At 40.6% G+C, this 130,544-nt stretch overlaps 7 protein-coding genes across 8 annotated transcripts in view; 5 read left to right on the plus strand and 2 right to left on the minus strand.

Annotated features, from left to right (window-relative positions):
• The first annotated feature begins 20,019 nt into the window (after positions 1-20,019).
• On the plus strand, positions 20,020-24,671 carry fgf8b (fibroblast growth factor 8b). The gene is made up of 5 exons (XM_020642837.3): positions 20,020-20,872; positions 20,965-21,001; positions 21,617-21,797; positions 23,388-23,494; positions 23,767-24,671. The coding sequence occupies exons 1-5, from the start codon at positions 20,814-20,816 to the stop codon at positions 24,061-24,063; spliced, it is 681 nt and encodes a 226-aa protein (XP_020498493.1). The 5' UTR covers positions 20,020-20,813; the 3' UTR covers positions 24,064-24,671.
• Positions 24,672-26,329: 1,658 nt separating this feature from the next.
• Positions 26,330-28,776, minus strand: dpcd (deleted in primary ciliary dyskinesia homolog (mouse)). Its single transcript, XM_020642836.3, has 6 exons — positions 28,650-28,776; positions 28,059-28,139; positions 27,816-27,940; positions 27,527-27,660; positions 27,264-27,366; positions 26,330-26,761 (listed from the first exon to the last, which is right to left on the minus strand). Exons 1-6 carry the CDS (start codon positions 28,711-28,713, stop codon positions 26,657-26,659), a joined length of 612 nt encoding a protein of 203 aa, XP_020498492.1. The 5' UTR covers positions 28,714-28,776; the 3' UTR covers positions 26,330-26,656.
• Positions 28,777-28,951: 175 nt separating this feature from the next.
• Positions 28,952-36,806, plus strand: poll (polymerase (DNA directed), lambda). Its single transcript, XM_020642825.3, has 9 exons — positions 28,952-29,006; positions 30,238-30,381; positions 30,540-30,846; positions 30,992-31,103; positions 31,195-31,533; positions 32,916-33,089; positions 34,828-34,956; positions 35,582-35,750; positions 35,849-36,806. The coding sequence occupies exons 2-9, from the start codon at positions 30,267-30,269 to the stop codon at positions 36,208-36,210; spliced, it is 1,707 nt and encodes a 568-aa protein (XP_020498481.1). The 5' UTR covers positions 28,952-29,006; positions 30,238-30,266; the 3' UTR covers positions 36,211-36,806.
• A 372-nt stretch (positions 36,807-37,178) lies between these two features.
• wbp1lb (WW domain binding protein 1-like b) lies at positions 37,179-53,912 on the plus strand. Of its 2 annotated transcripts, none has more exons than XM_065953322.1 (4): positions 37,179-37,597; positions 45,219-45,321; positions 47,596-47,757; positions 49,746-53,912. In XM_065953322.1, exons 1-4 carry the CDS (start codon positions 37,511-37,513, stop codon positions 50,582-50,584), a joined length of 1,191 nt encoding a protein of 396 aa, XP_065809394.1. In that variant the 5' UTR covers positions 37,179-37,510; the 3' UTR covers positions 50,585-53,912. The 2 variants fall into 2 exon arrangements, with proteins under 2 accessions (XP_065809394.1, XP_065809397.1); XM_065953325.1 differs by lacking the exon at positions 37,179-37,597 and adding an exon at positions 42,905-43,202.
• Positions 53,913-55,149: 1,237 nt separating this feature from the next.
• as3mt (arsenite methyltransferase) lies at positions 55,150-60,569 on the plus strand. The gene is made up of 11 exons (XM_020642812.3): positions 55,150-55,342; positions 55,639-55,687; positions 55,890-56,017; positions 56,111-56,261; positions 56,566-56,702; positions 56,800-56,869; positions 56,980-57,061; positions 57,145-57,276; positions 58,548-58,687; positions 58,777-58,899; positions 59,882-60,569. Exons 1-11 carry the CDS (start codon positions 55,326-55,328, stop codon positions 59,987-59,989), a joined length of 1,137 nt encoding a protein of 378 aa, XP_020498468.2. The 5' UTR covers positions 55,150-55,325; the 3' UTR covers positions 59,990-60,569.
• Positions 60,570-60,717: 148 nt separating this feature from the next.
• Positions 60,718-115,321, plus strand: cnnm2b (cyclin and CBS domain divalent metal cation transport mediator 2b). Its single transcript, XM_020642809.3, has 8 exons — positions 60,718-63,139; positions 97,058-97,201; positions 98,047-98,184; positions 100,653-100,822; positions 105,748-105,841; positions 106,838-106,900; positions 109,318-109,496; positions 111,525-115,321. Exons 1-8 carry the CDS (start codon positions 61,654-61,656, stop codon positions 111,804-111,806), a joined length of 2,556 nt encoding a protein of 851 aa, XP_020498465.1. The 5' UTR covers positions 60,718-61,653; the 3' UTR covers positions 111,807-115,321.
• A 1,476-nt stretch (positions 115,322-116,797) lies between these two features.
• The window catches only part of nt5c2b (5'-nucleotidase, cytosolic IIb), a 27,036-nt gene continuing 13,289 nt past the window's right edge, over positions 116,798-130,544 (minus strand). The window contains 17 exon segments of the mRNA XM_065953328.1: positions 116,798-120,274; positions 121,209-121,385; positions 121,614-121,674; positions 122,009-122,060; positions 122,479-122,649; positions 123,267-123,333; positions 124,071-124,178; positions 124,310-124,351; positions 124,523-124,606; positions 124,849-124,902; positions 125,818-125,911; positions 126,515-126,572; positions 126,761-126,852; positions 127,021-127,039; positions 127,042-127,119; positions 127,383-127,466; positions 127,469-127,495. Of these exon segments, the coding sequence (XP_065809400.1) occupies positions 119,984-120,274; positions 121,209-121,385; positions 121,614-121,674; positions 122,009-122,060; positions 122,479-122,649; positions 123,267-123,333; positions 124,071-124,178; positions 124,310-124,351; positions 124,523-124,606; positions 124,849-124,902; positions 125,818-125,911; positions 126,515-126,572; positions 126,761-126,852; positions 127,021-127,039; positions 127,042-127,119; positions 127,383-127,466; positions 127,469-127,495 (1,559 nt within the window). The 3' untranslated portion in view covers positions 116,798-119,983.

Genomic DNA, 130,544 nt, shown 5'->3' on the forward strand with positions numbered 1-130,544 from the left:
AACACATTGACGACTGTGTCCTTAAACTGAGACGCAGAAAAGAAGTCTACAGGCTCACACACTTGGTGTGTTTGTGAGTCTTAGAGGTGGGGGGTTTAAACGGGTGACAAGGAGATAGTGTCGCTGATTGACACGTGAAGAGCAACTTTAAAAAAAATGCTCCCCTTTGGAATGCGACAATCTCCCAGCGTCCCATGTTGCTCCGCGTCGGACTGTGAATTGTTAAAAGCATTCCTAGCAATTGGGGTGAGGGTGAAAAGAGGGTGAAAGGAGACTGTCTGGTGCTAAAAGAAGAGTTTGTCTAGTTCCAATGAGGATGAACTGTATCCTGAGAAGCCTTTAACTTAATTGCAGAAACACAGATCAAGATTGAAAACAACAAAGGGTTGTATTTTATGCACATTTTTCATCTTAGCTTCCACTGCATAGCATCCATTCTCTTTAAAAGTAAGTCAACCACACATTGTACAAAGGACATGGGTTCAAAAGAGGCTTGGTGGTCCCTGAGCTCCCCCCACCCCACCGCCCTGAACCCACCCAGTGAGGCTAGCGTGGAGGTGCTGGTCATGCTATGAGAAAAGGTCCTTTTGGGGCAGCAGGTTAAATCGAGCACACGACAGTGGGCAAAGGCCCCAGCTTACAAGGTCTAATTGGTTCCACAGGTTACAGACTTCAGAGGAAAGACAGCACCAGGAAAGAAGAAGAGGATGGTAAGAGAGGGAGGAAAGGGGGGAGTAACAGCAGGGAGCAAGAGACAGATACATGGTACTAGGAAGAGAGAGAGAGAGGGGGATGGAGGGGGGTATAGGAAGGAGTGCAGCACAGAGGGCAAACCAAACATAAAACCCAATATATGGAAAGAGATCAAAAGTGGATGAGTGGGTGGGTGGGTGGATGGATGGATGGATAGATAGATAGATAAAAATTTGGATAGAGGGAGGAACAAACAAAGAGAGATAGAGACAGTGAGACAAAAAGACAGACAGACAGACAGACAGACAACCTGGGTAACATTAGTGTCTGTAGGTCAGAAAGCCTACTTTTCCTGAGCTGGGAACAGCAGAGGCGGAAAGCCAAAGACACACTCGTTGGAACAGCCCAGGGGCAGAGTTGGTCAGGGTGATGGATACTTGAAGGACAAACATCACAGCGCAGTCTCTATCTCCTGGTTCTTATGTTATATCTGTTAGATTTGGGACAGGAAATCATTGGACAGACTGACAGTGACCTGAGGATAAGCAGAATTCTCTCCAAAACACTGATGTAAACTGGGGCCCTTGTTCAGAGACCACATTGGTGGCAAGACCATGGAGCCAGATGATGTGGTTGAGAACTGGTTAGCCATCACCTTGGCAGATGGAAGCTTGTACTGTACAAGAGCACAAAGTGGGCCATCTTACTGAACTGGTCTACCAGCATCAGGATGTAGGTTTAGCCATTAGACGGTGGCAGTCTGGTTAGAAAGTCAAAAGGGATGGGGCCAGGGAAAATTGGAAACTGCCAGAGGTTTCAGGAGACCAAAAGGAGCACAGTGGGTTGGCTTGAGCTGGCTGCAGAGAGAACAAGCCTCAGCCAACTCTTGGGTATCCTGCTACAGGTTGAAACCAGAACCAGGTTCAATGAACATGGCAACGGTATGGAATCTGTCAGCCAGAAGCATCTAGCCATCGCAGAGAGGTCCTTGTGTGGAATGATGATAATCTGCAACTGTCTTTCTTTCAACTCAGACCCATGAACCCAGTTTAGATTACCCATTCATGACAGAAAAGGATTAAACATTCAACCAGACAATTTGTGTATTATACAAAAGGAAATAATTGTTTGTACATTCCACCTCCGCAGGGATGTCAGAAATCAGGGGATCAGAAACTGAGTGGCATCCTTACAGCTGATATTATCTCAGTAGGGCAACAAAATGCGATCATTTTGTCAAACTTAAACATGTCTTTAGTAAAGATTACATTGTCTTATAATACAAATATGGAGATAGGACTTGGTTTTGGATTTTTTTTGCAAATCTTCAAAACACCTGTTGGTTTCTCTATGATAAAGGAGGAGTGTCTATGTGTAGTGTGAAGAAATGGCAGAAAAGTGTTTTTCTACCATGTAGGAAGTATTGGATATACGTATATTGTCAGTTAGTTTTTAGCCTTTGTGACATTGGACAATCTAGCGTTTAAATTTACAATGCTCAAAGCCTAAAAGCTACAATACAACTGAGAAGTAAAATCTGGAACTATTCAGCACACGAAGGAGTGACTTTGTGAGTCCTCTGAGTATTTATTTCTTTTTATACCCCTACGAGCATAGGTCTGTATTATTGGTAGTTATGGAGCAGAAAATGGTATTCCCAGAAAAATCACCCTGGGTGCTGTCACACCACAGGAAATCTTACAAGTCATTTAATCTAGTTAGGACTCTTAAAATATTTTTTTTCTTTAAATAAAGGAAGGGTGAAAAAAACTTACCATGGGGAAAAGTTTTTTAACATACATAATTTCTACAGATAGAAAAACTTGACAGTTCTTTAAGGGTTTCACTGGGCGGCCCAGTGCAACCTGTTTTTACCTATTATTTATTATTTCTGCACATTGTCTTAGATGTCCAATATAAGCAAGTGTCTTTTATGCTCTACAGATAAATATGATTTCTTGGTGATGATACACTTTTTATTTCATCAAAGACACCTTCATCTTCATGCATATTTCTTTATGGAACAGTTCAAGTTTTACATCTCCATGATATCTGTCCTGGGCTGTCTAGACCAAAGTAATAACACATCTAAATTCCTGTAGTGACTGGCATTCCCATTTGATGTAAAGCGATCTGCTGCGTGCTTGCCAGAACTGAGTGAACAAGATCTCACCAATCCTTGTGACACTATTCCTGTTGTGTAATTTCATTGAAGAAGTTTCTAAGTTTTATGATTAAATCCCTGTGCTTTTGTACATGATAAGGTCAACATGGACTGGAAACGACTGGTTTTATCCAAACTTAAAGCTCCTCATTATCTAGAGTTGTCCCGTTAAACTCCCTATATCACCAGACTACCATTTTAAAAATCTTATTCACACTTTTTTGTCTTTGAAGTTGTGAATTTTCCTTGCATGCACATCTTAAGCTGTTAGCCTACACCTGCAGTCAAATAATGACATGAGTAATCTTTAAAGCTCTGGATTTATTGAAAAGTATGTGCTACAGATGGTAAATGGTGTAGTCAGAGATTTGTAGTGACTGAGTCCATATCTTGTAAATTTAAGCCTGTGCCATATCTTTTGAATTAATAAAGAACAGGAAATAATGTCAATCTGGTGGCTGAACTATGTGCCAGGACTTAAAACATGTTATTGGATTCTATCCTGACACACTTATGGAGCCGAGACCCACCGAGCAAATCAGCTAAGTAATACAAGTGACACTGACACTGAGTTGGATAACGAATCAATTGGCTAACCACTGGGACAGTTAGCTTTAAAATGAACTGGGTTGTGCAATGAAAGATTTAAACACTGCATGAAATTTGGCCTTTCTGTTTTTTTATTCCAATACCTACTACAGCCCATTGTGCTGCAGGGTCATTAAAGGAATAACTGTAGAAAGTCTATTAAAAAACATGCAGCCACACCCAGCAGGTTGAAGGTTAGTTTAGAAAACAGACTGGAAATAGAGTGACAAAATCTGACAACCAGGACTTCTGGAGCTGATTAACTAACGTGACAGTGTGTTTATCGAGCTTGCATTTTGGTTAGGCATGGTCAAATAATTCAATGCTCAAATGGTTTTACTTCCTGCTTCAGTTTTTGTAAAGCATCAACTAAACAATTTCTCAATACGTTTACTAAAGAGGGTGAGAGTAAAGTATATGGTGACTATAGGGACATGTGTCCTGATTTGACTGGGAACGTCCTGTTTTCAAGCTATGTGGTGTCCAGAGTCCCCACACATTTCTATAAAGCAGTAATAGCCTACATTCTGGTTTTGAACAGTCCCTGTCCGGGTTTTAACCAATCAAAAAAATACACTGATGTCCTGCAGCACTGATTTGTCTGTATGTCAATCAGTGTTGTTGCCAAGGCTGTTGCTATTTTAACCAATAGAAAAACATCAATCATGCACCGTGAGTCAAAGTTCAATACTGATTTGTCTGTACATGTGTCAGTCAATCTCAGGACTGCAGCTGTGGCTTAGCTAGCTTAGCTTATCATACTAGCAGGACGTGCGGTGTATCGACAAGTAAGCTAGCTGTCATACTGAAAAGGAAGTCAGCGTTTTCCAAAGAGCTCCGGGCGAGTTACAGCTTAATTCGAAAAGTACAAGCCAATGATTATGCTGCATTTTAAACACGCTGCAAGTGTCCATTTTCAGTCGCCCAAGGTGGAAATGCTGAGATTCATAGCCATTTTAAAACGAGCAAACACAAACGGTGGGTACAGGCTGGAAGTAGCAATTTTGCGGCCTCTATCATTGAGGCAAACATGCTACTCAGTAGGGCACCTTGAGACCAGTGCAGGTCAATACATGTGGGCACAGTCAAATTAAAGTGTCCCGATTTGAAGTTTTAAAAAATGTAGTCACCCTAGCCACTAGTCACCCTAGCCACTAGTCACTTTTAAGTGACTGAACCACGCTAAGTTTCCCTTAAAAATGTTTCCTTAGGTTAGAGGTACAATATCTTACTTTCAGAGTGGATATTTCAAGTAGATGTCGGATTAGAGCACCATGTCTCCCAAAACAAAACAAAGCAGTCCCTCAGTGCACCTGTTCCCCTCCTCCCCTACCTTCCCATAGTGTTCCGACCAAGAAGTGCAGCTATTTTAACAGCTGATCTCCATTCAGACATGCAACCTAAAGTTTATTTGGTTTTCATTTCAAGTATTTCATACCAAAAGAGCATTTTCCTCGGATTGACAAGTCTGTTCCTTGAATTTCACTCCTCTGGCAAAACTCTACCATTACACTACACTACAAACAGTGTCCCTGGGTTGGGGGCGAATATCTCTTTTCTACGTGGTAGCAGGGCTAACTGCTGGACAGGGAGGGGTTCACATGAACAAAACATGTTTGAGCCTCTGAGAAACATAAAAAAAACTTAATGAAGCGCCAACCCTTCCTATATGAACACAGAGCTGAGAACAACAAGCCTGGAGACTGTTCCACTTCACTTTTTTTTTCATCTGTATACTTATAAGTTATATTTAATACTGCTATATTAATGTTTGAAATGTCACATATTGTTCCTTTAAGTTCAGGTAACACACAACAGCCTAACCCTAGTAGTTTACATTTTTACAGGCTATAATACTGTTACAGACCGGTTTTCAGTTCATTGTTGTTGCACCAAATGGCAAAAGCAAATTTTTCTGCAAGGAGGAGGGCGGCTTAAGCGTGAGTTCAGAGAATAAACTTTACTTTATTAAAAATACTATATATTCCAATCTTATATTTCAAGGTAATCTTTACTTCTACTGTTTTCATAATCTTCAAAACTTCAAAGTCAGATATTCAGCTGGACATGATGGTTTGAAGTGTCTCAAGGGTTAATCCCTCAGTTGGTTGGAGGAGATAGGGGATGAGAGCAGCCATGAATCCTGCAGTCTCTGCAGGCACAGCATGGTAAAATAATTAAGCTTGCCTTTGAAGGGGACTAAACAAACACAACAGGACTCAACACCAGCCCCGTCAGCTATCAATGCTGGTTTCCTCCTTGCCTTAAAGTGGACTTTCCTTCTCTGCTTTATCACTCTGTTACCAGTCATGCTTAGCCCCTTGTGTTAACCAGCCGCCCTCCCAACCATATTTTTCATTCCTTCATCTTCCTTTTTTGTCTCATAATTTGCAGCCAAAATTTCTGAACAGATTCTCTTGGGGAGGAAGGGTGGGGAGGTGAAGCAGAGAGGGAGCGAGAGGAAGGCCAGGTGATTCACAGGTCAGGTTTTTACATCTTCTAAAGTTGGCTTTAAACTGAGAGGGGAGAGAGAGCTGCTAGAAAACTTAACTGGTAATCTACAAGAGTTTTGATACTGTTCAAGTCCCCTCTGTTAAGTGGCCTTTAAAACATTTGACTATTTGGGAATGGAAAATGTGAAGGCCTATTCAAATTTTGCTTAGTATTCTGGGTTCCATTGAATGTTTAACACGGCAGACAGAAACTTCCCTGAATTCAACAGAGATTTTGTAGTTTTTGATTTTCTGCAAATGAATGCCATCTGAATAATGATAAATACTGCAACTTTTTATTCATGTATTTTTATGTATATTTATTCTGATGTATTTAAGGAGAAATTGGTGTTAGAATATGCATGTTAAGATAGTGCATGCTGATGATTACTGAAAGAACAGAACATTTACTATCCATGTTGATGTTCAAGTATAGTAAATGTTGGGCTATATTATACATGCAACACTATCCCTAACCCCCCTGGAACTCTAGTGTGCGAATTTGGGAAATATCATTACTCACTTTCATTCCAAAAAATAGACAGGACTGATATCTACATTTTTCTTTCTATCTTTGTATTATGATGTGCACCTTTATTATAGTTGGTGGAGATTATTTCCATAAGAAAATGATTTGTCATGTATTTTTTTTAGTAAAAGTAAATTCAGATTAGTTCTGGATTGTGCTTTGAATATAAATAGTTGAAAGTATAAGCTTAGTTTGTCGTGTCACCCTGCCTCCAGTCTTACTGCTAGTCTAACATTTAAATACACATGGCCCACATAAATTCACTGAAATCATTTTTAACCCACACATGGCTCTTGTTTGTTATAGGAGGCTCAGCCCACCAATAAAAGTCGATTATACCAAATTGAGCTTCCGTGTACTTGACTGCTCTTATTCACACACACACTCCAAAACAATCAAAAAATAAAGTCACTACAATGATACATGCCACGCAGAAAGACTTTCCAACGCAAGCAACTCAGCATGTACTGGTACACAGAGAGGCAGCACCAGGATTAGAAGTCCTTAAACTGAGAAATTAGAAAAGCTATTGGGGGGTTGGTATGGATTGTCACCAATTGCTTAAAGTTTTTATTATGCCCCACCTCTTGGAGGAGTTTGAGGAATTATTAAACCAGTATGATGATCTCATCACAGAGTGGACTGATGGTGATGATACAAAAGGGACATTACGTTTTGCTTCAAAACTCTAGTCCTCTTTTTATTTGTCAGACCACGAGACAAAAAAATGAAACCAAACTTTACAAGATTTTAAACTGTTTCTTGTGATGTTTTTGTCTTGAAGCATTTTATACTTGATCGATATTTGGTTAACTTCTTTTAAGTAAAGTCTCATATTAAAGTATTCTCATATTTCGACCTCCTCTGTGCACTCAGACCTCTAACGTTGAATAACAACTCCCTACCTGCACTTTTACTTCTTTGTGTACCAAACCTGAGCAGCATTTCAAAACTCTTATGTCCATCCAAGTATGCCAGATACATTTTTAGTATGTGACAGTACATCTATGTCAACCATGTTGTACTCCAAATCAGGACATAATTCATAATATTTGCATGCTATGCCTTTTTTGCTGCTCCGATCTATAATTCTCCGATCAGTTAAAAATATGTGGCACCAAATTGCAAGCTTGGGAAAGGGAAATTTGTATCTCCGGGGCAACATAAAAAAAATGGTTTTGTGATACTGACTGCAAGTGCACAGAGACACAGTTGAGTGCGATTCCATTGTCCACACTTTCAGCCCCAACACTCACTTTGTGGCTGCTCACCACCGGCATTTCCAACTGGCCCCAACGCCACCCCTTGTAAGTAAGTGTCCTCCTCCTCTCTGTCCAAAGCTACGCTAGTGGTGTAAATGATACCCCTGATGTCAGAGCTTCCAGTTAGGGAAATGACAGTGATAGTCAACAAGGTAACAGCAAGCAATCTGTGCATTAAGAAAGTCTAACTCTCAGAGAGTGGAACGATTGGAAGGGCATCAAAGGAAACGTCAGGAAATATTTATCCAGTTCCACTAGAATCAATTAATATAATTAAAAGTTGTTTACACATTTGGGATGCTGGGTCAGCTCAGTTGGTAGAGCAGGCGCCCCATGAATAGAAGAAACAGTAGTTACACAGGTCACAGGGTTGACACTCTAGTCACACTTCATTGCATATCATCCCCGTCTCTCTCGCCCCACATTTCCTGATTTTCTCACACTCTCTGATTAAACAAAAGGCAATCAGTGTCACCAGGTCACCAAATATCACTTATACTATCACTAAGAGATAAGAGTGGGCTGGAGGTGAATACACAAACAAGGGGTTGCAGCAGAATTTTCAGCAATTTAATTTCCATTCATCATCACAAATGAGACAAAAAGGTGGAATTCTTGCCATGACCACTGGAAAGTCTGAGTACGACACCCCTGTCAAATACTGAGCTGCAATTACCACCAATGCTCTGGTTGTTATTGATGTTAATAACTTCACACTAACTGCAGACAGCTCATATGGGCTGTTGTTTGAGCAATGGGATATTTTCCCTATGAGACTTATTTTATAAAAAAATAGGCATATATTGCCCTGAATGACTGCATGATACAGATTTAAAAACATGCAAACAGCGCCAGTGCAGAGGGACATATTTGCTCTGCAGTCATGGGTGCATTAAGCCTTTTGCAGGAGCTTTGAGAACGAGACAGTTGCTTGTTGTGACATTCGCACATGTTTAGCAGTCACAAATGCCATGCATTCATGACACTCTAAATTTGTGAGGGTGGACATTAGACCTGGACGAGTGTCTGCTGGATTTAGATGTAGTCCACTTGGGGGCAGTCCTAAAGGTCACACATTGCTTCTTGTTTTTCTGTTTAAGACTTGGATTTTTTCAGTGTTTGTGGTACAGGCATAAACACATTTTCACAGAGTCACATAAATGCCTTTTCATTACCTGTCTTTTTGCACATAGCCTAGGCAAACTGTATTTGTCTAAAGTAAAACAATGCATGACTGTAACATTTATGTCTGCATTTATTTTCAATATATTCTAATGACTGATTGTGAAGGGGAGTTGCAGAAAAAGAGTGTTACAGAAATGTGACTATACAGCTGAGTTGTTTCAGACATTAAGACACAAGCTGCAACCATAACTTTCTGGTTTTAAGTAATTATGAGTTTCAGAGGCGGAAGGTAACAAAGTGGTGTCACTTAAAGACATGAATGCTTTGCATGATGATTTGCAATCAAGAGAGAGGACAGTAAAGGTAGAGAGAGAGGCATGTAGAAAAGAGAAAAAAGAGAGGCACAGGGAGGTATGATTCCCAGAGGACCTTTGAATTTCCTTTCTTTCTTCTCTGCATTTTTCATGGCTCTCTCACTCCCAGGTCTGCACAGCTGTTTCAGGGCTGGGGGCTTCTCTCTCCAGAGCCCAGATGAAAGAGCCGCCCTAAGCAGCCCTGCAGGTAGGTCTGTTAAAGCCATTGCTCTGGCTGTCCACTGCCCAAATAAAAAAATAGGCAGAAGGAGAAAAAAGGGGGGTTGAAGAAGACGGGGAGAGGGAAAAAAAGAGGACATGAAAACATCGGTAAAGAGAAACTCAAAGGAGAGAGGGAACAGAGGACACAGATGACAGACAAGGAGAAAGGACTGAGATGAAGATGAGAGGGAGAAACAGGGAGGAGGGAAGGGGGGGGGTGTACCTGCCCTCAGCCACCCCAGACCTCCTCCTCCTCCTCCTCCTCCTCCTCCTCCTCCTACCACCCCCTGATACCAGGAATGATGTCTGCTTTTATTGACTTTGTTAAACCATTTTCAATGCTACTTCCTATGTGTTTACAAGACAGTAAATCACGCTCCATTCGGGGTGGGGGGTTGGTCGGGTGAAATACGGGGGAAACGTCCAAGTCACTGGGAAGGAAGAGCACTTTGACAGAGCCAAAGACAACTTCACAGCTTTCTACCTCACTGCCACACACACACACACACACACACACACACACACACACACACACACACACACACACACACACACACACACACACACACACACCTTTCCTCACAGGGAACCTATAGGGATGCAACTGTGGGCTTCTTTATTTTCATTGCGTTCATTTTAATTTGCTCTGAAAAAAGCAAAATTGACCAGTTAAGATTTAATGGTTGATAAAATTGTTTTAAACGTCCTCGGAAACAAGCCTACAAAGAGAAATTGCCAAACAGAGCCGCTAAGCTCGACAGTTGTTAAGTTCTTCAGCAGAGAGCTGTATTTAATATCACTAGAAACACCACTTAAAGTAGTTATGCAAACACATTTGGGTTATGGCAAAATTGCGTCTCCTTAATCACTTCTACACACCGAGGTCATTCCCAGACAGTCGTTTCATCCAGTTAGAAAGTCATTGGAGCTACCAGCTCCGCTCAAACACGAGTAAGTACATCAAACGTCATTTGGTGGCGAAAACTTTGCCTTGATTTTCCAAATTTTCTCACAGTAACAATTTTCTCAGGCGCTGGCAATGTGACACCATCACATACACATTCACTCATGCAGGGAACACACGCAGCAAATCATCAGTGTGTGAGTGAGGTGCTCCGAGTCACTGAAAGGTAGACAGACACCCCCCCCCCCTACCCCACCCCAACTACCTCATTTTAATGGCACAGTACAGAACAATTACTGTCTTTCCATTGGTCCAAATTCATTTCTAAAATGACACATTTAATAATAAGACCCTCTCTAAATGAAACTCTTGAATATTTTCACCTACCTAACCTTACCAATTAATATAATAACTATAATAACTACAGACTCTACGGGAAACCCTCATTAAACAGAACGCAATTCATATACCAACAGAAAATATAAAGATGTTAAAAAATTTTAAAGTCACTAATTCAAGAACATATCAGCATTACTATTTTTTACACATTTACTTTCCATCCATCCATTAATAATCTTTACAACTTTTCACGTTCGGGGTGGCTGATTGCAGGTGTCATTGGGCGAGCTGCCAGTCAATCACTGGGCTGACATTTAGAGACAGACAACCAGCCACACTCACATTCACACCTACAGAAAATTTAGAGTCACCAATTAACCTAACGCACATGTCTTTGGACTGTGAGAAGAAGCCGGAGAACCAGAGAGAACCAAGGAATGGGAGAGCATGCAAACTCTACACAGAGAGGCTTCTGTCTGACGGGGATTTGAACCAGGAACCTCCTCACTGTTAGGCAATAGCGCTGACCACTGCACTACTGTATACATTTTAATCTTTAAGTTTCTTATAAGTCAGGTAACTATTATCGTTTATTTTACTTGACCATTCTTTAATCATTTGTAGATCAGTTATGATACATTAATTAGAATGTTTCATTTGATATGTCCTGATACAAAATGTATTATTAAATTGACTAAAATTAGAAACTGTTTTCTATCAATCTTTCTATTTTTCAAATGAGCCACCAATCTGCAGTAACATATTGGTAGTAATCAGTAAAAGGTAATAGATGGTAAATGGACTTGTAAAGAGATCTTCTACTCTTCCACTTTTACACTACATGTCACATTTGCCCATTCACAACACATTCACACACTGATGCTGCTGCGTAATGTGCCCGACTGACCAACAGTACTATTCCATTCAACCGTATTCACCTGCCAACTTCAAGGACACTTCAACATGTGACTGCATGAGTTGGGGATCAGCACCAGCCTTCCAGTTGAGACACGACCAACTCTACCACTGAACAACACCCCCAACATTTTAATACACACCATGTCAGCTGTGATCAATGTAAGGGATTGATATTAGGTAATACACAGCAATGAACCATCAACTCGGCTGTTATTAATGTTAGTAAGTTAATGATAACAGTAAGAAACCAATTGTCTGTTTTTAATGTTCATAGAATCATCACTTTATTTTTGGAGGGGGTTGGGGGGGGGGGTGGCTTTTAGACCCTGACTGAATATGAGGACCGCTATAAAGAAACAGGAAATGTAGGTAAAGGGAGTGAGGACGACACGCCCCAAACAGTGTCAGGATGGGGAGTCAAACCTGCGAGCAGTGTGACGAGGACTGTAGCCTCTGTCTATGGGGAGCCTGCTCTTCCAACTAAACTAATCTGGTGGCCAAATGGTAAATGGACTTGAGCTTGTATAATGATTTTCTAATCTTCTGACTAATACCCATCCAAACACATTCACACACTGATGGTAGAGAAGTACCTATCCCCATTCATACACGTTCATACCTTCATCAACTTGGGGTTAAGTGTCTTTTCCAAGGACAACTCAGACATGTGGCTGCAGGAGCTGGAGACCGAACCCCCGACCTTCCGATTGAGAGACGACTGACTCTATCAGCTGAGCCACAGCTGCTCCATAAATTTATGAAAATAAGATTATCATCAAAACAAAGACAATTGCCTCGCACCATAAGACCTTAGGAAACCCAAACAGTAAGCTGGGCTGCAAAACTGGTTTCTTAACTTTGATAAGTGACAAATTAGTTTGAGACTTTATACCACTACAATACAATATCAGCTGTATCCTGCACCCTGCATCTTGTGGTTTTCTTGAAGAGGGGCCCAGAGTCTAAATCAAGAACTTTGATATTAATTGCAGAAAGAAAAGTCAGTTTTGTCAATGATTTATTTTAAATGATCCGGCATAGAGGTGCTGGTTGCACCGGAGCCACACACTGTGCAGTTGGTGGAAAGAGGTTGGTTCAAGACATTTCAGTCTTATTGCCAATTCTGCTTGGTCAGGATATGTCCTTCATGTTCTACATAAAATGAATTTCAAGGACGGCCTGATTTCAATTTTTACATTGTTAAAAAAATATCAGACACATCCTGTCTGGGAATGATGAAGAAAACCATTCATCCCTTTTCCCCTTTTATCAGGCTGCTCTAACAAGTCTCTACTGACTCTGTAGCTGGTCCAAAATACTGCATCATGACCAGAACAATGAAAACATATCATATATCGCTTATCTTAACATCTCTGTATGAGCCCCTCTAAAACATTGTGCTCTCAGGATGCCAGCCTGCTTGTGTTACCTACAGACCTGAAATGTAGTACGGGAGGTAGTACCTCCAATTATCAGGACCCTCTCCTGTGGAATCATCCACAAGTTAGTGTGTGGGCAATGTCAGAACCTATCGGCAATCATTGTCTGATTGACAATGTATCCCTGGGAATGGATGTGAATTTCCGGTGAAGACAGCGATTAGAGTCGAATGAGTCCAGACAAGACTTCTTTTTCCAAGCGATGTTTATATCTGCAAAGGTGAACACAACGGCCCAGAGTAGCACCTGTTCATCTGTTGAGTTTGGATTCAACAGTAGAAACTAAGTTATACAGCGGCTTCACTCTGGCTCACTTCAGCGATATAAGTCCGAGAAGAAACCAATTTTCTTTTGATTCACTTGCAATTAGCAGGAATTACGTTTGCCTTAAAGAGCCCATATTCTGCCCTTTTTGGGGTTCGTATATTTAATCTATGTACCTACTTTTGTACGTTCACAATAGCCGAAAAAGTCCGAAAAAGTGTCTGTTTTCATGTACTGCTCCTCCTTGCTCCCTCTACGCTCTGAGTCCGTCAGCTACACTCTGTTGAGCCCACACTGTTAGACCCCACGTGGGCCAAGTCTGCTCTGATTGGTCTGCCGATCTGCTCTGTCGTTATTGGTCAGTTGCTCAGCACGCGCCTCGGAAATTTCAACATGAGCTGCTGGGCTCACCACAACGAGCCAATGGGCTTAGATCAGTGATCTCACACTGACAATGAGGCCGCACTGAGAATTTTTATCAAGGGGGGCTAGAACCGAGCGTTACATGCAGCTAATGCTGCAGCTAACAGGAGGACGTAGGAGAAGCTGCGTTTCCGCGGACTTTGAATTTTTGCATATAGCATTGCCTAAACATGCACAGGACACTTGGAAAACACACTAAAGGGCATATAAAACCAGAAAAAGCATAATATGGGACCTTTAATAACAACATCTTTGTACAGCTTTGTAAAAAAAATAAAAATCGATTGATCATTTCTGATGCATTTGTTTACAAAGCCCTGCATGATCAGGCACCAGTTTATATTTCTGACTTTCTCCATCCCTACATCCCAAGTAGATCCCTCAGATAGGGTAATGGAGTAATGTGAACGCTCTTTTGAATTTTGTGGCTCCAACCTTTTGGAACACTCTTCCTCTGCATGTATGCTCTGAAGCTTCAACTGATGCTTTTATAAAGCTGTGAGACTCACCTTTTTCAATTGGCTTTTGACCATCTTGAATCTGGTTGTTCCTAGTGAGGGCTGGGCCAGGCTGCCTTAAACCAGTCCCTAGTTTTGTGATGGGCTTAGGGGACATTTCTCCTCCGTTCTCTTTACATTTGCATTATAGAACCCTTTATGCAAACTGTCTGTTTTTCTCTATCCATTTCTCCCTCTATCCCACTTTATGAGTACAGCTGGTTGGGCACATATGGTTGTTAATTAATGGGTCTTGAATTGCTTGATGTTTCAGCTTAAAGGAAGTTTTTCATATCCACTCAAATACCAATAACTTCAGCGTAGACCTGCTATGTATGTGAAGTGTCATCATGAGATAACTTTTGTTGTGATTTCGTGCTACATAAATACAATTTGATTGACTAATCCAGTTACCAGCCCACAGAAAGGGAGACATTGTACACCAGAGCAAGGTGGTGTCTGTTAGAGGCACACATTCCTGGAACAAATTATCAGCACATATCACAAACTGTGACAGCTTCATCACAGGTAAAAGAAAACTCAATTATTGTCTATGAAACAAACCAGTCATGTTCATTCATAATATCTGGCTACTCTTCTGATTCCCGTCCCCGGGGGCTTCTGGCTCATTTTAACTAGCTAGTTTTACAGGTGGGTTTTATTTAGTTTGAAAAATGTGTTCATGTGTGTAAATGGCAAATGGACTTGAGCTTGTATAGCACTTTTCTAGTCTTCTTACTACTCAAAGCGCTTTCACACTGCATTTCACACAGTGGTTGCTATGTAGTGAGCCCATCAGAAGTAACTATTCTCATACATACACTTCCATACGCCACAGAACAAGCAGCTGGAGCAATTCAGGGTTAAGTTTCTTGCCCAAGGACACATCAGTATGTAGCTGCAGGAGCTGGACTTGAACCCCTGACCTTCTGGTTGAGAGACAACTGACTCTAACAACTGAGCCACAACTGCATGTTAACTTGATGTGAGTTCTCTTGTGTTTTGTCTTGTAGACCGTCCTGTGAGGAGTCCTATTATAGTAAAATGTGTTTTATAATTCTTATACCTGCCTTACTCAATTTACTACATTTAGTTAATGTACTAATTCAAGCCTACATGCATATAAGTGATATGTTTATTCATGTTCACTGTTCTAACTTGACAAATTCAATCAATTAATAAAATAACACAACAGACACAATTATCTTTGAGTCTAGATCCAGCATTATTTATTTCAGAAACCTGGCAACCCAGAAATTGTTCTTATCACAAAGCATGAGTTGATTATTGAACATTAATAAAGCCAGAAGTCACAACTTGAAGGGAAGCTAAATGGTATCCATTCTCCTCTAATTAAACACATTAACTGTTCTGATTTTATTCATGCAGTGTGTGTGATTAATCCTCCATGTTCTCCTGTAAACCCCACGCAGGAACCAGCTATTTCACTGATGCTGAATACTATGTGAGCCAGAACACTCGAGCCAGGTCAAGGTAAGTAAGTGGTGTGTGTGGCGATGTGGTTACAGGCGCATTATGTGGTTCAGGTTGTTGCAACAAAGCAGCAGTGTGTAATTACAACAGGTGATTGGAGAGTTTCTTTTCTCAAAAGCCATCGAGGTTTGGACGGTAAGCAACACTGCTTCCAGATGACACTGAGAATCACACATACTCTTTCCACCCAAACACACACGCACACACGCATGCACACACACACACACACACACACACACACACACACACACACACACACACACACACACACACACACACACACACACACACACACACACACACACACACACACACACACACACACACACACATTCTCTCTCATATGCTGTGCGTCTTCCTCTCTGGCTCTCTTTTTTTCTCCTCCTCCATGGTGTCTACCTTTCCATTGGCTTGGTCTTATGCAAGAGTGTGTATTTTTATGTCTCACATTAGCTCGGGGAATAATACCTCTCACTGAATGGTAGTCTGCTCTGGGGCCTTTTCAGACATTCAGTCACTCCTCTTCTAAGAATAACCAATGTGCGTCTTTGCCAAAAAGTTCCTCTCTGTGATTTCTTTTTTCACAGCGTTTCTCTTGATTGCTGTTTTTGTACCTTATTCGCTGATACCAGGGCTTTGAATTAGTTAGCAAACTGTGATCCAAATGAGAAAAGCAGCAATGGGAGACTGAGAGAAAAGGGTTGGGATCTAGGGCAAAACTTGGACCTGTGTCAACTCTTCTCAAACAAATTAAGAGAGCCAGAAAGGCTAGTCACTAGAGAATCTCAGCGGTGAGGCAGCAGACAGTTAGGTATGTGAAAAACTAGCATAAAAAATGATAGCTTTTGATCATGTTTCACAGGAGCCTTTTATGTGCAGTCTGGAAAATTTTAGCCAAACCTGTCTGACAGTTCACCTTAACAGAATGTCATTTAGGTTCGCAGAGACGGAATTGTTTCTCAATTGTAAGTGGCTGTTGGTGACTTCTAAAGAGATGTATGGCCTGCGCTGTAGAGGAGCAAATGTTCAAAGTCAAGCCTTGTTAAAGACTGGAGTCAAAAATGTAAAGGAAACTAAGCTAACTAAAAATTTGATTTTTTTGTATATAAATGAATAATTAAACATCTTAAGACATTATACTTTCAGACATTATACTTTCAGATTTCTTGGTTAGAGTAAAATGAGAAGATTGCTTGAAAAGAAGGAGCAGCCAGGACCAGGTTAGCATAGCTTAGCTTAAAGAGTGGAAAGAGGGGGGGAAAGGCTAGCAGAGTGTACTTCTATTAGCACCTTGATTACTTTTTTATTTTAGGGTTTTTAATGCCTTTGTTTGTAGGGACAAGACAGTGGATAGAGTCAGAAATCGGGGAGACAGTGAGTGGGGAAAGACATGCAGGAAACGGAGACACAGGTCGGATTTGAACCCAGACCTATAACTCATTTTGTTCTCCGTTTAAAAAATCCATAGGAAATCAATCCATAACAATGTCTAAAAATGAAGAAGTAATGGTTATAATGGGGTTTATTTCATTTCTTGTCTGGGAGCAGAAGCTTCCTTGAGTCACAGTGATGTATCTGGCCAATAATTGTAGACTGACATTAAATGTACAGACATGAGATGGGATGACATTTCTCATCTTAAAAAAGAATAAACATGTTCAATTTGGTAATAGCACCTATCAAGTGTCACCTTTGAAACAATATCAACGCTGTACTCAGATGGAACTTTTATCCAAGGCATTCCTTCACACATTAATGCAATTTTTTTAAAGCAGCCTGCATATGACAAGAAATAAAAATACTGATCTAATAGACGTACGAATGATGTGCAAAGCAATGTGAATCTTCAAGGAGTTATCACAAACACTCACGAATCTGCCTAAGAAATAACACAAACCTAATAAACTACTGTCCTTTTTATCCTCATGCTCATTAAACATTAATTTATCGCATGCCAATGAGACTCAGCTGCCTGTTTTTATACTGAATGTAGATGTAAACAATGATAGATTTGTATCAGAACTGTGTGAAACTATGAGGCTGAAAAGATCTTCAGGGGAAGTGATGGCATTCATGTTCTTTAAAAAGAAAACCCACAATGTTTGTATTCAACTTTACTCCTCAAAAAGAACGTCAAGTTTGAATTTATTAAGCTGTTCAAATCAAACATTCTGACACGCCACATCTGGAATCCTGAAGGTTTCCTCTTAATCAAATTGTATCTAAATGACTCGTGTCCAAATCAATCTGGGAGTTCAGACTGCTGAAAAGTGATCTGTGGAAGAGTCACTGTGTGGTCTTCATTAAACTCAATCTCTTTAATTATCATGCATGTGGATTTCATATTTGCATGAGTGACTGTTGCTTCATAGGGGTCAAAATATAAAAGAACAAAGTGCTGAATTGTTCCAGGTGGAAAAATCACTTATTGCAAAGTCCCACTGGAACCAATAAGGCAGGTCCATTTTCACTCACTAAATCCCCTCCACTGGGTGAAATGACTGATTTACAACATTGACCAAACTCATATAATTAAATATATATATATACATATATATTGAACTTTACTCTTAGACAGCTGCATGAAGAGTGCAAAAGTTTCTCATACTTCTCAAATACACAGAGAACACGAGCGTGCACGATGAACACTAACAGGTAAGAAAAGGTTTCAAAGAATCAGTTACGGACCATCATTGGGTTCATCGTCTCATTTGAGGCTGGATGTCACAAATCAAAGACTGAAGTATAAAACCATTATTGATTTAAACTGTGATGTCATCTGTATCACCTATGGTGTCATTCAGATATATACTGTAGGATTTAAAAGAGTTTAAAAAAAATGTTTGTGTCAATTTGTGCTTTGGCCAGTCGAGTCGGTTTCTAACATTTCTTTTTAGTCTGAACTCATATGAACAGCGGGGAGAGTGTTTTTTTTTCTTTTACTTCAATCCTAAACCCTTTATTTATTCAAATTAATGAAATTTGAAGTTAAAACATTTTTCTGCTTAAAAACAAAACAAAATTGAAAGTTTTTTTTTTTCAAAATCAGAATCAAAATCATGATCAATGTTATGTTACATGTATTTTAACGCAAAGAAATATGCAATGTGCGATAACATTTTTCATTGATGCAATAACGATATAAATAGCGATAAACAAAAAATAAAGAGTGCATATAGCTATAAGTCAGTTTCTTCAGCTATCTGCTTTTCTTAATGTTTTATACAATATCTGTGCTTTGCATCAAGTCCCTCCTGAATCCAAAATAAATCCCAAAGACCCTTTATTTTCCTCCACTTAACTGGCACTGAACTACTAGCTGATAGCGAGCTGTAGATTCATCTGACTGCATCAAAATGATTTGAAAGCATGAACGTTACTCAGGCCTTCATCCAATATGTGCAATAACACATGCTGAGGGAGAAAGTGGTATATTCACATTTTCTTGATTTATTGCGATAAAGTCAGACTTTTGCGATGTGAAATATTATTTCAAAGGGTCATATCATGATAAAGATAATATCAGGATTAATTGCACAGCCCTTCTGCACATCAGTATTTATAATCATCCGCTGTGAGTGTGTGAAGCTTATCCATAATCTTTATTTATATCAATTTTTTCTTACATTTGATTAAAAACTGTGGCTTCTCAACTGATCAAGTTTAGAGATCCTGACAACCAGAGTTTAAAAACATCTCTGCCCCATCTCTTCCCTGTTAATCTGATGTGTTTTCCTTGAAGTAAGCCCTGCTGGTCTGTTGACACAGAATAATTACACTACTGTAGTGTATGAATCCAGTTGTGTACACAGCAGACCAGCAGGACCTCGCTTTGAAAATCAGACCAGGATTCTGAAAAGTTATGGAAGAAAGATTATGAGCAAGAGAGCATTTGTATCCAGAGCAAAGGCTTTAGATGTTATGTGAAAACCATTCTGTGTCATGTGTTCACATGGAACATGTATTACTTACATATGTAGGATGAAAAAGTACATTGATGTGTGTCCTGAGGGACCGCCAAACAACCTCTAACCTGTAGTAAGGGAATAAGTTAAAGTAACTGTAGATTTTCTTAAAGACATGCCAGGTCATTTTTCCATGTGGACATCTCTGCTTGTGGAAAACATAAATGCATTAGGATTTATAAGGATGAAGATTAAGCAATATCATGATATTTTTATTCATGAGAAACAGTAATCAATGCTTAAATAAAATCAAGATTTAATTTTGGGTGGAGTTAATAAATGGGCTCTTAAAGCATTTCAACTATCTTTCATCTCAAAGCTTGTCTAATTGCTGTACATGCAACTTACTGATTGATTCTGTGTTTGAGGATTTGTAAGCGATTAGTTGCATGCAAAGTGTTTTAACAAGTATTCAGTTTCAAACTGGCTCCAGCTTGAACGCTCCGCCTGCTCTCGTCGAGGATATTGACTTTCCCGCAAGTTTAAGTATTTAAATGTAGAGGGAGACAGATGCTGTATGTGCGCTGGAGGCAACCGCAAGAAACACACGTGTAAGGAGGATGGTTGACGTTGGAGTTTTACTATCTGTGCATCTTGCAGACGGACAGCTGTAGCATCACTGCTGTAACTGCACAGAGAAACACATAAAGCTGCTGCTGGGATTCTCTCCAAAGTGTTTTTTATTTAATGAAGAACTTTTAGGTTATTCGAAGGGCGCATCTGACGGCTGATGCGTAAAGATCCGTGCGTAAAACTAAAAATAGTCACCACTGTTCTGTCGAACAAAGCCAGGCAGGATTTATTTTTTTTACTGGAAACCTGAGTCAGGACCCGTATTACAGAGAGACTGATTGACAAGAGGAGGATTTGATGGAGGTCTTTCAGTGACAGCGACACTTCTCCCGGACTTTCAGTTTGGATTGGCACCGGAGCGCCTTTAAATCTCCGGGACTCTTTTTTTTTGTATTGTAGCGCGGAGAGTGGATGCTTTACCTGCGTGGGAACCTGCCAGTTTTGGATCCCTTAATTGGCATGGCTATCACCTTCTATGTGTAACCAGAGGGAGATAAAACAGAGCTGAAATCCCCATCAGAAGGAACTTTATTTTCGAGAGCTTCCAGCACCGACTCAGCGGAGTATTCATGAAGCAATATTTGAACTATTACAAGATGAGGCTGAGAACATCGAGGTTGGGTTATCTGTAAGTAAAAAGTTGTGTAAACATTATATAAAAGCCATTGTATCTCGTTGAATTTGACACAGGATTTAATGTTTTCTTTTATCTCTCCTTAGGTTAATTCAGTTCACGGCGCTTTGCTTTTACGCACAGGTAACTCACTTTTTCACGTCTATAAAAAGCATTAATGTTGCATAAAGTTCTCTAAGTAGGTAAAAGTTAACAAGTATGCAGGCGCCGTGCTTAGTGGCTTATAGTTCAGTGTCTCTACATCTGCAATAGGCTGCAATAACAATGAAAACATTTTATTACGAGTGCTATGGCAATTGGCAACATTTCAAACATCTTGAAAAGAGGTAAGCTCCAGCCTTAAAGTGATTGTTAAAACACATGTGGATAGAGAAGGGCTGAAATGAGAAAAAAAGGAAGTCAAGAAGGGGTGAAAGATCAACGGTGGTAAAAACAACCTATCAGAGAGAAATGTCATCCCCGAGGGTCCATGAAAGCATCTCCAAAGAGAAATGTCTACACATCAGGCTACATGTTTAAATAAATGACAGAAAACAAAATAGATGGTTGAACGAGTTTGTGTTGAATGACATGATTAACTGTGAGCCCAGGCCTTGGCTCTTCTTTGACTGGCAAGTTTTAGTCTCCTCGGAGTTGACATTTCTCAGACTTACCTAAAATAATAAAGTAGGCTTAACAATAAGCGACATTAAAAAGTAATTTCACCTTTCATGACATGTGTTTCCTATTGTCCGGCAGAACACTGAGCAGTCTCCTCCTAATTTCAAGCACCATGTCACGGAGCAGAGCCGGCTGTCGGACCGAATGAGCCGCAGGTTGACACGAACCTACCAGCTGTACAGCCGCACCAGCGGGAAACACGTCCAGGTGCTGGCCAACAAGAGGGTCAACGCCAACGGAGACGATGGAGCAGTGCACGGTAAAAAAAAAAAAAACCCATCAATTTAGCTTAGAGGAAATAGTGGTAGTAATATGTTTTTCAGCCCATAAGACTGTTTAGAATTTAAAAGGCGACAAATATACAGTTCGTTTAACTAATTTTCGTCTTAATGTGGAGCTGTTAAGTTTTTTTTATGACATATAAACATATCGCGAGAACGTCATTTGAACACCTCAGGAAGTTACCTTCTGAATTTCATGCTGAATAAATTACTTACCTGAAGTGGCTTGTGTAAGCCCATTTTTAAACATAGTTATAAATAGCTGAATGAAAGCTCACACATGTTAATCCGCTCAGGGAGGCCATTTTTATTGGCTCTGAAATGATGAAACAACTTTAGTCAAAGCCCCGTGTAGGATAGCTAGAGCAGTCAAAGCTGTCGACAGCTCAAGGCCATCGTTTCTCACTTTGCAATGCTTTTAAACCTTCGGGAAAACGTTGAAATTGGACACATGCTCACCTTACAAACAGGGTTATTATTTAGGCTACATGCAGTTTCACGAGGTTGTGTTGAAAAGCAGTTTATAAATATTTAAAGTGGTAGAATTTGATAGAAAGGGGAGAAACAGAAGCAGAAATTTCAAACATAATTAGTATGAATAAGGCCATCTTTTATTGTTAATTGCAAAAATGTAATTCTTTAGTATTGGCAGTTTAAGACCCACACACCTGTTATGAATGACTTTAGAGAGAGACCTTTGTCTTTATTTTTTACTGCACTAGCATTAGGTTACCAAAAGGCAACAGAATCCCTGTCACCAAAGGATTTTTTGGTGTGTTGAGCCATCTTTCCACCACAGCTACGCACCATCCATCCACTCCTTGATGCCTGCCTCTTGGAGGCTGATTTTATGAGGAATTTTCATTGCATTACAACTCAACGTATGACTCAATTTATAAGGAGTGGTGAAGTCAGCATCTTCGCTTTATACCTTTTCCTCTCCCAGCGTCTCCTGTGTGCTCTTTTGTCTTTTAAATTTCTCGGCCTACACACACACATTCTCACCGAGGCACAGACAGAGAGAGAGAGAGAGAGAGAGAGAGAGAGAGAGAGAGAGTCAGTCAGTCATGCACATATTGGCCGCACGTCCTAAGTGGGTGTCACTTTTGTAACCAGCCCAAACCTGACCGCTCTTCTGTGCTTGTGGCTGTGTCCCTGACCGCAGTATTCTCACTCTCCTTTATCCCCAGTCTGAACTGCATCACAGCACGGCATTTATGGACATTCAACAACAATCACACTGTCAAAATCACTATCATTTGATGCTATTTTGGACAGCTTGCATGCCATTGTTAAAGGAGGCTACTGGCTCATAAAAGGGTTAAAAGTGAAATTTATACGTGGTCTACATGATCCGGGTCCACTGGTCCCGATCCTTTCAAAGCCATTTAATGCCATTTAAAGATGCCATGATGTAATTCCACTTTATTGCAGTGTCTAGCATACATAAAAAGGATATATTCACAGGAAAGATGTGCAGAGCTCATTTGTCTCACTCACTGTAACATCATAATCTGCATGCCTGCACCATGTCATCTCATTATTTCCGATCTGTTTGGACTGTGCAGCTAAACTGGAGGTGGAGACGGACTCTTTTGGAAGCCGTATTCGTATTAAAGGGGTGAAGACGGGATACTACATATGTATGAACAAGAGGGGAAAGCTGATCGGCAAGGTAATCTGGAATTCATAGTTCTGTGGCTGCATTTGACTACAGCAACATCTTGAATTTTGTTTGTTTCTTAGAAATGTTACTCCAGACATGCAGCTCATGGCGACACATTGTTGAGACACATTTGAAGCCAGAACAAATTTGATTTGGAGTTTTTCAGAGCAGGCCCCTTAAGGTTTCTAAGGATAGATGATTGGAAATAAATACAATGTTTAACTCACTGGATATCTCCCAAATAACTCAACTTTTCCCACTTTTTTTTCTTTCTTTCCCAGAGGAAAGGACGAGGCAAAGACTGCATCTTCACTGAGATCGTTCTGGAAAACAACTACACGGCACTCCAGAACGCCAAGTACGAGGGCTGGTACATGGCTTTCACACGTAAGGGCCGTCCAAGGAAGGCCTCCAAGACCAAGCAGCACCAGAGGGAGGCCCACTTCATGAAGCGGCTACCCAGGGGGCACTTGCTGAGCGAGAGGAGGCCGTTTGAGGTCCTTCCTCTCGCCGTCCCTGCACATCCTTTAGGAAAACGGACTAAACATTCCCATCACCAGCGCTCAGGGGGCCGCTGAGGACTGCAACCACAGAGGAAGAACTGTGGACAAACTAGCACACAAGAACCACTACAAGAGAAATTAACTGTAACAGTCAAGTGCCCATACACGTTTTGCCTCATTTTGTGTACTCTGTGTAATTCTTTCTACTGGTTTGTATGTAAACATTGACTATCTAATCTGTTAGTTCATTCAGATTTAGCAGAGATTTTCTTATGAAATCAAAGAGGATTAATGTACACAAAAGCTCGACTATGTTTTCATTTATAGAAAAGAGTACTGTGGGTAGACGTTGCTGCCAGCTCAGCAACAAAGAATCTTTAACGAGTCTTTAATGGGGTACAATGAAGAGAGACACGGCAGCTATCAGTGGAACTTGTGGTTACAGCATCTGAGTCTCAGTTGACATGCTTTTATGCCTTTAGGAGGCTATTTTAACCTGTTTTTTTTTTTTGTTTTTTTTTACATATATGAATATATTTTTACTGTAAAAATGTAAATGGTGTCAAATGATGGAAATATTTATTGTAGAGTGTATATTAAAACCACTAAAGAATCCGTACTCAAGCTGCCTGGCTTTTCTCTTGTGTGGTTGTTTTGGGACAGAAAGCTAGCATACATTGTTGGTCGCCCCCAAAAACAGTTTTTTTTTTCTTCTTCTTCTTCAAACTGGAGACCCAGATAACTGAGGGGCAATATCTGTGACAGGCTACTGAATTCAATGTGCTCAGCAAGTGAGACTTGGGCCTGAATGGCCCAGGCTATGCATTAAAAGCGATGAGGTCAGCCCACCATTTTGGCCCAAACAAAGGTTACCACCATGTAGTTGCATTTCTCACGATCGCACACCGTAACCCTCTGATCAAATGGGCCCTTTGTGAAACCTCATATAAAAGGGCATGTTATACAATAGTGGGTTCGAATAATAACACGAGGAGGGGTCAGTTATCAAAAAGAAGCCAGTCACACAGGGAGGGGTAAGGGGTTGCAAGGGGAGGGGGGGGCATCAGGGTCTGTGTGGCAAAATGTGGCATCGGCTGAAAGAGGGGGAATGGCTGGGAAGAGGCATTCGGGAATGAAAGGGAGGCAGAAAAGAAACCCTCTTCCCAGAAGCAGTTGAGCATGACCATCAGAGGCCAAACGACAGGGGAGGAAGAAGACCCCGAACAGAGGGACTCCGTGCTCTCACAGTGCATGAGCTGGATGTCCAATTTGTTCGTTTGTTAGCTTCTGCAGGAGTTTGTTTTGACAGCAGCGCGACTTCGGAAGACTATAAAACATTTTGAAATGAAGACTTTACAACGGACGCTCACTATTTAGTGGGTCTGATATATTAACATAGTGCTAACACAACCTCTGTTTGATGAAATCCTGAAACAATACCTTACCCAAGTGTGTAGGAATGTGTTTTTGTTTGTCAAAAGTAAAAAGAAAACATCAGAATTTTCAAAACAACAGGACAGAGCTCAGGACAGAGCGGGGTTTAAGATGCTTTATGGTATTCCTATTCTTTCCATCTGGAAGAAGACAAAGCACAATAGTGAGAGAGGACTGTGGTTTTGTCTCTGCTTTTTGCACTTGCTCTCTGGGTTTGGAAAAGTGGTCGAAAAATGCAAGGAATCACAAGGTTGAAAAACGTTCTATAATTAAATGCCATTGTCTCTTTTACACAGCAGTGTTCTTTTTTTATCCACTGTCTAAGTATTTCTGACTGGAAAGTGTTTTTTTTTTGTGCATTTGAGAAAAACTAAACACATAACCAAATACCTTGAAATGTCTACTTTATGTTATTTCTGTCAAATTTAAATCAGACAGAATAAAAACAAATCAAAAGCAATAATTTGTTTTTGTTATAAAATGATATAGAATACATTTGTAACAAAGCCCTGCATATATTGCACCTATTTCTAACTTGTGTGTTTGGGCTTTTAGCTGCAGACCACAGGGTCAGAGTGACACTACGCTGTAAGGGGAAACAGTAACACTATAGCTGGCTTGCTGTAATGGCTTTCAGGGTGGCCCACTACATGCAGGGAACATTAGGGTATTCAGTTAACACAAATGGGATGTGCTCGTAACAGTGACCCTGGAACGAACAGGGATGAGGCATTGTGTGTTTTGAGTGTTTTACAAGGACATCCATGAAAGGTGGGGGTGGTAGGTTATGTGACCCCCATCAAAATTGTTCCCTTGTAGGTTTGGTAACAAGAAGCAAAAAATAGACATTGTTCTGGTCCCATCTTAAAATGTTGTAAATGCAAATAACTCTCTGCGAAATCAAACATTTGGAAAAACATTTATTTCTCAGCTAAAACGTTGAAAAATAGTTTGGAGACTACATACAGTGTTATTTATTTAACTGAATATGTCTGATCAAACAAGAATGGCAGGACAACTTTCAACCCTGATAACTACTAATTAGGCCTCAATTTGTTAACACAATGAGGTAAGCATGAGACCATTGGAAAGGCACTGTGAAAAAGTCTTCCCATAATGCAGGGCTCCACTAAAGAACAGGAAGAGAGAGCTCAACGTGACTGCAAAATGACACAGTCGAGTTCGGCTTTAAACGCACGCAACAGAATTATTCTCCTACTTCTGCACTCTGAATTCACTGAGTTTTGCAGTCCACGTCCCCTTCACTGGTCCCCTTCAGCTTCTTCAGCTCCTTCAGAAGCTCGTGTTCAAGGGTTAAGATCTCCTTGGGTTTCTTGTACTGGACCACAAAGAAGAAAAAATAATTACTTCACCATTCTCCCCAATCCTCCTCCGACAAATCCTTCACTACGGACGCTGAAAGAGCGCGCAAAATATCACAAATGATAAAAGAACAAGTGATACTTACAAAAAATAAATATTATTGTAAAGTGAGAAAAACTTAGAGGTAGGTGAGAGGTGAGGGAAAACTGGAGTCAAAAATCAAAGAGATAAACTCCTTATTGTTATGATTTTCATTAATATTCTGTCACAGAGTCCAGCTGCATTGAAACAGATATTGTTCAATCAAATTTGAATGCAAGTAAAGGTCAAAGCTTTCAGGATGTTTAGCTGAGATATTTTTGCAGTTGTTCAGATTCATGAGATGATGCCGATTGATCAATGCAATTTAACACTTAAAATCAAACACGTCTTATTATCAGCCCTTAATGCTTCCATCTTTATTTGGTAACATTAGAGCTACTGATTCGTCTTTTTTTCATTGTTGTGTATGGACTTACGCTGACAATCAAAGTGTTATTGGCGTGAGTGAAGCTGAGGGCGGAGCTGTCCAGTGGCAGCTGACTGCGATCCAAATCAGTGATGCCAAACTTCTTATAATACCTGGGAATACATGCAGAGGATGTCAAGGGTTTATATCGCCACTGCATTACAAATGTATTGTAAACAGTGCCATCTATAGGCAGCACACAAGGATTACATTGTCAAGTGTACACCACAAGAATGGAAAAAAAACAACAACAGTGTTTTGGAGCATATTTACTTTTTGTTTGAGGTTTTTATAATGATGCTTCTGTCAGACGGCTCCACAGACACACAGAAGACATCTTTGGGGTAGGGAAGGTTACGAATTCTCCACTGAAAACTGCTCTTTGTGTCTTTACGCATGAACACCGGCTGTGGACAAAGGAACATTCAAATTGTGTTAAAGGACATGATATTTACATTTGTTTTCTCCAAAAGCAATTCATGTGAACAAACATTAAACAGAAATTAAAATGAAATACAACAGTCGTACTTAAAGTCATATAAGATAACAGAAGAAAACCTACATTGGAGCAGTTCTCCTTGATCACCTCTGTATCTACAGAAGTGACAGGGCCTGTGAATGTCTCCCCGACCTCGACCTCCCATGGGCCCTGAGCTCCAAGCGTGCTTTTAGTGTGCCACTTTCGTACTGAAAAGTACCAAAAGTTTAGATTTAATAAATAAAATGAATGCCTTTGAAATTCAGAATATCTGCAGTTACTGTCTGTGCCTGCTCCCATGTAAGAACTTCAAACCTTGTTGCTTACCAATAAGCTCATCGGTTTTCAAGTCATACTCTTCTGCCATTTCTTTCCCATCTTTGAAGAGGTAGTGGATCTTTCTCTTTCCTGGAAGATTCAAAATACACAATTAAAAAAACCTAAAAAGTTATTATGAAAAACCTAACTAAAAAAACAACAGTAGTGTGTTTCTATTAAGTGCCAACTGAAGTCAATAATTCAGTGACCACAGTATTGGGGATGGCGATTTATTGAAAAGAAAAGCATTTTAATAAACAGGAAAAAGTGTGGCTCGATAAAGGTTCTGTTAAGGCTGATAAGAAAAGAGCATCAAACACAAACCCAGAGAGCAGTGCGTCATACTTTACCTCTTTGTCTATAACAACGTCCTGTTTTTGATAAAACAATATGTTTGTAAGTGTTTTATGGTGTTTAGTTGTAACTTGTGTAATGTGGTTCGTATCTCAGGTGTGTCATTACGGTCATTACTTGTTGCCTGGTAACATCAGGCTAGCGTGTCAGCTCGCTAATGAACTTACGTTATGAAGCGAGAAAGAATCAGACAAAATAAAATCTTTCCACTTAAATGAACAACATTCCTCCTTCAAAGTTACTCACCATCGGTTAACAAGGCTGTTTTCTTGGATGATTTTAGGACATCGATCCAGCTTTGCACAGCCATGTTTCAAAAGATGTCCTGCAGCTCAAAGCCACTTCCGCACTCAAATGGTAACCACAGCAACGGAGGTAATTACATGTACTAAATAAGAACTGAAATGATAAAATACACTATTTTAATAAATACATTTATGTAAGATAAGATGTTTATAAACATCAAAGTTATTTTGGAATTTTAATTCGATTACAATTGAAACCACAGTCTAAATTAAAACCATTAAACCGGACCAGTTGACCCGGAAGTGAAGCATTTGAAAGTTGTTGGATTGTTGTTCGTATGGTTCCATCACAACAGGAGTAAGAAACAAATTGTTAACATTTCTTTAGTCTTCTACCTTAAATGTGCAATTGTGTGGATATGTTGCGGTTAATTAAAGCTCAAATTATATATTTAATGAATAATGATAACCGAAAAATTCCATATACCGACTGTTTAAAACGTTAGCATTAGCAATAAGCTAACATTATTTTACTTCACAGATTTATTTCTCTTTCAAGAACAACCAAAGTGTCATGTCGATCGATATCTGCACGACACGAGCCGATACTATTCCATTAAAGCAGCCAGTACTGTGTTCTGCTTCAACACTTTGTTCTCTGTTTGTCTCTTATTTGTCTCAGATATCTACTATCACTGTTTTTACTTTGAGTCATGAGACATAAGAGATGTCATCAACATTTAGGTCTACTTTACACAGGTGTGTTAAGAGCACTTTAAAGGGCAGAGTTTGATTTTACACAACATTTATCTGACAGCTGAGATAGTAACTTTGGAGGTTGATACTTAACTTTTATGTTACTGATCAAGCAATTCATTACAGTGTCTACTTAATGTATGTACCACACTATTTGATTTTCATTTAAGGAGTAAGAATACACTCATCCTTGACTAGATGCCACAAGTAAATACTGGTCTGGGTGCTAATTTCCAACCCTGCTACTTACACATCGATACATTTTTCATTATAAACCAGGATAAAATAAATGTATGAAACAGACAGGCTTGCTTTTACTTTTGACCCCTCAGTACATCTGAGTGATAAAACATTCAAACTTCATTCATATTTTGAATGCATGATGGTGCGTGTGTATAATATGTTTACAGTCTAACTGGTTGGATTTGAAACATCTAAAGAATTTAATAGCTGGCAAAAATAAAGTAAGGGTCAGCACATTTCTCCACTCAGAATAGGGTCATCATCATACCAGAATTTTAAACTTCATTTTGATACTATTAAAAAATCCAATAATATCTGTATCTGTTTTAATACCATAGCAACTAACATTAGGAGTAATGCCATATCAGGTACTTTGTTGTTTTTAATGAACTGCAGGCAAACTCCTGCCAGAGATAGTATCGTTTTAAAACATGTGGTTTCGCAAAGTATCAAAGTTTTGAACATTTTAACAATCTTAAACTGAACACACTAAAACAATGTTAAATAAGTATATAACGCTGTGCTATTAGTAGTAAAAAATGTTTTTCCCCCACAGTTCTAGATAACCTAATTACTACTTCATGTCACAGGCCTCTGGCACGCTCCTTCAAAAGACAAGATGGAACCTCGACATGGGATTATGAAAGCCTTTCCCAAAGTGAAAAGAGCCAAAGTGTTTCAGGGAAAGGATGTGCCTCCAGCAAAGAAGAAATCGGATGATTGTGAAGTCACAGGTTGTTACAGTTTGTAGTGCATGTGTTTGAGAGAGAAAGATGGACGTGACGTGTAAGAGCCAAAAAAGTGTCTAGAAGCAAGATTATCAGAAAAACAAACCTTGAAAACACCAGATTCACATGTTTGCATTTTGACGTGTCTCTCTGATTTGTCCCAGGAAGTACATTTAATGGGGTCACAGTGCACATTCTGCCGGCTGGAATAGGAAATGCAAGATGTCAGATCTTCCAGAAACAAATTCAGCAGAACGGAGGACAGACGGAGAGTTCTCTGTCTCCCACTGTCACTCATGTTGTGGTTAATGACGACATGGACAGAGACAGGGCTCTGCGCCTACTGAAAGTGGATAGTATGCCCTCTGGAGTCCAACTGGTGAAATGCAGTTGGTTGAGCTTGTGCATCAGTGACAAACAACTTCTGGATGTTGCCAGCTACAGCCTTCTTTTACCAGAAATTTTAGTGCAGTAAGTAATAATACTTCATACTATCACTGTCTTTTGTTGTTTGCCACACATATATTGTTTGTACACTTCACTGAAGCAGTCATGTTATTTTAGACTTAAATGAGTCATCAGTTTTGCAAAATCTGTTCATGCTATGTCCACTTAGGGAATCTGTAACACGACATGGAACCATTAAAGAAGAGCTGCCACATGTCAAACCTGCAGAAGAAGCTATCACAGCTTCTGATCAAACTAAGCAAGAGGAGACCGTACATGAGGTAGGTCCACTTCCTGTGCATAGAAAAAAACGTTTACAGGTTTCAAAGCAAGACGTAAACACATTTTGTTATTCTTGTTTAACACTCTCAGACAGTACCTGACACTGCAGAGGAAGTGCGAGGAGAGGAAGACGGGGTCTCTCAGGGTGACCTAGAAGCTCTCATCACTGGCCAGCACCCCACAGAGGAGACCCCTGGCCCCAGTCTGGACCCCCGTCCAGACTCTGCTGCTGAGAAGGTCATCTCAGGGAAGTGGGTCTGTGCCCATTCCTCTCATTCCAAAACCAATAACTTCAACAAGCACCTCACAGACAAACTAGAAGTGTTGGCCAAAGCCTACACTCACCAGGGGGACAAGTGGAGGGCGCTCAGCTACTCCAAGGCTGTCAACGCACTGAAGAGTTACCACAAGCCCGTCACGTCATATCAGGTGATTTAATAGTGATGATCCTTAATGTTATGGAGGGAGGAAATGAAGTACCATGCAGTGATTATGCGGTTTGTTATCAGCACACAGTACATACATCAGCATCGGTAATGGTATGAGGGTGCATTAGTGCACATGGATCGGTAACCTGCACTTTCATGACGGCTCCATTAATGCTGAACCAAAGATACAGCTTTTTGAGCGACATATGCTGCCTTTCTTCAGGAAAGGCCTTGCGTATATGGTCAATTCAATGTCAAACATCATTCTGCTCATATTACTGCATTACAGCGTGGCTCCGTAGTAAAGAGTCTGGATGCTAAACTGGCCTTCCTGCAGTCCCAACTTGTCACTAATTGAAAATGCGTGGCTCATTATGAAGGGTAAATTGCAAAACAGGAGACCCTGAACTCTTGAACAGCTGAAATCATACATGAATACACACAAGAATGGAAAAACATTCCACTTGTAACGGTTTGGGTCCATGCCTCTTGGTTAATAGTGTTTTGGAGAGCGTCAGAGGCAGTAAGTGAGCCAGAAGTACACAACCACATGTGTCTGAGGTTTCCACAATGCTCATCGTCTATTACAAACTGCACTTCGACCTTACATAGCGCACTTGTACGGCTCCTATTTTATCCTTCATTAGCAAAATAATGTCCACACAACCCCTCACGTCACTGTTGAGTTGAGAGGCAAAAGCAAAGTAGGAGCTTGGTTACAGGCATCTGTCAATGAAGGAATCAATCAATCATTATTTGTATTGCACCAATTTGGAGGTTGGAGCAGACTGTGAATGAGGACGGCAGTGGTTGTGGGGGCGACACAGTCCGATGGTGGTGGCTCGGCGTCAGAGACGTCGGGTGGTATTAGTGCCAGATTACCTCACTGAAGGTTGGGGGAGCTCTGTCTACTCGAGAGCCCAGCCTCTGCTGCCGGGACAAGGCCTTCTGAGCTGGGCAGAAGTGCTGCTTAAAACTTCAGGGATAAAGGTGCCATCTAGTGATGTTGCTACCCTAGTAATTTAGCAACAGACATGCCTTGAAGCTATAATCCAAAACTTCTGTTAAACACGGTCAAAAGTATGCCAACTGGTCCCCTCAGTTCCCAAAACACTTACAGAGTGTTGTTAAAATAAAAGGAGTATGCAACAGAGTGATAATCATGTCCCTCGACCATTTTTTAAAAAACATGTTACTGGTATGAAATTGAAATTAGGTAAATCATTTTCCAAAACAATGACATTTCTCAGGTTCAACATGTGACATGTTGGCTTTGTGCTTTAAAAAAAATAAATATGGGCTTTCAGTGTTTTGCAAATCATCACATTCTGGTTTTATTTACATTTTACACAAATTCACAACTTGGTGTTTTGATTGATTCAGGAGGCGTGCCAGATCCAAGGAATCGGAAAGAGGATGGCTGACAAAATCGACGAGATCATGGAGAGCGGTCACCTGCGGAAGATAGATCACATCGGGGAGGCTGTGCCTGTTTTGGAGCTTTTTACCAACATCTGGGGTGCTGGAGCTAAAACTGCACAGCTGTGGTACCAACAGGTGAGACAAACACACATGCTTAGAATCAAAGTTACTGGAAGGGCTGGGCGATATGACCTCAAATTTATATCACGATGAATTGCACATTTTACCTCGATAACAATTAATGAACGATTATTTCGTTTTTGATTTTTGCCCTCATAGTTCACTGACATGGTCTCTACTGTAAATAAGCTCAAATATTAAAGCTGGGATATTTTTTCTAATGAAAGAGTGCATATGCGATGAACTACTTTCTGGTTATTTATTGAATATTTCGAACTGAAATCAAAGCATCGCTTGAAATGAAAATGACACATTTTAGTTTTAAAGTAGAAATTAACTTGCTTCCATGTCACGGATTGGACGTGTCCTCGTGATTCTGGCCGGAAATTAATCGAAATAATCAACATGGGCAAGATTACATCGGTTAGAGGTTCTGAATGCCGGTTACGATTAATTTTTGATTAATCACCCAGCCCTAGTTACCGGTACATCAAGAATGAAATGGCATGTACTTACGTACTATATGGGTAAGCTCTGAGGTGACCTACTTTAACTTTCACTTTCTCTTTTAGATTAGAATCTTTTGTATCAAAGTGTAGAGATAGGTAGATAGATAGATAGATAGATAGATAGATAAATAAATAATTACATGTATTTATTGTGTTGATCCCTCAAATGCAGTTATCAAACAAAAGATATATAATGAATACAAGCTGGTTACTCAACTGGAAAATAACTGCTCATGTGTCACTGCTTTACACTCTGGAGAGTGATAATGCTTGTTTTTAATTCACCAGCACTCTCTGCTGGTCACAGCCAGAAAAAGAACTGCAAGTGTAATACAATGAAACTCATATGAAACACAATTTAACTGGTAAATAAATCTAGTAATATCAGTGCATATCTAAAATAAAATAGAAGATACCAATAGTCACTGGAAAAGCGAATATCGGCCGATATTATCGACTGTCTGATTAATCGGTCACGCTCTAGTAAATACAACAACATTTCCACCTTTGAGGAGTTCTAGTTGCTTTCTTTGTTTTCATAATGGTCCTGTATGTGTGAAACTATTGCTCCCGGTATGCGACGGTACGGTACATGCAAACCTGAGGGGATGTCCTCAGGTTTGCATGTTAGACCTGACTGAGTCTTCCACGGTGTTGACTGGCCTGCAATCACTCAGCACCCATTTAGCAAGCCATACTTCCCTTTTTCCATTTAGTTTCATCTACAGGTCTGTGGCGATTCGAACACTCCAAAATGCTGCTCTGTGATCAGTCTGATACCTCACCTGAATGCATAGGTTGTAGGTGGAATCTCAAAGTACTTCACAGATATTTAAATTGTGTTTGTCAAAAGGTGGATATTACTTTTCACTGAGTCGTCTAGGAGTTTTCTAAAGTGAAATAAGCCGCTCAACGGCGCAGTGGTGTTGTTATTTTCCATCTCTGCAGCTGCAGGAAGATGCTGCTGTGGATTGTCTAAATTGGGCTGCAAGGGACAACATAGCATGCAATTATATTTCTTATTCTGAATCTGATCAACACCATTAGAACAAAAAAGAACAAATTGATTTAAGATCTTAATTGCATCACGGTTAACGAGTTAAGGCCGACAGCCATAGCTGGGACATGAATATAATCCTATTTCAGTTAACAAAAAAAGCAAGGAGTCTATGGGAAGCAAATGTCTTCTTAAAAATATTTTCTTTCTTTGAAGATTCTCTTAAAAATATGATTTGCCTTTAAAGGGATTTCGCACATTGGATGACATCCGCACTAAGGCGCACCTCAGCAACACTCAGAAAATAGGACTCAAGCACTACGATGACTTCCTCGACCGCATGCCCCGAGAAGAAGCTGGAGCCATAGAGAAAGTGGTAATGTCTTCATGTGTCATTCTGGGAAGATGACTGAAATATGTTTGCATCTTTAAGTCGAGTATAAAGAGGTATGTTATCTTTAAAAAAGAAGAGGTCTCTACTTAAACCCACAGAGGTTCTAAAGCAGAGAGCTTGAAGTAGGAAAACGTTTGTTTCCGCTTTCCTTGACTGCCAGATGATGGAAAAACCAGGCTGCGTTCTCACAAAGTGGAGCATCCCAGAGGAGAAAACTCACTTTTCAATCGTGCTGCATCTTATTTTAGCCAGAGACCTGTTCACTCCCGAGCCCTGAGTACATCTGTAGTGGTTTTCATATTGTATTTCTTGGATTTTCCATTTACTAAGAAGCCAGATAAAAATTGCACATGAACTAGATTGTGAAAGCATGTGTGCTCCCTCTGGCTTGTCAAAGTAATGTGTGATGCTTTGGAGAGCCTGCTCCCATGTTTTTATCTGGAAACATGTCAAAGATTGCATGTTTTAAAAGTAAGAAGGGTATGATAAAAACAAGAGAACATGCACAGTAAACGCTTTTCAATGATTGAGAATCTAAAGATTTCTAAAAGCTCCATCACTCTTGGTAACATGATAAACTGTTCTTTGTGTCTTCTGGTGTCTTTAGGTTGTGGGTGCTGCCCATGCTGTAGACCCACACCTGGTGGCGATGGCATGTGGCTCCTACCGTCGAGGGCAGACAACATGTGGAGATGTTGATGTGCTTATAACTCATCCTGATGGCAAGTCCCACAAAGGCATTTTTAGCAAATTGTTGCAGAGCCTTCATGACAGTGGTAAACTGGATTTTTTTTAAACACTATTGTCCTGCATCATATTCACGTTTGTTTTGTTTGTGTCTCTGATGGGAAATAACCCAACTGTTTTTTTGAAGGGTTTTTGACAGATGACCTGGTGAGCCATGAGGATAATGGGGAGCAGAAGAAGTACATGGGCGTTTGCAGACTGCCAGGACCGGGCCAACGCCATCGGAGGCTGGACATCATCGTAGTGCCCTACGATGAGTTTGCCTGTGCTATCATGTATTTCACCGGCTCAGCACACTTTAACCGCTCAATGAGAGCCATGGCTAAGACCAAAAACATGAGCTTGTCGGAGCACTCGCTGAACAAGGATGTGGTGCGTCAGGGAAGCTTGAAGGTGCATGGTGGCAGTCCACTTTCTACACAGACAGAGAAGGATGTTTTTAGTCTTTTAGGCATACCTTACCGACAGCCTCATGAAAGGGACTGGTAAAAGTTTTCCAGTCACTAAGCCAATCACAATGCCTTGTTTGCTTTAAAAAATGATGATGATTATGAATGAAAAGGATGCTGCTTTTATGCTTTTAACAACTGCTTTTAAGGAAATGTTACTGCTCAAAAGATCATGTAAGAGCTCTGTTGGACTTTATTGTATTTTTATTCTTCAAATCCAAGGGCTGGGTTCACTCAAATCCACATTTTTTCTAACTTAACCTCTGTAGTATATGTCCCTCCAGTGATGTGGTATCCAGGGCCTTTTACTGGAGGGACAGTTTCTTCAGCAGATCATTATTAATTGAGCTGAGTAACTAAGAATAATTATTTAAAGACCAATTGAAACAGTTTTTTTGAATGTCAGTTCTGCAAACTTCCATTATGCAAAGCAGGGAGCAAACCTTTCAAAAAAGTGAAACATAGTCCAAAGACTATCGGCAGGGCTGCTTAAAGCTAGAGGAAAGTGTGAAAATATGTGGGAATGCACGTTGAGTGAACTGGTCTTTTCAAGATATTTTTAAAAAGGGAATGCTTGACACTACTTTGAAAAATAAATTATGATAATAAAATAACTTATGGGTAATAGAAAATGTATTTCTTTGCATCACTTTATTTTTTTAGAAATAGGCAGTACAACTTGGGCTGTTTATGAGTTTCAGTCTGAAATAAAAAAGTTCGAGTTATTCCTTGGAAAGAAAGTAAAACCTTTCTTCATGCACCTGTGCAATGTGTAAGCAGTCTCATAGGTTAGATAAACTTTAAAGAAAAGTTTCGGTAGAAGTAGATGAGGAGGACATGAATTTCTGTTGTTTGTTTTTCCACGAGTTCCCAACAAAACTAGAGAAACTGGAGGAGAGGATTCCAGGAAGATAACAAGGCCATGCACTTGAGACGCACCGATCAGTGATTGGTCAGCACTTGCCAGCTGGCCCGGTTCATCCAATCACCGGTCAGTCCGCAACCCAGCGGCCATCAAGTCAACTGAACGCCCATCACGTTGCGCACATGGATCGGGTCGAGGTGACCACGCCACACCCAGCAGTCCACGGCAGAATGCCTGTGCTGGAGGAGCGGCTTGTGTAACAGCTGTATCAGCCAGTGGCACCGACGGCAACCAGTTGCGCCAGCAGCTCCGTGCCTTGTTGAAATGTCCAGCGCGCAGAGGAGGCGGCGCATGCAGCGGCCTGCCAGCGCCACAGGGGCCGAGATATAGTTCAAGACATTCACACGTAGTTTGTCAAAAAAAAACTGTTTGCGTGCGTATGTTTCTGCCGTAGCTGTAGCCACTCTCTGGAGGAATGAGAGGCGTTTATCCGGCTCTCAAGATGGGATTGTTTTTGCACGCTGTTGGCTCTGTCACCCCCACCGAGTCCGCGGCAGACCGGGTAAGGTTGAGCGGGCGAAAACAAGGCTTTCACTCGGGGCTGTTAGCTAGCTAGTCACACAGCTAAGTTGGCAAACTTTAAAGATAGACGTCTTCTTGGCTCAATAAACAACAAACACCTTCGTTGTTAACAACACAGTTTTCTCAGCTGTTGTTAGTTATTGCAAAACAGTGACTTGTATGCTGACATGATAATGTTAACATGCTCAATAAATTCGTGTTTTAGCTCAAAGCTAACGCTATATGGTAGAAGTGAAGGGACGTGCGTGAGTCGGGGCCTTGCTCTGTTGTGTTTATGGTGAAGGGTTGACATTTTATCCACAAGTGAGTTGCATAAACAACGAAAGTAGTTCTTCGGGTATGAATATAACCAACTCGGGAGCCGTGAAACTAGGTTAACATTTACATGTATACAAGTTTTGTTATGCTATTCTCAAGCCAAACCCTCATAGTGAATTGATCTATGCTGCTTTAAGACGATGTTAAAAGGTTGACACACCAGAAGTATATATTAGGGATCAATATGTTATGAACATAAGATTGTGCTCCCACTACTCAGCCATGTAAAAGTCATTACATTTATTTCGAGAAAGTCGGGTCAAAACTCGGTTATCATGCAGGACACATACAAGATACCACCTTCCTGGTTTTATCAGCTGTGAATGTGCTGAAATATCTGTGAGGGTTCTCGTAAGGATTAAAGGTTTAAGATCTATTGCTGTCTTAAGAGTCAGATATCAAGATACAAAGGCCACCAACTAATGGACAGAATTGGGTTTCAATTTAATTTTCTTGTGGAAAAAAAAAAGTAGTCTGTTACTTTTGTTATCACTTTTGGTATGTGTCACTAATCTGTTTGTTATCATTGTTCTTGTGTGTATCAACTGTTGGGTCATGAAACTTCACGTATTTAAAGAGAAAGCAAGAGCTGTTATGTGTTATGACACACCGGCATTATCATGACAGTCCTGACACTTTATTGACATGACGGAATATATGTGAATATACGTTCAAGAGAAACTAAATCCCTTCACCATTGCAATGTGTTTAACTATTAACTTCAGTCAACAGTCAAGACCTTGTCCCTTTTTCTCCAAATATAACCCTACATCAAGTATTAAGCTAAGAGGAGTGTTCTTTGACTCTCAGTTTGAACTTCCTGAAACTATGCACTGGTTACATGCTGTGGTTTAAATATTGCATCTTGTTGTTACACGTGCTGACGCACCATTTGAGTGGGTAGGTTGATGTAATACAATGTAATGTGGTCAGTACCTGATACTGATACTTGAAGATATTTGTATTGACCAGAGTGAAGGATATATTGATTTATCAATGAATGTGATGAGATGACTGTTCAGTGAAAACTTTTAGGGCATGCAGAGTGCTTTTGGTTGTTTCTAGTTATGTATGAATAATTTTTTGTGATCTTCCAAATGATGCTTGATCATGACATCCAAAATGAATGGAAAAGAACAACATAGGGGGAAGCTACTGGTATGGTAGGAAATGACTGGTAAAATGTGAAGCCACACGCACTAAACCTTGTATAAGGGCTTCTTTGTTTATGGCAAAACTCATAATCCCCATTATTTTGATTGATGATCACGGTTATTAAACACGTTTACTCTTTGATTTTACAACATTTGCCTCACATGCATTTATTAAAAATATATCAACAATCACTTTGAAACTTTTACCACACAAGACAAAAAGCCTCAACTCAGCATTAATCATTTATCTCCATTGTCTTGTTTTCATGGTCGTGGGAAGCCAAAATCGTCATCAAAATTGAAACTCGATTAATTGCCCAGCAATACTCACTAGGTAGCATGCAACTTACATTTTTTGGGGGTATTTTTTCCCCACATTTGATCTCTTCAACTTCACCATTCTGATCAAAGATCGACGCAAACTTCATTATAAACTACAAAGAAAACATCTGACAGAATATTCTGAAGGCTTTAGTTATAATTTAGAATGAGGCTGCCAGAAGTGTCTCCGTCACTGCTTTTTTTCTTTTGACTCAACAGAGATTAATATGTTATGAACATAAGATTGTGCTCCCACTACTCAGCATGTCGGCTAAAAGTCATTACATTTATTTCGAGAAAGTCGGGTCAAAACTCGGTTATCATGCAGGACACATACAAGATACCACCTTCCTGGTTTTATCAGCTGTGAATGTGCTGAAATATCTGTGAGGCTTCTCGTAAGGATTAAAGGTTTAAGATCTATTGCTGTCTTAAGAGTCAGATATCAAGGTACAAAGGTCACCAACTAATGGACAGAATTGGGTTTCAATTTCATTTTCTTGTAAAAAAAGAATTCCAATGATTTTTGTTATCACTTGTGGATGGGATCCCATGTGTCTCTAATCTGTTTGTTATCATTGTGAATTAACCCTAGAGACGTGAAACTTCACATATTTACCGTCCTGTTTTAAACATTGTCTCAGGTAGAGAATTAACGGTGTGAGATAATGGCTGAAAACATCATGTTGTCATTTACTGCTGCGTGTAAAGCTGATGGTGCACTGATACTGCGAGACAACAGTTTCCTCACATGGCCCTGAGCTCTTTCTGCTGTTTGCATTCACCGCTCAGAAAGTTCACACAACACACAGTCAGCTATAAGTTATCTGTGTTGCAGATTTATCGTCCGCAGTGATCACATGTTACTGTCAAACGTTGTGATAAACATTTCTCATTAGTTCCCTTTGTATCAGCTGTTTTCTGCTTCCCATTTTCCCCATTTTCCCCTCCATTTTGCCGTCGGATGCTGTGATTAATTCAAGGGCTGTTGGCTCAAACACTTTACAGCTTGTTTTGTTGTTTCAGTGTACAGCGGTTAGAAACAAAGCCCCATACTTACTATTTTTTTCATTTTACAGATTACTTTGATGTTGAGCTGGTAAAGTTAACCTTCACAGTCACATGACATCATGGGTCAGAATAATGGTAGCCTGTCAGCAAGAGATCCCCTTCATCCTCCATCACACAGTTATTACATAAATACTGTGTTTTGCTTGTATCTCAGGGAAAGTAGGGCAATATTTCTGCACGGTGGGGGTTCCCGGTAAAGGGTCAAATCTTTTGTAAGTTTCTTTGGTTTAAATGAAGTGTTGACTTTGTCCTCTCTCTTACTGTTAATCTACCTGTCTACTTTTTGCTCTGTGTGTGATACAGGCAGTGTTGTGGAAGTTGACTGGGGAAAGTTGTCCCGTACCGTGCTTAAGCGCAATTCCCCCCCCCCAATCCCCCCTCTATTCTGCACTCACACTGCTACAGGACTTACCAGGCCTGAGCACGGTTACCGCTTGTACACAAAGTCGTAATACAACACAAGCATGGCTTTATGTGATCATGAAGCACACTTAGTTTACTTGGAAAAAAAACAAAAAACACATGGCGGCCGTGGGTTCAAATTCGACCGTTGCCCTTTGCTGCATGTCATCGCCCCGCTCTCTCCTCCCAACATTTCCTGTCTCTCTCCAGCTGTCCAGTCTAATAAAGGAAAAAGGCCAGAAAAAGAATTGGAAAAAAAAAAAGAACTAACTCAAAGTGCAGTTCATATTAAAATGAACGAGTTCACGTTCAAAGATCACAATTTTAAAATTCTAACTAAGTTTACTTTCTAAAAAAGTAACTAGTTCATGTTCATTTTTTATATATTTATTTCTTTTATGATCTAATGAATATAAACTGTCAATAACAGCCCAAACCAGCCAACACAAATGTCAGTTGAGCTCTGGTTCCCTCCCTGCCATGTCCATGCTTCATTTACATCTTTACTTTTATAAGAAGCGGAAATATGACTTTAGTGACTATATATATATATATATATATAGTGTATATATATATATATATTTTTTTTTTTACTTTAAAATTCCTCCTAAATTGTGAATACCTTAAAGCTTTCAAAACATCAGTAACCCCCAGGAGTTCATTTTGAATGTTCCTCTGGTCTTTGACTAACGCGTGTGACTTCAGGACTCTCGTACTGTCGGCTTTAGCTTCTCTTTAGCCTCCACAGTTTTGTGTGAAAGCTTGATGGTTGTAATTTAATATTAACTACTGGAGTTCGGTTTACCGCTTGTACTCATGAACACACGGTATGTTCTTACTCTCAGATAAAATCGGGCGCTGTAATGTTGTTGAACTGACCTCTTTGGAGCAGCACAGGCCAAGGACCAAAACAAACTAGATGTTTATCTGTGTGTTTGGGGGAATGTTTGGTATGAACCATTGCTAGATGTGCCATGTTTTGTTCTTGTAGTAACCTTGATAACTTTGAAAGAGTGCTTTCTTTGTTGCACAACAGAATAATAAACACGGGGTCAACGAGGTCTTTGAGCCCATCAGCCAACCGGCCGAGTCCTTCAGGTCTTTGCCAAGTGGACCAACTCTCGATCTGACTAAGAGCTGTTGTCACTAATCTCCATGGAGAGTATTTGATAGTCACCAGGGGAGTTTTGAACAGTTTTCATTGTCTGCTTGTTTCAACAACTTTCAATTACTTAGGCTGATTAATATCCAATTCAGCGTCAGTTTCTGAGACAGTAACCAAATCTGCTTTAATAATCTGGCAGTGGAGAGGAGGATCGTTTCAGTTCACCTCTTTGGATGGGAGACAGAGGAATCCAGTCGCTCCAGATTCTTTGCCCGATCACTGTCTGTATTATAGGAAAGCCAAGAGGTAATACATACTGAAGGGTATTCTCAAATGACTTAGATATCTTTAGGTGCAGCCGTTTGATTGACATGTTGTTACCTAATTTTCCCAGCTACACAAGTTAGTTATGTTTTGCGAATTAAATGGGGCACCTTTCCTTTATTATGGCCTATTTCTCAAAAAACAAAACAGCCCAATCAGTACTCTGCTATCTTTAAGCAGCACAGGCCAAGGACCAAAACAAACTAGATGTTTATCTGTATCCAGTTGCAAAAGAAGAGCTCAGCCTGCCAAGTCGGGAGCATAAGGCCGAGAAGAGTTAGTCAGTCAGTTGCTGAAGTAGTAAGACAAAGTGTCCATACAGAACATCATGTGTTTACACCAGAGAAAAGATATCCTTGTATCTTGGCGTGGGGCTGTAAGAAAAGAAACCGGAGCAGCTGTTGAGAAATGATTCATTTATCATATTTAAGGTTGTTGCCACACTTAATGTCAGCTGTTTGGTTTGTGCTGATCTGGTGTGTCTCGTGTGACGAATCATTCCTGTGTTTCTCACTGCTTTTCTTCTTGCTGCCCCCCCCCCCTCTTGCCCTCACACTCAACACACCTCTCACCGCTCGATACGCCTTATTATCCTGCAGCGGCCCAGCTTGGAGCTCACCGTCCGCTGCTGCTTGTAAATTTCCGCAAAGCAATGCTTGTCCACTGTTGGGCCTGGAGTAGAGTGGGCTGAGGGAGAGAGTGTGTGTGTGTGTGTTTGTGTGTGTGTGTGGACAGAGACAGAGGGAGAGTGAGAGAGAGAGGGAGTGAGAGTATGTTTCAGAGCTGTTTGACTTCTTTCCTCCGTGGGATAATGAGCCATTAGCTGAGGAGACTTCCGTGGGATTTTTGAACTCCGGATCATCATGCTTCACGATCTGGGACCTGGACTGGTAATCAATATAGAGAAGAATCATCTCCCTGCAGACCTCATTTTAAAAGCTTTTAATCAAGCTTACATCTTCCTGGAAATCTGCCTTTCTCATGCGAGCCTATTGATCACACTGCTTTGTTATCTGTCTAATCTGTGTCCTTTCCAACTCTCATGGCTCTGATGGATTCACTAAGTCAGGTTAATGTGTGGTTAGGCAGCTGCTAGTTTACTGTATTAACAGTAAAAACATGACATGGTCTGGAGTGGAGATAAGTGCCTAATTGATTTAGGATAAATGGGGCTGTTGTGTCAAACACCCTCGGATGTTTTCAGAGTCCGGTCCAGGCGTCAGCTGAACTTTCAAGTTGAAACTGTGTATTAGATGATGGGGGAACACTGAGTGTTTTTTTTTTTTTTTTTGCTGGCTGAGATTCAAACATTTGCACTTGATATGGGCCTGAAACAGTCATGAAATTCTAGCAGCTTACCAGCACAAGTGGTTAGGACTTGTTTACTCCAGATTCAAAGCTAAGTATAAATGTTGGCTAGTAGATCTCTGCTGTGTGAGCATTTCTTTTGACATATGTACCCTCCATCTTGAAAATATTACAAATGTCTCCCAAATCAAGAGCTGTGATATTTCGTTGATCTGTAAAAAACAAAAAACATATGCTGGTTGGAACCTCTTAAATGTTTGAATTTACTGATGATCTTTTTCATTTTAGATTGTAGATAGATTGTCTGGGTTTAGGACCGCAGGTTGAAGACAAAAAGTAACTTTAACAGGTCACTTTTTGTTCTCTGAAATTGAAGAAAAAGTACTTTTTTTTTTGTCTTGTTTGGACTGAAACAATACACATTGGCAAATTAGCACATTAACTGGTTATGAAAACAATCATCAATGTCAGTCCTGTCCAGGTCTACTCTACCACATGATATTTATGATACTACACTGTTGTGAAGTTTCCATATCAATCCTAATTTGTATAGCGCCAGTTCACAACAAATGTTATCTTAAGACACTCTACAAGAAGAGCAGCTCTAGACCTTACTCTTTGTTTGTACTATTCACAAAGACCCGACATGAATCCATCATGAGCACAGCATGAAGCAACATTTAACAAAGAAATCTCCTGAAAAACTCATTAGCATTGATATAAAGTAAATATTGTCATTATAGTGTCGTGTAGCGGACTCTGGTTGCTTTGTCTGCTGCTTCTGCATTGTTTTTTTACCTTCTTACCTCAGGAGGAGATTCTCCAGAGCTGTCCTCCCGAAATTATCTAGATATTTTCCGCAGTACATGTTTGAAAACAGCTTAAGAGTGGCAAGAATTTTTTTTGGTAAAGGGTCATGTTTACGATCGTTTCACACCCCATTTTCTTAAATAACAATATGTTTTTTAGGGGGAGACCAATAAGGCTCGACCGATACAGGATTTTGGGGGCTGATACCGACATCGATATTAGGGAGAAAAATAATCCCATACTGATATATCGGCCCATATCTCTCTATCATCTTCGGCGATTTTTAGATCTGACTGGTGAATATATCTTGAAATATTGCCACGTACCTTTTGATAAAATTAGCTGATAGTCACTGATATGAAAATATCGGCCGATTTTATCGGCTGTTCGATTCGCTCGGGCTCTAGAGACTATACAGGACTGCAGGAAGGCCGTTTGTATGAATGTTTTGATATAATAACCAATCTGTTTTATTTGAGACTGTTACCATTGTTCCAGTTTTAGGAAATGGGCTTTTGTATACAACTCAAATCTAACACAGAAACATGTTCATGTATGGAAGTGGAACACGTGTCGCAGCACGCTGAAGAAAAAGGAACAATATGAACTAGTCTAGCAGAGTAAAGTGAAGACTGTGACATCATGTGTTAGAAACAAACGTGTCGTAAAAATACCAATAAATCCATTTTAGACTTAAGATTTTACACTTAATGTTCGGATACATGATTTATTCATTGAAAGTTGCGATGATGATTAAACATTAAAGTCACTTTGTTCCTCTCTTTCAGAGCCTTCTGCACTGTGACGGTGTAAACAACCAGACCTACATCTGTGAGTCGGGACACTGCTGCGGGGAGTCTCAGTGCTGCAGCTACTACTATGAGCTCTGGTGTAAGTATCCTGCTTTGCCTTCTTTCTTATTTTTTCTTTAACCTTTTTAAAACCTCCCTCTATCTACCAACAATATTCCAAACCCACACAAGCACAAAACTCATGAAAACCTCCTGATATTTGCAGGACGAGCTGCATGTGTGAACGCATACAGCAGAGTTTTTTACTCAGACTTTATCCAGAGTTTCTCCAGCCAGCCCCCTAGTGTTTTTTCAGCAGAAAGTCTGAGTGAGCTGATGTGAAAACGCAGCAGGATATAATCTGGAGAATTTACCTCGAGGGAGTGGGAGGGGTTAGTGACGTTTATTCTCTGTGATCGACCATAGACTGTCTGCACACGACCGCTACGATGTCTGTGCACGTGATCAAACTGCTGCATTATGTTCTCTGTTCATCAGTATCTTCCCCTCCACTTTTTTGTTGATACTGTGATTCTGTATGTTTGAAACTTCTGGTTGAAATTATCAAGTTCATCTGAACAGCTGCGTCAAAAAATGCAAGTGAAAAATAATTTGAATAGTTCCTAGCTGCCCTATTTCCTAGTCAAAACTTGTCTAAAGTGAAGAAAACAGTCACATTTTGCACAATTTATTTTAAATCATCTGCGAGGAAACAATGTAATATTGTTTGCCGAGTGTGGCTAACGTTAGCATCAGCAAGTATGAGCATGAACAAAGTAACGCTGCTGCAGCAGCAAAGAAGAGAGACGAGGTGTGGGAGAAGATCACTGCTCGAGTCAGCGTGTTATTTTGAAAATGGTCTATTCATTTAATTTTAAATGAATGAGGAAATGAGGTGTGTTTCCAGCTCTGAAAGAGGGAGGAGACAGAGAGAGGAACTCTGGGTTCATTGAAGAAAACAAGTTTGACAAAAGATTAGATCAGGCTGCAAAGTTAACACCAGTTGACCTTTCGTAGTTTTTATGTGAAATTAAAACCAAGAATATAAGAGGGCAAATGTAAACACAAAAAACTTTAGTCAGCCTCTTGACTACCATAAATAACTGTAGAGTGGAGGTCTGGATGCATTTTAAAAAGTGTACCTAAAGCCTGGCTCACACCACAGGAGTTCTCAAATCCCGACCAATTTTGAAATCGAGAAGCAACACACACACGAGGAGAATCTCCACAGATATTCTTCTCCATTATCTCAAGCACGCACACACTACAAAGATGTGAAAATCATGACACATCACATACTACAGGATTTAAGATTATTAAACCTGACTGAGGTACGCACCACCTCACTTCACCTCGTGTAAACAATGGAATCGATTATACAGCACTGCTGTCTTCGTGGTAAATAGTAAATGGACTTGAGCTTGTACAACGCTTTTCTAGTCTTCTGACTACTTAAAGTGCTTTTTACACCGCAGGTCACACCTACACATTCACACGCTGATGGTAGAGGCTGCTTTGTAAAGTGACCATCAGTGTTAACTAATCCCATTCATTCACATTTATATGCTGCTGACGAAGCAACAATTCAGGGTTAAGTGTCTTGCCCAAGGACACATCAGACATGTGGTTGCAGGAGCTCGGGTTCAAACCCCAGCCTTCCGGTTGAGATATAACGGACTCTACCACTGAGCCACAGTCGTCCTGAGGTGTGGAGGACATTTTGGACTCTCATAGAAAATTAGGAATAATTCATTGGAGTCCTTATGAACGCGCAGCAGAGACGCATTATACTGAGAGACACCATGTATTATAGTTCTAGTTAACACACTTTCTTTACTAGAGACATAGGAGGCGGTGTGTGAGTGGGGTGTTGTTTTTGTTTTTCTCTGCCTGTTTAAACTAAACTTTAGATTGTTTAATTTCATAATAAAATCCTTGTAGAACACTCGGCCAATTGTCGACATATACAAACATTAATTGTTGCTCTTTATTTTACTGAAGGGTTTGGCTAAAATATGTAATTTAAAGACATTTTCCAAAAGTGAACCCAAAGTGAAAACCCATGTGAACATGTGACAAATATTGGGTTGCTAAAGAGAGAATGTTTTGGGACGCACTAAAATTCTCTGGGTGCTTTGTCAAAGAGATAGGAAAAGATCCTATGCAATACAGTTCATAATGCAGCACAGAGTGGAGGGCGTGTTTTTTACTGTAATACAAGCAGATGTTGGCAGTATTTGATCTGCAGTTGTTATGTTTGTATTAGCAGCAGGCACTTTGTTACATCACCACAAGCTAGAGTAGCATTTTTGTAAGTGCTCTACTGTACATTTCACGTACCGTTAACACTGTTCTGATTTCTCTTTCACTTTAGGGTTTTGGTTGGTGTGGGCAATCATCTTCATTCTTTGCTGCTGCTGCGTGTGTCACCATCGCCGCACAAAACACAGACTGCAGCAGCAGCAACGGCAGCACGAGATCAACCTCATCGCCTACCGGGAAGCACACAACTACCCCTCTGTGCCCTTCTACTTCAGTAAGTGCTATGATGAATGTGTATCTCCTGAGGTTGTTGCTTTTTCCCCCTGTGGATATGGATGTGCATGTGTGTGTATATCAGCCTATGTGTGTGAGAAGCCTGTATCTCAATAACACACTGTGAAAATTGAATTTCCCCTTGTGGGATCAGTTCTTTAAAAAACAACTGTGCCTACCTGCTAAGTACAAAAGAAAAGACAACAGTCAGCGGCTAGCAGGTGAAAACATTGGCAAAAAAAAGCACAAGAAAAAAAGAAACACTGCTCTTGTTGATATTGGCCCCAATTTGCATGAAACCCAAAACATCTTCCAACATAGAGCACTTAGTACAAATCTGAATACTACTGTGTGAGCATCCATTCGGTGTTGGTCCAACTACTGTTAGAAACATGTATAGCAAGTAGTACATCTTGTACACTAAGATAAGATTATATAACTAGGAAAAAGATCCAAATAACAAGTAGAAAACTAGCAGAGTGAAATGTTCCTTAAAAGTATCGCAATGTATTTTTCCATGTTGCTTCTCTCTTTGGAAGTCAGCACAGGTGAATAACTCAGCCCTCCATGTCAGATAATAAGGTTTTAAGTATTTATCAATATTGTCTTCAAATTTTACAAACCCCATGTAATGGTGCGTTCTATTTACCTTGAATCTTGGCGCTGGGAATGATGCCACACCCGAGTTATTGCGTGAGAGTAATAGTTAAGTCAAACAAGCAACATGGACGCCTCCAGGAGTACCTCTGTTGTGTTGGCTTATACCTGACATTAACAACACAATAGTTACAGCTTAAAGGGGACATATTGTGAAAAACCACTTTTACAGTGGTTTTTCACAATTTTCACAATCCTACAAACTCATCACACACTCCTGCTCTCAGCCAGTGCCTGCAGAGACTGTTGTTTGTAGGATGGAGAATGAATACAGACACACAGACTCCTTCACAGACTCTCACATGTGTATGACCACTTACCTCCTCTGTAAACATTATGCTGGTAAATATCCTGTGTTTCATGGCCGATGATGATGCTCGTTTGTGTACGTACGAGCACGTATGACGAGCACGCGAGCGAGAGCGAGCAACAGGTTACTGGTGCAGTTCGCGTAACGGCCTGCAGTGTCACTACAAACAAAGTATTTTTGAAAGTTACATATAGGCTGTTTAAACAATACTGTTGATGAACAGAGCGGCCATGTTGGATTTGAACTCAGACTACTGAAGTTGGTCTGAGTTTGAGAGTTGGAATTCCAACTTCAGGGGGGCGTTCCTGATGAAGTATCAGACCATCAACTCGTAATTTCCGACTTCTGAAATCAAACAGACTTATAGTAAATCAAGCCGAAACAACAAAGCGGCACAGTTAATTTGCTGATACAGTTATTCTATCGTTTCTTTATCCTTAAGATTCTGCATAATCAGCAAACTTCTCACCCTTATTTTACGACTGGTGTAAAGAGTCTATACATTATGTTTTTGCTTGAGCCCATTACTGGGCGTTGCAGCTCAGAGTATGACTCAAACCTGTGTCAGATGTGTATTATTTGTGAGTTGTTGTTGACCAGTTAAATCTAGAAGACATTTAAAACCAGCAAAAGTTTAGGCTCAAATGTGACATTTTCACTTGGATGTATCTCTGGTTCCACACAGCGTCAGAACCATCCCTGTTTGCATGCCCCAGTTTTCAGGAAACGGCCACTATTGCTCTCTTGGTACCTCGTCAGTGTTGCAACACCATCTCTCACAACAGCCCTGAGCACAAAATTGACCCAGAAATGAAACCTTGTTTTGTCACAATTTCCCCCCTAATGCTTTGGGAATGCTTGACTGGTGATCTGGCAACTTCAGAAAGGTCATACTGAAGTTTTAGGAGTCAGACGGTGATGTTTATTTAAAGCAAAAAAAAACAAAAAACATATAATTGTTTCTTATGTAGATTTGCCCTTTGTTGTACTCAAAACTGTTTTTTGCACTGTTTTCTCTCCAGGGTTTCTGCCAAACTACCTCCTGCCTGACTATGAAGAAGTTGTCAACAGGCCACCGACACCCCCCCCTCCCTACAGTGCCTCACACACAGGCCCCTCCTCAGTGGCCTTGAGTCCACAGGCTCCCGAGCAGCAAGAGGGACACTTTCCAACCACCCAGTCCACTGCAGTGACCCCGGTCTCTGATGGTCTGTGTTGCAGACCCAGCACAGACGAAGCACAACCCCCAACTTTAGACTTTCAGCCAAAGCCTGACAACAAGCCCCTGCAGACAGCACAGGATACAGGAAGGATTCTGCTGTCGGATGGGGTAAGCAGGGAGGGATTTACCAGCCAGGAGAAAAGAAGTGGAAGTGGGGACGACACCTGCAAAGACCCCCTCCTGAAGGACCTATCAGAGGGTTGCGCTGAGGACAAAGATCGACTCCCCATTGGAAGGAGGAGGCGATTCACAGGGGACTCTGGGATTGAGGTGTGTGTGTGTGGAACACGTGGGAGTAACAGCTTTAGTGGAGCCGGAGGGACGGGCCAGGAAGGCAAGGAGTTGAGGGAGCTCGAGAGCTTGCTGGGACGTGAGGGAGATGACGGGGGGGAGGCGGAGGGGGAGGAGGAGGCGGGCGACTTCTGCGACAGCTGCGGTCATCGAGCCTCCTTCGGCGTAGAAGAGGAGCAGGTGCTGGGCGGGCCGGAGAGGCGGGGAGCACGTGGGCCTTCAGTACCTCCTCAGCCGGTTCACCAGATAGGCAGCGCTGCACTCCACCCCCCGGTGTGCCTCCTCCTGCACACCATCAATGAGCAGGAGGGGCCGCACCACAGCACCAGCACTGAGCCCCAGGGCTGAAGCACACAAACACACACACTTCTGTGTCACAGAGTGAAAGAGAGAGCACTTGACTCAGAGCAAGGAGGCATAACCTTTTGTCTGAGCAAGTTCGTCTCATCAAAATACTTTCTCAGTGAGTGTTTTAATGAATGTGTGCGTCTTCGATTAAACAAGGATGGGAAGAGGAAGTGGAATCTCAGCTAAATGAGTGAGATAAAATTGTTGAGAACGCCTGCTCCTCCCCACACTTTACTGGTGGCCTTAACCTGTGTATTTTGGGTTATATTTGGGAAGTACAAGCCCTACCACAACCTGTGGCAATTAAGACTTCTCCCACTACACACACACACACACACACACACACACACACACACACACACACACACACACACACACACACACACACACACACACACACACACACACACACACACACACCTTCAGTCGTCCTTTTTATGCAACGAAAGCTACCGATACACAAAAGCTAAAGCTTTGACGTCAGGACGGGACACTCACTGCCCAGTCTGAATGCAGCTCTCCTCAGCAGGTGCTTGCAAAAAATTCTGCAAAGCTGTTCTCTGCTGGCAGGACACTACATAGAAACACACACACACACACACAGAGAGAGAGTGCAATGTGGATTTACCACAGAGTGTGCTTAAGAAAACTGACACTGTACAGGGACACAAGAACAAGACTGTGTGGAAGGTCCCATTCGACTCATGCTTCTAAAGTGCTTCTTCAGCGATTTAAAAACCGCCCTGCCTCGTGTTTTTGTTGCTCTCTATCGGCCCCGCTAGTGAAAGAGAAATATAAGTGCATTAATAAATCTTCATGTCAGCAGTTCTTATTTTGCACAAAATGTAAATATGTTTGTAAAAGAAGCTTTTAGCTACACAATCAAAAGAGAAAATGTTTCTTAAATTCAGTCTTAACTTGCAGTACATGATCAGTCTTTTAGGGCTTTGTTGCAGCGTCCATGAGAAACGGACCTCTGTGAATTGCCAATAGGGAATGCAACAGATTCACTTTGTACACAATCATTTTCTAAAATTAATGTGATGAATGTTTGTAGTATGTGCCTACCCTCCCCCACCCAAAAAAAAGTAGAATTTTCACGAACAATGATACGCATCAGTGAAAATGACCGACTACGTCAAAGCAGGTACCAAACCCAGGAAAAGAATATTAAGCTATTTAGAGATTACACCTGAGATGGGCAACGTCAGACCTCAAACTTTGTGTCAGTCACTTCAGTAGATTTCCACCATCACCAGCTTCACAGTATAAGAACATGTATTCAGTCATTGATTCACTTAATACCACGCATTTGCAGTATTTATTAATAAAGGCTTCCTCCACAGTCCTTTAAGGCTGATTGCAGTTAAGTTGGCTGTGTAAGTTTCTAAAAAAATATGGCTTGTTGGATTTTTATGAATGGATGACCCGGCCAATCTTCTGCATTTGTGGAAGTCTAAGACATGAAATGCATCTTCAAAGGAGAACAAATCGGCATATGTCTTTATTGGATTATCATCATTTAAAGGAGATCTGTTCTGCTGATCTGTGTTAAAATACATACAAATAATGTTACAATGTTGGATTTTCATACTAAACCTCTGCAACGTTTTTTTTTTAAACACAAGATACACAGTTGTTGGTGTAATCCCCGGACGTGGTTTCCTGCTGCTCTGAATGAGACATGGCCAGGCCTAACAGTTGATCAATCTGCAGATGATTAAAGTAAAGCATGGAGTGAAGTTGTAGGGCATGCTCCCAGCTTTATTTAAATGTCCCCGCCTCTGCAAAAAGAGCTGGCCAATCAGCAGAATGTGGGCATGTGGGAAGGGGAGGCCTTAAAAAAACAGTAGCTGAAATGAACAGTTTCAGTCAGAGCCTGAAATGTGAGATTTTACTGACACCAGTATCAGATAAATAAGGAGGCTTTTGAGATACGCTACTCAATAGGCATCACAGACTGACATAATTAATGCTGAAAATGAGTTTAATAGATCTCCTTTAAAGGATACTTCACAGTAAGGTATTTACAAAGGTTGTTAACACCGTAACAGCTGTTAGTAAGGAAACAGCCAGACTTTTCTGATATACATGTTTTCTAATATAAGAATTTTAGCTAACTAACATTTTTAAAACAAAAAGTAATTAACGGTTGTAAGAATAATCCAAAGCAGCAGAAATCAAAGAAGAGTAAGTTAAGAATCAGACTGCATTATAGAGTGACAGGTTTGTATGTGTTCTTGGCTATAAATAATTAAACGTGTGTCTTCTGTAATGGACACGCACTTCAATTTAACGAGCAATATTTACAATGCACTGCAGATAGAAAACAAAGACCAAAAAGAAAAACACTCAGCGCATTACAATCTTAAATAAACTTCCGTTATTGTTCAGTCTCATCAGTTGTAAACACCTTTAAGAGCACAGATGTTTTAAATCCAGAGATGTTGATTAATGATGAATGTGCCATGAAATATTTCTGCTGTGTCAAACTCTTCCAAACTGATTTGTTCTGTTTTTTTTTTTTTGTTTGATATTAACTGGAGCTGTTCAATTTGACGTGCCACTATGTTGGGCTAATGTATCGCCTCCGTAATGACTTTCCTTGGCAACACACTCTAAACACATTTTAATGTCTGCAATGCACAAATGTTTCAGTCAACAGTCTCACTTATTCATGTACACCACCAGAAACCGTTTGAGAAGAAGATGTCTCCCAAAAGCACAAGTAGAATTGTAATGTGAACTTTCTGTGTTACCAGTAGGATGCCTCATTTTATCAACCAATGCCTGAGCATACTCTAAAGTGCTTTATATGTTCCTTCTTTGTGTGAGCTGGAAAGTACCAGTGTGTAACTGTGGTACATGTAGTACCAAGATGAGCTATTTTTCATATCAGCCGAATCCTTTAAAAAATTATATTGAAACTGTAGAAAATTTCAGAACCACTTTATATTTCCAAATAGTGCATTATATTCTGTAACGAGTTGGTTGCTTTCATAGTTTTTTATGAAATCATTAGCTTTATTGTGATGGACAGATTTATTGTTCTCTCTCATTATGGGTATTATTCTTTTTTTTCAGTCAAGAGAAAATGTAACTTCTTTTGAGAATGATCCTGAAGTTATGTGAAGGGTACGTTAGACTAACAAAACAGTTGAAGACTTGTTAACAAGATCAGGGGCTTCTCGCCAAAGACACGTTTTCTTTCTTCACAGGTGCGTGTGAGGTGGTTTTGCACATATTCTTTGAATGTTCTGATCATAAGCCATTTATTAAAACAACCGAGATGGATGTATGTTCAATAAACATGCCCTTTTAAATTTGAGATGACTCTTGTTTTAAAAAACAAATCGTACACGTATTAGCACACATGTTAATTGGTCTTGAGAAGAAAAGAGGATTTGAAGGAATCATTTCAATATGATCCTTAAAGGTCCCATATTATGCAAAATACACTTTCCCATGTTTTTCTAACACTAACGTGTGTCCCTAGTCTGTCTATAAACCCTCCAGTTATGAGAAAAGTCCATCCTCTTGATCTTTTGCCTGCTCCACTTTTCAGAATATGTGTGCTCAAACAGGCCGTTTGGAGATTCTACCTTCATGACATCACAAAGGGCAGTAACCCCTCCCCCAGGTGGCTGACACTCCCACAGCTAGGTGTTTGTTTTGCCCTGAGTCTACCTTTTCAACTTAAACAATTGAGCATGCTGCAAGAAAGCCCCAGTTACCCAAGCCTGTCCATAGGGGCGTGGTCAAACACAGCTCATTTGCATTTAAAGCTACAGACCCAGAAACAGCCTGTTCTGAGCAGGGCCGACATAGAGGGTTTTTATTATAGGCATGATCAAATACGGATCAGAGTGGATTGATAAAATGAAAAATCACAGACATGTTTGGGGTGCTCTGAGACTTCTTTAAACTGGTTGAAAAGGAGAGTAATGTGTGACCTTTAATGTCGATACATTTTGAATTCAGATCAAAATGGAGGGATCACAACAAGAGTATTCTGAGTAGCTGACAGGAAGTTATGAATGTGATGAGATGCCTTTTAGGGTGCAGTTCTTTAGTTGGAAAATAAATACAGAGTATGGTGTTTAAGGATGGATCTAAGGAGACAAGAGAAGACCACATTTGTCCTGCAGGTTCCAAAGAGTGACAGCAGCACTGAGTAATCAGGAAGTACATGAACTGTATACTAGAAAAAGAGAGCATGAGAGGACATTTTGAGAGACAGTTTGAATTACCAGGCAAAGAATTCAGGAAACTGAAAAGGACCCTTGGCATGAAAGGGAGGCATCCAGCTGGACTTTTTAAACATGGGCAGGTACCAGAAAAACAAACAAACAGAATATGTACTTTTTAAGTATAAATACATGACAAAGGCAATTCAATTCATGTATCAGGACCAACAGTAGCATGTTTAAGTGGAGTTGTGTTAAGTTGTCAAGGCAACGAATGTCAGGAGAAACACTGCAGGATCTATCTACCTCCAGAAGATGGCAGTGGTGCAAGACCAAGGAAGCAAGCTGCCATAAAAGCATAAAGGAGACGAAGAAGAAAACTGTCCTATATGGTTCAACTGTGTTCCTAGGATCCTAATAAAGTGTAATAAAAAAGGCCGTGATGTCACAGGACTCATGACCTGCTCAGTCTGTGTACACTGTACAGAGTCGAGCTAGCGTACAGCTGCAGGGAGGACTGTGACAGAGCAGGTGTTGACTTTGTACTCGAAATAATGTCTGGAGAAAAGAGGTAAGAAACTTCTAAGATATGCAATGTAGCTGTAATCATTTTGTTTGCATTTAGCCTACTTATAGAGCTAAAGATGTGACGTCATGTCCAGGCTATGTTTGATGTAGCCGCCCTATAACGTTACATTCACACTGCTGTCATTTATTTACGTTAGTCAAACACTTGTTTGCTTACTTAATTTGCTCTTAATTTTGAACGTATTACATAGTTTCCATTTGCCAGCCAACAGTGAGTGAAACGTACGTCAAGTAAAAGTTATCATTAGTTGATAATGTAGCCTATAAACTCTTTTGCAGCGCGTGTGCCAAAGGCTTCGTTGATTGCGCCATTCACGTAGATGTCAAGGTATCATTTCACTGTACATGTCTAATATTTCTCATTAGTAACAAATTGTATTTTAATTGTTAAGGTGAATACTAATACCAACGTAGTTTTACAGATCTGTGGCCTGTTCTAAGCCTCTTTTCAATCTTATTTAGGTCACTTAAAGTGCATTAATGAATAACAACCTACTGGTTAATCATTACTTTTTATTACTCTCCAATAGGATTATTATGGCAAAGTGCTGAAAAACACTTCAGACCTGAAGACCAATGCCTGTGTGGCTCCGGCCAAGCCCATCCCCGCTTTCATCCGTCAGGCTTTGAAGAAAGTGCACCCTGAAGTCATTGCCAGGTTTGTTCTAATCTCTGCTGTTGCTTCAGATATATCTACACATCAAACATCTCTCAGCCGCACACAGCTAAAATGGTTTCCCTTTGTCTTCAGGTACTATGGCTGTGGTCTGGTGGTACCAGAGTGCTTGGAGGACTGCAGGATACTGGACCTGGGCTGTGGAAGTGGGAGGGATTGCTACATGCTGGGTGACCTGGTGGGGGAGAAGGGTCATGTCATTGGCATCGACATGACAGAGGACCAGGTACTGTTTATCAGCATCAGAGAACTTAATTATTACACAGATAATTATAGTGAAAAGTACAGATTTCTTTCCTGCGACAATGGAGTGACGCTTTCCTCGGTCTTGTGAAGAATAGCTTTCTTATTCTGGACTTTTACGAGACAAATTATGTCCCTAAATATGTTTATATTTACCAATAAGACATTGATTCAACTTCAGATGCAAATACAACCAAACATTATGGTTTGGACATGGCATCACACAGTTACTCATGAAATATTCACCAACAGAGAGACTTCATACAGGTCTGTGTTCTCTTCTCTAGCTCGAGGTGGCTCGGACATATGTGGACTATCACACAAAAGAATTTGGCTATAAGAAGCCCAACGTCAGTTTTGTCCAGGGCTACATTGAGGCCCTAACAGAAGCGGGTCTAGAGAAGAGCTCTTTCGATATCATTATGTAAGAAGCCTTTCTTGTCTCTCTCTGACTTTGTATTTGAATGCTATCTAATTGTAAAATCGAACTTTTGTTGAATGTTGATTTTCTTTTTTTTTAGTTCCAACTGCGTGGTGAATCTCTCTCCAGACAAGAGGAGAGTGCTGGCTGAAGCTTACAGTGTGCTCAAGGTATACTGACCTCCAGTTCTGATAAAAGCCCATTAAACATGACAGTAATGCTCTGACATATCTGTATAGTTTGCATGGATAATACTTACTGTTGGACTGTTTGTCTTTAGGATGGTGGTGAGCTGTACTTCAGTGATGTCTACAGCAGTGAAAGAGTAACAGAGGAGATTAAAAATCACAAAGTCCTGTGGGGTGCGTCAAATTAATATCCAACTGCAATAAAAACTCACAGACATTTATCATAAGGAATGACTCAATGTTTTTTATGCTGGCAGGTGAGTGTATTGGTGGAGCGCTCTGGTGGAAGGATCTGCTACAGCTGGCTGAAGAAGTTGGCTTCAGCCCACCACGTCTGGTCACAGCGAGTGTCATCACAGTCGACAACAAAGAACTGCAGCAAATTCTGGGTTTGCTACAATTTATTTTCATTTGTCTGTTTTCACACATGTACTCCTGAATATATCTAGACAACATGAGGACTGAATACCCCTTATTCACATATGTCCCTCACAGCGTGAAGTTTTCTCTATCAGAGGGGAGGGGGGAGGGTCTCAGGAGGCAAGACATGATGTAAAAAAGAGCCTGAGGAAATCAAAGATTGCAGTCAAAGCAACAGAGTCCAACACTAAAATGCCTTTATACCAATGCTAGGTTTCATTGGACATTCATGAACAAACAAGCAGAAAAGATCGACTGGAAACCAGAAAAGAAGATGAAGCTGTTTTATGATCACACTGGTAGCTCATTCGTCACACGATATAAATGTCATCACCTCAATCCGCACACCCATGGTCAATATTCCTGACTTGTATTTGCTGCGTTCACATATCTGCTTAATGCGTACATTTTTACAAGGGGGGTGGCAGGAAAAATTCCAGGTAAGGTTAGGGTGGAAAATGTTGGTTTTTGCATTCACAAATGCTAGTCACTCTGAAAATATTTAGAATTTCTCAGTAACTTCTGAAAACAACAGTAGTGACTTATTCATTGCTGTTTGTGTTTCATTTAGCTTTTCTCAGAGTTGGGTGCAGTAGTAAGCCTAAAAACCAGATGAAACCTGTTGCACAAATGTCACTATTTTAAGACTATATTTATGTTTCAACCCTCTTTTTACTTAGAGTTTGTATTTTTCTTCAGCTCACAATAATCCAAAAACTCATTGATTTGACATGCCTCGCACCATGGCTGTCAAAGCAACTGTTGTACCGCCCTGCTTTCAATACTGACTAAAATATTTGACATGTTGTTGTATTTTTGTCTTTGACATCAATCAGTTTTTATTTGTATAGCACCAGTTTATATCAGATGTTATCTGAACACACTTTAGCAGGTGTAGAACATATTTACATCAGGATGTTGACAAAGTTTTTAAATTCTGAGGCCTTAGGATGAGATGTTACCAGTCAGTGTATTATTTTTCAATAGAATCTACATTAAACATTTACAGTGAGAGATTTAAAACTCTTAATTGTTTTATATTTATATTATTGACGGTCATCTTTATAAGATACTGTATATTAGGATGTTAGAGTTAATTTATATTTGTGCTGCACAGCTCGGGTTACAGTTAAATGTACAGTAAACTGGGTTCTATCTAACACGTCTTTATGGATTGTTTTATTTCAGTGTTGACTCTGTTTAATTCATTGACTCTCTCTTACCTCTTCTGATAATACAGGTGACTACAAGTTTGTCTCCGCCACCTACCGCCTGTTCAAGGTGCCTAAAGGCAACGCCAAGTCCTGTCAGGTTATATATAACGGGAACATTACAGGAGTGGAGGACCGCTTTGAATTTGACTGTCAGCACACGTTCAAGGTCTTTGGATCCTGCAGAACAAGAACAGCTTATTTAATCAAATAAAAACAATGTATGCAAATGATGTCATATGTGGGTGTATTTCACAGGTAGGTGAGGTGGTGGAGGTCGATGCAGAGCTCGCCACCATCCTGACCCATTCCAGATTTAAGGAGGACTTCACTTTCAAGCCACCTGGAGGCCCCTGTGAGCCCTGCACAGTCAAACCTAAGGTCAGTGTCACAGCTAATTCCTGGATGTGGAAATGTCTCTGTTTTTTTGTTTTGTGTTGAGCGCTAAAGGTCAGTTTGTGTGTGGTGTCGGTTTCAAATGTGTGACACACCCAGAGAGCCCCACTGCCTCACTGTGCACTGAGCTACACACACACACACACACACACACACACACACACACACACACACACACACATACGTGTGCAACAGGACGCTTGCTGCAAGATCTTATACACACACAGACTCGCATACCCACTCAAACATACTTACACACACATTCACAAGGTCAAGCAGCTGTCTTGGAGTCATAACCAGACTGTGGAGTCATGCTGGGGAACCTTGAACAGGGAGGAATGTTCTCTTCTCAGCTAATGGAATGCCATCTTATCAGTTCTCATGGTCGTTCTGTGCACACATACACACATACACACATCTACAAACAACACTTTGCAGTTTTAAAACACTAACAGAATTTTTCCAGTAAGTTACATGTTATTCTCCAGCTCGGGGGATTGCTGCTTTGTTTATGCAGAGCAAAGAAGTTAATCCAATTTCTTTGCCATTTATCAAATTGTGTTCCATTGTTTAACCTTCGGACCTGCCCTCTGATGTGAAATAACGTGCCAGAGATACTTTTCTCCAATCAACACACCTGGGTGGTGACAATAGTAACAAAAGAGTCTATGGTCTGGTTCATGAAAGCACAGCTACTGGGTAACACTGATTTAATGAACAACCAGTGTTGAGGCACGTGCATCAACCTGCATCTTAAAGCTCAGTCTAAAACTTCTATTCTGCTTATAAATAATGTTCTGCATAACTGGTGTTTATGTTAGATTATTAGGAAAAATTAGAATTCATCCTGAATTTTTATAAATTCCTTATTTGACTAAATGGACTCTTAAAATACCACGTATAAATGTTGCCTGCATTCAGGCTGTATATTCCTAAGGGTTTTTTCCTTTTTGAACTTTTGTCACAGGCCGGCGTTGTGGATCCTTTTGAACTGGCCTCACAGCTGGAGAAACCGAGTCCAGGATCAGCCACAGGGGGGTGCTGCAGCACAAAGTCTGCATCCTGCTGCAAGTGATGGTGGGAAGAGCACTGTGATATACAGGCCCTGCATATTACTGTGTATGCAGGATAATAGGAACTGACCTAATTATGCCCCGTGCTTTGTCATTGTGTTGTGTAAATGAATCCTTACTCAACTATTAACATGTGTCTTACTGATTTATGGTGCACCTTTGAAGACAATCTAATTTGCTTTTAAATATGATTTAAAAATAACTATTTTGCTTCATAAATCATTATGTTGGTTTTGTACCAAGGCAAGCCAAGAATTCCCCAAAATGTGAGACTTTTACTTCATCTTGAAAAGTCTTGTAAATTGTAAGAAACTGTATTTTTCTTCAGAGAGATCTTCTCTCTGAAGAAAAATATATCCATGTTATATTTATCCCATTCACGCCTTTATTGGGACTTTTCCCACCATTGCCTTTAAAAGTGACCCCACGGTGTAGTAACTCTGATTCTAATAGTTTAGTTATGCTGCATATTGACTGATTTTGTACTATTGTGAGCTATGCAACAGCTTTCTAATGATCATCACTGTTATAAATAATGTATGTTTTAATTGTTGCTACGAGTAAATGTTGTCAATCAGAAAAGTGTTTTGTTTTTATTTGCATATATATACATATTTATTTATTGTGGGTTCCTTTCAACAGAAGCATAGACTACGCCTTTGGACAATAAATAGTCTGCATAAAACAGCAGGAGGATCTGCATTTGACTTAAAATGATGCCTTTAAAATTGTTCTTGGTGAGCAGACAAGCCCTGTGAAATGATATACTGTTACTATGATTGACAATTAGTGAGTCCCAACACGCCATGGGTCTCCAAGATAAATCTTTGAGGTCAAATTAAAGTTATATTTTTGTTCCACAGAATAATGGATTTCTCTGCTGATTTACTCTTTTTTTTTTTCTTTTCCTTGTGAAGTCAAAAATCTTAAAACTCTCCAGGCCTTCTAAAATTTTCCAGGTTAATAAAAACAAAATATATCTATGGTTGAATTGATTTTAACACCCACCTAAAAGTGATCCCCATGGATTACTTCAAAAGTTGACAAAAATAAAAACTTTTCGATTTTATTTAAATCCCATTTGGATCAATTGTGCCATAAGCATGCTCTTAATAAATCATTTATTGCACTTCAATACAGCTAAAATGAAGTAGCCTATTTGAAAACAAAAACGTTGGGTTTGAAAATAAATGTTTCATGTAAAACAAAAATTATGTCGATTATATTTTAGAACTTAGTGCTCCACACATGTTCATCTTTATTTACTGATAACTTTATTACTTAGTAATTTATTTTAATTTAAAAATGAAGTTTGTAGAAAATCTGTTTTTAAAAAGTCACGAGTAGAGTCCTGACTGTCTCTTAACATGAGGTGCACTTGTTTTGGAATGTGATTCGCGAAGGAGGCTGCGTACGCCCCGCCTTCCAGCCAGTGACGCGTTCTGATTGGTCGCCGCCGTCGCCTGTCTTGGGGACATCAGGGGAGGCACGAGTTGGCCCATAAGCCTGCGCTCGCGAGTCATCAGTGTCGGACACGTAGTGGGAACGAACAGGTCCCGATGCACAAGTCACGGCAACCCTCGGCGGAGATGAAGGCGGACTCCGACTGGCTCTGAATTTTTAAAGCCTTTTTCATTCAGGAGGTTGGTTGCCAGTGGTTATCAATATGGCAGAGCCGTCATCCCAAGAACCCACCGCTGCAAAAATGGCGTCACTTAACCGGGTCCGAGCTTTGGCGATGATTTTCTTAACTGTCACTGGCTGTTGTGTCACCCCGACAAGTGGCAAGGAAGGGTCCGAGGAGACCGTCATCATAGGGCTGCGACTGGAGGACACGGACGACATTTCTTTTATGGATAGGGGCTACCTGCGGGTGAGTGAGCGGTCTCGGGTGAAATTAAGAGTGTACGGGCAGAACATCAACAACGAGACCTGGTCCAAAATTGCTTTCACGGAACATGAGCGGAGCAGGACGGTCGGGAGCCTTGACAGCTCCTCGGGGGATAACCAGAGCCAAGAGGACTCCTCCGGCTTGCATCCCTGCGGTATTAGGACTTCGGATATAATTATATTGCCCAACATCATCCTGAGTCGAAAAACATCCGGAATAGTTGAAATTGATGTCAAACCCCTGCGAAAGACGGAGAGGAGTAAATCGTATTACCTTTGCATCGCCACCGCGACACCGGCCGTGGCCGGGATGCACGACCCTTGGACGGAGAACACCTGGATCTACCACGACGGGGATGACACTAAAGTAATCGTGGTGGAGGAGAAAAAGTTTCTGCTGCCTTTCTGGCTCCAGGTCATCTTCATCTCCATGCTGCTTTGCCTGTCGGGTATGTTCAGCGGCTTGAACCTGGGGCTCATGGCTCTGGACCCCATGGAGCTCCAGATAGTGCAGAACTGCGGCACGGAGAAGGAGAAGAATTACGCCAAAAAAATAGAGCCGGTCAGGAGCCAAGGGAATTACTTGCTTTGCTCGCTCTTGCTCGGGAACGTGTTGGTGAACACCACGCTGACTATTCTGCTGGATGATATCGCTGGTTCCGGGTTGATTGCGGTGGTCATGTCCACCATTGGAATAGTGATTTTTGGAGAAATTGTGCCACAGGCCATCTGCTCCAGGCATGGCCTCGCTGTCGGCGCCAACACCATATTCCTCACCAAGTTCTTCATGCTGCTCACCTTCCCCGCGTCCTACCCGGTGAGCAAGCTGCTGGACTACCTTCTGGGACAGGAGATAGGAACCGTGTACAACCGGGAGAAGCTTCTGGAGATGCTGCGCGTCACGGACCCCTACAACGACCTGGTGAAGGAGGAGCTGAACATCATCCAGGGCGCGCTGGAGCTCAGGACTAAAACCGTGGAGGACGTGATGACACCACTCAGAGATTGCTTCATGATCCCTGGGGATACCATCCTCGACTTCAACACCATGTCCGAGATCATGAAGAGTGGCTACACGCGCATCCCTGTGTACGAGGGTGAGAGGTCCAACATAGTGGATCTGCTGTTTGTCAAGGACCTGGCGTTTGTGGACCCGGATGATTGCACCCCGCTGAAAACCATCACAAAGTTTTACAGCCACCCGTTGCATTTTGTGTTCAATGACACCAAGCTGGATACGATGCTGGAGGAGTTTAAAAAAGGTGAGAAAAGCTCCTTAGAGGAACCCCCTCTTTCCTCAAATATCCACTTTATTATTCATTTACCTTTTCTGATCCCATGCGAGATAAAAGTCTTCTTATTCGTTAAACCTCTGTTGACTCTTAAGTGACAAAGGTCATGGCACCTGACCTTTCACCTGTCCACCCTGCCCCTTCTGATGAGGCAGTTATGTAATAGTATATTAGAGGTTATAGAGGAAGCCACAGCGTGTCCCTTTATACTGATTTAATCCCTGTGGTCCCTGAGTGAATCCTAAACACTTTAAACTAGGGATGCACAGACGTGTTGGTAAACATCTGTATATCAGCCTTGTTTACAGACATCGGCCCATTGGCACTTAATAAGTCGCCAATGTGTATCTGTGCTGTGCATTCATTTAATGCTGGCAAGCTAGTAAAGCCGACCGTACTGCTGATAAAAAAACAAAAAAACAAGTCTTTATTGTAAAGAAAAGTTACCTGTTGGACAAACTCTGTTTTAGTTTCCAACAGGAGGAACTATTCACAACAGTCTGAACACATCCAGTCACACAGCTAATCTGACAAACACACACAAATGATTATGAAGGTGTAGTGATGCAAATATTGGTATCTTGATCGGCAATCGGCTAAATAGTTATTTTACAGATTGGCACTGGCCCTGATTTTCACAACCAGCCGGCTCTCTACTTTGAAATCCGAAATTCCAGGTTGTGATGGAAAAAGAAGAAGAACATGGCGCTGTTTTGGCATTTCTAATCAAAGCAGTGAAGCAGCCTCATCAGTAGTGAGGTGAACTTAACACAGCCTCAGTGGTCACTTCCTGTAGCGAGGAGGAGGGAGGAGGTGTCCTTATCTTCCTCCATCGCTTCCATTCACTGTTAATGTTCACACAGTTTCTCTCTCTCTCTCTCTCTCTCTCTCCTCCTTCTCTGTGTCTTACTTTCCTCCTCTCACTCCTACCCCCCTCCCCCCCCTCTCTCTCTCTCTCCCCCCCTCTTCCTCACTCTCACACTCTGATTTGTGAATGCATTAGGGGACATGTGGGAATGGTGCAACGGCGGTGCTAAGGTTATCAGGTGGGGGCATCTTGTTTGAGAACCTGCTTAAATCCCTCTCTACCTCTCTTGTGCTTGCCTCTGAATGATGGTGGCGATAACTCCTTTTGTCCAGCCCTGGAATGCAGTCGTGTGGATAATGAATAACAGCCTCTAAAACCCTCGAGCCCCTCGTGTGTTGCGTGTGTGTTTATGCGCATGGTGTTTGTGAAAGATGTTTACCTCACCCATGGTTTACCTGATGTTTTGCATAGCCAACCCCCTCTCTGTTCTGGCCTCTGACTAAGGTATTCCTGGCAGTGTTGGAGGATTTGGTACCAGTTTGTTCTTTTAATGTCCTATAGGTGTGACCTCATGATACATTAGCACACCTGCTCAACCCCTGAGTCATCAATACTTTTGGGAAAAAAAAGCACGGTCGATGCATTGCGTGCAAATGAGAATACTCACTTTGCTTTAAGCTGATTAATTGGGTGTAAAAACAGAACAAACCATTCAGCTCCATTACCAGAAATTAGGTTTAGTTCCAAATGCCAAATTAGCATTACATAATACACTAGCTGTGGGGGTTTGTTTGTTTTCATCACACTCCATTATTTACAGAAATGCACTTGCAGCATAAAACATCAATTCCACTCGATTTTCTTGTTTTTGTCCTTTTTCAAACAGAGCAAGTGAATGTGACACTGTGACATGTTCAACTCTATTATCACAATATCATGATCAGCAAATCTGACCCGAGTATCTCTCTCGTATCTCTACATGTGCTAGTCCAAGAGGATTGTGAACATTTGATGGAGGAGATGTTCTTTCTTAATGTTCAAGTTCAACACCTGCTTCTTGACCTGTGGGTCAGATGTTGGTCAGACAATGAAACAGATAGGAGTGGACACATTTTTGACCATATTACAGGAGTATCAACAGAAAACTTAAAATTTCAACAGCAGATTGAACATAAAGGCAAAGTGAAGTTTTCACTAGATAAACAAGAGAACTAAGCGCTCTGCTGTGCTGATGCGCGGTCATTGACAAATCACAGTTTAATACTTCTACACTGATCAGAGCACACCTGTTGTGACTCTGGTGTCATGTTTGTGTTATTCTCTATCAACATATTGCGTATTAATGTAGAATCTAAAGGGCGAGGAGAAAAGGTTATAGGCCGTTATGATGTTCGTTTATAGTCTGAGTAATTTTGTCTTGGGCTTTAGCCAGCTTTGGTTATTTAAACACTGTGGAGAGCATAAGAGGCAGACTCCATCCAAGTAATCCCATCTTTCCTCCATTTCATCTCTTTTCTCACCTCTCAAGTTGATAGTTGGATCAACATTGTTCACAGTGCTTAGAAAGAAGGAACTCTCTGCCTTCATGTCCTCCTCTCGTCTAACTAGTTTACTGTTGGCGACTGAAAACTGAGGCCAGAAGCTCTGTTATTCTCAAACCATCTGTAAACATTCTTAAAAAGCATGTCTGTTGTAGAGATTTAGTTTTGTTTTTTTGCTGATAGAAAAAACAAACATTTACCAAAGTGTAGGAAAAATTGGTTCAAAATGATTATTGCCATACTGTGCTTAAGGCAATATATCGTGATTTTTAAGTCTAATTTATGACAACAATCACCTCACAGTATGCATAACATCTGTTTGAAATAGTTAACCAGGGCTTTTGGATCTACACTTGTATCTTTGTAACATCCAAAATCATAGTACTACTTTTTTTTTTTTTTACAAGGATTTATTGAAGGGCTTTCTATGTCTATATTTAGATAGGACAGTGATCGAATAAATGGTAAAGCGCTTTTCTAGTCTTCTGACTACTAAAAGCATTCACACACTGATGGCAGAGGCTGCTATGTAAAGTGACCATCAGAAGGAACTAATCCCATTCAAACACATTCATACACCACAGACAAAGCGGTGGGAGCAACTGGGGTGTAAGTGTCTTGCCCCAAGGACACATCGGACATGTTGCTGCATGAGCTGGGTATCGAACCCCCAACCTTCTAGTTGCAGTTCTGCAGTTCTGCAGTTCTGCAACAGCCAACCCTAAGAGTCAGAAGTTAGGGACAGAGACGGTGGGTAATGACACGTGAGAAAGAAGCCACAGATCAGATGTGAACCTTGGCTGCCAGCTTCAGGGACCACAGCCTGAGGGCGCGCGCCCTAATCACTTGGCCACTAGCACCCCATAGCACTAATTTGAGCAAACAACTAAACAGTTTTCTGTATCAATACAAATATATAAAATAACTTTTAAACTATTATTATTGATACAATGTGTCATACAGCGTTACCACACTCTAGTTTATTGTTCTACTTTGCACTTCTTTCACACAGACTGAATAATGACCTCTATTTACATTTCACAGCTTGTTTTTGGGACACTCCCCTGTCTGTAGGTTGTTTGGGTTTGACTCCTGCTTTCATCGAATTCCTTGGTACATCAAGGGTCACCCCCTTGTTTTGTACAAATGATGTATTTTTCTCCTGGGTCCTGTCACAGGACAAAGTAATGTCATCAGCCTTTGTGCTCACTGAAATCCTTATCTGTGAGTTTAGGTGGAAATGTTCGATTCTGCAGTCATTATTTGTGGCATTTGTTTTGCACGTTAAAGGCAGAGTTAGATATATTCACCAGATCCTGATTAAGAATGTTGTTGAAATTGTGTTTAGGTCCTGACAGAAATGAATAAGTCATGTGCTCTGAAAAATGAACATTAAAAACCTGTCATCTTTAGGAGTTGTGAGCATTTAAAGACTTGATTTGTTCATCAAATTGGCACCTTATTGGTCTGCCACAAGGTACCAACTTAATGAACCAATCATGCCTCCCTGTCTCCCTTCTGATTTTCTACCCCTTGTGTGCACTAGCTCACAAGGGTTTTTCGACCAACCCTGCCTTTAACAGACGCACAGTTTATTGTCCTATTATGATATCAAGATGATACTTATGATTTGATGATATCAGTTTTAGTCAATAAATCATCTCTATTACTACTCTGAAACTTGTTAAAAAATAGCCGGAACCCGTTAACTGGGAATACAATCTATACTGAGTGTGTGATGACAGAAGATTCAAATCAAGGGACAACTCGGTGTTGTTAATGGTTTCTATTGCCTCAGGTTGATCTGTACTCAAGATTTGATAGGATTTTAGGAATATTGTATGTTTCCTCCCTGTGAAATACAAAACATTGCACATCCACATTATGCCACTATCATGCAGACTACATTAGTTCATCATACAGGTGCAGCTATAAAGTAGTTGCTGCGGTTGGCCCAGGCCAGAGGGAATTCGCCTTCAGCCCCTCATGGAAATCATAAGCAACGGTTGTAGCGAGGGGCTGCAGGTCAAAGTTTCCCGTCAATCTGGCTCTGTTCGCAGCACACACTCAGTTCAAAGTGCTTTGTATTCTAAGTCACTGTTAATTAATTTGATGCCGCTTGCAGAGCTGCACAGACGTCTGAAGTCTGTTACAAAAAAATGCTCATATGAGAGACTGTGCAGCAGCATTGGATATACACTTCCACTAAGTTTCTCTTTGTACATTTGGATTTGTGCGAGATGCTTATAGGTGCCTATTTGCAAATTTGCAACATGAAATAATGGAGAATTAAAAATATGAAATGCTAAAGGAAACATAGAGGAAGCTGTTTGGTTGTTAGAATGATTTAAAGGTGTACTGTGAGGAGTTTTATCTGGTTTTCAAACAGACTGATATTTATATTAATGTCTCCGTATGACCTACAAAAGCAAACAAGACCATCAGTGACAAGGTAGATTTTTTTAATGCCTGAAACTGCCGCCGTAGGGTAGGTGTCAGATGACTGATTGACAGCCTTTTTCTTTCTGGAAAAGATTCTCAAAGAGTGATACGTTTGACTGTTTAAGAAAGCATGGCTAGATTATGGAGGGTTAGAAAATCAACACAAACCAAAAGTTACTCCCAGGAGCTTTAAATACTGTACTAGCTCAACATTTACCTCGCAGTGACAATCAAGTCCGTAATCAACTGTAAGCACACACTCATGTTTCCGGCTCCCCAGGTTAGGGGTTACGGTCAGATTCATGCAGGAGCTGTTTAATTTGGGCCGACACCCCTCTGGAAACTTCTGACCCCTTCATTAATTGCTCTCGGTCCGCGATTGCAACAATTACTGTCATCCAGGGGCTGCCTGTCAAGCTACAGGTTTGCCAGTTAATGAGTGGGTCAGTGTGTGCCATTTGGGACCAAACCAAGTAGTTGAGTCAGAAACAGGGATTTAGCTGCCTCTCTGACTTTGAGTTATGTGCCTTATTCCTGAAAGTTATTCACTCACTCACATGCTGCGTAACCAGCCATGTGAGTGGAGGATGTTTGAAGAGCTGATTTCAGGTTATGCACAGGTATTCTTCTCCAGAACCCTTATCTCTGCCCCTGGGGAGGGCAGGACACCCGCCTAACTCGAATATTGTAATCCACAGGGGGACTGGGACTTGACCCAGCAGAGGCAAGGAAAACTTTATTCCCCAAATGTCTTCCTGATTAAAAAAAACAATGCACAGACCCAAGTGATAAATTAGAACGCCTGTCATACCAAAGATAAATGACCATCGTTGTAGAAGAGCATGCTGTGAGTATATGTGCACGCTTCACTGTTTTAGAGTAAGATCCCCAGTGTAAATGAGTCTACATGAGGCCAGGCACGTCTTGAACTAGTTCCCTGATTGCCACAATATAGGCCAATCTATGCTTAATTCAGATTCAACAGCCTTCACGGTCCTTTGCTCAGTGCTTTGTCTTAAAGTGAAACTCTCCCGTTCCCCTCTGTTAGCCCTTTTTTTTGATATACTGACAGGAGTTTTGTGGGTTGCTTCTCATGCTTTATTCTTTCAGGATGTTTGTGTGGATCGTATCATAGCAAATGTCTTAAATGTGTGTGTGTGTGTGTGTTTACTTGGTAACCCTTGGTGCTAATGCTGCAAAAAGTGTTGGGATTAAATGGCAGCATGTTGGTCAGGACACTTAATGTTTCCTGATGAGGGACACCCCTTTGAACTCAGCAGGACTACTCCTGCCAGCCGCTCCTTTTCTCAGAAATAATGACCTCAATCCAAAGGTTGTCTTTTTTTTAATTACCAGGCTATGTGTCAGGGAGACGGCATTAGATGCTATAAGCCATTTTCACATTCTTGAACATTTCTAGAGAATTTCAGGAGGACTGCCTCTGAAATCCTCTTGTTATGGTTATTTACAGATGCACCTCACTGTGGGACAAAGCTACAGAGTCTGCTGTACGACGCTATGATGACAATATTTGGCTTAATATCAATGCTATGTGTAGGTCAACTGGACAACATGCTGGCAAACGTCATACAGAAGTTTAATCACCCTCAGATCACAGAGAATAAACGTCACCTCTCTCTTGTTCAAAGTGACTTTTCATGATTATATCCTGCTGCGTTCCCATATCTGCTCACTCAGACTTTCTGCGTAAAGATTTTTTTTAAAAACCTGGCTGGCAGGAGAAACTCTTGATAAAGGCAGAGTGAGAAATTCGGCAGTATGCTGTTCACCTTAACAATCTTCAGAAGTTTTTCAGGAGTATTGTGCAATTGTGAAAGCATAAATATATGTTTTTTTCTTCTGTGAAATGTATTTTTTGTACAAAAGTTTGTCCATGCATGTTACAAGTACGTGACAAACACTTGAGTGTCATTCTTATGTGAGTGTTGTAAATCAAAAATTTTAAATTTTGGTTGAATGGAAATACTAGATTTTGGGAGATGGATGTAAACCTTAAGTAACCATTATTTTTACTGTCATACACCCGCATACCATTCAGGTATGTGTTTTTCACATGCACTAAGTAATGGATTTCTTTGATGAGAGAAGGCCAAAACTTCTGTTGTAGAAACGAGTTGGACGGTAACTTTTCTGCTATTCTTCCTTTTACTTTCGATTCAATGGACCAAACACTGTTTTGTATGTTTTAGCTCATTAGATCTGCAGAGACTTGAAAGTTCCTGGAAACACTGCAGGTGATCCATCACTGTAAACATTTCAATGTCCCTCATTTTAGTCCCTGTTAGGCTGAAGTATATGTTGCCTATAAAGACATTAGTGGAGTCAGTTCAAAGACATGGACTTATATCACCCTCTTAAGTGAGTAGTAAATTATATAGTAACATGCTAATGAAAACGTTTTACATTTACACATTCAGCAGACATCTATCAACATTTGGATTTCTTTTTTTCTGCAACTAGGCAAACACAAATCTATATTATTTGTTTTACTTTCTCTTATGGGCTGGAACACCAAAACATTGAGCTGAAGGACACTAAAACTCTTGTGAGCTTAAATTCCCACAAGATTTCATCACCAGGAGTGACTTAAGCCCCATGCAGGAACTTTCCCCTGGAACAAGGAACCTTTTGAGGAACTTCATCCATTTCGACCACAGGACCCAGGGTCTACATTTAGTTCTAGGATTATTAATCAACCCCTTGACAAGATCCTGCTCGGGGGGTAGTACTTCCCAAAGGTCCAGGGATCTTGGGGGCAGGGCCTGCAGTGCTTTACGTCTCTGATTGGTTAGACACTTGCAGCGTTTTAGGTCACCTTCTATATTTAAAATGTTGAGCAATTCAAGGTTGATTCAATGAATCCATTTTTAATGCAATACAGCATGATCAAAAACAGCTCAAGCTGAACCTCCTCCATGCTAACAGCCTAACTGTAGTGTCATAAAAATTATGATGCTGGCCTGTCCTAGCCTTGTGTGGCGTCATCCTTAGTCATTCTTACCGCCAACTACTCTACTAACAGTGTAGTGCAGTGACTTTTATTGCTTCCCAATACCTCATTAGCCTGATTTGCATAAACTTTCCAGGACTTCAGGCCATGGTGCAAATGCTGGCCACAGGGACCATTTAGTTCCTTGAAGAGAAGTCCCAGGAACTAAAAGTTCTCAGAGCCTTTGGTCGAAAAGGGGCTTTAGAAAGTACTTTGATTCTTCATTATATTAAGTAAAGTAATAATTGCAGCTGTAAGGATGTTTTCTCAATGTTTCTCAAACAAGTATCAGATTACATTTTACCTACTTAATAGATCAGTGAAATATAGTTTTGGTGGAACTCAGGCCTTTATAAAAAGGGTCAATGAAGACTGGCACCATCATACCTTCAGTCTGTCTTAAATATCAAAACAGACCCCAAGCAAATGTAAATAAACCGAAACCTAAAATTCAGTTTCTACAGCTAATAATTGTATGTGTCAACTTTGCTAGCAACCCTATAGGGGTGATTTTAGAACCTGAGGGGTACTTCATAGATAGGCTATACATTAAGAATATGAGTCCTAAGAACTTGAATCTATCGACATTACGAAAAGCTGATGTTTTAGTATTTTTTTTATAATACTGGTTCACATTGGGGCGCAGATTGCCTGGCAGATTGGTCGCGCCCCATGTACAGGCTTGAGTCCTCCTGTTTTCACCTTGCACACTGAACCTGATGTGTTTATTTTTCTTTTAATTGCGAGAATTCACAGTCTTGTACACATGAAGCAGAGTCACCAAGCAGTGAAGATGATTTTTTTTTCAATACTTAAAAACATAAAGAAAAGTATCAAATAGTAAAATGTAACACAGTAGTTTAAAAAAGCCCCACACATTGCAGTATAGACTACGCTTATTGAATATTTCTCTGATATAGATTTCATTCAACGTTTGAGTTTTCAGTTGTTAGGTGAAATATAAATGAATGAACTCATGATTGACTTTTGGTGATTGACATGTTGTCTGGATTGAACTCTTGGGTTTGTAGCGTTTAAGGACTGGCTTTTGAATTGGCCTACATTCTTCAGATTCTGGTACAACATGGAGTGTAGCTTTTAAGACCCGATTAGTACAACAGTTAAGGAGTGTGAATCTAGGTGCAGTGCATTCCCAAAGCCTGTCTGATCTGGCATTATGACTTTTACTTTACGTTTATTTTCCTCTTGGTAGAACACACACACACGTCCAACACGAACACAACAGTTCAGCCTGTCTGTGGCGGTTCAGATGTGCCGAGCAGAGAATTAAAGGTGGTACAGTAAAACATTTGCTTTTAGCAATTCAGTCTATAGGTTGGCTATGTCAGTATCTGATACTCCCCTTCAACTCCCGCTTTTGTTGTTCTCAAACAACTGTGTCAGTGTAAGCTCGCTTTATTGGGCAATAACTGGAAAATGCTTTGGCCTCCAAATTCGCCCCACTTGGCAAACCTGTGTACAACCAACAAAAGAAAATAAAGGTGCCACTGTCTAAAGAGAAATCACAACAAGGTTCCTGTTGCCTTGAAGATGACATGATATGAAACCTCACTTTGAAGAGCCAGTTGTGTGAATTTCTTTTATGAAGAGACTTTTGATCTGGACCTCTGTGACCTGATCATGGGCGCCTCTGTATGGTCGACTTGTGTGATGTATCAAAGGACTTATAGTAGTAGAGAGAGAATTTGCTTCTATGACTATGAGAACTATAGAGCTGAAAAAGAGTAAAGAATAGGCCCTAGATTGTATTAAGGAAGCTGGTAGGATGAATTAGAGGCCCTTATTGTAACAGGTGAAGTGTTATTTCTGTATATTTTCAGGCCAATCCAAGCAGTATAATTTTTTTGTTTCATCTTATCAAAATGTATCTGTTTTTCATAAATTACAAAAGATACAGTTCTTCCTATTACCTCTTAAAACTCTGAAAGACTCATTAACAACTCGTTTAGTTTCTGGTAGCCTCTGATAATTGCCACTCCAGAAGGAATGCTTTGGTAGTTTTGTGTTGTGGATGTAGTTAAGGAGCTGAGTCTGCTTCCAGCACATGTTGCCAAGGATCTGTAGCCATGCACTACTGAAGAAAATTTGTTATTACGCAATCGAGAATTCATCCACCCCCACGCTCCTTTTAATAAGCCGTTTCCCAAAACAGAGATCACACTGGACCTGTGTGTTGTTTCTTTTTGAAGGGACAAGGTGTTGATGGGTTATTTAGACTTCTAATAGACATGAAAGGAGAGCTATTCTGTTGGCTAACACTAAAAGATACTGTACAGGTCTGCAATGGCACCAGAATCATTGTCTCATTTCTATCCAGAATGTTGGTTTTAGTGTTCCTCCTAAAATTTAAAGAGGACACAATATACCCCTACATACATTCCCCTGTGGTCTAAATGAAACATCTGTGCTGTGCTTTGGTCAAAATATAACATGAATGAAGCACCAGAAGAGGTTTGTGACCCTGTAGAAACCATCTCTCTCAGAACACTCAGTTTTGGTGTGTGTGTCTCTTTAAATCAGAATCAGAATCAGAATCGGGGTTTATTGGCAAGTACATTTACACATACAAGGAATTTGACTTGATGTATTGGTGCTAAACAATTAACAAGGAAATAAAGGAGAACTAGCGACAACTTAAATAATACAGTAGAAGAAGCTATTACAATATATAAAATATAATAAAAAAATGTAGAATATAAAATATAAAAAATATAAACACAAAATGTACAAAAGGTGCAATGTAGGAGCTGTGTAGTGAGAAAAAAAATGTAATGAGCACCATAGGTGGAGATACCACCTATGGTGGAGATACCAGGGAAGGGGAGGGGATTTTTACTTTTTTTTACCAGAATCCCACTGTGACGTCACAAGGAGAGCAAATTTGAAACTGAGCACTTTTCTGTGTTGTAAGACTTATGAAGACCACAAACAAAGGACTGGATGGGTTTATTTCACATTTTGTGGGTAGACAGACACTCCGGTTACCCAAGTATATGTTCAAAAACACTGTCAAAGTAGATTTTTCTAAATTGTCCCTAATATATGTCCCCTTTAAAATAAAATGCCTTTTTAGAACTAAAAGCTACTATGAGGAGTTTTCAGCTAGTTATTAAACATACTGATGCCTCTATGTGATCTAAAAACCATTACCAGATCATCAGCAAGAGGACTGATTATTTCAATTTTAAAACATTGTATGCCTGTAACAGTTGCCGCAGGGTAGGTGTCAGATGTGAAGATTATCAGCTCACTGCTGGAACAGCCTTTTTATAGTAGCATTTTCACAGCAAAGACTCACTGAATTGAGAGACACATTTGACTGTTAAAAGAAAGCAGGAGATTTTTCATCAGAAAAACAACTTACACATGTACAGGACAAGATCAGCAGAGAGATCGGACTTTGTCCACAGGGGGCCTCAAAAATACACAAACCAAAAGTTTCACACAGGAGCTTTAAATATTCAATGAAGTGCTAGTGAACGTCTCTGCACAGCACAGGTTCAGTTTATTTGTTTCATGGTCTCAAGCTTTGGGACCCACTTGTCGGTGCCGTTTTTGATTGAATCGTGCAACACAATCCTTAATAGTCGATATTATTACTTTAAAGAGACATACAAGACTGCAACGAGAGGATTCAGGACACTCCGATGAACAATGTGAACACAAAAAACTCACTGCCAAATCAAGAGTGCGATCTGTAATTCCATCATAACTCTGAGCTGTTCATTAGTAACAGTTCTAAAGGGAACAAGATGAAAGTTAATTGAGATGTCTTGTTTCATGTCTGATGGGTTTGATGGTAGAAAAGTAATCATTTGTGTGTGCTGAAAGGAAAAGCTAGAAGTCATGTTTGTTTTGACTACAGTCATATCTGAGATATTATCATGGTAGTTTGGGTGTTGTGCGTTATGTCATTCTTATGAAATGAAGGGAAATTGCTGCTATTAGTGTTGCTGTGTGTTGATTAGGAGTAGAAAAATTATGATGCTGGTGTGTTGCAGTGATCATCATGTCCTACTTTAGCCCAAGTAAAACTGTTCAAATCTGTGAAGCCCCTCACAGATGGAACGTTTGCTGTGAAAATTATTTTCTCAAAAGGCGTGCACTGCACTAGTTAAAGGAGGTAATGCTGCTATACTTTATGATTTACTAGTTCATTTTCAATATCTCTGAGTCTCTGATATGCTGTGAAGCTGCTACGAGCTGTTCTCAAACACATTTTGTGTCTTGTACAATATATATCAGTTCCTGGGGCAAACGCTCCCTCTCTCTCACTGTTGGTTGTTCTCTGTACTTACACGTGCAGATAAGAAAACCAAACTGTATATTTCTATAGTTTCTGTCGAACTTTGTCTGAGCAGAAGGAAAAATAAGGCCCATTCAGGCTGCCTCAGAGAGGCACAGAAAGCCCTCCAGCTTGGTCAGCCCAGTAACCAGGCTCTGTGCAGCACACTCAGGGAAGCAGAGCCACTTGCTTGTGCAGCAAGTCCCTTCCCCCTCCTCCCACATTCCCTCTCTCCCTCTTCTCTCCATATTGTCCTCTTGCCCATTTCCCTCGGTGTTATAAATTACAAACGACACAAACCTCCAGGCCTAATGCCCTGCCATGGATGCCTTCCAAGCTGCACTTTTCAGAGAGCCAGGAGACTAGCTTCATTGATAACACCGGGCACACTGTCCGTCTCTCCATTTACTGGCTAGAGGAAAAGCCCAAGACGGGCCCTTCACAGGCCCGAAAGACACCAGCGCTTTTTACAATCAGCTGATGGAGCCTACTTTTCTGAGACTTCAGTGCAAGTGTTTCATTTCATCTGGCCGTGTAATCGCATCATTAATAAATTAAACAACAAAAAGGATCCAGCATGCAGACCTTATACTTTACTCTGATGTGGTGCCTGTGTTTTAATTATTAATCAAAGTTTATGGACTATACATTGTCTGTAGGAAACTCATCAAAGTCATGTTGAGCAACCTGTGGAAAATTTTCCAAAGACAGTTTTGGTTCCTGAGAAATTGGCACCAGTCATGGTAAACTGTTAGCAACAGCAATAGACTGCTTAAAACATGGTCCAAGGTCTTAGTGATGTCATCCATTTGTTTCTGAAGAGGAGTTTTGAAGCTCAATGATTGTGGTTACCATATTGGAAATTATATCTCCAGCTATCTTTTATTCAATCTAGAAATCTATCAAATAGTTGAAGTTAAGGCGGGCCTCAACAAATGAAGCTGAAGTTTTACAGTATGCAAATGATATAGTCTTACCTCTTAGCCTTAATATTAGGGCCTGACCGATTTGGGATATTTGGGGCCGATATCAACATTGGGGAGGAAATGGCAGTGTTATACAATGAAACACAAATGAAATGCTATTTGACTGGTGAATAAATCTAGCAATATCGGCACATATCAGCGTTAAAATTAGCCGATACCGATAGTCACTGTGTATGCTAATATCAGTTGATATTTTTGGCTGGCTGATTTATTGGTCAGGCTCTACTTGATTTCATGTAAAAATCTCTCTCTTCCCCCCTCTAATTGTTCTTCTTGTCCTCTCATTGTAATATTAAAGGTAGGATCAGAAATCATTTAGACATACACCCTTTCATTGAAGATAATAAACATAACTCACAAGATAACTGTTCAAAGCACAATCAAAATATAGTTACATCATTTAGTCCAGCTTACAGTAGAACCTTATACGTACCTACTCTATTGTGCCATGCAAACATTGACATATCAGACGTACAAGAGAGTCTTCACCTTACAAACAGAAAAAGTTCCTCTTTTTAACTTTTTCTCACTCTCTTACTTCACTGCATGCCGACTGACTGAACTGTAACAATTCCAATGAAAAGTATATCTCAGCTTGTAAGTCATCATGTATCAGTTAGTACGTCAGATTGGATTTATTTTTGGTAAAATAATATAATTATCATATGTTTCCGTAGTACTAAAGAAACATACATTATGAACGGCAAATAGAGAATACTATATCATCATCCATCTGCAGAAATAAATGGGGTGAAAACCAGATATCTGCTTGTTTAGCGTTACTGTAAATAGATTCATTTTAGTTCACTCATTTCTCTTCATATGCTTTCACTTTTTCCCTTTCTGGGTTCTCCCACCAAACAGCTAGTGGAGGAAACTGCTAATAGAGCCCCACTATGGGCTGCAGGCCCCTGCCACTGCTCCAGCTGACCCCAGAGACCCAGATCCAGCTCCAAGCTTTAACCCCATCCCCAGCTGAACCCCCAGCTTCAATTATTATTCCTGTCCTGTTTCACTCATTGCAGATGGAGATTTTTGAGTTCACTGATTATTGAGACTGAGCTCAAGAATTTACCTCCTGAGTTTTCACTTCAGTAGACAACTTTAGGTGCTGGTAAAGCATGTCATTACTTTTCAAAAAAAATTAAGTCATTGTGATAGTTGTCCATATTCCCACAGTGGCCATGTTCCTGTGACGTCACACTCAGGTGTATGTCTGGCATATTTTGAAATTGACAATAAAGTTGACTTTGACTTTGACTTTGAAAGCTGTGATCTGATGGTGTCAAACAGATTGTCACGTGTTTAAAGCAAAATGTGATCTGATCTCTCTCTGGATTTCTACTATCCGTTGTCTTTGTGGTTGCTTTTAATTTGGGAAGCGATGGAATGAACACAGCTGTCGGATCCTGGATATTTATACAGCTAAAAACCTGGAATATATCAGTACAACATGATAACATGAGCGTGACATCACAGAAACATGGCCGCTCTGAGAATATGGTGCAATGTTTGAGCAGAATGATTACAGATCTTTCTTAAGTGTATTCAGGTTGTTCTACTGTGGCAGGGCAGCACACACTTTCAGATGGACTAGTCATGGACTTTTTTAAATGATTGTTATTATTATTATTATTATTAAGGTTTATTTTTGGGGCTTTTTATTCCTCTTTTTTTAAATAGGACAGTAGATAATCCGAAATCGTGAGAGAGAGTGGGGAATGGCATGTGGTAAAGGTGCCACAGGTCAGATTCAAACCCGGGCGACCACTTTACCCTTTGCACCTGGGGCGCGCGCACTAACCAATAGGCTACCAGTGCTCTGTGATGGACTTTTAATTATTATTAATCTTAAGGATGAGCCTTTCTATTTTACAGCTTTATCACACTACTCGTTGATTAACATGGCCTAAAGCCACATGGCTTTAATCTACCATGGATCACCATAACTTAGCCATAACTGATATCAAAAGGAGTGATATTAAATCAGGTTAGTGTTTAGGATAACACATTTGTTTTTGATTATGACTGTTGACAGCAGTTTGACTGTTCTGTGTTGATGTGTAATGTAATAAATCCAACATAGGATGCAGGACATTCTTGCAGGTTTCATGTTCCCTCAACAAGCCTCACGCTCAAAGCTTATTGCACAAGGCCAGAAGCTTTTTTATTGAGTACTTAGCTCATTCTAGCTTTAAGGATTTTGCCCCGGCTAATTGTTTTATTGAGGTATTAATGATGAGTTTTAAAGCTTCAAGTACTCTGTGCCAAAAATGTGTGTTTTCAGGTGTTTAATGCGCTTTCTTTTTCTGTGTCACAAGTGTAGAGTGCGTCAAAGCAGCTGGTTTCATTATCACGGGGCTTTATGACATTATTGACATGACATTATGCTGATGTATTGACATAAACTGAAGCTTATTTCTAGAATTATTCAGATTAACATGCAGTGGGTTCAAACTTTTCTTAACATGTTATTTATTACTGACCTAATAAACATGCTTTGCCCATTCTCACAACTTCTCCATTACTAACTGAGCAAGTGAATTAAAATGTATATTATATATACTTAAATTGCTATTCATAAACTCAGATTTATCAATAACTCGCTTAAAATAAAACTGAGCTTTGTAGAATTTGAACAGGAACATTGTGTGTTACAGAAATTGATTATAATTGAACAGCCACTGTGATGACATCCATTGTTTTTCATTTGGTCAACTGTCATTTTGAAGCATGAAATTCAGCACTTTTGTTGTTGCAGTGTTGGTGTGCTGGAGCCAGAAATGACCATAGTGTGCTACTGTCGTGAGGAGAGAAGTGAGGCGTTTGAAAATTGCAATATTTTCAGCTAGCCGCTGTTAACTGTCACTGTGTGAAACAACTGACCCACTCCATGAATTAGCTCCAGAACGGTTTATTTTGCTGTGTTGCATTTTGACCTGAGTCGGAGTGACTCTCCTTAGAGCTGGCCTCAAGTGGCCATTTGAGGAACTGCAGTCCGATTATAATGGGTCGCATTTAACTTTTTTTTTATTTTACTTTTGACCTTGAAAGGCTAACTTTATAGCCCCACTTCAAGTCTATAAGCTAGGCTAAACGTATCAAGAGTCCAGCTCTGTAATTTCACAGACAACAGATATTAAAGCTGTCTTTCCTGGTATAAAATTGTAGTTTTACCATTCCCCAATTTGCATGGAGCTTTAATAATCAAAGCAATAAAGTATTTGTTACCTAATGCTGGTTCAAAATATAGATTCATCAATGCTTTGCAATAATTTTTTCCCCAATTCAATATCGATTCAGGGAAATCCTGAGATCGATTATTTCCATTGTAATAATACCCCACTCCAGTGAGGGCACTGTGGGTGCCGCCGTACATCCTCATACTGTACTTTAAATTTTATTCTTTGTTTATTAAAGAATAATGCAATGATAAAATACATTTTTGAGTCAGTTTGTTCTAAACCAATACAAATAATGAACACATAATTATTGAACAATTTATGGGGTTCTTCTGTCATCTATACGTATTATTAAATCTATATCGAAGCATATTGATCAATATCGAATTGAATCAATACTGAATCAAATCATGACCCAAAGAATTGAAATTGAATTGTGAGGTTGTGGAAAATAACCAGCTCTATTCTAAACTCTGAATATAACGTGTGTGAGCTGACGATCTTGTATTTAAACATGACGACTTAAATACTCTTAAACTGGTAAGCTGGTTCCTGACATGATAAGAACATTTTTTTAAGGATATAAATCGTAATGGATGCAGTTCTACCTTCATGTGTTTCTCAACTTTGAAACACCCCAAGTTCCCGTCATTGGTGTGTGATGTGCTCACCATTCAGCAGTTGCAACACTCACATAACAGAGCAGCACCTGACCACAGGCCCATTCATCTATCCCCACTGGTTTCCCATTGATGCCTCTCCTTATGACTGAGGCCCGAAGGAATCTCCACCCAGGGGACCTTTCAACAACAAACGCAGCCAGCTACGACAGCAAGCTGCTTCTCTGAATGAACAACAATGTCATTCCAGCAGTGTGCGGGTGTGGGGCTGTACTGTATGTGTGTGTGTGTAGTGAAACACCACTGGTTAGTAGCAGCAGAGTGATCTTGTGACCAAGGCCCCTTAATGACGGTTAGGAGCTGTGAGCAGACTTAACTTGTCGGCATTACACTGATCAGTCCATATCATAGTCCATAAAGTGTTTGATCTGAAGCCCAAGAAAGAAAAAGAAGCAAATTAATGAGTGACTGAACACAAACTGGTTGACATCACAGAGAAAATGTTTACGGTGCTCAAAGATTTAAAAAAAAAAAAAAAAAAAAGATGAAACAACATAATTTATACAGTATGAAGAAAGCAAAAGTAAGCAGGTAGACAAGTGTATCGTAGTAAGCACAAATCCTTAAATGATTTTAATTTCTGTTGTCCTGTGTGAATTTCCCAGCACAGGTCAACGTTTGTTGGAACACTGTCTCGTTAACAACTCCATCACCCATAAGGCCCTTTGCTCATAATGATAGTTTTGTGCCATAATGCAGTCTCCTTCGAACTTTGAAGAGTCACCACACAAGACCACACCTCTCCGGCAGGTAGCTGTTATCTACTCGTCTCTTTATAGTAAATATTTCTAAAAACTACTATTATCATTATTCTACAGTTCATTTAGCTTTTATCCAGAGTGATGTACATCAGAGAGTATACAACACTAGATCACAGGATCTAGAAAGGAGGAAACAGCTTCAGTAATATATATTTTGTTAAAGGTTTATTTTTGGGCTTATGCCTCCACTTTGAGACAAGACACAGGATAGAACCAGAAATCAGGGAGAGAGAGAGAAGGGAACAACATGCGGGAAAAGGAGCCACAGGTTGGTTCTGAAACTGGGCCGTCCGCCTGGTAGACCACAGCCTCCCCATATGGGGCGTGCACCAACCACTAGACCACAGGTGCCCTATCAGTAATATCGTTAAACAATGTGTGAAAGGTGTATAAGATGAATTTTGTGCGTGCGTGCGTGTGTGTGTGTTGTAATTGCCAGCAGTCTAGAAATACTTCTATCTTCAAATCACGTTTTTTTAATCCTAGGGTTCATCTTTTTTTCTTTCTGACAACTTGCTATGTCAACGTTAATGCACAGCATATTGCCATTAAACTCTGAAACGTGTGGACTACTTGTATATTAGTTACTATGTTATATAATATAATATCTAAATATTATGTATTACAGGGCTGCACACTGGCAGCAGTCAGTGCTGCATGTGTTATCACAGCAAGAAGGATCCGGGTTCGATTCCCTGTCCAGACTGGTCTTTCTGTGTGTAGGTTCCATGTTCTCCTCATGCATGCTTGGTTCTCTCCGGATACTGTGCCTTCTTTACGCCGTCACAATGTGTTATGGATGTGAGATGTGTGGTTTCATGCTGCTGTAATATGTGCAGAACGTGGTTTGGCATTGTGTTGCTTGAATAAGCAAGGCCTTCCCTGAAATAGAAGTTCTTTATTTGGCAGCATATGTTTCTCCCAAATCTTTATCTATGGTTCAGCATTGATGGTGCCGTTACCCATGTCATGTTCACTAATGCATCCCAGTGACATCACATACGCTGGCTTTTGACTGCTAAACTTGATGGTCTATCTCCTCTTTTAGCCCGGAGTAGTCAAGATCACACTAACCGAGACCAAGACATACCTGAGACCAGAGTGCCCCGAGACAGAGACAAGACCAAGACATTTAGTGATCGAGACTGAGTCGAGACGAAGGCCAATGCCATGCCTGTGATCACTTAGATCACTAACACCAAGAAGGATGCTGACGTAAAGGGGGGAGAAAAAAAAGGGGAGAAAAAATCAAATTATGAATGAATTGATGTTTTTAGTTTTTTTTAGAAAGGGGCGTTCTAATCGCAGTAATGACGTGAAAAAAGCCATTCAGTGGTGGTCTTGACTGGTCTTGATTTAAAATTTACAGTCTGCCCAGATTGAGAACGAGAAAACACCAAGCAAAAATCTCATTTTTTTGCTCTTCGGAACTCAGGACAGTTTTCCGCCTCACCTCTGGACCTCCCGCCCTGAGAGAAGGCAGCAGCGTTTCTTAATCTGGTTTTATTTGTTGATGTCAGGAAGAACTGTGTTCACATTATTGGAAGTTTTCCTGTGCCCATGCTGTCAACTGCAGTATGGTGGCTCGATGATCACAGGCACACAATATTGTTTTTTTGACCTTTTTTTTTTTTTAAACTTTTTGTTTATGTTTTATTTTTTGGGCTTTTCATGACTTTTATTCAGAGATAGGACAGTGGAGTTGGAAATTAGGGAGAGAGATAGAGAGAGAGAGAGAGGGGAGAGTGACATGCGGGAAAGCAGCCACAGCTTGTATTCGAACCTGGGCTGCCCGCTTGGAGGACTATGCCTCCGTACATGGGGAGCGCCCACTAACCCCTCGGCTACCGGCGACCCAGATTCCCTGAATCTTTTAATGGTATTGTTTACTGTAGATGGTGAAATTCCCAAATCTTCACATTCACATTTTACACAATGTCCCAAATCCTCATGCTTGGAGAAAATAAAGAGCTCCATGTAGGAGTCATTATGCACTTATGTGCAATTTTGAGGTCAGGATGACATTTTAAATTATAATGCTATATAAGAATAATAATAGTTCAAATTCTTCCAATGATATAACTTATTTAGGAACTTTTTAATGGTGCAACAATTTAAGTAGCTTAAGATTGATTTGAATACTATATTTTTAAATGCCTCGCAAGGCATTTCAATGATCTGCTTTATCTTAATTTCTATTCTATATCATACATACAGACACTTAAACATACAAACATGCAAACAGACACATTCCTCTCATTTCTCAGCTGATACAGGCCAAGAGACAGTTTTGTTTTTTAATTGCACGCATATTCAGACTAAATGTTTATCTAATTGCAGAAGCTTTAAATAGCGACATGTTACCAGCTTTAGGGTAAAGTTTTTTTGTCTATGTCAACGGAAAAATGGGTCAGAATGGCTGGAAACTTTCACTGGAGGTAGACTTAGAACAGCAACTTTGCAATGGGTTCCCATCACCCTAACATGCACTATATTTGTCAGGGCTCAAATATTTGGAAAAATAGGGGGTGGAGGGGAGGTGGGGGGCAGAAGACAGGGAGTGGGGCAATGATGAGTGTCCAAAACAGATACTGACCCCTCATACTCCCACCCTAACTCTACGAGCCTTACGTGTCTATTTATAGGGGAAAATTGCGCTATGGAAAAATATGACAAAGCTGCATTCCATAAATAAGCTGGGAATGGTGGAAAAGAGCACACAGCTTAGTCTCTGAAGGCCTGAGTGGAGGTTCTCAGGCCTGGCTTTGGATTACGGATGAATAGATTGATGGATGGATAGAAAGATAGACGGATATATGGGTGGCTTATTTGGCCCAACGTAACTAACAAGAGTCAGTGTTATTTTAATATCAGCCTTTTTCTATCTACAGGGGAAAAATACCCTAACCCCCAAACCCCCCAACCCCCCTAACCCATTTAAAATATAGATGTATCATCAGACGAGTACTAAGCACAGCATGAGGTAATTATCCAATGTAAGTGTACGACACACAGCAGATGATGGTCAGCCCCCCATGTTGCTGCAGATGTGGTCATGAGAGACTTACTGAAGCAAATTAAAGTCTGTTATATGAAAAAACCTAACAGTTTAAGTTTGCACATTTTACACCATAGCATGTATTAAGTAATATGAATTATTGTTTACTTTACCATATTCACATTGAAGTTGGACAGCCCTGTCATTCAGCACTATGTTTCTTCATACAACTGCAATCAAACTTCTTTTCTGAAGGTATCACAGTTTTGTTTTTGCTTGCTTGTTTTTTCGAGACTGTTCGTTCAAAGAATATCCTGGTCACCACATGGATTTCACCAAATTCTGTTGAATGATAATGACATCACCCAGCTGCACTGAATAAGACATTAAAGTCTGTATTATACTCCTGCATTGAATCTAAGCTGAAGCATATGCTGTAGGTTCCCGTAGCCCTATACCTGCGCAGAAGCCTTTGTACCTAGCTTGACCTGCACCTTCTAAAAAATGTAGCTACGCGTTGAAACGCGCAGTCTGCAATCCCTTTGATTGCTCAACATTTTCACATGTAGCACATCAGGATAACGAGTTTATGACGAGAAGATTAATATGTTCTTTGTATCATGAAACTCTGTATGTGTTTAATGTAGGCTAACTAACAGCCTAAAGCTAACAGTGCTATGGAGTTGAACATTCCATCCATTCCATTCCGACGCTGTACATTCCATCTCCTTAGATGTCTCCTCTCCTCTCTTCTTATTCTTATTGCAGTATAATTAACTGCTTCTCAATATTCATAATTTTCATCTCCAACAAACTACATTTGGTTTATTATAAAATAGATATGGAATAGAATAGAATAGATTAGAATTACTGTATTGATCCCAAACTGGGAAATTGTGGCGTTACAGCAGCAGGTTGTCCAAACACACAATATGAGCAAAAAACACAATATTAGCAAATTTAAACACAATATAATATTAAATACAAAGTACCGTAAATAAGCACTAAAAATATCAAAAACTAAGAATGGAAATATATACAACCAGGATTTAATTTAGCATTACTAGTCTTAAGTATGAAAGATTAAGTAAGTAAGTAAATGTGCAAAAACAGAGTTGTAAAGAGACAGTATTGACATAGGGAGCTGTCCAGAGCTGTGCAATCAGTGATACATAAGTTAAAGTGCATGAGTGTAGACATATTATCAGCAGAAACTCTTCAATATAACGGCGAGTAGACAGACAAATGAAGTGAACTTGAGTGCAGGGATAATTAGTAAATTTAACATGTGCAGAACAGATTACAGTAAGGAGAGACAGATATTATCATGATAACAGTTCTCTGCTCGCATGAGGTGAGCTGTTGTACAGCGTTATGGCCTTCGGTAGGAAAGATTTCTTGTATCTGTCCTTGTGACAGCGGAGTTGGATCAGTCTGTTGGAGAAGCTGCTCCGCTGTTTGTCCAGTAGGGTGTGCAGAGGGTGATCAGGATTATCCATAATGGATAACAGTTTGTTCAGAGTCCTCCTCTCTGTCACCACTACAAAAGAGTCCAGCTTGCAGCCTGTCACAGAGCAGGCCTTCTTAATGAGTTTGTCCAGTCTCTTAGTCTCACCAGCTCCAATGCTGCTCCCCCAGCAGACCACAGCAGAGAACAGTGCACTGGCCACAACAGACTGATAGAAGATCTCCAACATCTTGCTGCACACGTTGAAGGATCTCAGCTTCCTCAGAAAGTAGAGTCGGCTCATCCCCTTCTTTTACACAGCCTGAGTGTTGGCCTTCCAGTTCAGTTTGTTGTCTATGTTGACACCCAGGAACTTGTACTCCTCCACCACAGACACATCCTCTCCCAGGATGCACAGCGGTGGTGGCTCTGTCCTCTTCCTTCTAAAGTCAATCACCATCTCCCTGGTCTTATCCAAGTTCAGAATCAGGTGATTTCTTCTTGTCCACTCCACAAAGTTATCCACCAGCTCTCTGTACTCCTCCTCTTGCCCATCACTTACACCCAACCACCACAGAGTCATCAGAAAACTTCTGCAAGTGGCATGACCTGGAGTTGTATTTAAAGTCAGAGGTGTACAAGGTGAAAAGGAAAGGAGACAGCACAGTCCCCTGTGGAGCTCCTGTACTGCTCTCCACCATTCCAAACTGAACACTGCCAAGTCGGACAAACTGTGGTCTGTCCGTCTGTCAGGTAGTCAGTAATCCAGGAGATGATGGAGTCCACACCCATCAACTGCAGCTTCTCTTCCAGCAGTTGTGGCTGGATGGTGTTGGATGGTGTTGAATGCAAATTGTAGAGGGTCAAGGGATGGTTTCACCTGCGGCCTGAGGTGGGTCAAGACGAGCCTCTCCAACACTTTCAAAGAGAAAATACAAAGGGAGGCTGGGAGGTGTGAAGGACAGGGGTGTTGTTTGAGGTGGGAGAGGCAGCTGAAGGCTGTTAACTAAATCGGTTGAAGAACAGGTTTAGCTCATTCGCCCTCTCCAGGCTGCCAGAATGTTGCCTTTCTCTCCTCTCCTCTCCTGTAACCAGGGATTTCCCTCATTCCAGTCCACACATCCCTCACGTTGTTCTGATGGAGTTTGGCCTCCAGCTTTCTCCTGTATGAGTCCTTGCACTCCCTCAGCTTTTCCCTCAGATCGTGCTGTATCCTTTTCAGCTCCTCCCTGTTTCCAGACCTGAAAGGCTTGTTTCTTTTTGTTGAGAAGGGCTTTCAGGTCACTGGTGATCCAGGGTTTGTTGTTAGGAAAACAGCGTACAGTCCAGGCCGGTAAAGCAGTGTTTTCACAGAATTTAATATATTCTGTGATGCAGTCAGTCATGCTGTTAATGTCCTCTCCATGTGGCTCGCAGAGTACATCCCAGTCTGTGGACTCAAAGCAGTCCTGCAGTGCCTCGTTGCTCTCTTGTGTCCACCTCCTAACAGTCCTTGTGGTCACAGGCTGTCTTTGGACCAGGGGGATTTACTCTGGTGTCAGTAGGACCAGGTTGTGGTCTGATCTGCGAAGGGGGGGAAGGGCAGTGGTACTGTATGCTTCCTCTTCCTTAACGTTAGCATACAAAAGGTCCAGTGTTTTATTTTCTCTAGTTGGACAGTTAACATATTGATGAAAAGTGGGTAGTGTTTTGTCCAATTTTACATGATTAAGGTCCCCGGTAATGGCTACAAAAGCATTTGGATGCTTAGTTTGAAGCTGTGAAACTTTTGAGTGAATGGCATCACTCGCAGACTCGGCATTAGCTGACGGTGGGATGTAAACAGCTATAACAAGGGCGCACGTGAATTCCCTGGGCAAGTAATAAGGGCGCATTCCAACAGCTAAACCAGAATCTAAACCAGAAGCAACTAGCATAGAAATGACAAGTGATGTTTTATGAAGTGAAGAGTTATGCAGGCACACCAATGCAGTATGTAGTGCGCACAACAGCGTTTGCCACAACGATGTAGCTTCGGCGTACATTTTACATTTTGCAAAAGAATAAATTAGACTTAACATGCAACACTGAGGCAACTCTTTGTATGCAGTGATGTTTTTGCTGAAGAGGATGGCAGATCTTACACTTACACATAATGTTTTTAATATGTAGGATTTTTAAAGATGCAAAAGTACGTGTTACTCATGACTCCATCTGCAGCAGCACATTGCTTGCCAGTATTCCACCTGTCTTCTCCAAACAGGGGCCGGGCTGAACGTCACCTACATTATGTCTATTAGATAAGTACCAGATACAGTACAACCCTGCTTTAAAAAACTCAGACTATCTCATTAAGTTCCCATGCTAAATAGCATAATGAGCAAATGTAACAGAATAAAAATGGTAAAAGCTTTTCGCAGGCAGAACGTTACCATACGTTTTGTAAAACTGTAGAAGGCTTATGATCTTGTCCTTTGGAAAGTAATGTTGGGGGTAATGCGAAAGTATGGGGTCCCAGGGCTGTTGCTGCGAGCCATTATGTCCCTGTATGACCAGAGTGAGAGCTGTGTCCGCATTCTCTGCACAAAGTCAGACACAATCCCTGTCCGTGTTGGACTCCGCCAGGGCTGTCCCTTGTCTCTGATTCTGTTTTGGATTTTCATGGACAAGGATCTCAAAGCGCAGCTGAGGGGAGGAGGGTTTCCAGTTTGGGGACCTCAGAATTTAATATGTGCTCTTTGCAGATTATGTTGTTCTGATGGCTTCTTAAGGCTTGGACCCTAGCAGGCATTTGGGCAGTTAGCAGCCGAGTTTGAAGTGGTTGGGAAACTTGGGATGTGGGTCAGCAAGTCCAAGGTCATGGTTCTCTGTCGGAAAATTGTGGATTGCTGGGAGTGAGTCTGTGCCTCAAGAGAAGGAGTACAAGTATCTCAGGGTTTTTTTCACAAGTGAAGGTTCAATGGATTGCATGATTGACAGTCGGATTGGCGCAGCGTCAGCAGTATTGGCAGTCAATCCACCTTCCAACCCTCACCTATGGTCATGGGGTTTGGGTAGTGATCGAAAAGAATGAGATCACAGATACAAATGGCCAAAATGAAATTCCTCCGAAGGGTGGTTGGGCTCAGCCTTAGAGATTGGGTGAGGAGCTCTGACATTCAGAGGCAGCTTAGAGTAGAGCTGCTCCTTCTCATCAGGAGAAGCAGCAGTGGTGGTTTGGGCATCTGATCAGGATGCCTCCTGGTTGACCCTCTCTGGTGTCTTCTGGGCACATCCACCTGGGAGTAGACCCAGAGGTTGATCCAGAGCTTACAAGGGCTCTACAAGGCACTGACACTCGCTTTTCTCACTCAATAGAGCTTGGTAGCTCATCTTACAAAGGGGAGATAAAGGTGCATTGGTAATATCCACATCCGTGACTGAAATGTTGAGATTTGACTTGTGTCAACACCGGAAAATTAACTTTTATTTTTGGCTCACCACAAGTCGTTTACCGACCAGCCTCTGAGTTGTGATTTGAGTCAGCTGCTTGTTAATACAAAGCACCACACCACAAGTTTGTCCACCTTCAGTGCAAAAGCACTAGATGTTATTCTCTTTGCAAGGGGGGATACTGAAATCTACAGAGCATAGAATTCAATATTTAACACTTGCAGTGTGGACAGCGAGTGCCCGTTGCTGCGTGACAGAACACGACATATAACGCATGCGTGCTGTTAGGACACGGTGTTAGGTCATCTTTGCTGGATAAAAAGCTGGTAATAGGCCATAGAGCAAGCAAAGTTGGTATTTGCATTAAAAGTACCCCTCAAACACAAAAAGGTCGCGTTCAGTAACTTCGACTAGCTGCGGGGTACAGCAGACTATTAGCCACACCCACCTTTTCACTTAAAGGAGCCATGCCCTGACTTACGACTTGTTAAATGAATATGACTTATTGAATGACATCTAAATCCAACCTGAAGTGAAACTTTGAGTCGCTGCAGTTTTTAACACTGCTATGTTGGGTTCATTTTTGTTCAACACAAAAAAAGCTTTTAAAGCGTTTCATTTAAACCCAACCAGCCACACAAAGCCCCTAACTACTATGGATGCGGAGTCCAGTTCTTATTCAAACTTTTGATTCAACTTTGACCTATTAAAATAACAAAAGGTAAATAAATTGTATAATCATAGTTTATAAAGTTACAGATTTAAGAAAGAAACTCAGAACCTAAACTAAATCTTAACATTAGTATTTTAAAAAGTGAATCCATGGCCTTTTAGAGTTGACATCTTTTAACATATTTCTTCCTTGTAGAGCCCATTTTTGTATGCGCTCAACATAACAAGTATTTTGTGGTCACTGACTTTCTTCTCACTGAGATTAATCACTTCCTGGTATGTGTGTCTTTACGTCACTTAATTCCAAATGTAAACTGAAAGTGCCATTTACAGATTTCATGACACAACCATTATTCTCCAAAATGGTTTAGAAATCAGAAAGAAACAGCTTTGCAGTTTTCAACCTAAGAAAACATGCTTCCTTAATAATTGAAATTGAAAGTGATTTGACCCCTGACCCTGGTGTGTGCAGGGTGCCTTTGTGCTGGACTACTCAGCATGCATTCAGCCTCGGCCCAGCTAGACAGCCCCAGATGTAAGGCAGCAGTGGTGGCTTATAGGACCCCAGACGGCTGGTCTTTGCAAGGACACGCTCTCCCTGTGGCCTGCTTCCAAGTTCCAGGCCTCAGAGGGTCAGACTACCTCCAGTCCCCCTTCACCAAACCCACTGCCATAACAGCAGCTAAGGAGCTATGAATAAACAGGCTGTCATCGTCCAGTAACATATTTATGCTAGACAGAAGCAGATTTTTTTAAATGTCGCTTGTGTGGTATTTTGTCTTTGTGGGAATCTGGAAAATATGCACTCATCTTGTGGGACTGCGAGACAAAAAGATTTGAAGCCACTGTGCAAAAGGCGACTGTGTTTGTTTGTTTGTGTATCTGTGTGTGTAACATTGAGAGAGACAGAAATAGACCGAAGATAGACTGGAGACATCAGCAGAAGTGGGGATCACACAGGCACTGAACTGAAACACTGGCTTGAATCTTTGTTTACAGAAAATAGCACCACCTGAAACTACAATCTAACTACATCTATCTACAGTCTCTAACTACTGCACAGGAAGAACAGTTGTTTCTCATAAAGTTCAGCCACTATACTTGACTTTTGAGTACCAACATTTCAATACACTTTTAATTACTAGTTTAAGACATTTGTTAATTAATGATGTAATTAAAAAATGGAACACTATATTGATGATTTGGATAAATAGTTTAATTTTACTGTATGCTTTTCAACTCTGGCGTCTGTTCTCATCACTATTAAAACTTATAATGAGAGTAAACATTGACATATGATGTCTGATTTAGTCCAGATTCTACGTGGAAGATGAAACACATGTTAAATATCACTGAATAACATCCAAAGATATCCAATAATATTCACATCATTGCAGTAACACAGACTAAGTGTCTGTTTTTTGAGTATTTGGTTGTGTTGTTCATTTCATTTGTTCTATTGTTTTACTTTATTGATCCCCGCAAGTGGAAATTCAGTTTTTTACACTCAGTTAATCATGCAACACACACATAGGCTGAAATATACACATGCACAAACAGGATGCACTAATGGAGAGATGTCAGACACATCTCAGCAGGCGCTCCTGAGCTGGGGTCCAGTGCCTTGCTCAAGGGAACCTTGGCAGTGCTCAGGAAGTGATCTGGCACCTCTCCAGCTACCAGACCAACTTCCAGATTTGGTCCGCACCGGGACTTGAACCGGTGACCCTCCGGTTCCACACCCAAGTCCCTACAGACTGAGCTACTGCAGCCCCGAAGATGTGTTGATATTTTATTTGGTGTTTTATTTGTATTGATAGTGTTGATTATTTTATCATCATTATTTGCTTGTTTTGTCTTTATTGAATTGGGTTGATTTTGTTGTCTGTTATGTTTGGATTTCAATCAGGAGAGACTTCATTATTTAATTGAGAAGTTTGTAAAAAAAGATCATGTCTCATGTCTTCATGTACATGAAGGGGTAGTAAGGCCAACAGCAGGATAGCAGGATATGGAGAGAGGGCGTGATATGGTGAATGGTAAATGGACTTGAGCTTGAAAACTACTCAAAGCGCTTTTACACCTCCTGTCACACCTACACATTCACACACTGATGGCAGAGGTTGCCATCAGAAGTAACAAATCCCGTTCATATGCCGCCAACGTACCAGCAGGTTAAGTGTCTTGCCCAAGGACACGTCACACATCAGACATGTGGCAGCATGAGTTGGGAATCGAACCCCAGACCTTCCGGTTTAGAGAAAGCCGACTACCAACTGAGCCACAGTGGCCCCTGCCATGTATGAATAATGACTAGTGAATGGATGTCTGAATGAGTATGACACAGTTTTCCTGCTTGAACTGAAGCTTAGCTTCATTTAGTTGCGCTGTCTTTATTTGGTTATGTTTTATATTTAGTGATGGTGGTTTTGTTGGTCTGTGTTGTCTGTGTTGTCTGTGTTTGGTTGTTTTGAATGTATTGTTGTTTTCATCATTTGTAGCTGTTTGCGGCACTTCGGTTGTGTGGTCTGTATTTGGTCGTTTCTTCTTTACTTATTTTGTTGTCATTGTTTAATCTAATGATGTGGGACAGTAGGTTTTAGATAGTGTTGTCTACAGTATTTGGTTGGAATGTTGTTGGAACAATTAGAATCTGTTGCCAGTATTTGTTTGGGTTATTGATCGTCTTTAATTTTATTTAATTGTGTTGTCTATGTTTCTATCTGACCATGCTGTAGGTCTCTGGTTGTGTATCGTCAGCATTTGGTCCTGTTGTTGGGTATCGTCAGTGTTTGGTGTCATTTTCTATTTCATCGTGTTTTTACTACTTGGTTATCATTGGCATATGGTATGTTGCCAATATTTTTGTTCTATTTTATATAACTTTGGTGCTTGGATCTGTTGGTATTTGGTCGTGTTGTTCTGAATTTCATCATGTTATTAGTGTGTGATTGGTTGGCAGTATTTTTTTGTGTTGTTAATATTTGGTTTTGGTTTGGTTTTGTGTAGGGTTGTGTTGTTTTTGATTTTCTGGCTGTTTGGTTGTTTTGTGTGAATTTGCAGAACATTTTTCCGAATACTATTGTGGTATGTGGGTTTGATTATGATTGGTAATTGACATTTTGTTACATCGCAGTGTGTTGAGCTCTTAAGGTCACAGTATTGAAGTGTTGTATGACTCGTATCTAAAAAAACTGTTAAATGGAATTAAATGAAAATTTTGTCAACATATTTATAATTATTATGGGACAAATCATGTTGACTCTTAGGCCTGCCGTGGTCAATTGTCTAATTTCTTGCAAGGTGCTCTGTGATTCCGTCTTTACGCTCACATCAGCTTGCAACCATTTTAGCCATCACAATGCTAACGTGCTAATGTTTGTCAGGCTACATTTACCATCACCACGTTAAATCGCCTGTAAAAATGCTGAAATTTGTTTGTACAGCTGAGGCTGATGTGAATGTCATTATTTTTCATGTACTTTTTTATGTTTCTGGCTAAAATTTGACCAGATGTCACTAGAAAAGATCAGGAGGATCGGTGAGGTGACAACAATTCCTGTTGAATTGGAAAATGAATGAGTGACTGAAGTTTTTTTCGAAAATCCATCCTAAAGATGTTGATACATTCAACTTTGAACACTGTCTTAATGGATGATTTTTTTTTTTAATAGTCAGAGTAACATTAAGGGGCTCAGTGAAGTAAATTGGTTGGATTTCTGGTGACTTCAGGTATTTGTAGAAAATGTTGCACCAGTGCACCACATAGATGTTTTGAGGTTAAGGTCGTGCTAAGACAAAAAAACGGCAAGGGATCACAAAAGTAAAACTATAACAATCAAACCTTTTTGAAAAAAATCAATGAACCCCTTGGTAGAAATTTGAATTTTTCCACTGGTATCTATTGTAGAAGGTTGAAAGACATTTTAAGGGAAGTGGTGGTGCTAGATGAAAAGTGGAGAGCTCAACAAAGATGACTTAATTAAGTATGGATTTTCTTCCTTACATCGTTGCCCATGCACAGACTCTTGTATAAACAATATTAAACTTTGCATAGACGTGCTACTTTCTGTCTTTTCTATGAATAGCGTCACAATACTTTTTTTCCCTGGATGTCGTTCTTTTTATTCTTTTGAACTAGTGACCGTTGCAGCCTATGTTAAAGCTCTTACAACAGGCCATCTCTAATAGTTAACCCAGAGTAACCTCCTCTTTAGGGTGAGGTGAAGGAAAGTGTTCTTGATGTGAACAAACTTCCTGATGGGATTAGTTTAACTAAGACTTGTGCTGGTACATGTGTGTGTTTAGTATGTGTGAGCACATGGCTGTGTGAAGGGAGAACAGATTGCGTGTTTATCTGAGTGATGTCCTCCACCTCTTATCTGAAGGCTTACATTTAGGTCAAAGGTTGTGCCTCATTTTCTGTCAGAGAGGTGAGGTTTTGTTGACCCACATTCCCATTGGTTGTTCCTTTTCCTCTGATAAAGCCGAACCACTCATTCCTATACACATGGGATGGACAAAATATCAAGACAAGCTTTACAAGAAATGAAATCAGATACTCTCCTTGCAAAATACTTAAAATAATTATAAGTGTGCAGGTGTTTTAATCACTACATCAGATAATATTTGTTTATATTACAATTTAAGAGGTTATGTCTCCTCTAATTTCAGAGGTTTGAAAGATTATATTGTGTTTTCATTAAGGAACTTTTGTTGTGATTCTCGGTTTCATAGACCAAGTCGGAGTTGACGTCCGGATTACGTCAAAGCAGTTGTGTTCTGTTGAAGCAAGTGGAGAGAAACATGAAGAAGCAGTACTTACAGGGATACTTCACATTTCTCTAACATACATCAAACAATTAACTAAATCATACAAAATATGTGTGTATGTAGTTGTTGACCTGTTTATGATAGCCCACTGGTTCTACAGTACACTGATCTGACAAGCCTCAAATGTTCAATGTTCTGAACATGACTGCGAAGTACAAAATTGTATGCATCAAGAGTGTGTGTGCGTGCGTGCGTGCGTGCGTGCGTGCGTGCGTGCGTGCGTGCGTGCGTGCGTGCGTGCGTGCGTGCGTGCGTGTGCGCGCGCGTGTGTGTCTTGAGTTTTTCTGATATTTAGACTCTGGATTTTTACACAAGGTAGGCCTACACGACGCTGTCCAGCCACTGTTACCTTGGACCTTTAGTTGGATACACTGAGTGTGTGAGTACGTCTCAGGAAACTTCTCCCTGTTACTTAGGTTTAGCTTGTAACTGTTAGACGACTTTTCGCCTTCTGCCAAACAAAGATCATCGTAGCCCATTCAGATGGTCCGTCATTTCTGATATGAGGTAACTTTCTGTCACCACTAAGGCTCCACACACAACACTCACCATCACTCTGTACAAACAAAAAAGTGCTCTTTATACAAGTAGCTTTTTAATAGTGTTTAACTAAATCTTAGGATGTTTGCTCATTTGTGATTAAGTGAACAATGTTTGGGATTTCATTTATATGATAGCATGTGAGTCAACTTGGGGAAGGGTCATCAACATACTGAAGGTAATTGGTTAATATTGTAATTCAAAAAAGTAATTACTTACTCTTTTAAATAATCATTTTTGATAGATTGAAGTGTTTGAAAGCTTAGAAAAAAGCTTGCAGGTCGAGCTAGTTTTGAAAATCAGTCGAAAAAATGTTCAGTACTTTGGTCAAACAATTGAAATAATTGTAATTGTAGTAATTATACTGACGCTGTAGAACTTGAAATCAGTCTTGGTCTCAAGACCGGTCTCGAGACCACCTTTTGAAGGTCTCGACCTCGACTTGGAATCGAAAGCATTTTTACTCAGTCTTGTCTCGGTCTCAGACTGGACGGACTCTGGATTTTAAATCAGGACCAGACAAGACCACCATCGAAAGGCTATTTTTCCACGATCACATTTCTGTGATTAGAAGGAAAACTTAATTTGTAATTTGTAACCCTTTTTTAATAACAGAAGAAAATACAGGATACTGAAGGGCTAAGAATTCCCCCTCCCCACACCCCTGACCATAGTTATTCACAAAAAAACTCAATTCAAACTGAAACATGTCCCTTAATTGGCTTATTTTCAGTTCATTCAGTTCAATGTTCAGGTCATTTCTCTTCACACTTTCAGGAATCAAATGTCTGATATTCTTTGCTCAGAAACCTAAATCTGGAACTTATATGAAGCTGACATGAGTGGAGTGGATGCCATTAAAGAGGAGGAAGTGAGCATTGATCGGTTTCACTGCGTTGTGCTGTGTCGGCAACTCCATTTGCCTTTCTCTCTCACTGGGCAGTGTAGAGTAATTGCTTGCTCAAGGACTTTTGAGGCCTGATTGCCGTAACCCACTGACGCTCCATTTGTGTTTGTCCTAGTTAAACCCAGCCCTCTGTGATAAAGCAATGCACACTAGATGTCGTTGACAACATAATATAAATGGGAGGACTCTCCCAGCACACCTTGAAAATTAGATTTTAGCATTAACATATTTAGTGTTTACATTATTAATACCTCTCTTTGTGGATTTTAGCCTGCAAGCCTATTAGGTGAAACCTGGTATATTTCTTAAAAGCATCAATTCTGCATGTAATGTTCACTCTGAGACTCTGTGCACATCAGTGTGTTGTCATAGCGCTGTCAGGAAGCAGCGAGCTGCAGTGCAATAAAACACTGTCTGTGATCAGCCCTCAATCCTTTCAGTCTGAAAGCCTCGCCAGCACCGAAGTGGCCAACATTAGCTGTAACCGCATCTGAGCCCTGACTCACTGATCTACCTGTGCTCTCTACAAATACACACACATTTGCTCCTGCACCTGCACAGCATGCACTCTGACACACGTGCAAACTCGTGCACACTCAAGCTCACTGACGTCCTCCACTATTTACACCCAGGTGTATCTGCATGCAAACGGCCCATTTTCGAGACAATCTGATCACACAGCGGAGGTTTCACCCGGTCTGTTCCTTTGCTCGGTGAGAATATCGCCGGGGCGGAATGGAAACTTCATTTTGCAGGGGCTAATATTAGCCTGGGCCTCTGGAAAATTCCTTTTAAATGATCACAAGCTGAGAAAAGGCAAAGAATTTGTTTAGCATTTTGCTTGACAGTATTCTCTGCATACACAGCGGTTAGTTTCTTTTTTATTTATTTTTTTCAGACTGTAAAGCACACAGGAGGGTCCTGGGAACACAGATGTGGAGGAAGGAAGGGCTAAGGGGACTTAAGTGATAAATGTCTGACTGTCTGTCTCTCTGGTCGTTCAAATTTTTTGCTGGCAATGTTAGAATTTGATCACTGACTCTGATATCAGTTACTCCTCTAGTTCACCTTGTGTCACCTGCTCTGTGTGGGTTTCTGATTGTCTAATATCTGTGATACACACTGCAGCCTCAGAGTTATCACAGTCTAAACACCTTCTGATTATCATGTATATCCAATGTGTATTTAAGCATTTACCTGTGTAACATGTTAAATGGATCTAAAATAGAAATAGCCATGTGTTTCCCTGCCTGTTTGTACCCTTCACCACCTGACCCATATGTAACTCTTTCATTTCATCATTATACGACCCTAACTTTATAACCTGTGTTTGTATATCTGTGTGTGCATGTATGTTTCGCTAGGAAAATCCCACCTGGCCATAGTTCAGAGGGTGAACAATGAGGGCGAGGGGGACCCTTTCTACGAGGTGCTGGGTATTGTCACCTTGGAGGACGTCATTGAAGAAATCATAAAGTCAGAGATCCTGGACGAGACTGACTTGTACAGTAGGTTCTCTCTTTCTATGCTTACACCTCTCTCTAAAACCTCAAAGCACGTCCTGTCTGTCAGGAGCACCAGTCTGAAATCCATTATCTCCTCTAAACTTATCAGAGCCAGGTGGTTGAGGTCTAATTTGGTTCCACTCGGACTCATTTAAACTAACTAAGAGTTCCTCTTAGTCAAGCAACATATCAATCATTTTTGAGACACATTTCTGTTATCTTGTGACTTTAATGTAAGTTTTAATGCTGAAATCAAGAAAAATCAAACGCTCGACACTGGGTACAGTATATTGTGGTATGAATAGCAGAAAAGTCCTTTTGGAACTTAAAAATTTGATCAGTTTCTTATTCTGAATCTAAAGTTGCATCAACTGAATGAAAGGTCCACACTACACTGTATACACATACTGTAGGGACAAGAGTTGGGAATTAGTAATATCTATACACTCTGAAAAAAAAAATGTTTTTATAACTTCCAAATTCCTTCTTGATGAATGTGTCATACAGGATTATTCTGTACTATTACAGCTCTATCAGTTTGGGAGTGCAGACATGGATTACGTGCCAGTCTATTTGTTGCCCTAATGCATATGGCTTTAAGTAATGCTAAGAATGTGGTAAGCTAACATTGTAGCCCCCTATAGCTCTCTTTTAGTTCTGAGAAGAACGCCACAGCTACATTTCCAGAAAAAGAAATAAGCTTTGGGTAACTCAAGTTTAGTCACCCTGTGACCCAGGAGGACGGGCTCAGTGTCTGTGGCGTGGCGTGGATCGACCTTTTCCTGTTGCAGAAAAAAGTTTGTTTTAGTTTGCGTCTTGAGCTTGACTTTTTCATTTTCCCTTCTCAGCTGACAACAAGACGAAGAAGAAAATCACCCATCGGGAAAGGAAACAGGATTTCTCGGCCTTCAAGCCAACCGACAATGAAATGAAGGTTAAAATATCACCTCAGCTTCTGCTGGCTACCCTGCGTTTCCTAGCAACAGGCAAGTGGGCTGTGTTGCTGCTTGACTTCCCCCAGTGTGCCCTCGGCCCCTCACTGCGGGAAGAGAGAGTGCGTGTGTGTGTTTGTGTGTGTGTGTCTGGGCTGTTTGTGTGTGCATGTGCCCATGTCGGCTTTGAGTTTTTGGGCAAGTGGGTGTAGGGAGGAGTGAGTATGTGTGTAGAATGAGTATCTGCTGTTTGTGGGGTGTGAGGGAATGAGTTGTGTGTGGACTCACAACAAGTGTTTGTGTGTGTATGTGAAGAGGTGGAAGGCCTCTCAGGAGTACAGCACGGGATGTCTGTGGAGACCATTAAAAAAAAGGCGGCGTCTATCTGCCTGTGCGTCGTTCTCTGAGAGCTCACAGCTTTGAAAACAGCACCCTGTTTGCTTACACTCGTTCCTCAGTGACATCACTTCCAGCATTTTTGGCCTATGATCAGAGTTCTCACACAAGTCAACATACTTAGTGTAAAATGTGAAATATTTCACCCACTTTCCCCTGGGAAATGGATTTCTGAGCAGGCTGCAGAATATCCAAGCAGCACTACTACATCATCATCATCAGCAGCAGCAGCAGAGGTTGACTACGCCTCATTGCAGTTGGATTTGCTTTGGAACTTTGACCTAGCAGCTAAGTGTTGATTAAGTTCCTCTAAAGGCTATTAGGGAGTTTAGTTCCTGGTGGTGGAGCCAGCTGACACATATCACCGCCATTGAGTCGAAGACGCTGATTGGCCCAGTCACAATGTGGATACCTGTGTTTAAAAGTTGTGCATAAGTTTTGTTGAAGGTGCACCATGTAGTTTTGGTAGAGAAATTTGAAAGTTGGAGAAATGTACAGATTCTGTGGTAAATGTTCATACCTCCATACACAAACTGTCCTCAGAGGAAAATGTGGTCCCTGGAACATTGTTGAAGATAACAAACAGTGTTCCAGGGATCGATTTTTCCTTGGAGTAAAGTTTGTGTATTTAGTTCAGAAAAAATAGGATAGAATTGTTTCAATTCTCCAACTTTCACACACAAGCCTTCAGTTATTTAAAGCAGCTAGTTAGCCTGTCCATGCGGTTTGATAAAGAGGCAGGAGAACGCGTTGACGGATCCAGCTAACAAGAGAAGACGAGAGAGTGACAGAGAAAGAAGCAGAGTGTACATCTCTGCAGATATTATTCACAGCAGGAAGTAAAGTCAGGCTGTATGGTTGTCAGTGTCATTGTTGTCTCATGTTTAGCCCCTTTAACGAGCAGAAAGTTATTGCCAAAGTTATGTCTCAGGTTTACACACACATGTATTCATTTTTGTGCCATTCACCTTACATTGAAAGCTCTAAAGTTAGTTTTACAATTTTGGAACCTTACAGACCTCTCTTAACAAGCATAATAAATGACCCTCGTCAATGAAGCAATTTAGCCACAGCCAATAGGTATGGCAGTAGGATACACATACACATACACTCCACATGCAAACAGTTTGCAAACAAGGAGCTAAAGAGGCTTGAGTTATATTAGCACAAAATCTGCAATTAAATATGACTGTACCTTGTCAGTTGTCTACATGTGTCTTACTACAGTGCAGCTGCACTCAGAGACCTTCGATTGATGCCAAAGCGCACCAAACCAAATTCCTACATATTGTTGCTTTCATAGCCAATATATACAAATATTCCTTATCTGCAAAAGAACAAATGTAGAGGTGAGTGTAGCGTTCACAGATAGTATGCAGTGTAGCAGCAGCCTTCAGCAACCACAGACACCAGCAGAAGGTAGTCTGGGATACAGTTGCAAAGCACTTATTAAAAAAGAAGAATGAATAACATCAAGTGAGATGCCATAGGAGTGAGGTCAGCAAAGGACATGACAGTAAAACAGAGAACCAGTATATAAATGACCTTTTCTCTGTCATGCGTTAGAGGGGCTGTTTACCAGGAGAGCAACAAATACTTAACTGTATCCCATTATTTGCTAAGGTAAAACGTGCTAAGTGATACAAAAGAAATATATACTCAACACATTTTTCATTGTTTTATTCAGTTTCTTATTTCCTTGTAGTTGACGTCTGTAACGTGATAAAAACCTGTATCAGTTCTTATTAAACCTATCGCTCTTTAGGAAATAGTAATGACTCGTCTGTTGATTCTTAAGACTGAGAAAATTGGTGAATGCCAAATATTCTCATGAATCACTTGGACATGAATCTCTCAGTCAGTGCCTCTTGAATGCTACTTTGTTGTTTGAGATGTAACTTCTATGAAATGCCTGACATGTGTCAGATATGTTTTGCCTAAAAAATATCAATACTTATATTTCATAATAAAAAGAAAGAAGACTGTCTATCAGTGATTTTTTTTAGATTCTCAAAATGTTTATATTTGTGTCAACTCTATAAGCAAAGTTTTGTCCATGCTATAAATTAATGTAACTTACTGTATTTATTTACAGTCTGCCTGTCCTCCTCTCTCTGCTTCTTCAGAGGTCGAGCCGTTTGCCCCGGTACAAATGTCAGAAAAGATTTTGCTGCGTTTGTTGAAGCATCCCAACGTCATCCAGGAGCTGAAGTACGACGAGAAGAACAAGCGGGCGGCCGAGCACTACCTCTTCCACAGGAACAAGCCTGTGGATTATTTCATCCTCATACTCCAGGTGGGTAGAAACAAAACATTCAAAGTGAAGGGGATATCATTCCCAACAATATGCCCTAGTCTTACCGTACTATAATATGCTCTATATCACAATAAACACATTTAAGATGAAGAAGTGCTGCTGTTTTTTTCAAAAATAATTTGTTTCTCGTATGTCAGGCAAACTCTCACAGTATTCCCCATTATCACACTGCAGACATTCACAGTTATCATCAGGCTCAGGGTGTTATTAAAAGGATAATATTGTATCGCTGTGTTCCAGGTGGCAACTCCTAAAAACCATTAGTCACTCAATCACTATTTTCATTAAAGCACAAAATCACAACACAAGTTATGTCATGAAACTAAACATATTGACCAGGTCTAGACTGCATGAGACCAAAAATTATCCTACATTTATCCTTGATGAGCAAGCTCATGAAAACAGTTTCAAGGACAGCTTCTATTAAACGGGCTCATTTGTTAACAGCCTTCCTCTGCAGCTGGCTGAGCAGAAGAATAGAGTGTGACAAACAGACAGAGAGAGAGAGAGAGAGAGAGAGAGAGAGAGAGAGAGACATGCACACACAGCCACAGAATATAAACAGATAATGAAGACCTAAAGTAGCAACTCCAATACAAAGTAGAAAATGACTCATATTAGCCATTGTATCTCTAATAATGATTATGTAAATCAACTCAGTCAAGTCAAGCATGTCCACAGCAGCAGACGTTCTGCAAAAACCAATGATAGGAACCTGCGGGACAAGGGAGTGCAAAATATTTGGGGAAGATACAAAGTTAGTTACATGGACATATGAGACACATGGAGCGTTTATCAGATAGAGACCGAGAGAGGATAAGACAGGGGCCGTATCCGAATTGCCACATACTCAATCTTTCAGTAGGCAGTAGGCAGTATGCAGTATGTACTATCCGTGCTGCATACTGCTAGTACCTACTATTCAGTATGCACACACAGTAGGCAGATATTTGTGCCTACTTCGTCTGATTCATTCAGTATGGAAGTGACGTCATTTACGTTTCCCGAACCGGCCGCATCCATCCGTTTTTTTTTTTGTTTTTTTTTGTTTAGCTTTATTCAAGAAGAGTAATGCGCATATACAGTCAGGTAAACAAAAAACAATATCACAATGTAAATCAAGTAAAAGGCAGATTAAATAACTAAATAACATACAGTACATAAAGAAGTAAACTTAAACCAAAGCAGCGAACCAAAATGTGCTAATTTTGCAATGACAGAAGGAAACCTCCCGAAGGGGGCCCCTTCTGACAGCACCCACTTGTGTTTCTCTGCTGAGACTTGCATGCATTATTGCTGTGAAAACCCAAGTTTGTCAATGAAAATCAACAAAGACACATGAAGAGGAGGAGAGAAAAAAGAAACAGGAATAAAAAGAGGAAAGGGAGTAAGTTTCGGGACACGAGCAGACATTGGAGGGCCCCAAATTGATTTTTGCTTAGGGCCCTAAGAGACTCTAGAATTGCCTCTGCACAGCAGTCTAAGGCTACGTTAGCCGAACTAGGCCAGAGCCAGGCCTAACTAGAAGAGGGGATGTCTACCTCCCAGACCCTGAATGGTTGATGGTTTCAAAGAGGAAGTGCCTGTAATGATGCTATTCGATACTTAATAACAAAGAGTCTGACAAATGAGTTCTCATTTCATGGCTTTCCAAATCAGCAGACCACAAACTAAGGTAATTAAACATATCTGATAACCCATAAGCTGCTGTAACACAACAGCTAATTGAAGTATCCAATCATTTCTTTGGTGACTTTACTGTTAAATGCTACACTTTATGAAAGGAAATGCATACAGTTTAATCAAAAAAATTCAAAACATATTTAACCACTCTCCTGTTATCATATTAGATCTCCTAATGCAGGTGTTGTTTACATGGAAAAAACCTTCCTTGACACAGCTGTACTTTGAGATCTCAAAATAATTCACAAAAAATACTTAAGTGTTTGAAAGTTTTGTTTTTGTTGTTCTCTGTATTAGCATTGTACCGAGATGTGTTTTAATTTGCATAATGTTTCATAACCTTAATGTCTCCGGGTTAAAAAAAACACCAAGAAAGATCATTTTATTGCAAACTTGATTACACCCAGGGATTCAAATGTTTCCAAGATGTGCTTTGATATTTCAGAATTCATCTATGTTTTACCTTTCGTACCGGTAACACTATTTCAAAGTAATGGTAGCTTGGGAGTGGTTGTAGAGGTTACCTGTTGTCTGGTGGTAGCTACTGGGTTATCAGATATATTGTTCTATGTTAAATCAAAGTGGCAACCTCCAGTGTTAAAAAAATGAAGTTCCTTAAGTGTCCACTTGAGGCTGACTCCAAAAGAGCATGAAGTCCCATTAACACCCATGTTGAAATGCCCATTTTGACAGCAGGAATTTAAAAGTTTCAAGCCTGGTACTGAAAAGGATTTTGGTCTGAAAAGCTAATGTCTTTATCAGCACAAACTGTATGTGGGGAGTGTAACTCATCTGTTTATGAATTATAAGAGCTATTCTTAATAAGGGATCATAAGGGGCATGGCTGATCTGACAGATGGGCGTGTGCATTGTAGATGTTTGTCAGGAGGCTTACGGAGCTCCTTAGCTCCAGGTCTTTTCCTGGTACTATCAGAGGTGTCAAAAGTATTCACATTAATTATTCAGGTAGAAGTATAGATACTAGAGTTTAAAAAGACTAGTATCAACTCAAGCTTTTTACTTAAGTAAAAGTAATGTAAGGGGAAAAAAATGCCATTAAGGACAAAAGCTTAGGCCGCACCACAGGGGTCTATAGTGCACTACCCCACCTCCCCAAAAAAACATTTTTCTAAAGGCCATAATGACTATAATGTTATATTAAAATGTTAATGTTGAAAAATGTGGGATGCACCTGTTTCAGGTGCATTTATGCCCATTGAAAATGAACGCATTTTAGTACAATGCAAATACATTAAAGAACCATATATGTGTACTACTGAGCATTAACATGTGTTTCATGGAGCGGAAGATTTGATGACTAGTTGCCTATGGGACAATTCGCTCGAGTTCTCTTGAGTCTCTGCCACGGACATCTTCGTACTAGGCTACATACGTCTGCTATTTCCTTGCTGGAGTGTGACGTGATTTGTGTCATGTGCAGGTGCGATGGATCGCCTACAAACCAATAGGGTGTTGGAATGGTATATGTTTATACTTCGCATCCAACCACAATCAAATTCACTCTATCCGGATGGCCCCAAAATAAAATAGAAGTAACGAGGCTATTTTTAAAATGTAAGAAGAAGAAAGTACAGATAATTGTGTGAAAATGTAAGGAGCAGAAGTAAAAAGTTGGCTGAAAAATAATTACTCCAGTAAAGTATAGATACCCCAAATTTCTACTTAAGTAAGTAACTTAGTTACTTGACACCTCTGGGTACTATGGACCACAGAAAAAAAGTAAAAATAGACACAGCATTTTCAATATGGCGTCTGCCAGCAGTAGACTTCAAAAGTGACATCACTGAGACTATGACCATGTAAATACAGTATGAGGTTGAATCCCTCCTGAAAATTGCGAGCCATTGTATTTTTAATATGGAAGCAGTAAAAGTATAAAGATTCATCAGATTTCCTCAATTAGTATCCTGGAATACAGTAGAATGACATTTTAACATCACCTAGGCTCCCTTAATGTGACTTCATGTGAATATGGTCAAAAATTCGGCTATCCAACAGAGCTGTGCTGCAGGTTTGTTCCCACGGGGGAACGCATCCTAAAAAGGTATGCGTGGTATGATTGTACTGCAAGGCAGTTTGGATTAAAGCAAGCAACGACAGCACAGATAAACAGCTCATTTGTTTTACAAATGTCTGAATACAATGTGTCCAAATATACCAAAAATGTAGTCGCTATCATTGCATCTAATCAGTGCAGTACTTTGATGTATTAAAAGTTTTAAGTACAGGACATTTATTTATTTAAGTCCATGACTCAGAATCATTTCTAATGTGAACCTAAAATATAAGAACAGCAGTACATCAGCTGGGTCATTGTGTTATGTATATCATTCTCTATTCTCCAACCATGCTCTCTCTGCAGACACCTACACTAAAATACATTCAGCTGTAGTGTTAGTCAGATCAAAACAAATGTTCCCAACATTTAATTACTAATTCAATCACTGGTCACAATACATCATTCTGAATATGTTTTGATTGGAGAGTCCTTTTTGGTCAAAGAAAGAGAATCAAATGGTTAAAGATCATTGAAAGTTCCTCATCACTACCTCACGTCCTTATTTCTTTTTTCGCTATGATATTAAGAAAGAGCTATAAAACATGTACATCAAAGACATTTTAACCCTCCATTTTTAAACTTACTAACCTTCACATACTCACTTTAGTTGCCCAATCAGTCAATATGGGAAATAGCTGTGGATCAAATGAGTTCCAGGTAGGACACGTGTGGGGTCACTGCCCTTGAGACCAGGTTTAGGAGCAGATTGGAAGCTATTAACCAGAGTAGGGATTTTCTAAAAGTAGTAAAAAAGAAAGGAAAGAGGGAAGGGGATTTGTTCTGAACGCATGGGCACAATGAATAAATGTTTTCAAGCAGAAAATAAGCAAAGCTGTATCAGAAATCCTCAGAAGACTAGTAATTTACACAACTAAACATGAATGCTAAAAGCAGAAAACGTGCAACTAAGAGTTAGTTTCAGATAAAATATGTGACATTACACCAGCACAGTCTGACAGGATGGAAAAATGCAAACAGTCTGAAAAACACATTTAAAAGTTGTATTTGTTTGTCTTTAATTAGCATGTGCACAAATTTAATTTAAGTGTTTATTGAGATTGTTCATAGAGGTCAGCTCATCTCTCTCTCTCTCTCTCTCTCTCTCTCTCTCTCTCTCTCTCTCTCTCTCTCTCTGTCACAGGGGAGAGTGGAGGTGGAGGCGGGAAAAGAGGGGATGAAATTTGAAGCAGGACCGTTCTCCTTCTATGGGATGTTGGCTCTGACGGCCTCACCAGGTAAGAGCCCTGCACAACACACACACACACACACACACACACACACACACACACACACACACACACATTGAGTTTGTTTGGCAACAAAACATCTTCAACATGCTTCTTGGGCAGGTTTGCTTTCTTTTTATGTAGATCCAGACCAGTCATACAATTTTGGGATCTACTTCGGCTTATCCTTATAAAAGAAAAGCCATAAATAGGTCTGGGCACCAAGCTAGCTTTATTAGTACTGAAATGTGTCTGTGGCACCAAACATTCAAAACTGTCATGGTGTCAACAGCTGGCTTTGGCTCAAATTCTAATTTTTATGTATCATCTTTTTATTTATTAGAAAAATCTGATTCAGTATAAATGCATGGCAACTGAAGATTTACATTTTTTGTGTTTTTTTTAGCTTCTAGTGTTAAATAAGAAAAAAAAACACATCCAGAACGTCTGTGTCCTAAATCTTTTTGAAATCGTCATGGTAACCAGATTGCAGCACCAAGCTTGCAAAATACAGATCATTTAAGGACCTCCTTTATCAAAAAGCCTCAGTGTACTTTGATGAGTGTTTCAACACAATAACTTTAAGGCCAACATGGCGGTCCTGCAGTGACATCACGTGAAGGCGTCACTGACTGATCCACTCAGTTCTCCCAGTTCATTCATAAACTTCAATACTACTCTCAGCCTTTTCAGCTCTGGTGATTCACATGCGTGGTAGGATCTGAGAGACACCTACTGGTGAAAAAGCAGAATGAACTTCTTGTCATTTGAGCAGACACTCAGCAGAAAGACGTCACGATTCAATTCATTTAAGATGAGCAAGTTTTGTATTCTTAGCTGCTCGGAGGTCGTGAGGCTTATTGACAGGTTGCTCTTCTTATGCTGAGGGTGGTTTTATAGATGTTGACGATTTCTGTGTATGCACTAAATATTTCCAAACATTGAAACATTTTACTGTCTCCCTTTTTCTTTTCTCTTCCTTGTATCTTTCCTCTCTTCTCAAAGTGCCTCTGTCCCTGTCTCGCACATTTGTGGTCAGTAGGGCTGAATCACTCGCAGGATCTCCAGGTACAGTGGGCTTTTCTAACTATACATACATTAACATGTAACGTTCATAATTTAATGTTGACATTAAAAAGAAGCATAGAACCCTAGCCCTATTCTCTATTTTCTATCTATGGTGGCGTAAAGTTCTGGGATTGTATTGTGTTTTCTGTAGAATTTAGAGTGGGACTAAAGAAAGGGCATGTCTGAAAAGTCCGATTGTACCTGAATGCAACATGTACTATATATTTTCATTTGTATAAGTGAACGAGAAAAACGAGAGGGGAACAAAGGTTTGGATCGAGACTTAACGCTCTCATCCCCTGAGCCATTAGTCAAGTGGCTGAATGGTGCTGGAGACTGGAGGCCCCAAAGCAGATCCAGGCTCCGCCCCGCTCGCCCCTAACCTCTAACCCTCTCACAACATAAACAAGACCTACAGCTACAGCCCCCTGCCGGACAACCACTGAGCGCACACACAAAGACACGCACATACACATATGTTCACATGAACAGACGCATATAAGCAGGGCATACACACACACACACACACACACACACACACACACACACACACACACACACATAACTAACTACTCCAAAAAAAGTCCCCAACTGGGATTAATAAAGTTGTGTATGTGTTTCCAAAATGATCTTATTGAGCTTCTTACTACGTCAGAAATCTACCCACATGCATCCAGGAAAACTCTCACTTTACCAAACCCCTCACTATTTCAGAACCTCTTATATTTTGTTTCTCTCGCAGGGTTTCCCCCCTGCTGTGCACACATCTGAGTGTGTGTCTGTGTGTATGTTAATGCATTATGTGTGTATTCTTGACACACTCCGCCATTTTCATGGCCCCAAGAAACTGGAGTACTTATCCGCAAAAGTTCACATGCCAGGTCTTTGGCCAACTGTGTCCCGATGCACACACACGCACACACAAGCACACACATATTCCTACATGGGATTACATACATTCCAGTCGGTGTAGTAGCATTAGTGTTTGCCAAGCCGTTTCCACTTTGTTGTGTGTGATTTTCACTAGGCTTTAAGAAGTGGAAAACATAATCTGTCTTTAATTAAACTTTATGAAAAAATAATAAGAAAGAAAAAACAGAACAAGTGCTCGGAGTGGTAGTGCATAGAAGGAAGCAGCATCACTGGAAACCACTAAGTCATTACCTGGTGTACAATACTTGCCTCACCTAAAGACTTAGGAAGATATTAGATTTCCATACATCACAGCAAGCATCTATGCTAACATCTAACGCTTGACCAGGGAAAAATGTCACCAGCAGACAGGATTTTAAGAGCTGCTGAAGTTGTGTAACAGCTCAGTAGTTTCCAAGAAAATTGTGAGTTTTCAACAGGTACATCACAAGAGCTGTACTTTTCTGTAGCAATGACAATATGCTTAATGTGCAAAAAAATGATATCTACATCGACTATGGGCTGAACTTCAAACTGACACATTAAACAGGTTCAGTCTAAAACCTCCAAACAATGATTTTAACACTGTCACATGAACTGAGACGGTAACTTTATCAGTTTGTTATTAGGGTGCACTTAAGCTCATGCTAACATCAACATGCAAGGATGCTCACAAGGACAATGCATACATGCTAAAAGGTCACAGTTTTTGCTAAGCCTGTTAGCTTGCTAGTATTAATCAATCAATCAATCTTTATTTGTATTGCGTCAATTAATGACAAGTGTTATCTTGAGACACTTTACAAAAAGCAGGTAAAAAGACCTTACTTATTGCTATGTTACAAAGACCCAGCTTAATCCATCATGAGCGTAGAACTTTAGCAACATTTAGCAAAAGTTACAGTGGCAAGAAAAAACTTCCTTTTTAACAGGCAGAAATCCAGACTCATGACGAAACAGCCATCTGCTGAAAGTGCGCTGGGTAACTAATTAGGGCATATCAGCTGAGGGCTGATGAGGATATTGTTAGTTTTACAGGTGATATTTAAATAGTTCAGATGATGATATGTCACTAAAAGCCAAAAACAAATTCACCTTCTGTTGACACTAGCCTGAAAGTCAGACTTGTTCATGAGCGTTACAGAAATGTTGTTTTTTCTTTATTCATTCAAAAGTTATTATGGTATTCAAGCTGGAACAACACTTTATAGCATTACTACACATCATAGTAACGGGAAATGCCAACAGTACTGTGATGGGATGAATGAGATGAGTGGCTTCATACTGATGATCCTGATGAGATTAAACCTGCAGGAAGACAAGTATATCATCCTCAATGTGTCTCTTTTCATTTTAATATCAGAGCGCACTGAGTATCACCTGGTTTTTCCCCTATGTCTTCACCAGATAGAAACCTGTGAAATGTATTTTTTTTATTTATAGACTTGACATTTCAGTGTACAGGTAATTGAACTGTTTTCTCCTCCTTCACCACCTCCTTACAGAAAATAAGTCTCCTCCACGGCCGTTTGGACTCAACCACTCAGACTCTCTGAACAGGAGTGATCGTATAGACGCCATCACCCCGACTCTCGGCAGCAGCAACAACCAGCTCAACTCCTTCCTGCAGATCTACGTACCCGACTACTCAGTCAGGGCGCGCTCAGACCTGCAGTTTATAAAGGTGAGAACAAATACTGGTGAGCAAGAAAGACACACTGAAGGCACGTGGGTCCATAAAGGTAACCGTTTGATCAATATGTATTTTTGGTACCAACACATCGATACTGGAATCTTAGCTGCCAGTAAATGTGCCCAGGGAGTCTTTTTGTGGGAACTCGGGGGTTGTGGGTACCAGGGCAGATGCTACTCATGAGCCATCCCCCCCCATCAGCCATCTGATAAGTAAGAAGTGAGAGCTGTGTCAGAATCCTCAGCAAAAAGTCAAACCTGATCCTGGTGGGTGTTTGCTTCTGTTTTGACTTGTCTTTTGGGGTCCTTTTTGCCTTTTTTGATAGGAATGCTGAAGAGAGACATGAAATGTATAGGGAAGAGAGGGTAAGGTAGACATGAATCAAAGGGCTGAAGCCGGGAGTTGAACTTGTGGCCCATGCATTAACTACTGCAGCTTCTGTATATGAAGACTCTGCTCTACTGACTGACCCTAAACGTTGCTCCTGGTCCTCCCTTGTTAACCACTGTGTGATTTCATGGACAGGATCTTAAGGAACATCCAGGGCAAGCAGAGTTTCCAGCTACAAAGCCTCAGAACTATGTCTTTGCTTTTTGAGGGATTACGTGGCTCTATTTGCGTTGTAAAACTGTCCTCCAACACTACTGTGGTTTACAGCTAAAAGTGAAGCCGAACAAAGTCAGCATCCACAAGACTAAGGGTCGGAGGTCATTGGTTTCTACTGGATCATGATGGATTGTGGATTTAATAGCTGCCTCAAGTGAAGGAGGGTCCAAGTGTCTTGTTCACATCATTAAACTGAAACATAGACATAAGTGCACAGTGGGATTAGTTACTTCTGATGGTCACTTCACATCGCAGCCTCGTCATCAGTGTGTGAATGTGTAGGTGTGACCTGCGGTGTAAAGCACTCTAAGTAGTCAGAAGACTAGAAAAGCACCGCAAGTTCAAGTCCATTTACCATTTAACATACGTCACCCTCGGCCGTGAGCATTGGGTAGTGAATGAAAGAATGAAAATGGGACTATTGAACTAAATTAGTTTCCTCAACATGACGGTTGGCTAAAGCCTTAAATATTATCTCCAGCATCTAGAGGGAGCTTGGAAAAGAGCACTGCTCCTTGAGAGGAGCCAGTTGAGTCTGTTCAGGGATCTGATTAGAAAGCTTCCTGGGTGCCTCCTTTTGATGATTTTCCTGCAAAATGACTGATAGTGCATCCCGGGTAGACTAGTGTTGTAGTCAAGACCTCACTAATTGAGACCAAGACAAGACCGAGACATTTAGGGATTGAGACCGAGTCAAAACCAAGACCAAGGTAGGGTGAGACAATGACAAGACCATAAGTATAAGTCTTGAGACCTAGACCGATTTCCAGTACAAAAACACTTGGGTAGACTAAGCACATGCTATATCAATGCTGGCCTGGGAGTCCCTGGGGAACTTCATAGAGGAGCTGGAAACGGGTTCTCCACTTACTATGATGGGATATGAGTGGGAACAACTGTCTTTGGCTTGTATCCTGACACTGAGCACACATGGCCTTTCTCTCAAGACGTTATGGTCAGAACCTAGGCCTCACCTCCTTTAAGCATTCATCCAGCCGAGGCGCATTCTAAGACTTTGATTTATGTTATCTTTTCATATCCAAAGTTCCATCTGGGACGTTGTATTAGTGCCAATAATCTGATCTGTGGTCATGATCAGTATAGGGTCAGTTACCAGGATGTCATTTGATTAGTCTTCTTCTCGGAGAGTCAGGAGGTATTTTTCTTTTAGTAGCCATGAGGAGTGGCTCCTCCTGATAAAGTAACGGACCCTGCTGAACCTGAACAAATTGAATCAAATAACGGTGAAGGCAAACAATAATAATACATTCTCAAAAACTATAATCATGATGAAAATGAATTTAAAAAGTGTTGACAATAGGTTACGTAAGTATCTACCTGCCCTACAAGCCGAATTATATCTACTGCGACTTGTGATCTCACCATGACTGTCATTCTTTTCTTTCCTCCTAGGTAACACGCCAACAATACCAGAACGCTGTAATGGCGTCACGTATGGACAAAACGCCACAGTCGACAGACAGTGAGTTCACAAAAATTGAGCTCACTCTGACAGAGCTACATGATGCAGTGGAGACCCCCACTGTCGTCGTCACCACAGCCAGCACCACCAGCACCACCCCTGCCGTGTCTGTCGTCGTGGCAAACGAGACGTCCCACCTGCTCAATCAGCAGCAGAACTGTGTGGGCCTCAGCAGGAGCAACCACAGCACCCACAACGAGGGACCCATCTAGCCCCCCGTTAAGCCTGGTGGAGACCCAGTTCCCACCCTGTCTCATGGACACACACACGGAGCAGTGGCAAAGATGGAGATGAGGGAAAGTGGGGAAGTGGAGGCAGGTGGAGTGAAGGTTCTACTCCAACCAGAAATCCCCCAGTCAGTCAGTGAGACCCTTTCATGAAGGGGCAGCGGGGAGGAAAGGTGACGTGACACCCTGGACTCCCCCACCTGAATGCTGTCAGAATCCCTGCTGTACTACACGCTTTTAAAGTGGGTGCACTTGAACAGTTCCTGTGACTGAGCTTCTTTTTGGGACAATCAGACACTTCCATTGTGATGACTTGGACCGGAGGGTGACGGAGTGCATGTGAGCCCTGTCCCTTTGCCCTACAAACGCAAACACAATGAACGCGCACACATGCAACACAACACATTTGCTGTATTTCCTACTCAGGCCAAAGACTTTGGTCCCCCCCATCCCCCACCCCCCCTTCCTCAACTGGACACAGACAGTTTTTATAGATACACACAAAAAAGTCACATTCCCAAAAACTAACACACACACAAACCTAAATTCATCTCCCCCACCTGTGCATCTTTCAGGGAGGCTCAGTAGACTTTTGATCCCATCAGCAAAGACTCAAACCCACACTAGCAGAGAGCGACGGTTGGTCAAAGACTGCACCAAAAACCGCTTTGAAATAACTCCTTAAACCACGAACCAAGAATGTTTTCCTGTATTTATTTATTTTATAATATTGTACGGTATGTATATATGTATGCGTGGAGACATGATATGAAATAAACTGGTATACGTGCATGCTCGAGCATGTACACTAAGATGTGCTGGGGGCACACGCGTCATATCAAAAAGGACATGCAACATATATGGAGACAAACATCCATTCTTGTATATGAGGTGGGGAGGGTCTTTTACAGATACAGTATGTATATTACAGATCTTGTTATTTTTACTATTATCCTAAATCAGGCTTATGGTACTCTATCTTTTTCACCTTAAAACAAATCACAATATTGCCTTTAAGAAAAATCATATAATTAATTATTTTAACAAAGTGCAATGAAAAGCAATTTATTTAAGAGATGATTACAAATACAAGAAATGACTGTATTATAAATTGACAGATATATTTGTATGTACTGTATGTATATGTATATTTGTTTTTAAAAATGCTAAACAGCAGCCATCCACAAGCAAAATTCTCCTTAGGCAGAATCTCTTTGTCTCTCGTTTCATGTTTTTGCATCCTTTGACCTTAAAGTCTAATATATGTTCATGTGGGAGTCATGATGCCTGGACCATTCACAAATGTGAAGGAGGGGAGGGGAGGGGAAGGGGGGGGGGGTGTCGGGTGGTGGTGTGTGGAAGTGCCAACATGGAACCTATCGAGTGGAGGTTATGTGTCCTATATTTTTTATTTTTTTGTGTGTGCCAATTTTACACGTAATCAAACTTGATAATTGCACAGTATTAATGACCTCATCTAACATGTTGAGCATCGTCAACGTCACAAAAAGTAACCTCGACATTAAACATGTCCATGTATTATACACAGCTATGCTTTCCCTACGTTTATATGTGAACGTGCTTTTCTTTTTTTTCCCTGCATGTTGGTTTCTACGGTGCAGAAAGTCTATTTCTTGACAGCAGTGAATGTGTAAGAAACTAGGCTTCACTTGTTTTGGCTCCCCCACACGATATCGATTATATTCCATGCTTAGTAATGCCTCTGTTCATTATGGTTCAATTAGAAGAGAAGTCTTCATAAATGTTGGCGGCTACTTAAGACATAATTATTTTTGATTTAATTTGATCATAGAAACACTTTAACCTTAACATTTATTCTCTCACAATTTAAAAAAAAAATAGCTAAATACACTTATATGTAGTCGAGCTGAGAGTTAATATTAGCTACATCTAGAAGCCAGTTAGCTTAGCCTAGCAGGAGAACTGGTAACAGATGAAGACAGCTAATCGAGCGTTATCAAAGGTCATGAATAACCTCTAAAGCTTACTCATTAGTTAAAAAGTCACTGCCCCAAGCCAAGAAAAAGTCTCGACCATAACACCCTGTAAAACCACAATTTATTTTTGTATCCTATATGTTTGCTATGCTACCATGTTTATTTCACCATTCAAAAAGTGATCCTTTTTATAAGCTGAATTTGATATTTTCTTGTCTTTTCTCAATCCCAGTGACTTCTTGGAGTAGTTAAAGTGCATTATTATTTTACATTATTTTTTAAAGATGTATTTTTGCCTTCTTTGGCCTTTATTACAGAGACAGGACAGTGGATAGAGAAATCAGGGAGAGAGTGGGCAATGACATGCGGCAAAGGAGCTAAAGTCCTCGCTCTGAGGACTGTAGGCTCTGTACAAACTAACCACTAGGCCTTCTGCACCCCCCATGAGTGCATTCTTTTCAACATTGAATCATGTTTTGCTTCTCCCTGGGTTTTCAGTCTTTGTTCTAAGCTACTGTAAGCTAATGTCTCCTGAATGCATCCTTTTAATAAGTCCACAGATGTCAAACTGTTTTCTAAAGACCCTTTTGTTTGTTGTTGCTTCGGTATCTTCTCGCCCTCGTTGTTTTACCTCACTAAGACATGAAAGCCTTTTTAAGATACTGTACGTGTGCTTGAAGATTCTCCTACAAAGGCCTTAGCGCAGAATAATTCTGTTTTATTCAAATCTGTAGAGACATAGATTTTAACTAATTAACCTTGAAAATTAATTTGATTCAACTTCCAGATCTGTACCATAATACTATTTGTACTGTATGCTGGCAGTCTCCTTGTCAGATAACAGGATTCATCAGTGTCCTACAGCTGAATGCTATGTTTGAATATTCAGTTGCAGTTTGTTACCACTGGTGGTCGCTGTTTTCATACTTCAACCAACATGTTAGAGTCTTAAAGCAGCACACACGGACAAACAGCCCCTCCATCTGCTCGGCCACGAGGGGAGTCTCAGTTGTGTAACCAGACACAGAGGACATGTGCATTGTTTGCAGCTGTGTGTTCGCTGTTGTTTTATTGTTTACTTGAAAGTGCTCCTATGCAGCAGGCCCCGCTCTGCTCTGCAGGGACAATCACTCCAGAGATAAAGCGATGAATGATGATCAGATTGTAGTACTCTGCTTTGCCCTTCACAGTGCCTGACAGGGGAATGAGAAGCATGGTGACATTTCACAAGTCAAAATGCACAACCAGAAAGACTGGGGGAAGCCTCAGCTGGGGCATGGGGTTTCTTTTTTTTTTTTTTTTTTTTTTTAAATCTTCTGTTATACACCACTTTCAGAAGGTCTTCTCGCACACTTTCATCCTCTTCTGGGCACATATTCCTTCCATGTGAATGCTTTGCAGGCCTGTTAAACTGGTCTCTTTGTCAATCCCAATGCTGCTACTGTACCCATGTGCTGTCCATAACGCTTCTTCTACCTGAAAACAACATTCCCATTGCCTCCACCAGCTGGTGGTTTAATAAAAAAGTGAATCATTAACAGACACATGGTCGGCGACTCAATGAACTCACTCTAAACTCTACTTATGTTTCATGAGAGGGTACATTTTGCTTTGGCAATACAAGAAACCACGAGTCAGCAAGTTTCTTCTAAATTATATCTGCGTACTTTTTTAATGTTCATCGTACAAACTCTACATTATTTTTTTTAGGCAGGCTTTTTGCCTTTATTTTGAAAGGACAGCTGTAGATAGACTGGAAATGTGGGGAGAGAGAGTGGGAGATGAGATGCACCAAACAGCATCAAGATCAGGAGTTGAACCTGCAACTTTGCATCCAGGACTGTAGCCTCTATACATGGGGAGCCTGCTTTACCAACTGAGCTAAACCAGCGCCCCAATCCTGGGTTAAGTCTGAATAGAACAAAGAGCAGCATGTGAACCAGTATGACCATTAGCTTACTATGACTATACTGTGCTAACAACATTTTATTTATTTCTACTTCTGAGTTTTCATGATATTCTTTTTTTTAAAGGTTTATTTTGGGGCTTTAGAGATAGGACAGTAGATAGAGTTATAAATCGGTGGGAGAGAGAGAGAGAGTGGGGAATGACATGCAGGAAAGGAGCCACAGTAGCATCTGTACATGTGATGCCATTCTAAACACTATGCCACCGGTGCACAAGATAGTCTTTTTAAAAAAAAAAAAAAAAACCTTGGCTGCTGTTCAGCTACAAAGAAAAGGCAGCCAAGCTTGTAAAATAAGGAAAAGGGTTCAGGCCACACACATTTGAAAAAAAAAAACAATGTTCTTTTACATTTAATATTCAGAGAATTCTGATTACCACAGCTCCCCTCTTGTTTGTATCTCCTTTTTTTGTGATTGTGTCTATGCACGTTTTGGTGAATAAGGGTTAAAAAAAAAAATTATAATAATAATAATAATTCTGATTATATTTAGAGATTCTTATAATTTTGATTTAAGGTCAGCAGTCAGACTTTCTTCTCAGAATTAGGACTTTAAAGTCAGACTTTTGGTCGTCATTTAAAATGTACTTTGCTTCTGTCAACTGCTGAGTCAGGAAACACTGCAGTAGCAAACCCCCCCCCCCCCTCCCCCTCTGATGTGTAAACATTACATGTACTGTATGTGTTTGACAAACCTTTACATGTCATGTCTTTCAGTTCTAATGGCAGTCTGTTAACTACACATGTTAAGGTGTTTATATCTAAACACTGAAGGATCCATCCACAGTGTCGTAACTTCTTCTAGATACTTCTTGTACTTCTACGGACGGATGATTGCATTTCATCATTATGATACATCTCTAAAGAATCCTCCGCTAGTCCAAACTGATGCAAACAATTACTGAGAAGAACAAGGAAAAAAATATCTTATTCCTCAACGGGCCTTTTTAACCCTTTGGATCTTTGTGCTCCCAGAAAGCGGGTCTGCTTGCGGGACCTAGAATCAATAAACTAAATACAGGAGGCAGATAGACAACAAAGAAACAAGACAATTATGAAAAACTATCTTTATTCTACATATGTATCAATGTACAGTGTGTTGGAGAATGTCTGGAAACAAACAAACAAAAACCACTGTTCAGGAGAACGTGTATTCAAAATGCATCAAAACTAAAGAGAACTGAAAGGTGACGTTTTGGCACCTTAATGTGGATGCACTGTGGGCATCACAGCCACAGACACAAATCCTCTTCAAATTCTTAAACCGGTTAGTCCAGGCTTCAGTTTGTTCAAAGAGCGAACAAGCCTTTTTCTTTAAATGGTAGAGTATAAAAGTTAACAAAACAGTTATTTGGAAAGGAAAAGGAAAATGGAAATGTCTATTTACAGTTCTGTAAACCAGGACCTTTTAAAAACATTAGCTTAGAAAAATAAAAATAAACCCATGGTGATGATAACAGGTGACTCATTTGTTACGTAATATGCTGTTCACACTTCCCTTCGTTGTAAGAGTTTCTTTTTTTGACAGGTTTGAAGTCTTGTGTCCCTGTAAACTACGATGACAAATCACAAAGAAAAACTAAACCATAAAATGCAAAAAAACAAATGCTACCTTTACCACCTCTGTAGAATGGATATGCTTGTTATTTTCACATGCATACGCAAATAATGCTAAGAAAAAGACAGTAGGCGACTTCCTATTACCAATGCAGCTGCCGTATGTAGCATATCCAGTTACTCTATGTTTAAGAAACCAAATAACAAAAACTCAGAATACAAATAGTTCATTTGTAAGATTAGCGATAAAGAATAAATGATGACAAAATGCTGTTATAAGTTCCTAAAAGTGTCACGAGGGTTTATCCAATGAATGAGCAGAGAAAAGAGCGGTTCAACACTTTCACCTTCTCAAACCACTTCAAACCAAACTCAATAATAATGCAGAACGTAGACGGTGAGATCCTTCCCTTTTGTGGCCGCAAATCAATGGGCCACGCCAACACTGACAGGAGGACATGAAATATATTATATATAAAGGGGGGGGGGGGGGGGGTTAACATACAGGATACACTGAATGTTTAAAAAAAAATAAAGGAGAAAAAAAGATAAACTCAGAATGTGTATAATGTATCTTGGTCTTTTGTAATAACTCTGTGATCACTCCTGTTAAATGAGTTCAGAGCCTGATAGCAGCTTCAGACTATGGGGGGGGGGGGGGGGGGCGATAAGGTCGAAAACATATGAAAAAGAAAGTATTTTAAACCACAACCAAGGTTCTTAACTCTGCACTTGTGTCACTAATTCGACATAGGCAGAGTTCTGTTTCAATATATGTCACACTTACATTTCCTTGTTTTAAATAAAAGCGGGAATCGTTTGTCAATTGCCATTTTTCAATCCAAATTTAGGGTACTTTTCCCCACTTCTTTCTAGAAGACACAACGGGACAAAACATATTCTGCAGAGAATCTTTCTGTTCGTTGGTGTCTTCAGGGGAAATAAAATTCCTCACATGTCAGGAATCATTCCTAAAACTCTTCCCCTTGCACTTTACCCTGTTAGAAGTTTTTTTTTTTTTGCATACAGCATTTTGATCTTTTTAATTTCAAACATCAGTGTTTTCCTCTTTTTTTTCTGTTTCAAATTGAATTAAAACTGGATGGAGACTGTTTTTAAAAAAAGAACTAAAATCACAAGCATCACTGCCCTAATGATGCAGCTTTCTGTGAGTGATAAAGACATTTATCTTCTGTCGTTAGAAACATGAAATGTTTTAAGGACGTTCTTTCAGGGGGCTTGAAGCTTCTCATTCGTTGTCTTGCAAAGTCTTAAACATGTGCAAAGTGAAGTGCTTAAACTACGAGGGTTTCTTTTTTTAAATACAGTTTTGAACTAGTGACACAGAATCATCTCTATCATGAAACGGTTGCTTCACAGTGTTCAAAGCCCAACAGAAGAATACTGTGCACACTCAAGCTTCACTCTCTCTGCTGGCACATTTCCTCATGAATATGATGCCGAATTAAAGGTTGGCAGTACAAAACACACTCACACACACACACAGAAAGGCCCAATCCACGGAAATAAAGAAATCAAGCTAATCACAGTTTGAAGTAGAACTACAGAAATTAGCTTGAAACTGTGCATTCTCTAAAGCCTCATTGCCTTACATCCTGAGGCCACATTCAAGCTCACAATATCTTCTACTGTACATTTCCCTTATCAAAATAAAAGCCTTCTGACACGGTCGGATGCATCATTCAAGTTTCTTCTTCCTACATAACCAAGTGGAGAAAATACTGCATGTTGGCTGCTGGTGGCGTTAAACCGTTCACCTGATTGCTATGCACAGTTGCCTGGTAACAATCACTTCAACAGACACCCACTGTTGTGTTGTGTTCTCGCACACGAGTCTTGATACAAAGGATGCATCCGGTTATTCATCGGTTTAACGCCGGCTTGTGCTTCAGTGCTCCTGTGCTTCACTTTAGTACAATGGATCCTTAGCTTACTGTCGGCTCGGATGCTGCAGTCTGAGTGAGTACACACACAGAAACACACACACCCCCATTTACAAGTAATCCTCTAAGATAACAAGAAAAAACACAAAATCAAACTGAGCAGATGACAAACTAAATGTTGTTCCCATGTTGCATATAAAAAAAGGTCTGTTTTAACGGCGTGTGCATCTTTTTTTTTTTTTTTCAAATCCATAACTGCAGAGCGTTCTCCTTTGATTATAATGTGCATACTGTGTCTGCAGGGCTCGTCTGTTAGGATTTAACTTACTGACTATGTCTGATGGATTCAGGAGTAAATTATAAATACATCTATTCATCCCACCAGCAGATCTTAGAAGTCAGCTGATGAAACACAAGATATGTGATATCTGTCTGCCTGACGCGGGGAAATAATACAGAAAAGAAATTAAAAATCAATGAAGCATGGAGAATTTGGGTTTAAGAGGAACAAGCATGCAAACAGTCCTCTGACAGTCATATGATCTGTCTCACTGGTCCTTTTTACTTTCCTCCAGCATCTTCAGTGTGTGTGTGTGTGTGTGTCTTTGTGTTTATGTGCATGTGTGCACACAGTTTGGACATTTATACACAAACACACACAGACACACATTGGAAATGATGTTCCTCCTTGCCGCACTATAAGAGAGATAACTACCCGACTCTACTGGGAAGGCAGGAACAGGAGCGTGGCTTTCCTTTGTTAGTCAGTTTTAACACCTACTCCTCCTCCTCTTCTTCCTCCTCTTCCTCTTCCTCCTCCTCCTCCTCCTCCTCCTCCTCCTCCTCCTCCTCCTCCTCATCATCATCCTCATCGTGGCAGTGAGTGATCTCCTGTGGAGTCTGGGGGAACAGGTTTGGAGGTTTTATCTCGCTGAAGGAGCGGGTCAGCTGGTTGCGTTTGCAGTCCAGGTCTTTACAGTTGCTGCATTGGGAGCGGTTGCGTGTGGCCAGTGGTGACTCGATGTCGATGTCCACGTGGGCGTGCTCCACTGTCGACTCGTGGGGCATCTGGGGACGAGGAAGGATAAAAGAGAGTAAATCACTTAGCCTAAAACAGTGTGCTAGACTGACATGAGATGTTTTTGCTTCAAACAAAACTAAAGTGGCAGCATGACGTGCTTCAGGGTCACATAATGGGAGACACAATGACTGACAGTCATTATTTTTATACCATCTCAAGCCCTCACAGACAGACTCAAGCACTGCAGGCATGACGCCATTAAAGTCCATGATGGTTCCATGCTCAGGCTTTAGGGTGGATGTTGGTATTGGGCGGCTCTAGCCCCGATCAGAGGTGAGGAGCAGACGTCACTGGGCTGGTACGTAATGACTCCTTTTTCAAATTTTACTTTTTTACAGACCAATATGACTGGAGGGAAATGATTATAGATGAACTGATCCAAACATAATGTGAAGTCATAGAATCTTAATGTTATGAGACATCTATGGCCAAGTGTCCACAAGTACGCTGGGGAGCGTCTGCATGAAGCGTTTGTGCGTTAACAACAAAAGTGATTCGCGTCTGTCCTGTCTCCATGGCAACAGTCTGTTGACAGCGGCCGCGGTATGGCCGACACGGGTCCGTTACTTTTTACTGCACGTTTTATTTGAGACCCCAGCAGACACGTAGCAAAGAGGATGTGGGGACAAGATACGATCCATAGGAGGCAAAAATACAGGGAATATCGTACATTTTGAAAAGAGCGCCCGTGACGTCAACAGTGCCTTTCTAAAAGGTTGGAAGATGGTCGCACAAAAACAGCAGAGCGCTTGTTAAATAGAGGCTTGGTGCTGCGCTTTTCATCCAGGCGGCTGCTTTCTGCTGCGAACGCTCTCTACCCATTGAAAACAACTGAAAAAAGACGCTGTCGCTGAGGGAAAAAAAAACGCTAGGTGGACACGGGGCTTATATCAGTAAAATGAAACGTGCAAACTGACTCACCAGTACGTGTGCGGCTCTGAAGAGGTAGCTGAAGGGGTAGTACAGCAGGTTGATGAAGGACGCTGCGTACAAGTCTGCGTAACGCATTACTTGAGAGGCGAACAAAGTCTGTCTGGAGCCGCTGCGGAAAAGACTTCCCATCATGCCATAGCACATGTCCATGTCATGAGTCACTTTCTAAAAAGGCAGAAGAGAAGACACTGATGAGGTGGAAACATCAGTGTATTATTACTCTATACTTTGAATATACTATGAGGAGTTTATGACTTTCCTCTATAAACCTGTAGCAATACACACTGTATCAAGCTAACTGTAAACCTGGGTATTGATTACTCAGCAGCCACTGCTAAAGGTCTGTCAACAGGCTTCTTGTTGTCATAGAAACCATTGGGATAAAGGCTGTACCTTGACTCTTCTCTGAATAGTGCTGATGTCCGGCCTCTCATTGCTGCTGCTGTCCAAATGTCTGAGGAGGGACGAGAGAGAGACAGAGAGGGCGAGTGAGGCTAGGGGAGGGGAGGAGTCTCGTATTAGGCTGCTGAAAGGTAACATGTCAAAGAGGTGGTGCAACATCGAGTCTTGTCAGGCTATAAATAACGTCAGTGAACACAGTTATCAGGCAGCCCTTTAGACTTTACCCTGTTGACCCTGTTTGTCTTCCTCAAACACACGCTCACATGCATGCAACCAGACGCTGTTACTGGAGAGAACAGAGAGCAGCAGAACTGCTGCAAGGGAAGAGGATGAGGAAGGAGCTGGATTATGGTGAAGGGAGTGGGGAAATGAAGGTCATAACTTACTTGTAGAGTTCTGCAAGGAAAATGTCCAGGCCTTGCAGCTCCTCGAATAACGCTGGAAGACAAGAGCAGATGATGAGTCTCTGACCCCTTTGTGTGTTGTTGTAAGATTTGTAGTGCATAAGCAGTGTCATAGCCTAGGTTAGCTCCAGTATAAATATTGAAAATATGAAATTTGAATACATGTTAAAATTATCTTTTATCACTGGTAGTTTATTAATGTATTATTCTGAAACTAGCAGGTCTGACATTGCCAACCTGAGTTTAGACTGTATAAAGTTTTCTAATGACAGTACCAGGGGGAAAACACTCTGAATGCATCCCCTCCCTGAGGGACTCCAAAAGTTCAAGAATCAGGTCCTCAGATCATGTAGGATTCCAGTCATCCAATCCACAAACTGCTCCAGCTGTTGCAGTGGAGGAAGTCTCTCTGCTGCTAAACAGAAAGTTGAAGTGTCTGTCTGCAGACTTACAGCTCTTGTCGGTCCACACATGGAGCTCCTGGGCCAGCTCAGGTATGACCAGGAACGTCCTCCAGCCCTGACGCTTCTTAGACTTGAGGATGTCTCCAAAGATGTGGTCCCCGATGTAGACTATGTCCTTCCCCTTGGCGCCCAGCAGGTCACACACGATATCTGAGGAACCTACAAGTGAAAGATAAGACATTAGAAAGTTATTCTAGGCGCTGGTTAAGCTCAGCCGGTAGAACAGGAACCTAATTTACAGAGGCTACAGTCGTCAGCGTATCAATCGCAGGTAAAAATAATAACTAATAATAGACAGAACTAATAGTAATACTCAACATAACGGCTACATAAGAATCATTAGGGATGTTTTTTTCTGTTAGTTTATGCCTTAGTTGTGTCCATAGACTGTATAAAACATGGACATAGTCTCAGTGATGTCACCAATTTGTTTCTGAGGCAGATTTTTGAATCCTATCAAAGGTGATCGCCAAACTATCTCAAACTACTGACTGTAACCACGTTTATTTCTGCTGTAAAAATGTATGTGTGTATGTGACTTCTGGGGCTTTCTGAGCCAGCCTCCAGTGGACACTGGCGGAACTGCAGGTTTGTGCACTCCTGCATTTGCTTCCCTTTAAACCACTGGAGGTTGCCTCTTGGTTGTATCTGTGTATGTGTTAACTTTCTCTTTGTGTGTATCTCTTGTATTGTATCCTGAAAATGCACAATAAATATGAAACTGAAGACATGTAACAGTTAAAAACTAAACATGTCACAGCCGGACTGAGCCTTACCTCCAGAGTAGACGATACCATGCTGCAGAGGTCCAGTGTAGGTTCCTATCTTCAAACGTCCTGTTGTCTGAAATCAAATAAAGGATTGTTGAGGGGGATGAGATTTTGTATTGTTATCTAAGCTTACCTTAGCTACATTCAGCTTTCATAGACATGAATGAAGCCACATGCTAAAATGCTACATTGATAGAATTGCTAGATTTAGAAAACGTTAAACTAAATTTGTTTACAAATAGTTACAAGCTCTGTAATTGGTCCACCTACATAAATGTCCATCATTACTGTGAACATTTATCATTTACGTGAGGACACTTTTAAAACCCATAAATAGCTACAACTTCTCTGACGGATGAAGGTTGATTTAAAAATACAATCCAGCTAAAGATACCTGCTGCAGGCTAACAATGGGTGTTTATTAAAAGTTAATTAAAAGGAGAGACATCTGCGCCCCTGTTATGCTTAAATTGCAATGTGTAAAATAATCTATGAAGCTTTTCTATGGGTGCATGTTACAAATGTGAATTTTCAATCCAAGGGACGATTATCAGCACAATATTTCAGACTGTTTTAGTCAAGAGAAACAAGCCAAACATGCTAAAGATGGTCCTTAGACTAACATATTCACTCTTTTGGTTCAATTTTGTCATCTCTTGCACTTGTTTACTTGTAAGCATGCATCATATCAGCAGCCTAAAAAGTCATCATGCTACTGAGCTGCAGCATATAACAGTCATCAGCGTTCACATGCAAAGCAGCTGAACGTCACGTCTCCTCTGACCCGCTGTGTGTTCTGAGTCTGCTCACCGTGTCGACCTGTCTGAGCACCGTCCCCTCTCCGAAGAACAGCGGCTTCCTGGCGTCCACCAGAATCAGATCAAAGTAGGATTTCCAGGGTCGGTGTGAGGTCCCAGGCTGTAGTGGAAGCAAACACACACACACACACAAACACATTCAATCAATAGATCACACTTACAGTTTGTCTTTCAATAATGACTTTTTCAAAAACTATCAAGGAGAAAGTGGAAAAGAAATGTAAAGTGTACCTTTGGGCCATGGGGGAAGTCAAACAGGTAGGTCATGATTTTCTGTAGGAACAGAACATACAGAGTGTACACAGTCATGTTTGGATGTAATACATACATGTTGGTGCTGCAAACAGACGCTCATCATTCTTCAAAATGTAATTTCTAAATGCTGGTTTGACATTTTTCTCTTGGGAATTGAGGCCTCTGTGAGAAGTGCATGTCTGTACTCACGTCAGTGTATTTGTAGTCGCTGTTGGTTGCCAAGAAAACCTTGGCGACTTCATTCATTCGGCTGAGGAGAAGAGGCAGCTTCCCCTGGTGGGAACAGAGATGAAGAAAGGAAAGAAAAAGACTGAAGCTGTCAGCATCTTAACAAACTCGGCCTCTTCACAGAGCAAAGCAAGAATGTGGCACACTGTGAGTGTGTGTGTGTGTGTGTGTGTGTGTGTGTGTGTGTGTGTGTGTGTGTGTGTGTGTGTGTGTGTGTGTGTGTGTGTGTGTGTGTGTTTTCTCTGACAGTATACTTGTAGCATCCTTAATGAATACAAACTACTTACATCTCTCACTACATACTTCTCCAGGTTCTCGACGGTCTTCTCCTTCAAAGTACCCTGAAATGTAAGAAAGAGGAATCAGGCTAAACACTGGAAACGTGGATTGTGATGAACTGCTGTCCACTTGTACGTCATCTTCTCAAGTTAGAAATATAATAGCTCCTTTTAGTTCCTTTAAGTTTAGTCACAGTTCAGTAACAGTCATCAGTGACAGAGGACTTCTTGAGACAGCTGTGATAGCAAATCACGTTTTTTTTTTTTTCTATTAATAAATATTTTCAGCTCTTTGAAAAAGGATAAAAACTTCTCAAATGTTAGAGCAAAGAAGAAAATTAGAAAACATGAATTGCTCATGTTGTTTCACTCCCTTCCCTGTTTCCTCAGACTCACTGTATTTGAGATTTTTGTTTTTTTTGTATTCTCACTAATAACAATTTGCCATTCATGATGACGCAGCATTCAGAAACGTTTGCTCCACCACAGATGTTTTAAGTTGCTTTCTTACTGCAGAGCTGTTCTGAGTATCTTGGATACTAATAGCCCCAGAGGGCGACTATTTATGGCCTGGATGACTCTCTGACCCTCCGTCTATTACCACCATCTGGTTAACTTTCCCCCTGACAAGTTGATGTTGGCTGAATTTCAAAATGTGATACAGAGATTCATAGTCACCAGTACATAAATCCTAATGTGCCCCTCAACACTCCACCAGTTATTGAGTTTGTTGACATTGATGCATTTCTGCAAAAGGTTTCATTTTATTAAGCTAACATGAAAGATTTTTATATAACTGATGGAAGCTATATAACCAGACTGTCTTAAAAAAAAAAGGGAATCTGCTGCTGTATCACTTTGTAGTCATGTTAACAAGGTTTCAGCATACGTGTGCATGGATCGGAAAGTGAAAGGAGTTAAATCAGAGCTGTGTTAGGCATTGGCACCCAACTGTCCCAACCATCTAAAGTGTCTGACCTTGAAGTGGACCCAGTCGACGGCGTCGCGGATGTCCTGGAACATGCTTTTATAGGACATGAAGAGGTCGCCGTTTTTGAAGCCAGTTTCACAGCTGCAGGAGAGGAGCAGAGACAGACACGTACAGAGCCGTCGGACAGGACAGATCTTTACAGAAGGTTTTTAAAAACATGACATTTGTTTTTTGTTTGCTTTTAAATGGGATAGCCTTCCCTTGTTGGAGGGGTCCCCAGCCAAACAGGAAAGCATTCTCCCCCTAAAAGACCAACAACCAGGTTTCAGAGGACAAAGGACATGCAGCCATTCCAGATTACATCCTCAACAATTTTACAGGCCATTGTATCTTCTTACAGTAACATTTGAAAGAGGCTCTTATTGTCACATTACGATTTCATTCTCTGTAAATAATTAGTGGGAACATATTTCATTGCTATATCATTCTGATAAGAACTCATGCTTTTCTACAATTAGTGGAGAGATTAATAAATCCTTCATTTACAGAAAAAGGGTTCATTGACTGAATTGCCATGTGATTTTGATTTGAAAACAATTAGCTTCGATTAGCATTGAGACACCTGGACCCTCCCATGCTGTAGGGCTTCCTCTTAACCCAGTTTGGCTTGCAACTGTCTTTGTGTCACCATGCGGTGCCCAGAAACTTGTTGCATGACAAAGAGTGTAACCAACAGTTCCTTACCTTGTGTATCTATCACAGTTGGAGAAAAAGTCCACCAGGCAGGCAAAGAGGTAGGTCTCTGTGAGGGAGAACAGCGTAACAGGAAGAGGTCTTCATTAATAAAGTAACTTGACTCTAATAGTTTCTGTATGACCTTCCTCAGAAATTAATATTGCGCTTTCAGAATCAGGATCAAGCTCTTTCTTGCTCATTACATTTCTCTTTAAGCAGCACCATGGTATTATCCTCAGTGTTCAGAGACCTTACCTGGCAGGTTGAAGAGTGTGTTAAGGATATAAAAGCGCTCTGTGTCATCTCTCTGAATGAACTTGTTTGGATACCGTTCACGTATCTCAGGGCTGAGGAAGGAGAGCAAACAGAAATGAATCTGCATTCTTACTGCCTTCTCTTGTTTTCAGATATAAAGACTATCAGGAATAAAACATACAGAAGTTAATTTAAAGCATCATTTATAATCTGTATTAAAGGTCATTCATCTTCAGGGGGAAAAGGTTGAAATCTCTTACCCTCGAAGGAAGTTGAACCATGGACACACACCAGGATGTTGCCATAGGCGTCAACCTTCAACAGGTTTCCATACATGGTATCAAAGACAAGGCCCCTGAAAGTAAGAGGAAACTATCATTAAATCTACAGATTGAATTACATTTTATATTTTCATCTTGATCACATCATGGAGCTTTTAAACTGCCCACGTGTGATATGATCCCAGTGACTTACAGGACAAAGTTATTAGATGTCCAATAGTCCCACTGAAGTATCCTCAGTGCTTGTGTGTGTGTGTGTGTGTGTGTGTGTGTGTGTGTGTGTGTGTGTGTGTGTGTGTGTGTGTGTGTGTGTGTGTGTGTGGTGTTATTGCTCTCACCTGGTGGAAAGGATGGGTCGTATACAAAGCTCAGTAGTTCCTGGGGGTAACCGATGTAAACCAGCCGCTCCACTGTGAGCTCAAACCAAGTGACTCGTATTCTGGTGACTTGTACACTGGAGATTAAAAAAAAAAAAGCAAACATGTACCACATGTTTACTAAAAGTTTTTTTTCTTTTTTACACTGAGAACCACAATACAGAAAGTGCCATGGTGCATTTTAGTGTCTTATTGTTTATTAGTAGCCACAGATTCATGTGTCGACATTTGGTTAGAGGTAAATAGTAAATGGACGTGAGCTTGTATAGTTCTTTTATAGTCTTCTGATTACTCAAAGCACTTTTACACTGCAGGTCACACCTACACATTCACACACTGATGGTAGAGGCTTCCTATGTAAAGAGTCCATCAGTATTAACTAATCTCATTCATACACATTCACACGCCGTAGACGAAGCAGTGGGAGCAACTGGGGTTAAGTGTCTTGCCGCCCGAGGACACATTGAACATTTGGCTGCAGGAGCTGGGGATTGAACCCCGCCCGACTCTACTAACTGAGCCACATTGCCAATTGCCCGTGGATACAGCTGTATGTCTTATCTCTATGCTTACATATTCCTGAACATGTGAAGGTACTGCTTTTAAACAATGATATCAAGTCTTGAATCCAATCTTTCTTTTAATGGTCACATCCATTACTCTCGTTGGCAGCGTGACTAATAGCCCACATAGATAAATCAGAATTAGTTTCAGTTTGTTTCATAACCAGCGTTTCATAACCAGCTTGAAACTCCTCACTGGAGCTCTAATCATTGTTATTAAAAAAACAACATTAAAAGGGATACTTCACATATTTGCATTAAGCTTTGTATCATTAGAAACCTGGTAGTATTTTTGAATGGTCGTGCATCCCGTCCTCATTTTCCCCTGAGACAGGACATCTCTGTATTTCTTTTCTGAAAAGGAGCCTCCGATGACACGAAAATCGTCATTTTGTGAAAAAATGATAAAAGTATGTTTCAACTTCAAACTGATATGGATGAAGGAGATTTTGAAGGTCTTGTGCTCGAAACGTTTGTTCGTGGCGAGGCCGGAGCCGGCTTGAGCTGGGGCGGTGCCGTGCATTCTGTGAGTTGTTGTCTTTTATCCACATGACCCAAAAGGACACTTTCTGCCTTTTCTCGGTCAAGAAGGCACCAACTTCAAAATTGATTTCATATTTCTACAACATATATGACCCAATGTCAATACAGATTCATGTTTCAACCGGTGAAGAATCCCTTTAAGCTGGCCTCAGGGTGCTGGATAGCCAAGCGGTTATGATGCACACCCCCTTTACTGAGGCAATAGTCCTCATTGTAGCAGCCTTGGGTTCGAATCCGACCTCTGCCTTTGCTGCATGTTATCCCCTACTCTCTCCTCCCAACACTTCCTGTCTCACTTCAGCTGTCCTATCCAATAAAGGCAAAAATGCCCCAAAATAATATGCTGGCCTATTGTTAGTTAATAATGTATCTATATATTTATGACACAATAAATCAAACCATGGCAACATGACAAACTACATGTGTTTGGGTTTTAAAAAGGATTCCACAGAGACACATAATCAAAGAATTGACCTTCTTTAAAGCAGGTATTGAACAGACAGGAGAGCAGGTACAGTCCATGGCTTACATGTAACATTTACATAAACACTCTTGTTTGTGGACAGTTTGGGAACCTGAGCTGTGAGTGAAGCTGTGATTACAGAGCAAACATCAGAGGTGACATACAGTAAGGGGAGCCCGCTAATGTTACGCAACATGTAAATGTGACCTCGCTAAGGTTACCGTATCTGTTTGATAGTCTGTTGTGCTAGCTCATTATTTTGATAACAACACCACCACCTCCTCCCCTGATACACTGCCCTTTTCTCTCCCTGCCTTGATGTTCCACAAGTAAATCCAATAAGAAACAGGATCAGGCGTGAGAATGACAAATCACTCAACTTTTGACAGCAGCTCTGATGAGCCCCTGCCCTGTTACCATCAGATATGTAGCCCCAGGCCAAAGCTAAACCAAGCAGGAGAGGGCTCTGAAAATAAAAACATAGGTTGATGCCGGGCTAAGAAAAGGCTGGCAGGGGATTCAAATGCTATGTGACACTGGGAAAAGAATATGTCAGACGTTATAAATACGAAACAGAGAATGCACTTGTGTTGTTGCCTGCTTTCTACACTCTCTGTGGAGGAGTTCAAGGCCCCAGGAGGGGAAGAAATACTGGCTGATGATGTTTGGATAGAGGACAGTTAGCGGGGGAACAGCACCAAAGGACAAACAGGAAAACATCTGTGTCCTATTCTGCAAAATGTGGGAGCGTGAGTCTAATGCTGGGTTACACACAGAAGCATAATGAGTGTGCACTGAGCTACACCAAAATGGGTTCAGAAATAGCTTGTTTCTTTTTTTTGACACCCCTATTCTGTAAGCAAGAGCCTGTTTCTGCATTAACATCACGTAACCTTCAATGGCTCCCTGCCGCTGTGGTCTCCAGGCAATATGACGGTTCGGGCTCTCTGCCCAGAGCAGCAGTGTACAGCACATAAATTGCCTTTTTCTTTTTCTCCTCCTTTTTCTCCTCCTCCTCCTCCCCCCCCCCCCCTCCTTTTCCCTCATTTGTCAACCTCTGTCACCTCTGCTATCATCACTCTCTCTTTCTTAACTTCAATGGGCGGCTATTTTCACGTGTTGACCTTGGGACAGTGGCGTGTTACCACCCACACAACTTAAAATAAAACCACTATCACATGCCTCAGTGTAGAAACTTACTGTGCTGAACTGAAAAAGATATGCAGGTAGGTCTACTAGTCATGGAAAAAATCTGAAAGGTATTCAACTACAACATAATACTAAATAGTTTCAGTTTTGAGTTGTCATTAACATCAGCCCAAAGCTTAACAAACTTCTCTTAAGAACGGCTTTTAAATACAAAATGTTACTAAATCTGATTGGTGTACAGTAATTGCATGACATCACAGTTTTGAGCCCCGCCCACTTCTGAACAACAAGAACTGAACATCTTGCACGAAACAAAACCTCATTAACATAACATCAAATGACTTGAATTGTGTTTTGTTTTGATTTGATTTTTGTTTTATGGCGTCTTTAATTAAACGGAAACCGTTC

The sequence above is a fragment of the Labrus bergylta genome, chromosome 1, assembly GCF_963930695.1.
Source record: "Labrus bergylta chromosome 1, fLabBer1.1, whole genome shotgun sequence".
Lineage (NCBI taxonomy): Eukaryota > Metazoa > Chordata > Actinopteri > Labriformes > Labridae > Labrus > Labrus bergylta.

Excerpts from the sequence above, each read along its gene's own strand:
- fgf8b (XM_020642837.3), top strand. The coding sequence starts at position 20,814 with ATGAAGCAATATTTGAACTATTACAAGATGAGGCTGAGAACATCGAGG. Across the intron at positions 21,002-21,616 it reads CGCTTTGCTTTTACGCACAG|AACACTGAGCAGTCTCCTCC; the intron begins GTAACTCACTTT and ends ATTGTCCGGCAG. Across the intron at positions 21,798-23,387 it reads AGACGATGGAGCAGTGCACG|CTAAACTGGAGGTGGAGACG; the intron begins GTAAAAAAAAAA and ends TGGACTGTGCAG.
- dpcd (XM_020642836.3), bottom strand. The coding sequence starts at position 28,713 with ATGGCTGTGCAAAGCTGGATCGATGTCCTAAAATCATCCAAGAAAACA. Across the intron at positions 27,661-27,815 it reads TCAAGGAGAACTGCTCCAAT|CCGGTGTTCATGCGTAAAGA; the intron begins GTAGGTTTTCTT and ends CTTTGTCCACAG. Across the intron at positions 26,762-27,263 it reads ATAACACTTTGATTGTCAGC|TACAAGAAACCCAAGGAGAT; the intron begins GTAAGTCCATAC and ends TTTGTGGTCCAG.
- poll (XM_020642825.3), top strand. The coding sequence starts at position 30,267 with ATGGAACCTCGACATGGGATTATGAAAGCCTTTCCCAAAGTGAAAAGA. Across the intron at positions 30,847-30,991 it reads TTACCAGAAATTTTAGTGCA|GGAATCTGTAACACGACATG; the intron begins GTAAGTAATAAT and ends ATGTCCACTTAG. Across the intron at positions 31,534-32,915 it reads AGCCCGTCACGTCATATCAG|GAGGCGTGCCAGATCCAAGG; the intron begins GTGATTTAATAG and ends TGATTGATTCAG.
- wbp1lb (XM_065953322.1), top strand. The coding sequence starts at position 37,511 with ATGAGAGGCGTTTATCCGGCTCTCAAGATGGGATTGTTTTTGCACGCT. Across the intron at positions 37,598-45,218 it reads CCGAGTCCGCGGCAGACCGG|AGCCTTCTGCACTGTGACGG; the intron begins GTAAGGTTGAGC and ends CCTCTCTTTCAG. Across the intron at positions 45,322-47,595 it reads CTACTACTATGAGCTCTGGT|GGTTTTGGTTGGTGTGGGCA; the intron begins GTAAGTATCCTG and ends CTTTCACTTTAG.
- as3mt (XM_020642812.3), top strand. Across the intron at positions 56,870-56,979 it reads AAGCTTACAGTGTGCTCAAG|GATGGTGGTGAGCTGTACTT; the intron begins GTATACTGACCT and ends GTTTGTCTTTAG. Across the intron at positions 58,900-59,881 it reads CCTGCACAGTCAAACCTAAG|GCCGGCGTTGTGGATCCTTT; the intron begins GTCAGTGTCACA and ends CTTTTGTCACAG.
- cnnm2b (XM_020642809.3), top strand. The coding sequence starts at position 61,654 with ATGGCAGAGCCGTCATCCCAAGAACCCACCGCTGCAAAAATGGCGTCA. Across the intron at positions 105,842-106,837 it reads GGCTCTGACGGCCTCACCAG|TGCCTCTGTCCCTGTCTCGC; the intron begins GTAAGAGCCCTG and ends CTCTTCTCAAAG. Across the intron at positions 106,901-109,317 it reads ATCACTCGCAGGATCTCCAG|AAAATAAGTCTCCTCCACGG; the intron begins GTACAGTGGGCT and ends ACCTCCTTACAG.